Source organism: Lagenorhynchus albirostris, chromosome 1 (assembly GCF_949774975.1).
Source record: "Lagenorhynchus albirostris chromosome 1, mLagAlb1.1, whole genome shotgun sequence".
Classification (NCBI taxonomy): Eukaryota; Metazoa; Chordata; class Mammalia; order Artiodactyla; family Delphinidae; genus Lagenorhynchus; species Lagenorhynchus albirostris.
The window spans coordinates 44,238,380-44,382,558 of record NC_083095.1 but is presented as its reverse complement, the minus strand read 5'-3'; the positions used below and the strand labels follow the sequence as shown (position 1 = coordinate 44,382,558).

Below are 144,179 nucleotides of genomic sequence, written 5' to 3'. Positions count from 1 at the left end.
TGTCTGTTTCAGACATTGTCATGGAGAGAAGGTGTCTGATCACTGTTCTGTGAGCACAGCTTATGTTCAGTTGGGAGCATCGCAGCCTGGCTGCCCCAGATGCTTTTTACTCTCTCAAGCAACCACTCCCTTGCTATACATGTTGGAGAGTTTTTAAAAGTGGAATAACATAATAACGTTTCTGTTTGGGGAAGACTCCTCTCAGGTGGCTACGTGGAGGATGGTTTTGAATGTGGCAAGACTAGATACAGATGGCGCAACAGGAGCAGAGGAAAGAAAATGCCCTGGGAATGGGGATGGAAAGGAAAGCACTGCTAACAGATGCTTTAAGAGCAGAGAAGAGAAAACTTGTGCTACATAACAATTCAGAGAGAAATAACAATGTAAACTTACTGGGACAAATCACAGGATGTCTCTTTATCTCCATTGTTTCGTTGGGGAAAACTACTGCGGGGGTGGGGGGGGGAATTGTAAAGGGTTTCCTTTTCTTTGAAAACTAAAACCCGGTGCTTATTAAGTTCCTGCAGGGAAAATATAATTTCTCAGGCACCTGAAACTTGTTTCAGCTATGGTAATGGCCCTACAGTAGCGTTTTCTTATTTCGGATGCAAAAAGTTTGTAATCTATTCATCCTGGTACAATTTAGAGCAAATAGACCAAGCACAGAGACTGCTGATCCAGGTTTTCTTGGGAGATGGACTCTCTTCGTCCAAGACTGTGAGTCCTGAATCAGCTGCTAGGAGCCTGAGCGGCAGATAGAAAAGGCTGGTGATAAAAGAGAGTCAGGTCGCCCAGCTCCTCATCCCCAAGGAAAAGAGTAAATGGGCCATTCTGGAGAAACAAGAGATTAGTAGAATGCAGTAGAACCCTGGAAATTAGGAAGGAAGAAAAAGAGGGAGAAAAGAAAGAAAATTTTCTTTAATGTCAGGCAGGAGATTGGTAGTAACTGAGCATAAAGGAGAGGAGACCATCTTAGAGTGCTTCAGATGTAGAGAACAAACATATGGACACCAAGGGGGGAAGGTGGAGGGGTGTTGAATTGGGAGATTGGGATCGACATGTATACACTACTATGTATAAAATAGAGAACTAACAAGAACCTAATGTATAAAAAATTTAAATTAAATTAAATTTTAAAAAGGAGTGCTAATTATATTGTTGCCCGACTTTTTTTATCCATAAAATTGTCATTTACTGATGCATAGAGAAGACGCACATGATAGAGGGGAAAGTAAAAAGGACAATGAAATAAGTAAAATAAATCATTTAGTATTACAACCATTAATGGCCGTAAGATAGAAATTGTAGCCATGTAGAAGGAAAAAGGTTATGGAAAAATCCAGTCTTTCCTTTTAGTCTTGTTTTGTTTGGGGAGATTGCCTCAAGTCACTTAATTTTCATCTGTGACAGCACATTTACATAAAGAGCTTTGAGCAGAGTGCTCTTAACATTTACTTCTACTCCATTTAACGTAAATATTTTGAGGAGCAGACATTACTTTGAGAGCAACATTTCCTAAAACTCAGATGGCTTATTTACCCAGTTCTCCAGGCCTATCCTACAGATTAATCTTTTCTAAAACTGTTTTTTTAAAGCCAACAGAAACCCTCAGAAAGTGAGGATTCTATTAGTTCACGACCTTATGTTTTAGTGGAGAAAAAGTGGCTTTGCAACCCATAAAATGTATTAATGTAGGGCTAGAAATCTTTATCCTTCCACTGATACTAGGTCCAATCAACAGAATGGATTAGACCTTAAGTCATCTGACATTAGTATTAAAACATGTTTAAAAACACGTGTATCCATTACTGGGACACTATGTACGGGGCTTTATTTCTTGGTATTAAGACATATCCTGACCCCAAAAACACTGAGTAGAAATCATGGCTATATGTGAAGTTGGGTAGGGAATACAGATTGTGACTTACATCACTTTTTCAGTTAGTAGCAGAGCAAAGATTTTATGGCCATTTATAACTGATTAGTGAGACAGTGGATTAAAAAGACGGTACCTTGTGACATATTTTGCTTCCCTGCCTTTGAATGTGTCTGATTGCAGTGAAGGACATCTGCCATGTTCAACCAGCGAGTCAATGTTCAGCTTTCACAACCAAACAATGTTTGAACAAGCACAAAAGGCAGGTCCAAGTCTCCAAAAAGCAAAAACCAGCTCTATTATCAACAAATTGGAAGTGGCATTGCAACAGCTATTTGTATGGTTAACTTAAATCATCTTCTGAAAATACGATTTTACGTATTTCAAAATGTACCTCATTTTCCATTCAACTGCCTACATTTTTCCAGTGCCTAATTATGACTAAGTAACTCATTTCTTTAACATATTTTATTTTGAGCACCTGCCATTCATTTTCATGCTCACAAACCCCATGGGGTATATAGATGCACATCACATTGTTCCTGCTCTCATGGAGCTTAAAATCCACATGAAGAATCATTAAAGGTTAAATGGTGGCATGTTAAGAAAATAACTCTGAACACATGCTAAGCCACAATATACTGCTTAAGTGTCAAATAAGTGGAATAGATCGTATATGTGCCCTCAAGCTGTGGCAGGCAGGAGATCACTGAGTTGGAGTTGAAGTTTTACGAGGAAATGAGTATTAAGCTGGTTCATGAAAGATGGATAGGAGCAGGGGTGTGCTGGTGGGCTGGGGGAGCCTGAGCTGTAGCATCCGCTATTTCCATAAACACTCCCACCATCGCTGATTGAAAGCTACCAACCTGATCTCACTGAACGTGACGCGGGGAGAACTGTTCATAACTGGCTCTTGTGAGCCAGTGCAAACCGATTACCAACACCACTGAATACACCTACAAGTGACGAAGATTCATTCAGTTCAACAAGTGTTTTGAAAAAAGAAAAGATGGTGTTGTCTGAGGTCTTCCTAAGAAGTAACTAGCATTTGCCTTATCTCTTTTCCCTCATCAATCCCCAATCCAAGCACAGTCCTCATTAGAAGTGGAATACTGTTGAAAACTCCAGAAGGATCTTTCCTATTAAAGGTGGCAGTGCTGACCTAGCACCAGCAATGCCCTTGAGGTGCTTTTCCCAGGGGTGGTGGTGGTCTTGCCCTATGTATTTACCCCTTCTTTCTCAGCATCTCTTATGGGCAGGACCATCGGCCCAGATTAGAAGTTCAGGCTGTGTTCCTAAAACAGATCAGAGTTACACACCAGCGCAGAATTAGACTGGACATAAAACTTGGTAGAACCTGGCTGATTTGCTCTCTCTTAGCTGTACATGTGAAGTGTTCGGTGGGGACCCCAAGTCCTGATCCCATCACTAAAGAAATGTTAAAATGCCTCTAGTGGATCTGATTTTAATTCAATGTGACTGCTAAAACAGAGGCTTTGGAAACGAAAGGAGTAGCAAATCTCCTATGTGAGATCAGAACTGGTAGGAGAATATTCTGCAGCAGCTGCTTTGGCTATACGTGTGGATCCAAAAAAATTAAGTATTTCTAGCAACTTTCCAAGTGCAAATGCATGGCTGAGGGGGTAAAGAGGCAATTCATTCATTTGGTTCTAAAAGGATTAGAACAGACCTCATTTTCCTTGCTTCAAACCTTGCCTCCTTTCTTTTTCTTTTTCCCTTTTTCTCCACGTTATCCCTTTTTTGGCTACCTCCCTTGTCCATGACCTTGATTAACAGGCAACCCCCAAGCTTACACAAACAGCTCTGGAAAGAACGATTCTGACGGTTGCTGGGGTGAGATTGCTCCAGTGATCTCCAGCAAGAATCAGGAACACCCACAGCAATCTCCAACCATTTGCTGCAACGCAAATTTTGCAGCAGTTGGAGATCAAGAAAATTGCAACTTGGGCCAGACCACAGGGTCACATACTCCTCACTTCTCAATTTATAAGACACCAATACTGCTTCCTCTTGGAAAGTTTCTGGGTCTTCAGAGCCAGATTTGTATCAGCTGAAGAAAGGCTTTAACCTCTGTTTGAATCACTTGAACTATTTCTTTTTCCCTCCAACACAACAAATATTTATTGAGCATCTCCTCTGGCCAAGCACTAATCTTGGTGCTTTGGGTACACACGTGAACACTACAAGGAAAGGACCCCAGCCCGCATGGGGCCTACACTCCAGCTGTCCGCAGCACCATGGGCTAACTGATTTTGGATGAGACGACAGGTTTACATAGGGAGTCGAAAGTAAAGGCTGAAGGCAAAATGCTAGGATTTTAGACCCATTGCCTCTTCCCTGAATGTTGTTTCCGTACCTAATCCTCTCACTGATGTCCCTTTTTATTCTAAATTGGAATCATGATCTGACTTTTACCAAATACTGGACTTTCCAGAAAGGTGAGGTGAGAGATTGAAAGTAGAAAGCTTAACTTATTTGACAGAAGGAATGGGGAGGTCAAATACTTGAGACAGAAAGACACTGATTTCTCTGAGAGTAAATATAAAGCACCCAGCTCATAGTGTTTTGTAAGAATTACTAGGGCAATAAAGGACTACTACCAGGATAATCTTTTATTATCTAGAATTGCTGGTTCACAATGATAATAAAAAGTGGACTGACTTTTAGTTGGTTTTATTGTTTTTAGATTCTCTCCAGAGAACACCTTCCTTTTGCCTGCACCCGGGGGTAACCACTCTTATGACTCTGGCCCTCCGCCCCTTGGTACACCACTGCTCTTCCTTCAAACATTTTCTTAGGTTAATCCCATCTATAACATCTTTTTTCGGAGCACAGGCTTCGGACGCGCAGCCTCAGCGGCCATGGCTCACGGGCCCAGCCGCTCCGCGGCATGTGGGATCTTCCCGGACCGGGGCACGAACCCGCGTCCCCTGCATCAGCAGGCGGACTCTCAACCACTGCGCCACCAGGGAAGCCCTACAACAGCTTTATGACCAGCCCATGTCAAGCTGACTCCTAGTACTTGTTTCTTCTAAGATCTTGTATAGCCATTATACTCTGTCCATCTTCATTAGCCCTTATCCAAACATAAACTTAAATGTTAATTACCCCTTCCTGTACATCGTGTACCTCCTCAAAAAGCGCATAACAAGGATCGCACTGGGTCCGGCATCCGTCACCTGCTGAATGACCTAACAGGTGCACAGTAATTGTTCATCAGTTGGCAGTGGAAGAGGGTGCCGATGGCGATGTGCAGACCAGCACCCCCCCAAAGGCCCTCCTCCTCTCATGGAGGGGAAGCGCATCAGTGTCCCCGCCTGGCCCAAGCTGTGCTCTCTGCAGAGATTCAGCTCTGTGTGCCCAGCAATGTCTAATGACCCGGTGCAGGTGGGGCACAGAGGGAGTGAGGCCGTTAAGCACAACCTGGTAGCAACAGTTAAGGAATAAAGGGAAGAATATGCTTCTGAGTACAAGGCAGGGGCTTATGCCTGTGTCAGAGGGAGAAAAGGAAGCAAGTAAAAGCTTAGTGAGACTTTGGGACCCAAGCAGTCCTGCTCCGGGAACCTGCGTAACAAAATGTCTCACAGAAGGCTGGGACTCTGCTCATCTTTTCTACGAGCCCCTGTGCGGTCTCCAGACAATGGTAGGAGCATCGTGAGGGAGCAGTGTGATGTGGAAAAAGCAGCAGCGTCGGGAAGGGACAGCAGTGCCTGGCAAACGGAGTGGTTCCTGGCAGGGTGGCTGAGCCCGGCAGGTGTCACCTATCAATGGTAAAAACCCCTAACATTTACTGAAAACATGCCTTGTTCCAAACACTAGGCTAACGTACATCATGTACGTTATTTATTTACTATTCACAATCCTCTGAGGTAGTGTGAGGTCTCAGATATGGTGCAACAGAACAAGGAGGGTAACAGACTGGATTCGTTCAAGAACACACGTGAGCCCACTGCCCCAACCCCAAGAAACAGACACTTGTGGGGTGAGCTCTCCAGAGGCTAAATATTGGGGGTTTTCTGCCGACTATTTTAATCAAACCCCATTGGATTGCATGGGTTGGAGAATAAAATAATCATACTGGGTTAAGGAGAAGGTAGATTACCACAAATCAGAAATAAAGTAGCCCTAGCTCAAATATCCGGAGAGAAGGAGGTGTGCAGTGCTGATGTCCCCGGGGCAGAGATGTAACTAGGAAGAAACTGATTAGCACTGATGGCTGGCAGATTGCTGTTCTGGCAAGTTGGAAAAGAAGAAAGACAAGCCTTGGGGGTGTGCATGAGAGGGGGGTGGGCAGCCTCTCCCCCTCCCCTTTTCCTCCCCACCACTCCTGGGGCAGGCTAATTAGCTAGTGCCCATTACTAGGCTCCTTAGCTACAGGTAGACCAGTGGTTCTCAATCTAGGCTGAACATTTGAAGCGCCTGGGGCTTTAAAATAGCCCCCACCCACACTCACCCCCTCAGGGATTATCTTTTAATTGGGCTGTAGTGTGGTGGAGGGGGAAGGAGGGCAGAATTGTTTTTTTCTGAACTCCTCCAGGTGATTCTTTTGTGCAGCTGCCGAGGTGCCAAGTTTGAAAACCCGTGGATTAGAGCAAGTCCCGATGGAGTTAATTGCACCTGATATTTATTGAGCAACTACTATCCCCAGGCACTGCGCTGGGCACTTTACACGGATCCTTTCCAATCCTTAAAATCAACTTGCAGGTAAGTATGCTCATCCCGTTTCGAGAGGTGAATACACTAAGCCTTAAGGCTAAATCAGGGTCACAGAGAGTCTGTCCCATCTGCCTGCCCTCAAACCTAATCCTTTCCTGCTCTAACTGCTGCTCCCCTGGAAGGACAGTACCATCATTTCAAACACTGGAAAGAGAAGTAGAAAGAGACCAGAGATGCTCTTCTCAAACATTCTTCATGAGAGACTATAAAGACACGAAGAGAGGCTCTCTGACACCTTTTCTGCCAATATCACGCATTGTCCTTGAACCTAAGGGTCCTTCCTCACAGCTGTGCTGCCATCACCTCTGAAAGGGTTTGCCTCTGAAACTGTTAAGTTACTTCATCTTTCTTGTTCTGATGATGGCGCTAGGCTATGTGCTAAGCGGTATACCAAGGAGCTAGAATACGCAGTGCTTGTCTTCGGGAGATCTCTTGTTGAGTTGAATAGCAATTCTTAAATGAAACTACTTTGAAATAATACTGGGGGGGGGGATGATTATTTGAAAAACCAGTAATTGCTCTAGCCCCTAATTATTATTATTATTTTTATTTATTTATTTTTTTGCGGTAAGCGGGCCTCTCACTGTTGTGGCCTCTCCCGTTGTGGAGCACAGGCTCCGGACGCACAGGCTCAGTGGCCATGGCTCACGGGCCCAGCCGCTCCGCGGCATGTGGGACCTTCCCGGACCGGGGCCCGAACCTGTGTCCCCTGCATCGGCAGGCGGACTCTCAACCACTGCGCCACCAGGGAAGCCCCGCCCCTAATTAAAATGTGGTCCTCAGACCAGCTGCACCGACATCCTCTGGGAGCCTGTCAGAAATGCAGAGTCTCAGACCCTACCCCAGATCTGCTGGTTCACAATCTGCATCTTACACAATCCCTGGGTGATATATTTACACATTAAAGTTGGAAGGAGTGGTCAGGAGAAATACTGGCATTACTTCTGTCCCACTTTGTTGCTTTAGGAACATCTGTTTTACGCTTTTTCCTAAGAATTTCTCTCATACATGTTTTTTTTTTTTTTTTAAAGAGCATAGCTGCAATTCTCCCAATTCTCCCTGCCCTTCTTAAAGTACATGAGACCACGATGAGCAGAGAACTGGGATCTTGTTCATAACTAAGTCTTTTGTCAGGTTTCCTTTTATGGCCCCAGGTGCCCTGGCACAGCTGCTGATATTTAGTTACGTTCTGCACCAGCAATTCTAGCACTTGGGAAGTGAAATTCATTTTTCTCTCTCTGGCTTATGAAAGCCTGGGGCAAAGGAGGTGAAGAAAGGGGAGCTTGGAGGAAATCAGCATTGGAAGTACCAGGTGTAGTTCTGAGGTCAAACCATTTTCGATTTAGGTTCTAGCGTTTTATTTAGACCTTGGCGATCTATCCCTTTAAATGGAGATGGGAGGATTTCTTCTTAAGGCCACACACAAAGGTTTGTAGTTCTAAGGACTCAACATTTGACTCACAAGTTCTTATATTGAGTTACACCCTAAACAGGGGTTGTGTGCCGCTCTGTGTCTGGAATGATTACTCTCAGAAATGTTCAGTGAAGTCCTCCCAAGCATGATCTTCAGACACTTGTAATATTAATTGTTCCATTTAATAAGGGAACCGCAGTCCCCCTGAACCTTACATGAAGCTATGATTTGCATTTAGTCAAGTAATAAGGTGAATGGCTTTCTCAGATCCCAGATCTCCTCTTTCATAAACCTGTTCTGCTCCTTGTTTTAGCATTGAGAATAAAGACCTACCTTTGTTATTGAACTGATTCACAAGAAAAACCTACTCAACGCAAGGAATGAATCTGCACATATTGGGAAACTCTTTGGAGTTTAAGGATGTGGGTGACTGAAAGTACTGTATTATTCTTGCAAAGTTGCAGAATTATGCTATATGATGTTCGCATTTGGGAAAGTTAATTATGATCCTAAGTCATGGGTTAGAAATATAAACTGATTAGTATCATGGGATAAAAATAAAAAGCAAGGCCTGTGACAGCTTCCCACTTTCCCTTGACTCCCCAGAAAGCCTCTTAAAGGAACATTTAAAACATGAGCCTTTGTTCCCTCAATCTATGGTGCTCAGGTCAGGTGGACCCTGCAGCGTGGCTGCAATATTTCAAGCAGGCACTCACAAATGTGTCATTTGACCTGCTGTTCTTCCAAAGAGGTAGGAAAAATGTGTTCCTTGCTGAGATAACTTGACATCAAATAAACATAATCTCTTTAATTCCTTGTAAATAGTTCCATATTTTAAGTCTAAACACAATAGAACACAAAGCTTCTGGCTTTTAAAAAAAAGTTTTTATTTTTTTATATGTGTGTTGTTAGATTTTTTTCTTCCAGTTTGTGTTTGTTTGATTTTAAGAGTATAATTTACCTTTCAAACCTAGTGAATCTATTTACTTTGGTCAAGAGTTAACACACAAAAGATGGTAACATTGTTACTTGGTTAAGTGGATACGGGTGCTTTTCTAAGAGTGCTATCTGTAAGCAAAGACAGATGTTCTTATTTATATTAACCATCACTTGATAGACCAGAGAAAAGTCTAAACCAAGGCGTGCAAAAAATTGAATGATATTTCCTTATGTAAAATTGGTTCTGGTCCATTGTTTTTATTTATCTGCAATAATGGTACTCACTCAAGTTTGTAATAACACCGTCATGGCTGAAGGGAGTTTGTTTTAGGTATTATATCTATTATCTGCTTCCTCTCCTTTCTATAAACAGAATCTCCAAGGAGAAAGTCTGAATGTGGCTTGGATTTAAGAAGAAAAGAAAAAACAAAAGCTTTCCTAAATCCTCACTGGGTAGGGTGTTATTTTAGATTGTTTTACAATGTTGAATAATTCTTGTTTGCCTTCGGCATTGAACATTGGATAAAACAGAACTTGCCTTATTCTTAGAGGAGAATTATAAGGCTTGGAGTCATCATAAATGTTCTACTAATTCCCTTAGCTGTTTTGAGGCAAGCCTACCTAACCTTTTGCCCAAACAAGGAATATTTATCTAGCGCTCCCTTGCAGTGGATAAATTCAGCAGTTTGGAAGTATTTGCTTTGCTTCACCACCACTAGAGTGTGCTCTAGTGAAGATTCAGAATGTTTTCTTCAGGAAGTTGGCAAGGTAGACAGATGAAATGTCTAGGAAAAAAATCTTTTGCATCTAATTTCACAAGTGTCCCTTTAAGTGTCTTCGTAAGGCTGGATTATGTTCGTGGATATGATTAAAGTGGAACCGGAGACTTTACCTTCAATAGTAATGTATACTGTTTTGACTGAGTTCATTTTTTGTACTTGGAATTTGCCTCGTTTAGCTCCAATGGTAAGAAATATTTCCCTCTCCATCTACAAGCTATGTTTTCAGGCAGCAAGTCTTGATTTAGAAAATAACCATCACCATGGCCCAGTGCATGGATGTATAGTGACATGACTTGGAAAGAATTCATTCCTTGAGTGTCTCTTGCCCTTGTCTCAAGTTCCTGGCAGAAGACCCCTCCCCCAGTCTTGGACACCCTGATGGTGATGAGAGCACAATCTCAGTCTCCACACTGGGGGCCGGTCATGCTGGAGGACAGCACCGCACTCATCAGTGTGACGCTAGAACGTTTTAGCATCACCACCTCCTCCTTCAGTCCCACCACTGGAACAGAGCCTTTCATCTTTACTCTTCCCCAGGAGAAAGTGGCCCCTCATACCTCCACTGACCCACTCTTTTGCTCTTGGGCCTTTAAACAGCTTGAGACCCCGTATAACTTCCTTCTATTAGGCCTCAGTATAGTTGCTCCAGCAGAGTCTGCAACACCATCCTTGTAGCTGGGACCCCTTGTCTGCCTGGATGTCTAAGGCTCACTGCCCAGGGTTCGGTGACCACCACCTCTGGGGCTTACATTCTCCTTCTAACCAGAGGATAGCCCAGCTGGGTGGCTGGGTCCTGCCTAGACAGATGGAGACCCAGCCCAGGTCCCACTCTGGAGGCCACCCTGAAGCAGACTGGCCCTAAAGGGACCACAGCCCAGGGTGCTGAGGTGGTTCAGTGTGCCAGGCTTCCTTTGCCCCTGGAGAGACTCCCCCCCATAGGTGCCTAACCACCCCTGTGTGACTTGTGCCCCCTCTTCCTAGGAACCTTAGATTTAGAACAGACAGCATTCCAGCCCTCTTTTCAGCTGGGAGGTGGTGGTGAACACTCTTTAGTTCAAAGTTTCTCTTGCCCAATGGAGCCACAGAGAGGTAGCTTGGAAGATTTCAGGCCCCCCTCCTCCCTGCAGTAATAGTTACCGAGCAAGGGCTGGCTGCCCGAAATGCACAGAAGCCAGTAACGTGGCACTTTTTGAGAAAAGAAAGAGTATTGCAAGGCTGACTGACAAAGAGACAGGCGGCAAGACTCTCAAACCTATCTCCTAGATCCAGGCTTCCCTGCGAAATTCAAGGAGTTAGGGGAATTTTAAACTCAGAAGCTGATTGGCTAGCCTTGAATCAGTCCATATAAGCTACTCCGGCTGCTCGAAGCCAGGTTTTCCTTATTGAAGGTCTTCTCACTTCGTAAAGGGCACCAGTGGCATCATTTCTATTCTTTGATTTCCGAAGACGGAAGATTCTTGGTTCTGGGGTCATTCTGGAGGCAAGGGTCCCGGGCTGGCCCATGTGCTGTAAAATAACGCAAGGTTTGATCAATCAACTACCTATTGAAGGAGGCAAACCCAGTTTAAGCTGGTGCTGTTTCAATTTGATTAATCAACGACCTATTGAAGGAGGCAAACCCAGTTTAAGCTGGTCAGTGTCTTAGGTGCTGTTTCATAACCTACACCCAGGCCCTTTCAAAGCCACCCCAAATAAAAGCAGAATCTAAAGAAAGGCAGCACACTCGCTACGTCAGTACAGTTTTAAGCCAAGTCACGCGAGGAGCAGCTTCTCTGGCTTCCAAGCAGAGCCCCATCCATGTGGACACAGGAGCCGTCTTTCTTCCACTGCGGCTCCTGAACAGTCGGTCTTTCTGACTCCCCTTCTAGAAACCCAGGGGAACTGGCGTCTGTGGACTCCAGGTCTCCAGGAGCAAATGAGCACCATCTGTCCCACTCCTGACCCCGAGATTCTATCAGGACCAGAAACCCCTCAAATACCACGGTTCGGGCACCTCGTTGGCTTCTGAGAACACCCATAAGGATGGTTTGTGTGACAGCAAAGCTCCCACGCTGGTCCTGCCTTTTCTCTCGCTCTCAAAGTTCCTTCAGCCTTGTGCTCCTGTGACTTTGGGCAGAAAAAACTAACACAAACCCAGCAGCGTGATGCTAGGTATAGAAAGTGCAGGCCCCAAATTTCTCAGCTTGTCGGTTGTGTGATCGAGGTTTACTCAAACTTTCTAGGTCTCAGTTTCCTTCTTTGTAAAAGAGAGGTCATGTGAGGACCAGGCTTGTGTGGTTCAGTACCAAATGTGAAAATCAGCGCTGCTAACTCAGGATTCTTCAATCTACAGGATGGTTTCTGCAACCCCATTTGTCAAAAGTGCCTTAAAAAAAGAAGATAATTACTCCTTCTAGGGTTTATATTATTTACCAAACAAGCTGTAATTTCAAAAGCAAAAAAGTTTTGACAGACTTAAAAAGAGAAAAGAATTTTGAGATTTGCCCAGAAATAAATGTTTTCCTACTGATCGTATGTTGCCTTTTTAAAAGTCATTGCCGTTATTTAACATGGGAGAAATTGGCAACATAAAAATGAAAAAAGTAATATGGTTCCAGCTTCTGAGCTGCTCACATCCCACTTGAGGACAGAACCACACACCTTGAACTTGTGAAGAGAGACTTACATAGAATGTATATTGTGCATAATTATCGTTACTCCCAGTTAATGATGATGAATACTATATGATAATGGCATACCAAAACACAAATGCACTTATATTGGGGTGTTTTTCCCCCGAAAGTATTGGACCCATTCAATATAGTGACAGGAAGGTAGAATGTTGTGGAAAGAGCATTGGACTAAAGCCCAGTTCCACTTCTGCCATCAACCAGCTGTGTGGCTCAGGGGAGATGCTTAACCTCCCTGGCATCTGCTTCCTTATCTATAAAATGAAGGGTTGTAACTTTAGATCGGTGGGCCCCAGACCAAGCTAGTCAACAGGTTTACCTGGGAAGCTTTGGAAACGTGAAGACACCCAAGATCTACCTGGAACTACTAATTAAAATCTCCAGGGGTGGGCCCAGGCATTTACATTTTTTAAAAGCATTGCCCAATGTTTCTGGTGATCAGCCAGGTCTAAGAAATACCACCTTAGAAAACTGGCCACCCTTGGTCTTTCTTTAACACACCTGTTTTCTCATCCTGCTTAAAGAAATCTCTCTCAAATTCATCCCAGTCTCTTCCATCACTTTGCCACTCCTTGCTGAGGGGTTTCATGATGTGCTCCTTTGCACCTGTGGCCACAGACAGACGTCTCTGCTCCTCCCATGTCCTCAGGTCCCTCCTCCACTGAGAGCCCCGTCACTGTTCCCACTGCTTGGATTCCTGCCCCGACAGCTCACTACCCGCCGCAGCTGAAGCCACTGATAGGATGAACCCAGTCCCTCGAGCACATCCGTACCACCCACATATCCACATACTCAGGCTCTGGGGTGAAGGCTAGCCCAAGACAAAGTCACTTCAAATGCTCATTCAAGGACGTTGTGTCAAAGCAAGGGGTACAGATGAGACAGTTGCCCATCGTGGTTAACGTGTGGGCCCTGAGATGAAATACGTGACTCCACCACTAACTGGCAAGTTAACTAACCTCTCCATAGCTCCCTTCCCTCCTCTGTGAAACAGGAATAAAAATGGTTTCTAGCTCATAGGGTTGCTGTAATGTAAAATGAGATCATGTGACACAGCTAACTTTGTTTTAGGTGCTTCCTGCGCAGCAGGCAGCGTTCTAAGCATTGTACGAGTATTGACACATGTCACCGGTGGACGCGGGTCTCCAACCCAGGCAGGTAGGCTCAGACTCCACGGCCTCAGCCACTACTCCATAGCTCACATAACACACTTGCTAAAGTGTCTGGCACACAGTAGGAGTTCAATAATATTAATTTAAAGAAAATCTGTCCAGACGACTCCAGGGCTGGCCTTTGTTTGTGACATTTGGACTCATGGATGTTGGCTTGTCCTATAGAGGGGGAGGAAGGGCACAAGAGCTGAGGATTTAAGAAACAGAAGTAGCCAAACTAGACAGGTGACAGAGATTTCCAGAGAGACCAGATTCTCAAAGGTTTTCAAGCAGGTGGAGATCCAGCTTCACCTGTTAGCACCACCTGAGACTAAGGACTGATGGAGTGGAGTGAGGGGAACAAGTGTGGGGTACATACACAGAGAGACATCTCTTTGGTATCCAGGTGGGAAAATCTCTGCTGGCCCGAACTTGGCGTTGGCGTAGATGACACCTGCCTTCAAGACACCAGGTGGACTTGAACAACGAGCACATCACCAGAGGCCACCATGTAGATCAAGCCCAGAGTGTGGTGGCTGTATAAGCCCCAAGACCCTCATGTGACCTGGGTGGGATGGAAAGGAGCCCCAATAATGAATGCGTGAATTTCCTGACAACCAAGTGGGATGGAGAAATAATGCCTGCCATACTTATAACTGTTTACACAGTGCACAGAGCCTGGCACACAGATACCCAGCTGAAATTTTTTTTTTTTTTTTTTGCTGTACGCGGGCCTCTCACTGTTGTGGCCTCTCCCGCTGCGGAGCACAGGCTCCGGACGTGCAGGCCCAGCGGCCATGGCTCACGGGCCCAGCCGCTCCGCGGCATGTGGGATCCTCCCTGACCGGGGCACGAACCCATGTCCCCTGCATCGGCAGGCGGACTCTCAACCACTGCGCCACCAGGGAAGCCCCCAGCTGAAATTTTTGAAGTGAATAATAATAGAACAACAAACACTGCTGTTCTGGCTTACTCTGTGCCAGGCTGGCTGCTAAGCACTTAACCTAGATTATTTTATTTAATTCTGACAATATCACCATTTTATACACGGGAAAAATAAGGTAAGAGAAGTTAAGAAACTTGCTCAGCTCGTAAGTGATGGAGGTGGGATTTGAACTCAGGTAGCCTAATTCTACAGCCCATGGACTTAAACACTGCCCTGAAAAGAGCACAGCTCCTGGTAGGCCAGGTACCACCATCTCCCTGGGCTCTAGCGAGACTACCACTCTGCTGAGAGGCCCACCTCACGGTTCATGACCACTTCCTGCACTCCGTGCATACTCTCTGTTCACTCCACGCTCCCCACCTGCTGCTCTTGCAACCTTCCTTTATTTCTACGAACATACATGCTTTATGTGCTACCCTCATGTCCAGGACGTTGCCTTCCAAGGTGAACACTCTAGAACTTACTAACCCCATCTTCTTTCATGTGCACAGGGGAGAAAGGTCTCATTTGCCCCTCAGGTTGCATATTTGAATTTTAATAATAACACTTGATGAATGCTCCCTCAATTAACTCCACTGATTTACCAGCAGCTTATTCCCAATGTCCTGAGCCCAAACTCGTGATTGAACTAAATGATGCACTTCACATGGTGCGTTCCCACAGGGGAGCAAAGCCCTTTTATTGGGTTTGTTGGGGGAAAAATCCCACTAGGAATGGCGCTAGTTGCCTAGTCTGCCATACTCCTTCTCCTGACCCTGTGACAGAAGTCTAGTGTGTTCAGGCATTCTTCATCTCGGCTTATCTTTGGCTTCACAGGGACCTGCTGTTAACATCCTTCTAAAATGAAGACTCAACTGTCAGCATCCTCACCTTTTCCTTCTGGAAACGAGTAGGAGGGCTGAATCTGGGGCATCGTCTTACAGGATGTAATGCCAGCCCCAGAAGCCTTGGGGTGTGTAGGGCTCAGGCCCCCAGAAGGGTCCTCTCTCCCTACTCTACTCAAGCTCCCATCCTTCAGAGAAAAGCCAGTTTCCCACTGGGCTCTATTACCTGGGTAGTAAGGGGCTTCTCCCTCACTCCTAAGGCTCAGGCAGAAGAAAGATGATCCATCTTATCTCACTCAGCAGGACAAATTTAACACTCTTGGGATGTGCTGTGGGTTGTGAAACACTAAGTTGTCCTTTGACTGTCAACATTTTGAGACACTGTTTGCCTTCTTCTAAACCCCAGTTATTAGTGTGTGGCTAATTTCTAAAGGGGAAGAAAAGACTCAGTATCAGAAAATCAGTGGTTTTACTTTTCTTCTTCTCCAACTTCCAGGATTAGATCATCACAAGCAAACGGACACGTCTGGAGACAATATTCTCAACTTTGTTGTTTCGCGTGGCTGAATGACAAACCATAGAATTTCGGGTCAGGGAGAAGGTAAAGAACAGGATTACAGCCCAACTGACCACCAGGGTCTTGGGTTATTGACCCTCAAAAAGCACCATCCAGGGACTCCGTTGCCTATACCCAGAGAGACCACTGCATAGTCTATGGAAGGTAGACTTTAATTATATGTGGAATCACTACTTGTATGCATATATGTGAAAATATTTAGTTCATCTTATCAACTATGTTAAACTCATCAAGATATTACACATCTACCCTTTGGTAATTTTTCTTCTGATGTTGAAAGCATCAATGCAGGAAACCTGAGAGAGAAGAAAGTGTACCAGACTGGGAGTCAGGTCCTAGATCATTAACTATGCCTGTGATTCAGAGCTTGTAACTCCTGGCACATGGAAGGTCCTATATTTTACTAACTAAATGCCTTTGGTGACTGTGGTATGCTAGTTTGAGCAAGTACACGTGCTGTGCATAAGTGGGGGAAGAACTCAGAGTTTGCAAAGGCAATTTTGAGACGTAAGGGGATGAGGAAGAGAGTGAGCAGGAAGCGGGGGTTGTTGTTTGAACACTTCTTCCCATTTCACTAGAACTCAAGCTTGTTTGGCATGAGTGGATCTCTGTGGAAACTGGAGAAAGGGCTGAGTTTGGGCTAATGCAGCATGATTAAAGAGCTACAGACAGTGTGGGACATTTACAGCAAGATTTCCCACCCCGGACATATTGGAAAGGGCTTTGGGTTGGGCGTTTTACCCAAGTTAGACTAAATCTGTAGGGAGCAAGGAGCTTCTCAGATCACACCTACGCTGCAAATGGATGGTTCGTTTCTCTCATATATTTTCATTTCTAGTGAATTAAGTTTTAAATGAAGTAGAAAAGTATGAGTTTTACTTGTCCTATTTAAAAATCATATCCTCGAGTATTTCTTCTAAATTTAGATAATAATAATGATAGCGAATATGTATTGTGGCTCACAATGAGCAAGGCTTTGTTCTTTTCATTATTTTATCTACTCTTCAGACCAAACTTACGAGGATGGCACTACTGTCATTCTCATTTTTCAGATGAGCCATCCGAGGGCCAGAGAAGTTAAGAGACTTGTTCAAGATCACAAAGATAATTAGTAGAACCAAGACTTAACACAGGTGCTCCCTGAACCATTATGAAAATGCTTAATATAAGTTCCATAATTACTTTCTAAATTACCCTGTATAGTTATATGCCTCTTAAATTTCCTTTGTCATTTAATTTATCACAGGTCTGATTTAGGAGAGACCTTCCTTAGGGTGGGTGGTTTAGATATAATCTTTTCTGAAAACAGTTGGCAAAGTTAGATATCCCCTCTACAGCTTTTCTACTGTCAATCATCAAATACTTTTGAGTACATATTATGTTCTAAGTACTATGATAGGCACTGGGGTAAATCCACAGTCCTAGTATTCAATGTTCATTTTCAATCTGATAGATAACTTTTAAATATCATCTTCTTTACTGAATGTAAAAAAGTCATGATTTGAACTCAATTAGAACAAAAAGGTTTTGAAAATAGCTCAAACCATCAAAAACTCTAGTTGAATTAAAGTATAAGCTCACCAGATTTTGGAACAGTTGTACCATAATATTTAAGACTCTTCTGTGTTGGGGCCAGACATTTCTTTTCCTAAATACATATTGGGTTAATGGTTTGAATTTTCCAGACATCTGCCTCAAATGTGTTTTCTTTTGATCAGGCAGAAAAAAAATAATGTTTGTCCCATATATTTTCTTTATTTTTGTAAGAGGTCTTACTGGAGGATGTATTAAAGATGGCTGTAGGGATTCCCTGGTGGCACAGTGGTTGAGAGTCCGCCTGCCGATGCAGGGGACACGGGTTCGGGACACGGGTTCGTGCCCCGGTCCAGGAAGATCCCACATGCCGTGGAGCGGCTGGGCCCGTGAGCCATGGCCGCTGAGCCTGTGCATCCGGAGCCTGTGCTCCGCAACGGGAAGAGGCCCGTGTACTGCAAAAAAAAAAAAAAAAAGATGGCTGTAAATTCTTTCCTACTCCCTTTGATAGGTGGAGTCCAATTCCCCTCCCCTTGAATCTGGGCCGGTTTTAGTGACTTGTCTGACCCATGGAATACAGTAGAAGGAAAATTCTGGGCTTTCTGAGGCTAAGTCATTAAAACAACAATAACGACAAAACAAACACACACAGAGAAACGTTGCAGCTTCCACCCTTGCCTCTTATAAGTCTCTGGTAAACAAACTTGAACAGGTAATAAGTTCCAGTACCCTGAGACTGCAACATGTGACCACTCAGATCAAAAGTTTCAGCCAAGCCCAGCATTCCCACCATTCCCACCAAAGCGTCAGACATGTAATGAAGGCATCTTGGACCTTACAGACCATCTGCCAGCTGCATACCACAAAGTGACCTCAGTCAATGCCAAACAATGCAGAAGAATCTTCTAGCTGAGCCCTGTCCACATTTCTGACTCACAAAATTGTGAGATATAATGAATGGTGGTTGTTATATGCCACTAAGTTTTGGGGTAGTTTTTAACATGAAAACAGATAATTAGAATCAAGATTTTCAAAATACTTTATGAATTTGTCTAATATGGATAAAACTATTTGCAAATTGAAATAGAATGGCTAAATCAGAGAATTTTTCAAATGTAACTAATTAAGAGGGACAAACTTCCAGTTTCAAAATAAATGAGTCGAGGGTATGAAATGTACAGTGTGGGGAATATAGTCAATAACTATGTAACATCTTCATATGGTGACATATTACAACTAGACTTATGGTGGTGATCAGTTTGAAAATGTATAGAAATATCGAAGCCCTATGCCGTATAACAAGAAATAATATAATCTTGTAGGTCAATTTTACTTCAAAAACAAACAAAAAATAAACAAACAAACATAGAAAAAGAGATCAGATCTGTGGCTACCAGATATGGGGGACTGGGAGAGGAGGAACTGGATAAAGGCAGTCAAAAGGTACTACAAACTTCCAGTTACAAGGTAAATAAATACTAGTGATGTAACGTACAACATGATAAATACAATTAACACTGTTGTATTCTATATATGAAAGCTCTTAGAGAAAATCCTGAGAGTTCTCATCATGAGAAAGAAACGTTTTTCCTATTTCTTTAATTTTGTATCTATATGAGATGATGCATGTTCAGTAGACTTATTGTGATAATCACTTCATGATGTATGTAAATCATTATGCTGTACACCTTAAACTTATCCAGTGCTGTACGTCAATTATATCTCAATAAAACTGGAAGAAAAATTAATAAATAACATGTAATTCAAACAGGAAACAATTGCTTTAGGGCAAATATTTACATATCTCCTACTATGTTTCAGGCTCGTCACATATATCATAATCTCTAATTCAAAAAAAGCTATGGTTTTGGCTTTTTTTTTTTCATTCTCATTTGTTCCTTTACAAATATTTTCCTATTTTTTTAATCAAAATAATACAATGCAGATGGCAAAATATATAGTAGTGCAGAACAACTGTAACAAAAGCCATATCTCCCATCCTACTTCTCCCCTCCCCATCTCCTGTCTCAGAGGCAACCACTTTTAACCTTTTCTGATTTTGGTTCTTCCCATGATTACCTCCCTAAGTAATAGGCCTCTAGAAGATCTGTTGATTTATCACTTTAAGACATTATCTATTAGTCCCCAGACACGATGAGGATGTGGCTCATTGCTACAATCCTCACCTCCACTTCTAACTTTGATAGTTGTAGGTTTAGCTTTTTTAATTGTTTACTTTTGTGCCTTTAAACAATATTCCTTTTTTGTGTGATATCTTAGAGTTTTGTCGGGGAAAAAATTGGTTCATTAAAACTTTGAGGAATACTCACAGATACCAGACTATGAAACCAAGTATTTATTTTTGCCAAAGATTTTTGCCAAATTGAAGCACAATTCACAAAATTTATGTTTAAAAAGTAAATTGGTTTCATGAGAGAGTTTAGTACTCTATTATATTATATCACCAGAAGGGATTTTGGAAGAGAATTTACTTTCATGCTGAAAGTTATTTTCCTTGAGTATAAAACACCTCCATATAACCACTTATATTACAGGGAACTAAACAAATGCAGAAATATTCATGAGTTATTGCATGCTAACTCAGGGTAATATTCTTGCTAGCATTCATTACAAAACTATCCATTAGGTAACAGCTCTGCAATCTTCCTTCCCTCCTGTCTACTTTTTTTAATCATGAGATATATCATATAGATAGGAAAGTATATATTTATAAATAGTTTAAAGAATAATTATAGGACAGTGGAACTTCCCATGTCTGTCATCATTAGAATACCATTTTTTGGATTACTAGTTAGGCTGGTATTGTGATTTTGATTTATTAAAGACTGCAATGTATTTTAAACCAAAAAAAATCAAAAAAGAATAATTATAAAGGAAATACCCATGTAGCCACCACTCAAGTCAAGAATAGAAACACTGAAGAACAGAATAGCACATAAAGCCCAAATGTACCCCTTCCCATCAAAGCGCCCACTCATCTCTAGAGGTAACTACCACTGTCTCAACATCTGAGATGATGATTTTTTATTTTCTTTATAGTTTAAAGCCCTATGAATATATCTCTAAACTATTTATCTTTCAACTTTAAATAACTAGAATCATTCTGTGTATATTGTTTTATCACTTGTTCCTTTTGCTCACTATTTTTTGTGGGAGTCCTCTATATTATTCCATGGTAGCTAGCTGTAGTTTGTTCATTGTTATACAGTATTTCATTGTATAAATAAGCTAGGATTTATTTCTCTAGTCCAGCATTGATGAGTGTCTGAGGTCATTCCTATTTGGGGGCTCTTAGGAACAATATTGCCATAAACATTTTGTATCTGTCTCCTGGCTTCTCTAGGTACAAACATAGAGTAGAACTGCTGAGTTGTAGGCTCTGCATATCTTTGGCTTTACTAGAAAAAAATGTTTGTTTTCCAAAGTGGTTGTACCATTTTGCTCTCCTGCTAACATTTCCATTGTTCTACATGCTTGCTGACTTTATATACAGTTAGACTTTCATTTTTGCTAATCTGGTAAGTGTGTAGTATCCCATTGTGGTTTTAATTTGCATTTCTCTGCTTACTAATAAAGTTGAACACATTTTCATATATTTACTCACAATTGTAGGTCAAATTATATGAGTATCTTACAGATTGTTGATACACATAGGTATATTGCCCTATAAAATGTTATACCAAATTCCTTTATCACCAGTGCTCTAGAGATATTAAATATCTTTGGAATGGCCATCATCAAAATGTCTACAAATAGTAAATTTTGGAGAGGGTGGGGAAAAAGGGACCCTCCTACATTGTTGGTAGGAATGTAAATTGGTGTAGCCACTGTGGAGAACAGTATGGAGGTTCCTTAAAAACTAAAAATAGGGTTTCCATATGATCCAGCAATCCCACTCCTGGGCATATATCTGGAAAAGATAAAAACTCTAATTTGAAAAGATATATGCACCCCAATGTTCATGGCAGCACTATTTACAATAGTCAATATGTGGAAGCAACCTAAGTGTCCACTGACAATGAATGAAGAAGATGTTTGTGTGTGTGTATATATATGTATTTTATATATATATATATAATACATATATACAATGGACTATTACTCAGCCATAATAAAGGATGAAATAATGCCATTTGCAGCAACACGGATGGACCCAGAGATTATCAAACTAAGTGAAGTAAGTCAGACAAAGACAAATACTATATGATATCACTTATATGTGGAATCTAAAAAAAATGATACAAATGAACTTATTTACAAAACAGAAACAGACTCACAGACGCAGAAAACAATCTTATGGTTACCAAAGTGGAAGGGGGGTAAATTAGGCATTTAGGGTTAACAGAAACATACTACTATATACAAAATAGGTAAACAACAAGGACCTACTGTATAGCACAGGGAACTATAGTCAATGTCTTGTAATAACCTATAATGAAAAAGGATCTGAAAAAGAATATATATATACATGTACGTGTATATATATATATACATATATACATATATATACACACACACACATATATATAGCTGAATCACTTTGCTGTATACCTGAAACTAACACAATATTGTGTATCAGCTACACTTCAATTTTTAAAAATCTTTGATAATTAGAAAGGTGAAAATAGCTTTTCTTTCTTTTATTTTAAATTCCTTTGGTTACTAGTATATTTGAATGTTTAAGATTATTTTTCTAAGGCACTTAACAGGGATGTTTGCATCTTCTTGTATTGTCCTATTGTAGATGGCTTATTGGATAGTATTCCATGTATCTAATTTCTATTGTTTCTAATCTAAAATTTCACAGGTATTTGTAAGATTAAGATGCATTTGACTCTATTTCAAGTGGGGTTTTGGGGGATAATGACGACATTTTCAGGTGAATTTCAGTGCATTAATATCTGTGAAGCTGCTCTGAATGCTCAGAAAGAATAAAACAAAGGGGAGGGGCTTCTGCTTCCAGAGAGGTGGAGTGGCCATAGTTTCCCCTATTCCTCTTGCTAAGTACAACTAAACACCCTGGATATTATATATAAGACAAACGTAACAAGACGGAAAGGTGGAGAGAATAAGGTAGACCAGACAGGAGCCTTGAAACCTGAAGAACAACACGATGGTGAGATCCCTGGATTTCTTTTTGCTTCGTGCAGCCCAGACCATGTGCCAGAGAAGTGAGCAACCCAGAGACACCAACAGCACAGACCAAAAAAAAAAAGCCTGCTCTCCCTGGTCAGAGGACGAGGAAAAGGCAAGATAGACACATTTAGAAAATAACTCTCTACTATAGCCAGAAACCAAAGAGAAAACTGTGGCCATCCACCCCCACTCCAGGAAAAGCTGAGTGGGGAACCTTGACCTCCACCCTCTCCAGTCGCCCCAGCACACCCACCAGGCTGATGGCAAAGAAGGCTGAACAGGGAGCCAGACCTTTCATCCATGGCATCAGTGGAGTCCACGTGGGGAGCACACACTCCCACCCACCCAGCAGTAATGAGCTGCCCGTCTTCTCCCTGCTGTGGTGGTGTTAGAGGGGCCCTAGAGGAGAGTCAGGACTTGTGCCCAGAAAAAGGAGGGCACTTCCCCGCTCTGCCTTCTCCTCACCGTGGTGTCGTGTCGGCGGGGGCTATGGGGGAGCAGTCACGGGCACTCTTACCCCTTTCCCATTTGAGGGAGGTATCTATCAGTGGAGGCCTGGTGGGGAGCTGGGACACCCACCTCTGCCTGGCTGTAACGCGGAGCCCTAGACTGTCCGTAGATGCTAGACTTGGCTTTCCCTGTGGATTTCACACTGGCCTAGCCAGCCCCACAATCACATGAGACAATTCCTTGCAATAAATCTCCTAATATGTATCTCCCACTAGTTCTGTTTCTCTGGTTGGATCCTAAACGATCCACATATTTTTCTGTGGTACAGTATGTATTTTTTTTTTTTTAAATCTTTGGCTGTGTTGGGTCTTCGTTGCTGCATGCTGGCTTTCTCTAGTTGCGATGAGCGGGGGCTACTCTTCGTTGCGGTGCATGGGCTTCCCATTGCGGTGGCTTCCCTTGTTGCAGAGCCAGGGCTCTAGGTGCGCGCAGGCTCAGGAGTTGTGGCACACGGGCTCAGTAGTTGTGGCATGTGGGCTTAGTTGCTCCACGGCATGTGGGATCTTCCCGGACCAGGGCTCGAACCTGTGTCCCCTGCATTGGCAGGCAGACTCTTAACCACTGCGCCACCAGGGAAGCCACACTGTATGTATTATAGTAGCTGTCTCTAACCCACTGTGGAGTGAAACAGAGCATACATAACAGATAAATAATACTCTTTGCATATTTTGCTAGTCTGCCCAAGGATAAGGTCCAACTGTCATGTGTTTCCCTCTTTCTTATACAACTACAACTCTAACATTTTCTGTTTTCATCTCTTCTCTTCTTCCCTCCTTGGTTCCATCCCCTCCATGCTCCAGTACATCTTTATCTCCTCACTATTTCTCTCCAAATACTCCGTTGGATTACCAAAAACCCATTTGACACTTCAATCCCTGTGACTTCCCACACTACTTCTCTCTTTCCAGCACTGAGCTCTACCTCTCAAACATGGGCAAATAATTATGTGCTTCTTTTTTTAGGGGATCCCTTGGAGCCCTTCTTTTTTAAAAATTTTTTTAAATAAATTTATTTATTTTAGGCTATGTTGGGTCTTCATTGCTGCGTGCGGGCTTTCTCTAGTTGTGGCAAGCGGGGGCTGTTCTTCGTTGTTGTGCGCAGGCTTCTCATTGCGGTGGCTCCTCTTGTTGCGGAGCACGGGCTCTAGGCGCACAAGCTTCAGTAGTTGCAGCACACAAGCTCAGTAGTTGTGGCTCGAGGGCTCTAGAGCACAAGCTCAGTAGTTGTGGCTCATGGGCTTAGTTGCTCCGCGGCATGTGGGATCTTCCCGGACCAGGGCTCGAACCCCTGTCCCCTACATTGGCAAGTGGATTCTTAACCACTGCACCCCCGGGGAAGCCCCATAATTATGCTCTTTTGAAAGTAATTGCCATGATAAAAACTTATTTTTTTATAAAGCTCATGAGCAAAAGATGAAATGGATAAAAAAGGAAAGAAGCATATGCTTGGCTCAGTCAGTATTAATCACTGGCATGCTCTTTCAGAAAAGAAATTGAAGGCAGGCTGTCTTAGTAATCTATTGCTGAGCAACAAATTACCCCAAATTTAGTGGACTAAAACAACAACATTTATTATTTCAGTTTTTGCAGGACAGTAATCTGGGTGAGACTTAGCTGGGTCCTCTGCATTAGGGTCTGTAGTCAAGGCTGCAGTCAAGGTCTTGGAGGGAGTTAGTTAGTCATTATCTCATGGCTCACGTGGGGAAGGCTCGGCTCCCTAGCTCCCTCGTGAGGTATTAGTGGGATTCAGTTCCTTGCAGGTTGTTGGACTGAGGGCCTCAGCGCCTCACTGGCTGTTTGGCTGGAGGTGACGCTCAGTTCCTTGCCATGTGGACCTCTCCATAAAGCACCTCACAACATGGTAGGTGGCTTCATCAGAGTGAACAAGTGGAAGGGCAAGAGAGGTAGCACCCGCCAAGGGGAGGGCAAGCAAGATGAAAAGTCGGTCTTTTATAACCTAATCTCCAAAGTGACATCATCACTTTTTCCTTATGCTATTACAGACAGAAGTGAGTCACTAGATCCTTCCCACACACAAGGAGAGAGGATTACACAAGGGAGTGAATACCGGGAGTCAGGGATTACTGGGGGGTCCATTTAGAAGCTGCCTACCTACTCTCCAGGGCTTACAATATAGCAGAGAAAGCACTATGTAGTACCTGAGATGCTGACACAATGGCTGCCTATCTATGCAAGTGTGTTAGTCACTCTACATTTGAGACTATGTTCCTGTCAGATTGCTTGTAACACGTTTTAGATTGTCACTGATCTTCAGTGTCTTTTGAGATGCATTCCAGGGAGGTTGCCCTCCTCTCCTCCCACTCCAGAATAATTGCTATAATAATGTAAAATGTAAGCTTAAAGATCTCGCCAAGAGCCATGCTATGTGGTGACCCAAGAGTCCCCATTCTTTTTTGCATCACAGCTAGTTGGAAAATGCAGTATCTTCAGTTCATTTTCCATTGTGTGGTCAAATCTTCATCTAAATACTTCTCTTCATTAAAGTAGGAGACAACTTTATCACGGTGTAAATTATTTGTTTTACTACAGAAACTCAAGTTTCTCAACTTATCTCCCAAGTTTTCCTCATGCTATAAGAAACAAAATAGACCAACTAGCTTATTTTAATCTCTCTGAAAATAACTCAGCGATTTAACAATTAGCACACGAGCTTATAATTACTCGTAGTAAACATGCGATTAACGTATGTATTGGCTTACTCGGCACTTACTGTGCGCACACGTCCCCTCGGGCTGGCGGTCTGGGGCCCCTCGTGTAGTTCCACCCCACACCGCAGGGGGAAGTCGCGGCCCTTCCTCACGCCCGCTTGGCAACCCGGCTCCTGTCTCTGTCAGACCCGACCAAGTCTCTAGGAAGTTGGGGAGGCCATAGAGACGGAGGCCCTGGGCCCAGGCTTCCTTTCTTAAAAGAAGACTGTCGCTTGTGATGCGCTAGTGGAAAGCATATTATAATTCTGTAAACCCTGGCGCGCGGTACGGCGCCAGAAGGCTGCCTGGGCCTGGCTCCAGCGAGACCCCGCATTTTCTCCCCCAGCGCCGGCGCAGAAGGTGCGGTCCCGTACGCCCGGCTCGACCCGGAAGCCGCCGCGCGCCGCGCTCGCCCGTCGGCCTGGGGATACCCGGCTGTACCGAGTCCTGGGGCCTGCCGTGCCCTCCTTCCTCGGTCCCCTCTGGCCCATGGGTCTCCATGGCGACGGCGGGGGCCCGGCCGGGGGGCGGGCAGCCCGAGCGGGGCCGCGGCGCTCTGGGGGCCTCCGCGGTGGCGTCGCCGTGTTCGCCGCTGTGGCTGCCGTGTTCACCCTCACGCTGCCCCCCTCGGTGCCGGGGGGCGACTCGGGTAACGTACTCTCAGGGTCGTGCCTCCTGCCCCCCTTCTCTGGTCCGCACTGTCCCCACGAGGTCTGGTCAGCTCGACCCCTCCATCCACCCGCCGGGGCCCCCGCAGGGTTTTGCGTTCCAGAACCAATCTGTGTTTCCATTCGTGTAATTTTTCTGTAATTCTGGTCTCTTTAGTTCTCAGGCTTTCGAGACGGGGCTGGTTGGTTTCGCCTGATGGGACTTACCGACCTCTCTCTCCACTTCTCCGATCATTTTCCTGGACCTGAGTTTTTGCTTTCCATTCCTTTTTAGTCCACAAACATTACTTACTGAGTGCTTATCGTGTTCCAGACAAAAAGACTAACAGGAGTGGTGTACAAGTATCTTGGAGAGTGTTGTAATGCGGGCAGAGACAATACTACTGAATAGCCAGCAACATATTAGGTGGGGAGAATTTAATGGAGACAGTAAGAGGGAAATGTGATTGACAGTGGGGTAGGCAGTGGCTCCATCAGAATGGCTAGTTGGGAAAGGCCTCTGAGGAGGTGATATTTTAGTTGAAACCTGAATGTTGAAAAGGAACCAGCCTTGCAGACTATTTGCGGGAGAACGCCTGAAAGGGTGGAAGCCAGTTGCGGCTTAAAGCTGCTTCTATTGAAAAGCGTGACCCGTGGGCCATTTAAATCACATGAATAATCGTTATGTATTTGGGATGAGAGACAAGATGCAGGCTTTGTTTTGCTGCCAAATTGACCGTCTAATAATGCCTAATAATGATCCGTAATTTTGTTAGAATGGTGCTGTAAATTTGGGTCATGAATGTATAGACTGAAAAAAAACTGAGTGCCCTAGTTCCTGCATAACAAAATACCCCCAAATTGAGTGGCTTAAAACAAAAAACGTTTACTATTTCACATTTTCTGTTGATCAGGAATCTGGGTGCAGTTTAAGTGGGTGCTTTTAGGACAAGGATGCTGTCGTGGTATGGGGTAGGGCTGCAGTCCTCTCAGGGTTCAGCTTAGCGAGGATTAACTTCTAAACCCCATCCAGCTCTTTGCCAAACGGGTTTCTCTGTAAGCTGACTTTTGTCAAGAGGAAGAGATGGCACCTCTGCCTGACAGCTCTGTCATTTCGTAACCTAATCTTGGAAGTGACAGACCACTGCCCTGTTTTATTCTTGGAAGTGAGTCAATATGTCAGCCCACACTCAAGGGCGAGAGGATTACACAGTGAGAATACTGGAGTTGGGAAGCTTTGGAGGCCGTCTTCAAGGCTGCCTACCACACTGGGGATCCTTGATGTTCCTTTTACACGTCATTACCTTGACTCTTTCTTTCATGTCCTATTGAACAAATAGGAGCAATGTTTCATTAGTATAGTGGGGAACGGAGTTACCGTATTTCTAAGGGTTATACTAAATAATAGAAATAGCTTTATAGTTGTGAGAGTTTTGACATTGGAGAGCATTACTCAGAGGTTGAGGAGTTCTGTAACTTTCAAAAAAACATTGACAGTTCTTTACCATGGTTGTTTGAGCCTGAAGGGCGGGATTAGGATGAATAATAATAACACTTATTGAGTACTTACTACGTGCCAGTGCTCTTCCAAGTGCTTTACGTGAATTATTTTAATCCTCCCAGCTACTACCCTGTGAGGTAGGTACTATCAATTTCTTTATTTTATAGATGATAAAATGGTTAAGCTGTGTCCAGAATCACACAGCTAGAAAGTAGAGGCCGTCAAGGAAAGAAACCAAGTAGACTGACTTTAGAACATGCTCTCTTAACCAGCCTGTGCTCTAAATTCTTTGTTAAATCTGTCATCACGTATTTAGTGATAAAGTCTATTTAAAATGTACAGTTGTGTTACGGAGCCCAAGCGTGGTCTGCTCACCACATGACAGGCCAATAAATCGAGAGATGTGTTGTTAGAGCAAGGAATAACCACTTGAATCGGAAAGCTAGCAGACCGAGAAGATGGCTGACTAGTGTCTCAAAAAACATCTTCCCTCAATCCAAATTTGAGCTCCTTTTATACAGATGGGGAGGAGGAGGGGCCCACTGCAGTGCCAGCCAATGGCTGAGTGGGGCTGCTATAGCTCACACCTGTCCCGCCCCTATTACAGCTGTTGCCTTGTTTTTATTAATACTGTTTTTTTTCCCCAAAAGAATAAAGTAATCTATTCACTTTGAGTTATCAGACTTTTTAGGCATTGTGACTTGTTTAGTTTGACGCTGAATAGTGGTTGTTTCTAATATTTCTATGTTCATTTTTGGGAGTGATAAACTGTTTTCCAAATGTTGCCAGTAAAATTTGTATAATCATGTCTGATGATTTTGTTTATATGTTGAATGTACTGTTCTCTTTGAATTTTGTGTTTATGAAAAATTTTTTTACCAATAAACAGAATACATCTCAAAACCAACATAAAGCATGTATTCTTCTTCCTGATAAGTCTTAAATTACACTCCATGAATCCATCGCATTGTGTGGCCTTGCCAGAATTTAGTTTTTGCACTGCTTGATACACATAGTTGATGTATGGGCAGGAGCACTCCTGGTCCTGTAGAGGAAAGGGTAGGAATCTAGCCTTCACTTCTGTTTGTTATCCTTGGGAAAAATAAATTAGCTTATATATGTGTTTATATATTTTTAAGATACTGTCTTTAACACACTTGATATATGACAATATAATTTTATAATTAATATAAAAAGTATAATACGGAGGGAGCTGGGTTTTGTAAAGGTGAAGCTTCTGCTAACAACTCTGAGCTTGCCACCCATTTGTGTCCCAGATGAAAAAGCTGTGGTTCTCAAACTTGAATGTACTGGAGAATTGCCTGGGAAACTTGGGCCCCAATGCCAGAGGGTTTAGTATAGGTAGATTTGGGTTATGGTCAAGAAATCTTCATTTTTAAAAGGCATCTGGGTAATTCTGATGCAGGTTGTAGTAGGACTTAACATTTGAGGCAACCCTAGTGTAAAGGGTTGAGGGAAAGCAAGCACCCTTTTATCATATTTACTTTCTCTTTTGTATCATATTCAATTTTAAGAGTCGTGTTTAGCTTTTTATCAAGGGTGCATTCATAGACTTTGAATAGTAGCATCTTTTCTATTTATAGTTTAGTTTCACATTTGATAAGAGTTGGTGATGGAGGTTAGTCACATTCCAGGTTCATCGTTTTACCAACAACTCCAGCAAAGAATAACAGCATATTGACTTTTCAATGGTAAAAGGAAATTAGAGAAAATAGGCTATTTTTCTTAATGTTAAATTTAATTCTAAGTACATTTTAAATGGAGGAGAATGAATAGCAACCTTGGAAATCTGAACTGAACTGTGCTTCATAGCACCTACAGAAATATAAAGACCAAAAATTGATTAAAGCCATTTGGGACTGAAGACATAAAGAGCAAACCCATTCTAGAGTAAAACTATGAAATACTATAAAACACTGGTAACAGCTACAAAGGGAGGAGTTATTTTAAACATTTTAAAACCATAAACAATTTATTTATATAAGATACAAGAAGGGCCTTTGGCTTGTAAGATGCTCTTGACTATCTCCAGTAAACGTCAAAGATGTCCTTAAGTAAATGACTTAAGTGAGCAGTATCTGTCTTTGGTGCCCTCGGGATTTCTGTGAAGTGAGCAGTCGTTCAACCTGAGATGGGGGTGTCTTGAGTAGCAAGGATGACAACGTGATAGGTCTTTTTGTCAGTCTCTAGGTGCGGGGCTTTTCTGTGTGGCACGAGGAGGGAGAGGTGCTGATGTCTTGACAGAACCCTGAAATGGATAGGATATTTTCAACTTAGTGGAAAAGACAAATGAGAACAACTAACCAGAATAAAAGGCAATCTAAGTGCTAAATAGAGAGGTTCCAGCAGGTTCTATGGAGGAGGAGGAAGTGATTCATTCTGATGGGTGAAGCTGGGGAAGGGTATGTGTAAGGAAAGGTGTCACTGAGAAGGTAGCAACTGAACTAGGCCTTGATGGATTTAGGAGAGAATGCTGGATGAGAAAATGAGTGGTAAGAGGTGCAAAAGAGGACCATTCAGAGGAACAGTGGGTAGTCAGATCTGACAAAGGTGAGCATAGGTTTCATGGACATAAGCCTTGGAAGGGGACCTGGAAGCCATAGAGGGCTTGCATGTCACGCTGAGGAATCAGCTTCATTCAGTACACAGAGAGCAGCCATTGAGCAGTTTTAGTCTAAGGAAACAATCTGACCTCTGGGGAGTGGGGATGGCAGTAATTAGTGATTTCAGTAGGAAGATGAATTGGAATAAAACATTGGTCAAAGCTATCGCTGTAGCCCAGGCCAGAGAGAGGAAGGGTCTAAAATACGGTCAGGGCAGTAGAAATGAAGAGTACTGATATCCACTGAAGGATAGAAAATGGACATTAATACATTTCCCAATAGATAATAGTACTTTCATAAATCATCAATTAATATTGATTGATTTCTTACACTGTACTGTATTAAGTGTATAGGGATAATCAGAAATAGTCCCTGTGCTCTGGATACTTAAAGTATTAACAAATAAGCACTGAATTACTACATCATAATTTTAGAAGTAATTACTAATGGTGAGGAATTACGAAGAACTATGTAAATATTATGATTTATTGGTTTGAAAAAAATGTACTTTGGTAGTCAAAGCTTACCAAAATAACCTGGAGTTAGTAAGAATTTGGCAATTGTTTAAAGATATCCAACATAATTAATGTAGAGAATGTATCCAAATGTCAGTTTAGGGCAGAATGGCACATTTTATAGACTGTTCAAATCTCCAGTGTCTGCACATTTTACATATCATAAGGTTGCATCTTTACCGACAGTTTTGTACTAAATTCTTGAGGGATAATACAGCATTTTACACTAATGCTCTGTAAGAGTTTTTTTATATTTGCAAGGGAAAACAACTTTCAGGAGGGAAAGTAGGCATATTTTTTAAATTGAAGGATAGTTGATCTACAATGTTGTGTTAGTTTCTGGGGTACACCAAAGTGATTCAGTTACACATATTACATATTCTTCATTATAGGTTATTACAAGATATTGAACATGGTTCCCTATGCTATAGGACCTTGTTGCTTAAAATAAGCATTTTTAGAAACTAGAATTCACATATATTTACACTGACCAGTTATTAAAAACTAACAAAGATAGTTTGTTCAGTAATACCTAAGGGAGAACATATTCTGAGACTATTTCATGCTGTTAAATCTCCACAGATTTACAGTTTTATCCAGTCAAATTAATGCAAAACCCCAATGCAAGCATTTGGATTTTGAAAACTTTGGAGGAGTGTCATTTTCTAATAGTAATTATTGGTTTTCCATTATTTTTTCACAGGGGAACTGATCACAGCCGCACATGAGCTTGGAGTAAGTATTAGTTTTATTGTTTAATCAATGCTCTCATTAACAGTTTTAGGAATTAAGAAAGTTTAATTAAGCATGGAGTAAAGTAGATTAATTTATTTTCAAACCCCAGTTTTTAGTAACTTATAAGTACAGTACATGACAATTTACTTTAAGTTTTAAATCCAATTAAACTAAATCATAAAGCAAAGCCTTTACTATATATACAGTAGCTGGCTTATTATCACCCCAAATTTTGTATAAGCTATGGAGAATAAAATAAATCGGGTTAACAGTTTTAATAAGTTTATTATTTAATAAACTTTATTGTGGTGCATGATCCCTTTAGGCAAGACCTTAGGACTGTCAGCATGGTGGTAATCCGATAGCAGTGTGGTCTTTCAACTTACTAACCAATACGATATTTCAGAACCCGTTTTTTTTCAATAGCCTTTTAAATGACCCTAATGTACTGTGAACCCAGAGAACAAACTGCTTAAGAACTGACAATGAAATATGTCACCCTTTCTCTAGGTGACACACCATGTGATAGACCCTGCCAAATCCACTAAAGAAAATATTTATTTGTATTGGCACAAGAGGATTACAATAGAAAACCACTATTCAAACATTAAGTCATTGTCTTTTAATCTTTATACTTGCCTGAGAAAAGCGCTGCTTTTCAATTAAAGCCAGTGTGACTCTTCCTTTACTAGATGAAAACCTTCTGACTGTTGCTAATTTTCCCTTAGGTTGCCCATCCTCCTGGCTATCCTTTGTTCACTCTGGTGGCTAAACTGGCAATTATACTATTTCCTTTTGGTTCGGTTGCCTACCGAGTCAATCTTCTGTGTGGCTTATTTGGAGCAGTAGCTGCAGCATTACTTTTTTTCACCGTTTTCAGGTAAAGTAGTTGATTAGTTAATTTTGACTAATTGGAGATGGCCTATGTACATACATTACAAAAAAAAATCTTTTGTTGCTTGAATAGTTTTTCCTAATCACTCATGTGATTTCACTTTCTCAATTTACAGTAATGCATATGCGTTTGACTGCTTAAATGATTACACAGTTGGTTCTGCTTCATACAACGGAGAGAAGGTGTCACCAGTTCATTATCACAGTTCTCTGGTTAGGCAGAACTAATAAGGTTTGTCATTTCAGGAAGATGCAGATGGGCCAGTTTAATTCAACAATATAAAGTTCATCTTTTGGTAAATGGTAAATATCACTTAATTACTCATAGTATTGCTGATGGGCAGCTGCCTATCAGGTCCAGAGCTAATACCTAATTATATTGTATTTTAAATATGCACATGTATACTTTTTGAAATGAGGCTGTTAACTAAGGAAATCAATTTGGGTTGTGGTTTTAGTAAGGTTTCACTTTGTTCCATTATTGCTGTAGGGAAGATAGGCGAATTAGACACCACTTACTTCATGATGGAAGGCTTTCTTAGTTTGGAAGGCTATGCTGCTTTTAAAAAAATAGGTCATTAGTTTAGGATATTGCTAAACACATTTGCCTTTGTTGTTTCTCTCTCCTTCGGTATTAACTCAGTCTAACTTATGCCTAAAAGGATTATAGTCAAAAATACAAATTATTTTTCCTGCAAAGGGGAAACCAAGTTAGAACATTTCTTTCAAAAAGTATTGCAGATTTTATTATAAAAACAAGTAATTTTTGTATGTAAATAGAGTATAATTTGAATAGACAATTTCAAATGTCAGTTTTGGAGACTAGTGTTTTTATTTACATTTGTCATATCACTGCCCTTTGACTAAATTCTTTGTAAATTCCCTTTTGATTATTTGTAGAAAGGTAAAAGTTACAATAATTATCGCTAAAGCTTACTATTAAATCTATTTGTGGAAAGCTTTCAGATTCAAAGTTGTAATTGTTGATCATTTACTAAACTTTAATCTGTATTATTTAATTTGTTTCTATTTCGGTCTTACAGGTTTTCAGTGATAGCCATATCTTTAAGTATGAAATGTTTAAAATAACATTTCTGCTTGGATTAATTAGTGTTATGAATACTTTCTCTTTCTAAATGATTAGAATAATCATTATTAGAATTGTTCCTTCTGATCCTTTATAATTAACACTGTCATTTTCGCTGAGAGGAAAACTTTTTATCTTTAAATATCTAGGTTGAAATTTAGAACTTACCTGTCTTTTATTAAATGTATGAGTTTTCGCAAGACATTTAAGACAGACATTTTAAAGAAAACTAATACTTGTATTTGTTTTGTTAGTTCGTCTGTATTTTAGATTATTTCTACAACATATACATATATTTAAATGCTGTAGCCAGCTCTTAAGCAAGTAAAGTGATTCGTTTTCTAAAACTTTTCCATGTTTTCCACTATATTAATTGTCAATGCCCTTCCACATAAAAACCACTGTAAAAATCATATATAAAAATCTTTATCTCTCCAGAATCCGAATAGTTTGGGACAATAATTTTCCTTTGAGTTGTCCACATTTTAAAATAGCTTTGATTAGTTATTATGCTTGATTATAATGGGTTTTAGATTAGCACACAAGCCTGTGACCCTTTTCTTTTAATATACAGTCTTAATGATAAATTTGTATACTTGCTGACATATGTTTTAAATCAAAAACTCTTCATAGACTAAATTGGATATTTGCATGCTTTTAGTAATCTAGTACTTTGGAAAAGTTGCTTTCTTTCTGAAAAGGGACCTGACAACATTATCTCTTACATACTTTTAATATGAAAATACTTCATTATTTTGAATACAAATAATTGACAAGGTACACGTCCTTTGGGAACAACCTAGTTCAAGTGGCAAATCTGTTTTGTCAAACAATAGCCACCCTTCAGGAAAGAGCAAGCCATCTCTATGGTAATAGGACTAACAGTAGCCTATTGATCCAGTGGAAGAAGACATTATACAATGTCAGCTGGCTTGTTACAATTTCATTTGTCGTATGACCTGAACCTAGCCTTTAAAACCTTCCTTCTGTGAATATAAGCCCAAGAGCAGGACGCGGTTTTTGTGCAGCCATTACAGTGACGGCTTTTTTCCTGTCCCAGTGTACAGTAAATGTATTCCTTCACAGGTTGACTCCTTCACCAGAACTCATTCAGGAGACATTTCACTACTTTATTCATTTGCCGACCAAGTCATCATTCCATTTTGTTGTTGAATATTGAAGGGTTTTGATCCAGGAGACAGCTGTATTATTTCTTTCCCCCATCACTTAAGAGAACATTACTGTACATGTAGGATTAGTGCTGACTGGTGTGCAGGAAATTAATTCTTTTAACAGTTTTAGGTTTTTTTCAGGTAATTGTTCACATAGCATTCACTATATTTAGCTCTTGGGGTGGGTATAAAGACCTTCTGTACCTTTTAAACAAAGATTGTATTTCAAAAGCAAATTTCTGTTTAAATATGTTGATGTAAAAAGCTCCATTTTTTCAGTAAACATGACTTAGATTGAAAGAACAATTTATTCGTTGTTTCCAATTACTTTGTAATTTTTGCTTTTCTTACATCTTGCTTTTAAAAGCCTTTAAGATGTCATTAACACTGCATATTTTGTCAATCTTTCCTAATGGTTGGCAAGAGCTCTTTTATATTTGCTTTGCCCTGATGTAGAAAGCATATGAGTAAAACAGTACATTGAAAGCTGTGTCACTGTAGTTTATTGAATTAAAAATAGTAAGATTGTGGCAGTTGTTTCTGCATGTATTTATTTATGTATTGTCCCCTTCAGGGGTATTTTAAAGCATGCACTATGTTAAGGGAGTTTAATCTATTTCATTTATAGGAAAGAGTATTCATTTTATTAATATGTACATCTGTGCATTTGACTGTACTACAATTAGTGATTTAGAGAAACTGGGATTTTCTCTTTTAAGGCCAATGAAGTAAATGATTTTTTAGTATGATATTTAAAATGTCATATTTGAAATTCACAAATCCTATTAATATAAAATTTTAAAAGTTATAGGTATGTAAATCACTAATAGGAACATCATTTAGCTTTCCTTGGTACTTGAATTTCAAAATTGTTTTCTAAGAAACCTCAAACTAGATCCTATATACTTAGTAAGGAAGGAGTACTGAAATCACTGTAAGTAATATCAACATGCTTACATTTCATATGTTTTGGTAACACTGAAATAGAATGGAGTCTGTTGATAGTATCATATAAAAATTCTTTACTTGAGGGAAAATTTAAATTGCTTATGATCTCAGGTGAGGGCATGTCTTGTCTCATGTATTTTGATAGTTACAGGGCAGGGAATATATTTTCAGCAGGCTTGAGAGTCAGCATATCCTTTTCAAGCTAGTATGGGCCAGATGGAACTACAGAAGAATTCATTGAACAATATTTGTTACACACTCATATGAATCGAAAGTAAAATTCCTTTAGTTTTTATAATCAAAATACAGTGCTTATTTTAAAGAAAGTAAGACAAAGTTACTATTCAATAAACAGTTTTTCTAAAAGGCACTGTTTCAGGAAACTTGCATAAAAAAACTTTCTAACACCATTAACATTGTACAGTAAGAAATCAGATCTCTTAATGTCAAGGAGGTTCCCTAGAATATATGAATATTAATTATACTTAAAGGTATCTTGAAACCAAGCCTGCTTACTACAAAGAACTTACAACCAATTTCAGTGATATTTAAATATCTCCTGGAAGACTGTTTTGTGCCAGTATTTTACTTATGCATATTTTATTTTTTATAAGTTATGTATTCCTAAACATTATGCTGCTGCTAAAAATTAATTTTATTAAACTTTTGGAACAGGAACACTTGATTCTGAGCACTGTGTCTGCTGTTCTTATAGCTTCAGCTAAGATTCCATTCAATAAAAATCGAAAATTAAAATGCCATACCTTAGAGAACGTGGAATCTCCTGCTTAAGAGACATTTGGATTTTCCAGCTCAAAGAGTATTTTAGATTATTGCCATAGAGAATAATGTGAAACTCTTCCTAATTTCAGAGGTAACTATGCATAAGTAACAAATAGTCACCAAGTTTTTGTAGTTGAAGAATGGAAAGTACTGGAGTATTAATTTCTATTCAGGAGAATATCTGTCTTGATCCCTGGTTAATTGATCATATATTTCTCTCATACTTGTATTAAAATTGCATTGACTCAGACTGGCTAAGCATATTAAGAGCTTGGTTCATTTGCATTTTCTTATAAGTAGAGGGACATATTAGGCTCAAATAGCATTTCGTTTTGAAGGGAAAAAAGCAGGGCAAAAACTCTTTTTTAAGACTGTAGAGTCTCTTCTGACAGCTAGTCAGAGTTAGAATTAGTTCAAGGAAATGTTAATAATGCATTGCCTGGCCTAATCCCTTTGATATCACCAGGTATCCTCCTGTTCATGGGTTAATTGCTTTAAAAGCGAAGGCAATATTCTGAGCGGTGGGCCGCTTCACCTTTTCACAGCTGTTACCATTGAGTGACAACTAAATCCCATGTGTAAGATGAGGAAGAGCTCAATCTCCAATTGGGAGAAAATTTATGTAAACCACAATCCCTTCAGAATGTGCGGAAGTCATAGACTTTCTTGATTTACTCTGCTTTTCCCAGAAAGCTCTATTGTTCACTTTCCTAAGTCCCATCAACCCTTTGTAGCAGAATATCACAGCGGCAGCAGATAGCTTGAAATATATAAATGCTATCATAGCTCTGATTAATAGCAGTGCTTATGAGTCAAGTCTGATAACAGTGCAGCTCTCCACTCAATTTCAGATACTGCTAATGGAATCTGTCTTCTCCAATTGTAATATGAGAAGGCCTAATTTGCCATGGAGCTTGGAGCTGTCACCAGTAGGGGATTGTGGGGTCAGATGGGAGCTGCCAGGTTTTTGCCCTGCAGCTTGTATCTCTCACTTTGAATAGAGCAGCCCCCTGCCTGCCAGTTAGCTGATAGGCCGCCGTGGGGTTTATGCCACTATATACAATAGGAAAGGGCTACATAGGCTGACTTTATAATTGTGAAGCTAGCTCATATTTCCACAGCTACTGTGCTGCATAATTTCTAATAAGTGGTTTTAACAAACGTCAGATTATGAAAAGTTTCCTCAATTACAGAAACTTATAAAACATTTAAATTGCTAAATCTGTTTCCTGCCGAGATTTTGCCACTGGAACTAGTCATCAGTCATTATGGCTGTAATAATAAATGCATATATTTCTTAAAGTTACAAATAAAATTATAAACCATAGCTCATATAGATTTGCTGCTTTTCAAAGCCATAAAAAGTAGAAAACAGTCTTAATGAATTGAAATATTACAATATACTTCATAACTTCGCATAATAAGACTACTTTATATTAAATCTCTGTTGTTTAGTAAGTTAGTGTTGCTGATGAAAGTAGTTTAATACCCTCATTCTGTTGATCTTAGTTATTTGGATCTTTTACGTTTACTTCATATACATTTAGTATATAACATTTTAAAAATTATGCAGCATTTTCTAAGTTTTCAGTTAAAAAGGACTTTGAGAATAATATGCTGGACTATACTTTTAACCAATTTCCGTTTTGCTACTGAATACAAAATACACTGTCAAGATTGAGTAATAAGCTAATCTTGAGGCTTTGTGTGCGTGCTTTTTTCTTTTCTTTTTTAAATTTGTTTATTTTTGGCTGTGTTGGGTCTTTGTTGTGCACGGGCTTTGGGCTTTCTCTAGTTGCGGCGAGCGGGGCTACTCTTCGTTGTGGTGCACGGGCTTCTCGCTGCGGTGGCTTCTCTTGTTGTGGAGCACGGGCTCTAGGCGCGCAGGCTTCAGTAGTTGTGGTGCATGGGCTTAGTTGCTCCGTGGCATGTGGGAACTTCCTGGACCAGAGCTCAAACCCGTGTCCCCTGCATTGCCAGGCAGATTCTTAACCACTCTGCCACCAGGGAAGCCTAAGGCCTTGTGTGTTTTTAAAAATTTCAAACAAAATTGATGAAAATCTGTAATTTGGGAGTTATTTTAAGCTAGGCTGTACCTTAAGATATTGCCTCCCATAGTGCAAGTCCTTTGGCATACTATGGAAACTTGGTAAAATGTAAAGTAAATGATGGTGATTCCTATAAAGCTCAGTTCATTGTTTTCCTTTTAGATATTTGGGTATAAGGTTGATGAGCTGTAATAAAGTGAATTGTTCTAAGCCTTGACTAGTTTCATCATTTATTGGTTAGTGAACAAATTTTAATTCTAATGGAAATTGTGTAATTACATTTTATTTATGGAAGCTATTCATAATCTTGTTCCTTCCATTTCACTTGTGCCTTTTTCCTTTTTGAAGCCTTTTCCATTTTTTTCCCAAGTTTATTTAGTGGTTTTAAATCAGGAATAATACTTTGTATTTTTCCTTTCAGTGTACTGGTAGTTGATATCTACGTAGCTGAAAATTCAGGGTAGAACAGTTTTCTTCCTTTTGATAGAATCGCATGGAACAGAATAAACCTTGGTAGGATTTTACCTGGAGTGAAAGTAAATTTTTATAAAATATAGGAAAATGGGATTACTTGCAAATTTACTAAAGATGAAAATGTTTTACATTATTTTTAGGTGCAGTGATGGTGGCTTCAGAGGTAGAACTTTAATATACCATGTCCTCAATTATTGATTTATGTTTATTAGGTCTTAACTTGAAAATGACAAGAAAAAATTTAGATTCTACTGCTCTCCAAATGCCCACTGACTATAATTTGCCCACCTGGAACATGTTAGATACTCAATACGTATTTGTTGAAAGGGTCTTGAGTGAACTGCCACTCAATGAGAAAGGTTCAGCTGAAACTGAAAACCTTTCTTGTCAGTAGCTTAGCTTCCCAGTTTGACCATCTCCAGGTACATTGAAGAGAGAAATATATGGGTGTTGACTTTGTGAATGGGAGCCAGAGATAACATTTGTATGATCTTCATGAACAAGACCCAGAAAGATAAGAACCTGGGAGGACAGGGGCAGTAGATTTGCCACTAATTGTACCCTGCTTTACCATGTCTTCCCTGTAATCCACTGCATTTTTTTAAAGTTGTGAATATGAGTTGACACTAATAATAATTTATTTAACAGTAATGCTCAGATGCTGCATTGTGGCCTTCCTACTCGATTCTACTTACTTCAAGTAGGAGTTTTCAGTGTTGAAGGAAGGTAGTGTACCCTCCATGTTGGGTTCTTTGCACACAGGTAACACTGAAGACAAATACATTCATGAATTTTATGAGGCACGTCAAATGTGTGTTCTGAAAGAATTTCAGGTTTCTGTTATTTGCCTTTTGATTGAGGGTTAGACAAACATGTGACTACACATGAAAATCAAATACTGTGTAGCGGAAAGAAAAATATACCTTATCATCAATAGCAAACCTGTGTCAATGGTGTAAATTGTAACCTCCTGATTTATCCATTGTGTCAACAGATGAATAGTATTCCATAAGTGAGAAAACTGCTGCACAGTCAGTACCTTTCTTAGGAATCTCATGTGGGCCTTACAGAATTCTGAGCCTCACATTTGTTAGGATGCTCTTAAAAGCATCACATATTCCTTACCCTAGTGGAGAACTTCTGTCATTTGCATTTTCTGGGGGAAATTTTAAATACTTAACCACCTTTCCCATACTATCTGTCATACTCTTGGTATATCTTTTCTCAGTGACTGACCACTGTGATCTCCTGGAATGTGAACTACATGGTTTTAGTGTTAGCCCAAGTTAAAAATAATTAGGAAAATGTATTTACTGCCAATATACTGCAAAATATATTTTATATATAACATATTTGTAAGATATTTATTTATATAAAACATACTTCAATGACTTTTAGATTATTTGTTATTTTGAATCATCCATATCATTACCTTACTCTGTTAATGTGAGACCTTGAAAATTAAGCATGCCTCTCTAATAGTGTAAAAACTTGATTTTGATTGTTGGCATGTGACTATCTTTTAAAATACAATGGTTGTTTTAGTAAAATTTCACAGTAATGTTTGAAGTGTGTGTTCTTCATATAGCCTTGTAAGATGTTATCTTTCTGTAAGTCAGGTTAGATTCTGAGAATATGTATTTCACTTGAAGAAGTATCTCCCTTGATATCCTTCTATGAGGCTTCATGAGCCTCTAGATTGGGAATAGAAAACAGTTTTTTCTCATATTATATATAACTTATCATGAGGTGTTCTTTAGTTCAAGTGGAAAACAGTTTAGATTATTTTGCCATATATTACTGAGTTCTGCTGAAAACAGTTCTCATTTTATTCACAACCTCACTTGAATTTCCCCTTTTTTTCCCTCCAGCTTCCTATTAGTGTGGTTGAAGTAGGTTCATCAATTTCAGTAGAAAAATGTACGTCTTTTAATTTTAATGAGCTAATTTTAAGATGTCACTTTAGCATATTAAGGGTAAATAAATTCATTAATTCCTTAGTTGCTTTTTAAAAAAATAATAATTACTTAAGCATATTTATTTAAAAGAATGAAATGAAAATTGAAAGTAGGCCTCCTTGACTGCTAAGTGAAAACACAATGGTGTTTTTGATTATGCCAGTTTTCTTTGGGAAAAAAACCCTTCATACTTAGTCTACAGATAGATGACAATTGTTTTGTCTTATTTGGGAGGTACTTATATTTATACTCCATCTGTACATTTGACTTTATGGACGATACCAAACAGCTCGTTTTGTGGGCTTAGAACAACAATTTCATTTAAAACTCATGTTTAAATAACAATATCAGATTAGATATTCCTTTCATATACGTTTGAAAGAAATATTGCTTAGCCAGAAATTTGGACTACCAATTCATGTACCATTATTTATGCATAGTGTTTCACTCTACTTATATAATCTAACTCTGCCAAAAAATTACAAATATATGTTGTAGCCTTTTCAGGGGAAAAAAAATGCAGAATGTGTGTTCTGGTTAGAATTATTGCCCAGAAGAGTTAGATTACAACTAACTTGTTTAATCACCCATTTTGGGGAACCCTTCATCGAGAAGGCTCATAACAAAGGCCCCAGCAATCAAAACAGATGATGGATTAATTAGAGGCTTTAAGAATTCAGTAGCCAACAAACACATGAAAGAATGCTCAACATCATTAATCATTAGAGAAATGCAAATCAAAACTACAATGAGATATCATCTCACACCGGTCAGAATGGCCATCATCAAAAAATCTACAAACAGTAAATGCTGGAGAGGGTGTGGAGAAAAGGAAACCCTCTTGCACTGTTGGTGGGAATGTAAATTGATACAGCCACTGTGGAGAACACTATGGAGGTTCCTTAAAAAACTAAAAACAGAACTACCATACGACCCAGCAATCCCATTAACTGGGCATATACCCTGAGAAAACCATAATTCAAAAAGAGTCATGTACCAAAATGTTCATTGTAGCTCTATTTACAATAGCCAGGACATGGAAGCAACCTAAGTGTCCATCAACAGATGAATGGATAAAGAAGATGTGGCACATATATACAATAGAATATTACTCAGCCATAAAAAGAAACGAAATTGAGTCGTTTGTAGTGAGGTGGATGGACCTAGAGTCTGTCATACAAAGTGAAGTTAGTCAGAAAGAGAAGAACAAATACCATATGCTAACATATATATATATATATATATATATAGAATCAAAAAAAAATAGTGGTCACAAAGAACCTAGGGGCAAGACGGGAATAAACACACAGACCTACTAGAGAATGGACTTGAGGATACGGGGAGGGGAAAGGGTAAGCTGGGACAAAGTGAGAGAATGGCATGGACATATATACACTACCAAACATAAAATAGATAGCTAGTGGGAAGCAGCTGCATAGCACAGGGAGATCAGCTCTGTGGTTTGTGACCACCTAGAGGGGTGGGATAGGGAGGGTGGGAGGGAGGGAGACGCAAGAGGGAAGAGATACGGGGACATATGTATAACTGATTCACTTTGTTATAAAGTAGAAACTAACACACCATTGTAAAGCAATTATGCTCTAATAAAGATGTTTTTAAAAAAAAGGATTCAGTAGATTCATAGAATTCATGCCTAAAAAAACTGATAAACAGATTTAAAACAGTGCTTGCTAAGTCATCTTTTCTTTTTAATTAATTTATTTATTACTTATTTGGCTGCATCGGGTCTTAGTTCCGGTATGCGGGATCTTTCGTTGCAGCGCGCAGGCTCTTTGTTGTAGTGCACAGGCTTCAGAGCACGCAGCCTCAGTAGTTGTGGCACGTGGGCTCTCTAGTTGTGGCACGTGGGCTCCAGAGCGCATGGGCTCAGTAGTTGCAGAGCGTGCGCTTAGTTGCCCTGTGGCATGTGGGATCTTAGTTCCCTGACCAGGGATTGAACCTGTGTCCCCTGCATTGGAAGGTGGATTCTTAACCACTGGATCACCAGGGAAGTCCCGCTAAGTCATCTTATTTGCTTAAAAAGTTTAAGACCAGATTCACCTACAGACATATTTGTCAATGTGATTTTTGCAGCATCACTTAGATAAGTCTTCTGCACATTTAATGTCTTTTTCTATCTCAAATTCGCAGTGGCTTATTGATATGAATAGTTCATTGATATTTGGCTCAAAAAGACATAAAATGGAAACTTTGAGGTATTTCGTTTGAAATTTCACAGAAGTTTGAGAAACTGTAAGGGATCTTCTTTACACATCAGTGTGAAAGGCAATATGAGTAACTGTGAACCTTCCATATTTTATTTTTCGCTTTGAAATATTTGTGTTACAGACAAGGAATAAATCAAGTAATATGAAAAAAACTTTTAAAGTAAATTATTATTTCTATACTGTTACCAAAAGAATATTTAAACACTTGAATTAAAGTACAGAATGATACAATGATTATTCCCTAGTTTCTGAAAGATATATCCATATGGACCTCACTTTATTTTTTAAAAATCAACGTAACAAAATACAATGAATCTTTTAGTTTTTTTCCCTTAATCGCATTTGTTACTAAAACATCACTTTTATAACAGTAAAGGACAGCAGTGATAAAGGACATAGTCCTTAAAAGAAACAAAATTTACTCCACTACCAAAACATCTTTTCTTTCAATTTTTTACAATTAAAAAAGAATAATTTCTAAGTAATGGCATAAGTTATTTTATAAAGCATTACTAGAGATGGTTGGACTTAGGTTGCGGTAATTAGAAACCATTGCTATTTGGATATTTGAAGAGCATTAAAAACTGAAGATAAAGTATATCTGAAATTATATATATATATATAAACATTTAGTTTTCAAAAAATCATATAGCTTTTCTATATGGGATACACAAATACACATATATGTAAAGTGCAATATACTTTTACCTTTTAAAAAGTGCTAAAATGCTGACATGGCTATCTAGTGGTATCAGTAATCCAAAAATACTTCTCTTGGAGAGTTTTAAGTTCCTCACATCTGGTTTCCTTCCTATGTTTTGATTAGGTTACAGTTAAAATATTCTGTTCCTCAGAAATACAGAAAAATCTACCTATTCAGTACCCATTTATTATGTTTAATGAGAATCGGGAGATGGAGCAACTACCCTAGTCTTGGTGAAAGTACTTTCGGGAAAACTTCTTGGAAAGGTGATGCCCGTATTGAGTTGTACACAATGAGTGGCAGTGGCCAAGTGAAGGCAGAACCATGTTCCAGATACAGAGAACCTCCTATGCAGAGAAACCCAGAGGTGGAGGAGAAAGAGCCTGTGAGCACAAGGACTTAACAAGTCATTCAGTGTTGCTGGAGTACAGCTCGAAATGGGTTATGTCAAAAATGAAGCTACAGGTGGACTGAGACCAGATCACGAAAATCCTTGTCTGTTGTCATGGGGAGCTTGGAATATGCTTGATAGTCAGAGAGGAATCCTTAAAGGATTAGAGGCAGAAAAGTTCAAGAGGCAGAAAAGTTCAAGATATGCTTGAGGTCCCTCACTCTGGTGGCAGTGGTGGGCCTCGCACTGGAAGCAGGCAGCACGCAAAGGTGCAGTATTGGTGTGAACCTGAGGTGTGGATTCAGATGAGCTGAACTAGGGCAGTGGATGTGGGTGGAGAGAAGAGCGTGAGTTTTTAAAATGTTGATGAAGTACAGTTGGCAGGATGTGATATGTTTTGCAGGGAGAAGGGGAGAGGAGCTCTGATGATGACTCCTAGGTCTCTTAACTTAGATAACTAAACGAGGAAGATAATGAAATTTACTAAGATAGAGAACACGGGAGCAGGAATTATTTCAGGGAGGGGGATGAGAAATCAGTTTTGCATGTACGGACACTGAGGTTCTATGGAATGTCCAGAGTTGGGGTGGCTTTGTGGTGAGGGTATAACAGTAAGTTGGGGATAAGGTAAGTCCAAAACTAAGGGAGAGGCATTTCTGGAGACATTTGGTTCCTTTAGTTTGTAGCTGGCAGGTGAAATCAAGATGGTGAATAAAGTCACCCAGGCAGAGCAGAGTGAGAACAATGTCCTGAGAAAGAAATCTTGGGAAACGCTGGCTTTAAAGGAGTTAAATGCAAGAAGAGGAGCCATTTGGAGAAAACACATAAGGAAGATCCAGAGCCATAGAAGGAAACCCAGAGGATGTGAGGTCCAGATGTCAACTCAATGAGTGTGGCTGTGGGAGTGACCCAGGGCAGCAGAGGGGTCCCCAGAACCTGTTGTATTTGGCAGTTAGATGGTCATTGGGGACCCCAGTGAGAACAATTTTAGTAGAGAACCAGGGTGAGAACAGAGGGTGGAGGCTGCAGATGTGGACAGTGTGAAGCCAATCCTGAGCCTCACCGTGACCCTGAAACTTGCCTTCAGAAAAGCATCCTCGACATCAGCTTGCTCTTTAGTCATTTATCTCCATCTCAATAAGGTGAAACGAAGCATGCGCAGATAATGTGTATACCATGAACAATATAATGAGACTGCCTGCCTACAGAGTCAGTGAATGAACTGGAGACCTCCGAAGTCTTCAGAACCCCCTCATCCTCATCATTGCTGACATTATCCTTTGACGGGTTAGCCAGTCACAGACCCAGCTTGCTGTGTACTCACGTGGGGGGGCACATCTCCTCGTTAGCCTGCGTGTGATGTGGCACTGGGCCACACACCTGTCTTCCTACACTGGGCTCACCCTGCAGACTTATTAATGTAAGATGTACTGCTTGTCTTTTGAGAAAAATGCTTAATTTTAATGAATATCATATGATTTTGAGAACAGCTTTATTAAACTCTTCCATCACAGGCTCCTTTCAACAGTAGAGTCGTCTTACTTTACAGGCCTGTTCCATCCTTCAGCAATTTTCCGTCCCCTTTCCCAACCCACTTCCCACTCCCTGCCTGACTTGAGCTTTCAGCTCCCTCATTTCCTCGATGCCCATACACTTGTCTTCCATTTAATTGAGACCTAGATCCCTTTGCTCATCTTTTTGATCCCTCCATCAGCCCCCTGCTGGCTCTGCTTCCGTCCCCATCCAATGTAGACCCTGTGGTTCATACTTTAACACCTTTCCCTCTTGTCCTTCTGTCCTGCTTACCTAGTAAAGCCCCTAACCCCAGCTCCGTCCAGCCTGCCCAGGCCCAGCTCAGGCTGCTGCAGACCTTTCCACAGCCATGTGGACCGAGGCTATACTGCCCCATATCCATAGCCCCTGCGGTCTCCAGCCTCAGTTGAGCGTTTATTATTACGTGTTATTTGCTACCTACAAGTCCTTGTTATGTAGCCCTCCTCAGCTTGTGGAGTTTTCTCACAACAGATGTTTCAAATTATCTCTACTTTTCTTAATCCATTAATTTGTACATGTTACGTGGTCAGTAAATGTTGGTTGATTCTGAATCTTAGTATGAAGTAAACTTTTAAAGGCAGTGTGTTCAAACGTGTGTGTTTGAAGAGACATTCACAGTTTGACTTATAAAAGGCTGTTGGAATCAAAGAACTTCTCACAGGCTTAGCCTATATACCTTATTTTATGGAAAACATAAATAGTAAAATGACGAGGCCTCCAAAATGTTTTAGCATATTCTCTTTATGGATGCACGTGTAACTTTCTGCTCTTAAGCATGCTGCCGTCTCTTCCATGTCCCACAGAGCTCTGACGACTTAAGCATTTATTTTCAGAATTTCCTCACACAGTTTTTCTTGAAGACTTAATAGAAATAATAAACAGGGAAAGCAGGTTGTTTTAGTCAGGATTCTTGATTGCAAGCAATTGACTCTGGCTGTGTTTAGCAAAAAAGAAACATTGAAAGGAAGTTGGGAAGAATGCTACAACTCAATAATAAAAAGACAACACAATTTTAAAAATGGGCAAAAGATCTGAATAGACATTTCTCCAGGGAAGATGTACAAATGGCCAATAAGTGCTTAAAAAGTTGTGCAACATCATTAGCCATTAGGGAAATGCAAATCAAAATCTCAATGTGAGGGACTGCCCTAGTGGCGCAGCGGTTAAGACTCTGCGCTCCCAATGCAGGGGGCCCGGATTCGATCCCTACTCAAGGAACTAGATCCCACATGCATGCTGCAACTAAGAGGTCGCATGCCTCAACTAAGGAGCTGGAGAACTGCAACTAAGGAGCCCGGCTGCCATGACTAAGGAGCCTGCCTGCCACAACTAAGACCCAGCGCAACCAAATAAATGTTTTTTTAAAAAATGCTTTAAAAAAAAATCTCAGGGAGATACCACTTCACACCCACTAGGATGGCTAGAATCAAAAAATCAGATAACAGGTGTTCACTAGGTTGTGGAAAAATCAGAACCCTCATCCATTGCTAGTGGGAATGTTAAATTATGTAGTGACTTTGGAAAACAGTCTAGCAGTTCCTCAGATGATTAAATGGGTTGCCATAGGCTCCAGCAATTCCACTCCTAGTTACATACCCTAGAGAAATGAAAGCATATGTCCACACAAAAACTTGTACACAAATGTGTATAGGCGCACTATTCATAGTAGGCAAAAGGTGGAAACAATCCAAATGTCCATCAATGGAAGAATGAATAAGCAAAATTTGGTATATCTATACAGTGGAATATTAATTCAGCCATAAAATGAAATGAGATACTGATACTACAAGTTGGATGAACCTCGAACACATTGTGCTAAGTGAAAGAAGCCGGTCACAGAAGTCCACATATTCTATGATTCCATTTATAAGAAAGCCCAGAAGAGGGAAATTCAGACAGAAAGTAGATTAGTGGTTGCTTAAGCCTGGCAGTGAGATTGCGGGTGGGGATGGGGGGAGATAGTTAAAGGAGAGAGAGTTTCTTTCTGAGGTGATGAAAATGTTATAAAATTGACTGTAGTGATCGTTGCATATATCTGTAAATATACTAAAAATATTTAATTGTACACTTTACATGGGTGAATGTACAGTATATGAATTATGTCTCAATAAAGCTTTTTACAAAAGGAAACATTCAAATCTAGTACTGGAAAAAAAAGAAGGAAGTTGCAGAGCTTGCAGAATTTCTAGGAGGAATGGATTACCAGGCTCAGAGCCCAAAATATTCAGAGTCCTAGGCAGGTATATGCTAGTGAAACCACCACTGCTGCCATCTCTGGGCCCCAGACACCCCAGCTTACACCACCAACACTGACCTGGATTCTGAGCACTGCCCTTCCAAGTGCTGCCATCGTTGTCTGTGAAAATGATGCACAAATCCCACCAGCCATGTCTGATTCTGTCTCCATTCCTGCTTCTTGGCCTCACGATTTTCTAGTTCAAAGAATGGAGCAGGTGATTCTGACAGACAGAGCCCAGGTCATACACCAATGCTCTAGCTGCAAGGGGGATTGGAAAAGTATCTCGTATTTTCAGTGTGTATAATAGGAGGGGCCTTGCCTCATAAACTCATATCCCTCAAGCATAGGAGAGGATTTTAGATGTTAAGCAGCAAAACCAAAAGAAAAGAAAAGGTCCACTACCCTTTTGTCTTCAATTTATATTAGGACTGCAACCCAAATTCCTATAGACTGAGTTGATTTCTAAGCAAGCTCATTTGAGATGCTAAAAAGATCATGATTATAGGTTTGATTTCCATTACTGGTTTTATTATGTTATCTTCTCTTCTATCACCTTACTCAGCAGTCTCACAAATTATTTCTCTGATACCAAGAAAAATCTAATGAAAGAGTATACGGATTATTTGTTGTAAAACCATCCTGACCTTGGCAGGAGGGTGGTGTGGGACAGAAATCAGGTGGGGGAAATTCAGATTATAAAGACCTTGCTGTTGTAGGATAAGTCTTCAATAAAATGCTAATGTACATAACTATCTGTAATAGTCTAAGGTGACTGGATAAATTTTATCACTGAAGTTGATAATTTTACCTTTACTCTTCAGTTTCTAAAACCTTATGAAATATTTGAAAAGGCAGTTAACATAGTTCATAATTCCAATAATTAATGTCAACAATTCAAACACTAGGATGTCTTCCTGAGTATAATAATGTGTTAAAAATCATTGTAGATTAGTGAGTCATGAATTTTCTTCCTGAGGATTTGTACATATCAGTTCTCTTTAATTAACTGTTTGGTGGTTTTAAACTTTAATTGCCCTTTCAAAAAAAAAAAAGGTTAAAATCAATCTTGACAGGTGTGTACAATTCAAGTTGGTAGTATGTTGTGTTGATAAAACATAGACATAAACACGATTCTAATAATGGACAAAACTTCTGTTCTGTTTACTCAAGGAGTGCATAGTTAACCAAGAAAAAGTACAATGTATCATTAGTCTGGAATAAATTATTTGACATTAAAACTAAAATAACCATCTTTTACCCCATAATGTCATGGTCCTAAATAGCTAGACTAACAATTTCAATCCTGGTTCTGCCACTTAATTACCTACCATAGGACTTGGAAAAATTACTTGGCCTCCCTGAGCCTCAGTTTCTTCATTTGAAAAAAGGAGACAAATCACGTCTACTCATAGGGTTATTGTGCATATTAAATGAATTAATATAAAGAAGGCACTTAGAGCAATACCTGAAACACAGCTAGCAAGAAACTCAATAAATGTTAGCAAATTATCTTGGAAATTTGCTGATTTTTTTTTTTTTTTTTTTTGCGGTACGCGGGCCTCTCACTGTTGCGGCTTCTTCCGCTGCGGAGCACAGGCTCCGGACACGCAGGCGCAGCGGCCATGGCTCACGGACCCAGCCGCTTCGCGGCATGTGGGATCCTCCCGGACCGGGGCACGAACCCGTGTCCCCTGCATCGGCAGGCGGACTCAACCGCTGCGCCACCAGGGAAGCCCCTGATTTGTTTTTTTAACTTCTTATTTTGCCGTAATTTCAGATTTATAGAAAAGTGGCAAGAAGAGCCCAACTCTGTCTACCCTTTACCCAGGTTCCCCAGATGTTAGTATTTTACCACATTCGCTTTATGCTTGACTCAGTGAGTATGCATGTATTGTTTTGTTTTGTTTTTTAACCATTTAAGAATAAGCTGCAGTCATAGTATCCTTTTACCCTTAAATGCTTCAAGATATGTTCCTTAAAAACATTTTCTTGTGTATCCACAATGGAGGTCTCAAAGAAATTATCAGTGATACAACACTGTTACCTAACCTTCAGACTTGATTCAATTTTTCCAATTTTCTCAGATAGTGTTCTTATAGTAGAAGAAAATCCTAGATCATATCTTTTATTCTGTTGTGTATTCCTCTTTAATCTGAAACTGTTCCTCATGATTTTTTTTTTGTTTTTTGTCAAGACCTTGACATTTTTTGATACATACGGGCCAGTTATTTTGTAGTGTCCTTCAGTTTGAGTTTGTCTTTCCTCTTGCTTAAATTCAGGTAATGCATTTTTGGCAGGAATGCCATAGAAATGATGCTGTATTCTTATTATTGCAATAGATAAGGAAGCATATGATGTTTGTTTGTCCCATTACTGGGCTGTCAACTTTGATCATGTGGTTAAGATTGTGTCTGTCCAGTTTGCCACTGTAAAGTTACCATTTCTCCCTTTGTAATTAATCTGTTAACAGGATGATACCTTTAGACTATGTACATATTTCTGTTACTGCAAACCTCTTACCAACTATTCTGGTATCCATTGATTATTGTTATGACAGTTGCCAAATGGTGATTTTAATTCCATCATTTCTTCTGCAGTTATTAGTTATCAGTTGACTTTCCATGGACTTTCTCTTCTCACCCAATTTTTGTATCACTATAGATTCATAGATTCTTATTTATTCATTGGGTTACAGTCTATTACTATAATTATCTTGACGATCAAGTTATCCCCAGTTTGGCCATGAGAGCCCTGTAAGCTGGCTCCTATGTCCTTTTGTCATGTCTCCGTTTGAGCACTTCCTTTCTTTTAAGTAGAGGAAGGAATCTTGCATCTTATGCTGACTGTCCAGAGTCATATTGAGAGCTGAAACTTAGTTCCTTTAAAATGTTGCTAATACTTGAAGATTAATTCATTCTCTCATTTGCTAAGTTTCCTTTCTGTGCTTGGGGCTAGATGCTTCCAATCTAAGTGAAGTTTAACTCCAGTTCATATTTCAAAAACAATGTCAAAATAATTGTTACAGACAGTTAAATGCTATCAATATGCAGAGATGGGCTAGAAACCAGGGAATTGAAGAGAAAATTGAGAAAAGAGCAGAGTTTTAATAAAGGAGCAGTGAAGATATTCAGTTCAGCACTACAGCATGAGCAAAGGTGCAGAGCTAGGAATAGTCCTGTCTTATTAGGGAATTTTGAGGAGCTTGACTAGTTGGTGGGAGATCATGTTGGTAATTAGTGGCTAGGGGTGTCTGGTTTATTGGGAGCCTGGATTCCAGCCTAACTCATTTCTTATTTATCCTATAGGGATGAAGAGTATTCACAAAGAGTATGTTTCAGAAAGTTTAATCTGATGTTATATTGCAGAAGGTTGGAAAAACATAAGACAAGTTAGGAAACTATTAAAATAATTGAGTCTAAGGCAATAGGAATACAAATCAAAAGGAATCTGGGAAGGAATTTGGAAAGAAGAAATAACTTTAGGGTACTGAATCAGGATAACTGGGAGAATGGGGTTCTCTGCAAGAAATAGGAAACTGATGATTTTTATAAGGGAAAGAAAACAGAAAAATTGTAAAGAGAAACTCAAAGAAAAACAAGTTTGGTGATACTGAAATTTTTTAGCTTTTTTTTTTTTTCTATTAAGATTGATTAAAAGCCATGCAGTTACTCCATACTTTTTATGCAAAGCAATACAGCTAAAAAGTAATGCCCTGGGACCATATAATATCATAATTATTAGACACAGAGATGCTTGCTGAATAATGCTTGTAAGCAACAGATTTTCAGTAATAGCTTTAATTTTCATAGCTTTAGATTTATAGTGAAATAGGAAGTTGTTTTGGTTTGATATGCCACACTACCAGTCTCAAATCTTATCTCTGAATTGAGATCCAGTTTCCTTGACTGATTTGAAATGTGGGGCTCTTGTTGGCATTTGGGGGCGAGGAATTTGTTTCCAAGTGTAGCATTTGATTCTTCTGGGTTTCTAAAATTCACATTCCCATCCTTCTCTTTAAAAGATATATCATTTTTAACTTTGACGTTGTGTAAAGAAGAAATCATCAGAAACTAAGAATCTAGCTTACAAGATCTTAAAAGCACCAAATATTGTGACCAAGACATATTTTGCCAAATGTTGGGAGGTAAATGTAGGAAGTACCTAGATCCAAACATTCCACAATAAGGGAATGTTCCTGAACAGGTATTCTGCCGTTTCATTAATTTTTACAATTAAACGCATTTCAGTCTTAACCAGTCGTTATCATTCTTCTTCTTAGATATAGCAAGAAAAATGACACAGGTTTGTTATCTCTCTAGCTACTGTCTCTTCAGGCTTTCTGAACTGGCTTGAATCCTAAAGGTTACATCTGAGAACTAAACCTCATCCAATCCATAGGATACCAAGCAGGTTTGTTCATTTGTTTGTTAATAGGTTAATATATGGACTTCATAATTAAAATCTGTTGAAAGGAATTATTACATGAAGTAATGTATTAACCATCTAATGTGTTGGGATAGTGCTGGGCGACTGTCATAATTGCTGCTGCTACAGTTCACAAAAAGGAAAGTAAAGTCGGTCCTTTTGGTTGGGAAAGAAGATTTCATGTTATCTGTATTTGCAGGCTTTCTGGCTCATATGCTGGAGGAATCCTTGCTGCGGGGGTGTTTTCATTTTCTCGTCTAACATGGCAGTGGTCCATTGCAGCAGAGGTTTTTAGCTTAAACAATCTGTTTGTGGGGCTGCTTATGGCTCTTACTGTACATTTTGAGGAGGCAACAACTGCACAAGAAAGATCAAAGGTAACCTATTTTGATCAAAGTGAAATCACTTTTTGTTTTAATTTTTAGACATGCTCTATTTCTTTTTAACTTTGGTTTAGATATTGTTTATCTATTCTGATTACTGTCGAGGTAATCTAGGCATGTTGAGAGAGAAAATATTCTCAATTCTTTTACTATGAACGATGAGAGCCTTTATAAAACGTGCAATTTTTTTTTTCTTTCAGAGTTCAGAAGGTTTTTGAAGAATGAGGGTATTCTGAAATCCCTTTTGAGTCCTATGAGAAAGATAGACTTGGTTAATCCACCATCGCGTGTGTGTGTGTGTGTGTGTGTGTGATCTTAAGATGCCAAGTCCTCAGTTGACTACCTTAAATTATTTACCATTATGGCACATCGACTTATTCTCTAATTGCCAAAAAAATCAAATTTGCACTTTTTTTTTTAACTAAAAGGAGAGGATCAACTGTAAAATGAAGTAGTCCCAAAGAGATTACAGTGACTTCTAAGGCCAACACTATCATCAAAATAATTTGAAATGTGGAGGAACCCTGTCTTCTAAGGGCTTACCGTCTGTACATTGAAGAGTGCCAGATCATCTTAGTATATGCACAGCCTGTGTCATTAAAGATTATAGAAACAAAAGAATATAAAAGTTTATCTGTGGCTTCCATAAACAAACCTGTGGTGCTATTCGAGTTTATTTATTTATTTATTTTGTGGTACGCGGGCCTCTCACTGTTGTGGCCTGTCCCATTGCGGAGCACAGGCTCCGGACGCGCAGGCCCAGCGGCCATGGCTCACGGGCCCAGCCGCTCCGCGGCATGTGGGATCTTCCCGGACCGGGGCACGAACCCGTGTCCCCTGCATCGGCAGGCGGACTCTGAACCACTGCGCCACCAGGGAAGCCCCTAGAGTTTATTTTTTATTTAAAATAAACTTTTTTCTGATTATGAAAATAACAGATGTTCAAAAATAGCAGAAAGACCACCCATAGAGAACCAGATTTCTAAATAAAAGTGTTATATTCAATTCATTTAATTCAATAGGAGAAAAAGTAAAGCAGAATTGTTGAACTTCAGTTCTAGATTTCACTTGAATGAGAATTACACAATATCCTGTTACTGTTAGGACATGTCATCGTATAGGACTTAGTAAAACTTAGTTTGAAGACAGTAATTTAAGGTCACACTCTGCAATGATTTGATGAGAATGAAAAATAATAATAAAAAATAATGGTGATAAACATTAGTGCATGTTAGAGCATGACTGTTTGCATCTAAGATGTTGATTTTAACCAGACTTATTGTACAAATGCTTAGCTTTAATATAAAGAATAGCTTTTTACTATTGTGCTGTTTTTGGTGAATTTTTAACTTGGATTTTTTTTCTTTTTTTTTCTTTTCAGATAGCTAAAATTGGTGCTTTCTGCTGTGGCCTTAGCTTATGTAATCAGCACACAGTAGTAGTCTATGTTTTGTGCATAATACCATGGATTCTTTTTCGACTTTTAAAAGAGAAGGTAAGTTTTTCTTTTTTTTTTTTGCGGTACGCGGGCCTCTCACTGCCATGGCCTCTCCCGTTGTGGAGCACAGGCTCCGGACGCGCAGGCTCAGCAGCCATGGCTCACGGGCCCAGCCGCTCCACGGCATTTGGGATCTTCCCAGACCGGGGCACGAACCCGTGTCCCCTGCATCGGCAGGCAGACTCTCAACCACTGCCCCACCAGGGAAGCCCCAAAGGTAAGTTTTTGAGTAAAAATGAAAATTCATAATATTTTATTTATGCCCACTATGACATTTAGGGAATCAGAAAACATGGGGCTTGCTTTATTTATTTATTTATTTCATATAAAGCTTGATAGGAATATCATTGAATCTATAGATGGCGTTGGGTAGTATGAACATTTTAACAATATTAATTATTTTAATCCATGAACATGATATATGTTTTCATTTGTGTCTTCTTCAGTTTCTTTCATCAATGTCTTATAGTTTTCAGTACACAGATATTTCACCTCCTTGGTTAAATTTATTCCTAAGCATTTTATCTTTTTGATGTTATTGTAAATGAGATAGTTTATTTTTTTCCAGATAGTTCATTGTTATTATATAGAAACACAACTAATTTTTGTGTGTTGATTTTGTATCCTTCAACTTTCCTGAATTTGTTTATTAGTTCTAACAGCTTTTTGATGGAATCTTTAGGATTTTCTATATAAGATCATGTCATCTGCAAACAGAGACAATTTTATTTCTTCTTTTTTTTTTTTTTCTTTTGGCTCTGCTGAGCCGCATATGGGATCTTAATTCTCCCACCAGGGATCGAACCCCTGCCACCTGCAGTGGAAGCGTGGATTCCTAACCACTGGACTGCCAGGGAATTCCCACTTCTTCCTTTCTAATTTGGATTCCTTTTATTTCTTTTTCTTGCCTGATTACTCTGAGTAGGACTTCAGTACTATGTTGAACATGAGTGGTAAGACTGGTGAGTGGGCACCCTTGTCTTGTTCCTGATCTTAAAGGAGAAGCTTTCAGTCTGTCACCACTGAGTATGATGTTAGCTGTGGGCTTGTCATATATGGCTTTTATTACGTTAATGTATGACCCACATCCGTTAAATCAGAATTATTTTAGATTGGGATCAGCCGCTGGCTCGGCTCTGCAGACGTGCACAACTGCTGGCTAAGATCTCTGCTCTGGCACTGCTGCAAGCAGGAACGTGGTCTGCCAAGATGGGAGACTGGTTGCTGGAAACCCTGCTCCCCTTCTCCGTCTCTATCTGATCCCCAATGGTTGAGCCCTGAAGATCCCCCCAGTAGTCCCTGCGAGGTGAGAACTGAGTGAGCCTCCTGGGAAGCATCCTGCAATGCTGGGGGAGTGGGATATCCACCTTGGGCTCTCTTTTCCCTCCCACTGGAAAAACTGTAGTCCTACGGGAGTCCTCTTGGTGCAGTGCTGTGCTGGCCTAGGGGAGGGGTGACGTGGTCAGAGTGCCCCCTGACACTTCGAAAGTGGTCTTTCTCAGTCTCTGTGGTCCAGGAATATGCTTTAGCCTCAACCCCAGTTTCTGGGATTTTCACAGTGGGGCCATGTCTATGGATAGTTGCTGATGGTGTTTTGTGAGGACTGAAGCTGGGAATGATTTATGTTGCCATCTTGATGGTGTCAGTCTTAGCCAGTCTTCTGATATCACAGGAGGTGCATTTAGATATCAGAGAGGTACATTCTTTGGCATGAACTTAAAAATCTTTTGTGTTAGTTCTTTGAAGGGAGAGCTGTATTCTTATATAAAACATGCAAGACTCAATAGTTGACAAGTTAGGAGCCTGGTCTGAGAGCCTGTTTACTCTGTACTTAGATCAGCTACTGATGAATGACGAAATTTGGGAAAGTATGACTCTTCAAAGGACCTTTTATTTTCCTTATTTAAAGAGCAGAGGCTAGAAAATAAGATCTACCAGTGAAGTGACAGGGAGTTGGATCTCACTGGTCAGGTGATCTAAGGCAGAGCTGGAGGTCCTGAGTCAGTTGGTTGCAACCCTGACTGCTCACTTAAATTATCTGGGAAGCTTTAAGAAAGTAAGTAAGAGAGAGTGTGCATGTGTGTGTGGCTGTGTGGCTGTGTGTATCTGTGTGTGTGTGTGTGATCCCACCACCCTAAAATAATTCTGATTTAATTGATTTGGGGTAAGGCCCAGATATTAATATTTTTAAAAAGTTCCCCAGGTGATTCCAGTATACATGCAGCTGGGACTCAGAACCTCTCTCCTGTACTCTCTGAAATAGATCTTATGTGATTGTTTCCCTTTTTATTTCCCATACAAAAGGAAAATTCTGCAGCAACTGCATCTTGCCATTCTAAACTGAACCTTATAATATGCAGAAACTACCAAAATCTAAACATTTACTTTCTTTAAAGGTACTTTTAAGAATAGCAAAGGCATATTTTTCAGTTAGTTATTTCTTATACTTTTTTCATCCCATCATTTTTATGAATCTCATTACCACTTTAGAAATGTCAAACAAAATTAGTACTATAATAAAAACACTCCATTTTCAATTAAGAATGTTTATTTGAAAATGCTGATGTAAGTCAACTGCTTTTCTACTTCTGGTGAATGCAAACTTTGGTACTCATATTCACTGTCACCTATGAATTTTCCTTTTTTGTAAAGGAAAAATGGGCAATTTCCAATCACAATATTTGTAAGAGACCCTTTTCCCAGTTACTAAAGCAACCACTATTTGAATCTTTCTAGTATACCAGAATTCTTCTGGACTTAATCTTTATAAAAATTTGGCAGTGTTGTCCTTTGTTTTAGAAATGTGAAGATGAGAAATATATTCTCCTTGAGGCAAGACTGTTGCATACAACAACAAGTTTCCTTCCTTCCTGTGTAAATTGAGAAAAAAGAACATTTGGATGAACTGGGATGTTACTTAAAAGCTAGCTTCATTTGTGCCAAGTATTTTCATTAAATGTCCAAAACACTTGTAGAAAGAACATATTGTCAGTGTACAATCATAATAAAGTATATAGTTGAAGTCTGCTCCTGATGATGGGAATGAAGTGAATCAGTATTAGAACAATATTTTGGGCATTTTCAAAAACAGCCAGACACCGTAATCACTTCCAAGTGGGTTATCTCAGCTGTGCAATGCTGCATGTCATGACATGGTTTTAAATGTAAAAGATGCAATAGACATGATACTCATGAGTCTTTGCTAATATTATTTGCTTCACTCAGATTTCACCTGCCATGCAAAGGAATTCAGACTGATGCAATTTTCTAGTAATCCACAGTAATCAGAAAGTTTAACATCGTATTCTGTGGTGACTTAATATAAATTGAGAGATCAGCTCTGAGTAAACATATTTGATGTTTTCCTTGATGTGTTCTTGAAGTTCCAGGATGAATCTGACTAAAATAAACATTATTATACATGTGACACCGTGTGCTCTGATGCAGGAACTCTCCCTGGGCTCTTTGTTGAAGTTGGGTCTGTACCTCTCTGCTGGTTTGCTGCCCTATGTCTACCTTCCTATCTCATCCTACCGCCATCAAGCCCGTTGGACCTGGGGAGACCAGACAACATTGCCAGGATTTTTGACACATTTTCTCAGGGAAGAATATGGAACATTCAATCTGGTAAATTTATATTTCAAGCCCTTTTAAGGAAATAAGTGGCAAAACTTCAGTGTTCTGCCTGGACCTTGAGTGGAAAAAAAAAAATCAGTGTTTTTGTATCAATGACAGTACCTGGAATTTTCATTTGTTATTTGTATAGCAGACTTGCCCCTTGGAATGTAGCCTTTCACATATGTTAGAAAAAAAAATGAATCACTTAATCCGACATCATCCTGTTGTATATCCTGAATGTGTTTTTCAGGATAACAAGCAGTAAAAAGACTGCTGCCCGCAGTTGAAGCATTTCAGTCTTGTTAGCATTGGGTATCACTTGGGCTCTTGGTCTGTGATTAAAAATATTTGGAAATGATTAAAGGGAAAAAAATCTCAAAAATTTTAATATACCTTAATGAGCATATTTGTTTCTTTTTTTTAAACATATTTGATGAACAGTGTTCATGTTAGTATTCAGTGGGGTATCTAAATATGTAAATGCTTCATAAAATATGATCTCACTTAATGGAAACTGTATGTTCTAAAGAATTTCAAAAGGCCTTTCTTTTCCTAAGACATAAATTAGGGGAAAACACTAAATGTGGTTGTAGGTAATGGCTATCTGAAAAGTGAAAGGATAAATAGATGGGTTTTTATTTTAAGAAAGACAGTTGTATCTGATTTTTCTTTCATGGTTTGCACTTTCTGTGTCTTAAGAAGGCAAATCTCAGAAGACTACAATATTATATGATACCATTTATACAAAATTCTAAGCCATGCAAAAACTAAACAGTCTATTGCTGAAGGATACATAAAAAGTAGTAAAACGATATAGTAAAACTGTATATATATATATATATACAGTTACCACTGGGGGACAAGAAAGCCCCTTTGAGAGCTTTGTGAGATACCTTATGGTATTCGTGCAGTTCTGTTTCTTCAGTGAGTGGTGAGTCTATAGATTTTTTAAAACTCTTTATTCCCTAAATATATATTATATATGTTTTTCGTATGTAGGAGGTATTTCATAATAAAGTCATTTAATAAAAGGATAATTATTATTTTTTGACTTAGAAAGTTTGGTACTTTAAATTTATACTCTGGTTTACTTACATTGCTTATTCCATTGAAATATTGCTTGAGGGCCATTCCAGATTTGAAATGTGTATAATTCACACATAATTGTGAAATTACAGGCAGGCGATAATGAGCTTTAACCAAAGTGCCCAAAAAAAGAGCTTAAAGAGACTTTGTAATGAAAGTGTAAAATCTGTTAGTTCATTAATGTGTTAATCATTCCTGCTGGAAGAGTTTAACTGATTTTTAGCCAATTATTGTCTCTGAAATTATTCCTAAGGGATATCTGTGTTTAGTTTTCACTGACTTCTCCTAAAAAATCCAATAAGGCTCTGAAGTAAACACTTTGAATGAAGAGACAAGTTGCATTGTATATTTAAACATGTATCTTTTAAATCAGGGTAATTAAAACACAATAGTCTACCAAAGCTTCAGTTTAATGCTTATGCAAATAAACTTTTTTATGTTTAGGCCAAATCTGAAATAGGATCCAGTATGTCTGAAATATTGCTGTGAGTATGAAATATCTTAAACTATTTTTAAATGAATTCTTTATTAGTTCCTTTAAACGATTTTAGGGATTTCTGAGTTTATCTCTTTGTGAAGCAGTACGTCTGAGATGTAGTTTTCACCTCTGTGGTTAACAGTTTTTGTGTATAATGACAAATATTCCAGCATTTCCTTCAATAAGATAAAGCTTAAAATGAGTAATAAATAAAACAGTAAATAAGACTATTAGGAGACTAAATAGAATATATAAAATGAAAATGTTTCAACTTTCAGTTGTATACAAAATTACCCAATGTATTGTTGCTTTAGAAATAACTTTTTCTTTGTTTATATCTTCTTTCTTTTGGAGACATTTTAGAACATTGTATTTAACACAATTTGAACAATTATTTTCTTGTTATTTTGGTTTGAGCTATATTCATTTAATTCTTCAAACATTAATTTATTTAATGTTTTTTAAGAGTTCCTTTAAGCTGTCTGTAAGCTCTATTTTTGACTTGCATATGTTTAAACATCCAGCCTTATTAGAACCAGCTTAAGCAAATATATTTTCATCTATATTATCTATTAGAGTTCTTTGAAAAATGGGTTAATATTTGCTTTAAAACCTATACAAAGCTGGGATGAAGTGAGAGAGTAACACTGACATATATACACTAGCAAACGTAAAATAGATAGCTAGTGGGAAGCAGCTGCATAGCACAGGGAGATCAGCTCGGTGCTTTGTGACCACCTAGAGGGGTGGGATAGGGAGGGTGGGAGGGAGATGCAAGAGGGAGGGGACATGGGGATATATGTATATGTATAGCTGATTCACTTTGTTATAAAGCAGAAACTAGCACACCATTGTAAAGCAATTATACTCCAGTAAAGATGTTAAAAAAAAAACCTATACAGATTAAGGCAACTTGAAAAATATACATACCAGTTCTGTAATATTCTTACAATATTTTCAATATAAAATTAGGGATGAATAGGTTTCTCTAACACTAAAGTGATCTCCTAACTATTAATATGGAATTCACAGGACTACTTGAAAACTATTTTTAAAATATGGGGAAAATATTTCAAATCTATATGTGAGGTAGTTCACAGGTTCTCACAATTTCTGTCTTGTTCATTTGCTAGCTTGCTTGCTTCCTTCCATACTTCCTTCTTTTCTTTTTAAATTACTTTCTTTTTACTCCAAGAAATGATACATAATTATTACAGAAAATTTAGCAAATACAGGCAAGCAAACCAAGAAATTAAAATTACTATAATTCCAACATGCAGAGATAACCACTGTTCTTAATCCATTAACATTTTTGTCTATATCCTTCCAATATTTTTAATATTTTTGCTTGTTTTTGAAAATATAATCATAATGTATACTCTGTTTTGTTAGCCTGCTGTTTTTCATTTAATACTATATCTTGAAAATATTTCCCTGCCACCAGTTATTCTTATATAACCTTTTGAGGTTCTTACAATTGACTTTAAATATTTCTTTTTATGTCTGACAGAGACTTTTGTGGCTCCTTTTTCTTTTCTGTTGGGAAGAAGGTAGTAAGAAGCTCAGTTCCCCTTTTAAAGATAAAGACAACTTTATCAGTGTCTCTGGGGCTTCTCCTTTGTTCTGCTTTTCTCCATGCCAAGACTCCCTGCGGGCTCTTTTCTACCTGCCTTCCAAAGTTGTCACATTCAAGATCACTAGTATATTTTGTCTTAACAATCCCACATGAACTCCAGAGAAGCCTCAAGACTAATCCTAGACCATACATCTAACTCTCATTAGTAGCACATAAAAGTCATTTATTGGGGAACTTAAAGACCTCTTTTACATTGAAATAATAGCAGTTAGGTCATATACTTAGAAAAAAAGACTTGACAAGAGCGATGACCACTCACACCGACACTGTTTGCTCAAACGAAATCGTAATACGGTATGGGGGCATAATCCTAGCACTCTCTGAATGAGTGAGAGAATTTCTAGTCTTTGTTTCAGGTGGACAAGAGTATTGAGAAAGGCAACTCATAATTAACTTACTAGAAAATCCTTCAACATGATGGAACCTAATCATCTTCTCTTTTCCAGTCAAGCAAATTACATTCTTTCTCCATGCATATCTTTAAATTGAAATCCTGTTGAATTGCATTCTGGAAATTATTGAATCTAACCCTAGGCAGTGACCATGTTTTAGAGCTTACATTTAAGCAACAGATCTCCAAGAATAAATTTTGAGACTGACTTCATTCCTTTTGAAGAATGGTTTGAAATGGGCCTCATGCTGGAATCAATTTTTCAAGTGTATTTGAAAATGAGTAAGGATATCTTCTCATAGTAGATACGTTTCTATTAGTAAAATACACATTGTGTAGTTTTCATAATTATGGCATCACATTTTTTCCAGTAAAACTGCCAGTAGGGAGAAGAAAGTTCTTTGAGATAGTGTATAGAGTCATTTCTTTTTTAAAAATTGGAGACTGCTAGAGCTATTTGAGAACTCAGGTAACACTTAGAAAATGCTTATTAGTTAATGAAAGAATTTAGATTAATTGTAGGGGAAAAATACATTTCTTGGAGATTGCTTAAACATTTTTTGAACCAAATAGTATAGAAAACAAGGAAGCCTTTTACGGAAGAAGATAACCTAGAAAAGGATGGTTAGAGATCACTTCTCTTTCCTTTTTTCTTCATGATTGGATCTCCAGAAAATTATTTGAATTGTTTTATTTTCAGTTTCATATGACTTCTTATCAAACTAATCTAGGATACAAATTGGTTTATAATATCAGTATAGTATACCAATATCAAAAATACCGAATAATTATTTGTTCTTATCTCAGGTCAAATTGTGTAAGTTGTTAACCAAATGTTACAACTGGAAAATATCTTAGACTGTTTAACTCTTTCTTGTGGTACTTTTTCTCCCCAATTTAAAAGAACACAAAATTTTAAAATCTGACTCAAAGCCTTAAAATTATTCATTGCATAATCAGATATAGTCTATAAAGAATGCTTTATTTGGAACTAACAAATTTGGTTTTTGCCAACAATAAATTAGATTGTCTTTTACAGTTCTCAGGTGACAAATATGAGGACCCAACTCTCATTCAACATTCAAGCCCTTGCAGTTTGGGCAAATATATGTTTAGTAAGAAAGTGAGTAAAGTAATTCCTTTTTCCATTATTTTTCCCATGTTCATTAATTGAATTAATATATTCAATGTCATTATAGAACATTGCCAGTAGTATTTTATATTCCAAATAAATGACTCTAACCAGTTGTATTAAGGCAAATATGTATTTCTTTTTTGCTAGGTTTTTTTTCTAATTATAAATTAATGACTTTGGAAGATTGAACAGTATATTATAATCTAACTAAGTGGGCCATCTGATATCTTAAACTTCTGGTTTGATCTCTTACTATCCCATACATAGCCAATTATTGTTGCTTTGCAAAAGAGGCAAACAATTATTTGAACTCCCCTGAAGAAAAAAGTAACCTCCAATGATAAAAGGAAACCTAAAAAAATATAGCACTATTTACCTCCATTATTTTCTTGTTCATTTACTTTCTAGCCTTTTGAGTGTATTTTATGTAAATATATATTTGTATATACATTTATAGTTTTATTTCCTTAACATTATATTTTGAGCTTTTTCCCATACCATAAGAGATACTTAGAATCATTTAAATTTCTGTATAATATTCCATACTATAACCTAGGACAATTAATTTAAATGTTCTCGTATTTGAGGGTCTTAGATTGCTTCCACTTTTTCCACTATTATAAGTAATACCAAAGCATTGTTGTGGATTAATTCTTATCCACACTTCTGGTTCTTGCTTAAAAATTTATGCCCACATGTCAAATTACTGGGTCAATGAATGTGAATATTTTCTTTAAGGCTCTTGATATATATTATCAAATTAACTTTTCTTGAACATTGTACTAACATATATTCTCATACAACTGCATTCTCACCAGCACTGAGATTTGTCATTTTTAAATCTTTATTATTTTGATGCATGAAATTACTCTTTTGTTTTGCATATGTTTAATTACATCTTAAATTTAACAAGATTAGTCATTTATATTTCTTCTGCAGATTTTAACTTCGTATCTTCTGCTGCATAGTTCCAAATTATGCTGTCGACAACATGTAGTGCAGTGTATGGTTTATTACTATGCTTTGGTTATCTATTCCAACTCATATTTTTAAACCTAAGATCTTTCTTTTTTCCTACTTAAAAATGGAAAGTTTTTTAGTTCCAAATTTTTTTTCATAGTTTAAAACTGTGTAATATTATTATTGATATTCATGTCACATAAATAATTTTGGACATATTTTAATTTTTTTTATAGGGACAGACAGAACTCATCATTAGTATGGCTTTTTACTGGAATGTTTTGCATTTATTCATTGTTCTTTGCTTGGAGGGCAAATTTAGATATTTCAAAACCACTTTTCATGGGTGTGGTAAGTTTTACTTAGATATATCCTTTGACCAGAAAGTTAGTGAAGAATGTACAAATTTGTCTTTCATGAATCTTGTAGAAGAGCAAGTTATCTCAGAAATAGTTAAAATTGTATATACATTATTATAAATCAAAATTTAAATTATTGAACCAGTAAGGCTAAGCCTTCTTTTTTGGGGGGGTGGGGGGAGGGGGGCGGGAAGCATTGTTTAGTTAACACAATAGTTAAATAGAAAAATAAATGTAAGGTAGATTTCAGTGAGTCATTTTATATGTGTGCTTGCAGATATAGGTACTACTGCATTTCTCCTGGGATTTTCTTTTAAAAATAGCAAAGAAATATGGGTTGTAATTAGGGGCTCTACCAACACATTCCCTTATTTCTTACCTCACCAGTCCAAGCCTGTGCAAAAGAGCAAGTATATTTCTGTTTTTCCCTGACTACCATATCTGAGATTAGAGTATTTCTTCTCCTTACAGAAGAAACTATATAAATGTAGATAGCTCGTTTTTGAACAGCTGAAACAGAGTGTGGGTGTGTGTGTGGGTGTGTGTGTGTGTGTGTGTGTGTGTGTGTGTGTGTGTGTGTTCAAGAGGCCAGATGATAATACCTTACTTGAGAACCTGAGTTCTGAATCAGTTGAGAACACGATAAACCAGTACATTGGGTGGGAGAATCACCTTTGTTACCCATAATGCTGAGATTGGAGAATGTGGTTAATATCTGTGGGGAAGGGAGTCTCCTCATCCTGCATCCCTGAATGGACTAGTCACAGGCAGTGCTGCACAGGGCAGGCCTCTTCCCTCCCCAGCTCACCTCACCCCAGAGTCTTCCCCTGGACAAGTACTTCCTGTGGGCGGCTCACTTCCAAGAGGAAAAGAGAGGAAAGAGGAGGGCTATGCAGGCCCAGTCCCAGCTCCCAAACTCCCCAGTCAGCTCAGTCCCTACAATCCTTCAGGAAGAAATAAGTGAGGGTAGAGAGAGACCAGGAGTGTTATACTAGTGGAGCTTCTCTACATGGAAGGAAACATCAGGAGTTAAGCAAAAGCATTTCTCCACCTCTTCTGCTTTGAATGTTAGAATAAAGAGTTCAAGATGAAGTTTGTAGTATAGAAAAGAATGTGTGGATCCAAAAAGGAAGATCCACACGTCAAACAAGGAAGGAGGAATGCTTGAAAATTGAAAAATAAAGTGACATGGAGTTAGGTTGGAGAAGTCAGTTAGGAATACCTAAATGACACAGGCATAAGCAGCTAGATACATGCAATATATTTTAAAAATATATAAATACCTGATTGATTGCATGAACCAATCAACTGGACGCACTGTTTGCATGCCTCTTTCACAGGTGGAACGGTTCTGGATGCAGAGCAATGCAGTGGTGGCTGTCCTCGCTGGCATCGGTTTGGCTGCACTTGTTTCTGAGAGTAACCGAGTACTGAACACCAATGGGCTTCAGTGTCTGGAATGGCTTTCAGCAACTCTTTTTGTAATTTACCAAATATATTCTAATTATAGGTAACACATGGTTATTTTTATGAAAAGTAGCATTCAAGCCAGAGGCGTTTGGATATTTAGATTCTAGGGGTTTGTCTTATTTTTACCTTCCACTAGTTTTCAAAGTGAGACAGCTTGGTCTGAATGCAGTGGTTCTTAAACTTTTGAACAAGAATCTCAGCATGAGTGATGTGTAGTTTCAGGCCAATTGCAAACAAGGTTTTGGCTGGTGCATGTAAACACTCTGTATATTTTCCACTAAGGAATCCTAGAGATACTTTGTAGAATCTGGAGTGTACCTAAAATTCCATGATCTGAAATACCACTTAGATGGAGACTAAAGACATTTGGGGTTTTTTTGTATGCCCTAAAATAATTCACTTTATGCTTCAAAGATTTCATCTTTTGAGTAATCCTTGGCCCTTATCTCGTATTCTCTGTAGTAGTGTATATTAAGTATTTTAAATAATCAAAGTTCTAGAAGTTTCTTAGCCCTGATGCATTATTAGTATTATATGTGTTTTTCAAAATCTGCTTAATAACCATTATAATGAAAACTTCAGTCTAACATAAAAGATGTAAAAGTTTAGATGATAGTTCATTTATTTGCGGCAGTATTGAGTAAACATTACAGAAGTGGAAGAGTCCATTGGAGTTTTGTTACACTGAGATTTGATTGGTACTTTAAAAGGTTACACTCCCCCTTTCAACTTAACTTGAAAAACTGATGTTCTTTATAATACTGAGGAAGAGCCGGTGTTAGGAAGGCTGTGTCACCAGGAGGCCTTGTGGAAAGGGGATGCAGGTCCCAGATACAACTCCAAGTTCAAGAAGGGTTTGCCGAGCCCATAGTGTGTTTCCCACCCTTTTTAAAAAAAAAAAACCTTAACTATTTATTTGTTTTTTTGGCTGCACTGGGTCTTCGTTGCTGTGCACGGGCTTTCTCTAGTTATGGCGAGCGGGGGCTCCTCTTCATTGCGGTGCGAGGGCTTCTCATTGCGGTGCCTTCTCTTGTGGAGCACCGGCTCTAGGCGCGCAGGGTCAGTAGCTGTGGCTCACGGGCTCTAGAGCGCAGGGTCAGTAGCTGTGGCTCGCGGGCTCTAGGCGCGCGGGCTTCAGTAGTTGTGGTACATGGGCTTAGTTGCTCCACGGCATGTGGGATCTTCCTGGAGCAGGGCTCGAACCCGTGTCCCCTGCATTAGCAGGCGGATTCTTAACCATTGTGCCACCAGGGAAGTTCCACTCACCCTTTTTTATCCCAGTCTTCTCGTGGCTCAGGTCTTTAGGGCAATTCCAGTTCCACACCAGGGATGCCTGCACAGACTGGGTGGTTTGGTTTGGTTTTGATTCTTTTTTTACCCCAGGTGAATGGAATAGACAGCAACTTTCCTGGGTGGCAAAATGTGAGACATCACCCTGCAATGTAAGGAATCACAATAGAAAATGGTTGCATCAGTTACAAAGGCAAGGATAATATTTTGTTCCCGGAAGTATTCATTTGCTTTGTGATGCTAACCCAGTGATTCAGCTTTAGGCTGTGTTTTTCAGTACCATTACATGTAATGGACCTGATAATAACAGGAAGGACATTGCTTCTTCTGTTTTTCGATGCATTTCCTTTCTTGTATTCTTTTTCTTTTTTCACGGAAAGCTCTCAGAATTCATGCCAGTTTTTTCTTTGAAGTTAGAAAGTCCACTTCATCCCTGAAAAGAGTTGTACTGCTGTTGTTGGCAATGGCAGATTATGCCTGGAGAGAAGGAAACATCTCAACAAATTATTCCTTCCCTTCTTTCTCATTGGTCTCATTCTCTAGTGATTTCTCAGTCTAGAAGGGAGAGAGGAACACAGGGAGTCTTTGGTCCAGGGAAGTGGTGGAAAGGATCAACCTCTATGTGCAAGAGAGTCAGACAAACGTGCAAATTTATGCCAGAAACTGGCAGATTTCCTTTTGCATTTCTGAAAATTCCTTTGAGCTAAATGGAATTAACATGAAATTACCTTAAACTCCAAGTGGAATCAGAAACCTTACTTCTTTTTAGTGAAATTGGATATGCTTTTAGAAAAAAAGTACTTATTATTGACCACTAACTGATTCCCTTTTTTATGGAAATGATAATGAATTCCATAATTAAAGCAGTATGCTGATTTTTCTCAATTGCACAATTAGTTCCTTCTTTTTTTCCCCCAGTTAATAGTGTTCCCTTTTCAAATATATGCATCCTCTTAGAAGATATGTTAGAATATTTTAAAGCACTAAATGTAGATTGTGTGATGGGAAAGGAATGGAGCAGGAAATAAGCCCAGTCTTATTAAAACTAAAATAATGTGTTGCTATTTTAATATTTTGTAATCCTTTTATTTAGCATTTGTGACCAAAGGACCAACTATGTGATCGATAAGTTTGCAAAGAATCTTCTAGCCTCTATGCCTCATGATGCAATTATCTTACTCAGAGGAGATCTGCCAGGGAATTCTCTCCGTTACATGCATTATTGTGAGGGACTGAGGCCAGATATTTCATTAGTGGATCAGGAAGTAAGTATATGAAAGATACACTTAGAATATAGTAGTAGCCATCATTTTAAAACATATGTTTTTTAAAGAACTATTTTTTTTAAACATTGGGTACAGTTTCTATGATCACTCTTAGGTAAAATATATATCACATTCTTTTATTTATTTTAACTAATAGGAAAAGTCATGAGTTGCTTCTTTCCTTTTTAAACTGAATGTTCTAAGAATTAATGTGTTTCATATTAGATTCAAACAGCATCCTAGGTCTGTAGTTCACGTGACAGACCATGACAATGTTGTGTTGTAAATTTATTTTTAAATTGTTCTTTTACGTCCAGCTAACTCAGCCATTCAAATTAACACTTCCCAGTGATCCAGGGATTAAATTAAATTAGGCTGACTATAAAATAAGTCATACTGCAGGTTGGTATACATTTCATGCAAAATAGAAATTATTAACCACAATTCTGCTATAGAATTTATTTGTAAATTTTGTTGATCTTAAGACAAAAGTATTTTTGGAGAGGACTTGTGAAAATTTCAAGGTCTATTAAAACAATCTTCTTGAACTGAAAAAAATACATGTAAACTATAGGGTTTATTGTTTAAGCCATAAATAGTTAAAGGGAACAAATCTTTCTCTGGTGTTTTTAGAACGGTTGTCAGGAAAAGAGAAATTCTTAACCTTGAAAAAATACATTTAGTTTGAGCAAACTATTAGGCACAATACTTACTTAATAAATTTCATTCAGTTAATGAATAATTAAAATTTTTTGAGAACACTATAAACAGATTTGAAAATATAGGGAAATTTGAAAATTACACATATTTTTAGAAGGAGTTTGCATTTATATCATGTACACAAATGATTAATTTGATCTTCAGTCTAGTGTCTGACCAAAGCTAGATCATTTGTTGAAAATATGGTATCATAATATGATTTTAAATACTATTTGGGATGACAGCTGCTATGATTGAGAAGCTTGGATTTCAAAGTTAATTACACCCAAATTCAAGTCCTCATCCTCTCACTTCCTTGGATGTGTGACTTGGGTCTATTGATTTTTCCTCTCAGAGCTTCTGTTTCCTTATCTATAAAATGGAAATGATCATTAGATAAGTAAGTTAGGATGCTTCTGAATGTAAGGAACAAAATCCCTGACTAAAGAGCAGCTGAAACTATGGAGTTTTTAATCTCATAAGACAAGTAGTCTGGAGAGAGGAGGTTTTAGGATTGATAATACAAGCAGTTCCATGATGACAGTGTTCTGGGGCAGCTTTTCTGCAGGTCTCTTGAACTGATGGATGCCTGGTTCCAAACATCACATGCAAAGTGCATCTCCTGGGGTCTCTCTCTCTCTCTCTCTCTCTCTGTATTGGGAGTAACATGTACCCCAGATGCCCCCAGCAGACCTCTACTTGGGCCCCACTAACCAGTATTGGGTCACTTGACCACTCCTAAACTACTCACTAGCTAAGGAGAATGACTAGAACTACCTGATTAAAACCAGGATTGTGTTAGTTGGAAAGGATTGGCTGTTGAGTGGGCAATCAACAGTGTCTGATATAACTTAATTATTCTCACATAATAAGGTTATTATGAGAATTAAATTAGAAAGAGTAAGGCCATAGCACACAGTGGGTAGTTAATGTTACTATACTCAAGAACTGAAACTATTGGGTAATAAACTAATTCAATAAGTATTTTTTGAGTATTTACAATGTACACTTAGATTAAAATTAATTTGTCACTTCTAGTTAAATGGTTTGTATAGACAAGTAAAACATAAGCATAATTGCTCAAACGATGATATCCAAACTTAATGAAGCTTTGAAGGTGTAAATAGGAGTCTTTTCTTTAAAAAAAAAAGAAATCTGTACATATAAAAGTATAGAATGAAGTATATATTAAGTATAGAATTAAGAAAAAAATTTTGATACTAATGATTTATTTTAATCAAAAGACTATGTAATTAATTTGGAGCTACTAATAAATTCAGATAATTTAGCCAAAGGGTTTTTAATTTTGAGGCCTAGGTTATCATATAATTGAGCTTCTCAAGGGCAGGGATTGATATCTTCTTCATTATAGGTGAGCAATACTTGTTTTTTGAATGAATGAACGAATGAAAGAACAGAGTAATGACACGTCTCTGTATTTTGCCTAGGTTGTCTAGTCTGGCCATCAGAAAGACTTTTCAGGTCCAGCAAACATAGTTTGGGAAGTATTCTGTGCCAGGCAATGTGATAGGCGCAGAGGCAGTGAGATGAAAACAGCCCTTTTCATGTAGGAGCTTGCAGTCTAGTGAGGAATAGGCTAAGAGCTATAACTGAGGTAGGTACAAAGTGCTATAAGAGCATGGGACCTGGGGAGGGCATCTGAGAAGCAGTGGTGTTTAAGCTGGTTCCGAAAGCTCAGTACACTCTCTAGGCATGAGAGCGGGAGGTCATTCTGGGTAGTCTGGCAAATGCATGGAGGTAAGTGAAACTAGGTGCTGCTTTTATTGATGGCTGATAGTTATAATTGAAGGCGTGAAACCTAAGGTCTAAGGCATTAGAAGAAGAGTCAGTGCCACATACCTCAGTTGCATTTGTATGTACTTTTCAATTATGTTTATATTTAATGAGTACCTCCACATTTTAGAACCTTTTCATTGTCCTTGATAAACTTGATTCTTTTTAAAGAAACATATTAAAAGCATGATACCATATTTTATCTTTCTGGCAGATGATGACTTATGAGTGGTATTTACCCAAGATGGCAAAGCATTTACCAGGCGTCAAATTTCCTGGGAACCGGTGGAATCCTGTGGAAGGAATATTACCTAGTGGAATGGTCACATTTAATCTTTATCATTTTCTTGAAGTAAATAAACTGTAAGCACTCTTTTCATATAATAGCTTTTCTAAAATCTTAAGCTTTTCTAAAATTGTTTATGTAGCAGCTGTGCTTCATCCAAAAGACCAATTTTCTACACCTATTTCCCTGTCACCGGTGAGATTATCTCTGTAATTAAATTGAATATCTGTGCATAAATGAGGCCAGGCAGAAATAAATGTTATTGTTCTGGGTAAAAGAAAAATAAAGACAGATTAGCAAGAATAGCAAATAAGATCTTAGTACAATTCAGAGAAATTGGAGATGTGCCTGCCTACTTGAAATCATTGCAGGTAGATCGCAAGCAATTATAGTTTCCCCCTGATCAACACCATGGCCCCCTTTTAAGTTTAATGCAAACGTTTTCCAGGAATAATCACTATATGAAAATAGCTTAAGGATTTTTTTCTAAAGGATAAGCCATTTTTATAAATAAGAAAAACACCTACAGTTATGTTGGCTGAGATAACATATGAGAATTGTGAATTCTATACTTGAGAACATAAAATTATTCATAGTTAAGGTCAAGAATAAATAACTCCTTCAGTGGTAGAGTGTTGAACATTTTTCCTGTCCGTGAAATGCTTGGGATTGTCCAGAGCGTGAAGAAGAAAACTTATTTCATAATTTCTATTCTCTTATAAAGGGGACTTCAGAAATTCTTTGTAAAAGTTGAACTATTCCTTACCAAGAACCTAATGATGTGGTACTTCTGGTGTTCAGAGCCTGAAGTTTACTCTGGCTCATGAAGTAATATGAAGGTGATAGGTATAAATGTGCTGTGAGAGTAATATTTAATTGTTCTATTGTGGAATAAAATGTTAACAATTAACATCTCCAAATCAGCATTTTTGATGAATTTTATTTAATTCAACCTTATAAACATTAATTGAACCTACTATGTACCAGTTTGTATTAGGCAATAAAGTGAGACAGTTCCAGATTTAAGTAAGACTACAATCTAGCTGTATCTACACACAGATATGAATACAATTGGCCATAATATGATGGCATAAGCTCTATACTAACAAAGCCTTGTAAAGTGTGAGACACAGTAAATGTTCAATGTGTGTTTACTAAATAGATGATTTAACTGACAGTATAAGCCAAGTGTTCTGGGAGCATGGATGAGGAAGCAATTAATTCTTCCCAGGGGCATTCATGCAGTATTTATTTAATAAATATTGGGTATTCAAAATGTCCCAAGACCTATACTAGCTGCAGATGCATGGGTGTGAATCCCTGCTGTCGCAGTCTTTCAGAGAGGTGTCAAGTGGTACCTTAAACATGAAACTGATAAGTTATAGTATCAGCTGGCAAGCATGATAATAGTGGTATGGATAAAATGTTGGAGACTTAAAGGCTAAGTAAGAATTTGCCAAGTGGGTAGGAACAATTAGGATACAGAACACATCCATGACCCCAGAAACTCCCTTTCGCTGTCCTGTGTCATCATACTGTCCCCAAAGCCCTAACCCTCACAACCACTGATCTAGTCTCTGTTCCTATAGTTTTAACTTTTCCAGAATGTCATATAAATGGACTCATAAAGTATGTGACTTTTTGACATCAGCATATTTCACTTAGCATAATGCCTTGGAGATCCATACACATTATTGTTGTATATCAATAGTTTATTCCTTTTCGTTACTGAGTAGTATTCCATTGTATGGGTGTACTACAGTTTATCCATCCACCTGTTGAAGGACATTTGGGTTGTTTCCAGTTTGGGGCATTTGTGAATAGAGCTGCTATAAACATTCATGTACATGTTTGTGTGTAAATATGTTTTCATACCTAGGAGTGGGATTACTGGATTGTTTGTTTTTTTACTATTGAGTTGTGAGAGTTCTGTGTATATTCTAGATTCAAATCCTTTGTCAAATACGTGATTCATAAATATTTTCTCCCAGCCTTTTTGTTCTCTTCAAAGTGTCTTTTGCAGATAAAAGTTTCTTTATTTTGATGAAATCCAACTATCATTTTTTTAGTTTATAGATCATACTTTTTGATCTCATACCTAAGAACTCTTTGCCTAATACCAGGTCACAAAGATTCTCTCATGTTTTCTTCTAAGCGTTTTATAGTTTTATGTTTTACATTTCAGATCAATGGCCCCTTTTGAGTTAACTTTGCTTAGAACAAAGGCCTTTTTTTGCATATGAATATCATTTGTTGAAAACATTATTCTTTCTTCGTTGAATTGCATTTGCACTTTTTCTATATTTACAAAAAAATCCTTCTGGGTTTTTGGTTGGTTTTAATTTCATTAGTGTTTTCATGGTATTTCTCTTTTTATCCTTTTGCTTTTAACCACCTGTGTCACGTTTAAAGTGGGTTTCTTGTAGACAGTACATATTTGGCTCTTGTTTTATTATCCATTCTGACAGTGTCTATGTTTTCATTGTGTATTCAGATCATTTGCATTTAATGTAAATATTGATATGTTTTAGATGTACATCTATCATTTTACTATTTGTTTTCTGTTTGTTTCTCTGTTTTTCATTCCACTGTTTCCCTTCCTGCTTTCTTGGGATTTTTTCTAGTATTTCATGTTAAATTATTTTTACTATGTCTCTTGGTAAATTTTTTCAGTGGTTGCTCTTGGAATTACAGTATACAGACATACTTAACTTTTTACAATCTACTTACTACTTCAGGTGAACTGTAGAAACCTTAGTGGCATATAAGTTCCTTTAACCTCCCCACTTTTGATTGAGTTGTCAAATATATTAGACGTGTGATAATTTTTGTTTTCAACCCTCATACATATATTTTAAAATCTAAGAGAAAAGATAATCTAAAATATTTGTCCACATATTTACCAGATCTGTTGCTCTTCCTGCAATCCTCATATTCCAAGCTGCCCTCTTGTATCATTTCTCTTCATCTGAAATTAGTCCTTTAGCATTTCTTTTAGAGCAAGACTGTTAGCAGTGAATTCTCTTAGTTTTCCTGTATCTGAAAATGTCTTTATTTCACCTTCATTTTTGAAGGATATTTCTGGATATGGAATTCTGGCTTGATAGTTCTTTTCTTTCCCCACCACTTTAACAATGTTATTTTATATCCTTTTGACATGCATGGTTTCTGATGAGAAATCTGCAGTTATTCAAATCATTGTTTCCCTTGTGTGAAATGTGTTGTTTTTCTCTGGCTGCTTTCAAGATTTTTTATTTGTCTTTAGTTTTCAGCAGTTCGATTATGATGTATCTGGGCATGACTTTCTTTGAGTTTAACCTCCTTGGGATTTACTGAGTATCTCGAATCTGAAAGATTATGTCTTTCACAAAATTTGGAAGCTTCCTGACATTATTTCTTTAAGTAGTTTTTCTGCCCCACCTTCTTTCTCTTCTCCTTCTGGGATTCTGATGACACCAATGTTAGACCTTTTGATAATGTCCCACAGGTGCCTAAACTCTGTACATTTTTCTCAATATTTTTTCTCTTTGTTTAAATTGTATAATTTCTCTTGATCTGTCTTCAAGTTCACCCAGTCGAGGAGTAATAGGAATTTGCTCCCAACCTTTGGAAACACAGCTCCTCTGATTAGTGAGAAGTGTTCCCCTTCCTCAGAGCTATAGGGACCTGCCCAGCTGCCACTGCTGTAACTGTGCAGCTGCTGGTGCAGTATTGCCCGGTGCCCAGGGAAGGAAAGAAGGGAAAACATCCTGGGGATTTCCTCTGCTCTCCTCAGTCCGTACAAGTTCCTTTTCCTGCCCTTTGGACTAGGAAAAAGGGAGGGGGCCGGGCTTTTCTTGGAGTTCTTTCTGTCCTTACTTGGTATGTACTTTTGGGTTTCAGGCTTCCTTTGAGTCCAGGCCAGGTAATCCTGGAAGGGGAAAAGGGATAAACTCACTGTGGATTTGGTGGAACTTAGAACTCTGCTTTCTTCCTTCAATCTTCTTTCTACCATTTACTTTTCAGAGTCTTCAGATAGTTGTTCCAGGTCTTTTGTTCAGAAATTATAGTTGCGTGCAGTGAGAGAGACAGAATAGAATATTGATGACTCCATCTTCCCTAGAACCAGAACTCTATTATGTTTTACTTTATGTCAGATATCTCATTTAGTCTTAAACAGCTGTGAAAGATAGTTCATACCAATTTCACTGATGAGGAGACCAGCCACAGGTAATTAAGTGATTTCCCCAAAATCATAGAGGTAATACATGGTGGAAAAAATCCAAAATTTAAGCCAGAAGTGTCTTGTTTCAAAGTTCATGAAGTTTTTACTTTCAAGGAATTGCTCCTAATATGCTCCTTTATTTTTCTGCTTGGTAATAGCTGTTAAGGTATACACCAAAAATTGGAATAGAACCAGTCAATTATAATGTTTTTGAGCCAAGCTTATTTAAACCATTTCTATTATGAATTTTTGCAGGATTTGAAGATGCTAATAGTTAGTCAAATCTAATTAATTTTATTCAGCAAATATTCTGTATTAGCTATGCATCGTGCTATGTGGGATTTCGAATTAATTCAGAGATAGAGAGCCTATCCTCAGGATGCTTCTGGGCTTCCCAGAAAGATTTATAAATGAAGATAACAAGTTCAATAAAATAATGTTAAAAGAGATTAAAAATAAAATGCAATGGAAATTTGAGGAAGGACAGATTAGTAGTAGTAGTACTACTACTATGAAGACATATTTCCACCTATAAAATTTTAAAGGTATCAAATAATATGTATATTTACACATGAACAGAACTACAGAAGCGTTCCTTGTAACAGTGCTTATCCCCAAGTGATTTCATACAATGTCACAAACAGGTAGTTTTATCATTTATGTCTCTGTGCTTCGCCTCAACCTCCCAAATAGCATTTTTTACACTAATATCAATGTAAATTTATTTACTTTTAAAATTTATTTATTTATTTTTGGCTGCATTGGGTCTTTGTTGCTGTGCACGGGCTTTCTCTAGTTGCAGCGAGCGGGGGCTACTCTTCGTTGCGGTGCACGGGCTTCTCATTGTGGTGGCTTCTCTTGTTGCAGAGCACGTGCTCTAGGTGCGTGGGCTTCAGTAGTTGTGGCATGCGAGCTCAGTAGTTATGGCTCACGGGCTCTAGAGCGCAGGCTCAGTAGTGGTGGTGCACGGGCTTAGTTGCTCTGCGGCATGTGGGATCTTCCCGGACTAGGGATCGAACCTGTGTTCCCTACATTGGCAGGTGGATTCCCAACCACTGCACCACCAGGGAAGTCCCTCAATGTAAATTTAAAACAATCTATTTGGGAGAGATTTAAATAAACCAAAGTGTTCACAAATGGTTTATTGGTAACCAAGGTTTAAAGAGTCAGAAATGACCCTTCATGAGTTATACTTTAACATTTAGAACTTTAAGTTAAAAATGCATATTCTTCTGTTTTCAATAGAAAAGAAACATTTGTTTGCATAGGAATTCATGAAGGCGACCCAACGTGGAAAAAGAACTATTCACTTTGGCCATGGGGTTCTTGTGACAAATTAGTTTCTTCGGAGATTGTATTCGACCCTGAGGAGTGGATTAAACTTACGAGAAACATCTATAACTGGACTGAAGACTATGGAAGGTATGGAGAGCAGTTATGCTTTTCATCAGTGTGTAGCCATTTTGTGTGCCTAAGAAACTTAGAGATGCCTTTTAGTTATTTGATGTACTTTGTGTTTTTTTATTACTAGTTAATATTGTTATTTGCTGCCCACAGAGTATTGTAATAGAGAAAGAGAACATATATTTCTTGTCCTCAGGCTTGGAGATGGAGGAAGGGCGGTGGTGGTTGATTGGGCACCACAGTAGTTAAACATGTGCCACCGTCCACCTCCAGCTGTTGTAATGCTACACGGTCCGCCATCCTGTAGCTTAGACCCTAAAAGTGGAAGAGATTTATTAACTGCAACAGAGCTTTAAAAGGCACTCACCCTGTTGCCCATGATAGTTTCCACCTGCATAAACTCGTATTTTTTTTCCTTCAAGAATGGCAGATCACTTCTCTGTAGGGAAGCCTGGGATTTGAGTAACTTTTTCTTCAGTTGTTTGTCATCAGCCTTGGTCTGTCGTTTTGGGCATGATTAGTCTTCCTGGAAGCATTTCTACCTAGACTTGACTGTCTCCCATATGGAAGATGAGTCACCATCTGAAGATAGGTGTCTCCATTGCCTATTTTTTAAATTATGAATTATTCAAAGATTAGATAATTATTGCTTATAATTTAAGAACAACAGTCAAGATCATATGAACAAATGGTACCAAAGTTTTTTGAGTCAATATGAGCAAATAGACCACATTGCTGTGCACCAGCGAGAGCTGGATAAGTAGTTCTACCTCAGAGTACTCTGTGACAGGAATTCCCTGGCAGTCAAGTGGTTAGGACTCAGCGCTTTCACTGCCGTGGCCCAGGTTCAATCCCTGGTCAGAGAACTAAGATCCTACAAGCTGCACGGTGCGGCCAAAAAAAAATTACTCTGTGACCATTGTGAGGAAAAGTTAGAAAATCACCTATTCTCCAAACAGCTAACAACAGTACCGGTACATGGCATCACTCATTACCTCCATTCTGTCAAAATAGATACATAATAAAAGAAATTTTAATTAAGTGAAAAAAAATCAGCAAATGGTTCAGCCAGTGTTTTGGGAGCAGCATCCTAGCTCCAGCAATGATTTATCCAAGCCGGGAGTCCCCTCTCTTTACAGCTCAGTGGCTCTTAGCTGTGTCCATAGAGTGACCCAGGCCTCAGCCCTGCCCCATCGCCCACCTGACAGTTCTTAGGAACAGCTGGCTCCCCAAATGCCTCCAGCCTCTTCCCACTAATCTTTAGTTTGCCCCCATGAGGCACTGGGGCTCATTATGCAGATTAAGAATACATTTACCCAAACCTCACATTCCTAATGATCAAATTTTTCTAGGAGAATAAGTTTGTTATTTTGGTCTCTATCAGTACTTCAGGATGCAGCCTATTTTATTTGCCCTTACGTAAGATTATAAAACAAGAATTACATGTCCACGGCACTAAAGGTAGCTAGCAGAAACATGTTACCGTTTTCTTGTAACTGCAGGTTTGCTCCATCTTCCTGGGAATCTGTGGCCAATGAAGAGATGTGGCAAGCCAGGTGAATAACGTACACGTGTGTGTTTGCAGTCTGTTTGTAATGCAGCAGAAGAGCCTCTGGTGCTTTTCACCTGGGGAGTAGTGGTGCGTGGGGATCATAAAAATAATACTTATGAGCAATTATTTTGTTTGAGGCATTGTACTAATCATTACCCATGCATAATCTCATTTCATCCTCACGATAACCTGTGAAGAAGTTATTATTATCCCCGTTTTACAAAAGAACAAACCGGAGGTAGAGAGGTTACTTGTCCAAGGCCACATAGTTCTACCAATAGAGTCCAAAACTCACATCTGTCTGACTCTGGAACATTCCTAATTCCTATGCTCTCCTATCTCAACTAAACCAAAGTGAGTGTAATTGATTGAGGAGAAGTTGATAATTACAACCCTGTCTCCATGTGTAATGTGCTAGTTAATTATTTAAGCACTTATTGAAAACTTCCTAGAGACCAGGCACTGTGCTAGGCATGGAAGCTACACATATGAATATGACACAGTTCCTACTCTCACGGAGCTCAGTCTAATGGAACAGACAGACATGTTCAAAGAGATCTGACTATTCATGTGCTTGATACTGTACTTTCCTGTTGTTCCTGTGTGGAACAAACACTTCATGGTGACGCTCTTGACTCTCTGGGTTCCTGTCATTCTTTTAAAATATTCAAAACATATAACACTAACAGACTTTGGCCTAAATATTAATGTAAAAGTCTTAAGTGATGCAGACAGGGGTACCAAGTATGAAGTGCTTCCTCCAGTAAAAATGCATTGATGCCCACTCTGGGCCAGGGACTGTGCTTTGCACCAAGAATTGAGTTAGGGTGTAAAGGGCTTACATACATGTAAAGAAGTTTTTTTTAAAAATTGTCAAGAGGGACTTCCCTGGCGGTCCAGTGGCTGGGGCTTTGCCTTCTGGTGCGGGGGGTGCGGGTTCGATCCCTGGTTTGGGGAGCTGGGATCCCGCATGCCTCGCGGCCAAAGGGCCAAAGCATAAAGCAGGGGCGACGTTGTGACAGATGCAATAAAGACTTTGAAAGTGGTCCACATCAAAAAAATCTTTAAAAAAAAAAATTGCTAAGAAATGGTTCTTGACAAAAAAACAATTACAAAAAACGTACAGTTTTTGCAGTAGTGTTTTTGAAAAAGTCAGCAAATTGCATATTGCAAGTTATCAGCCCAGTTATAGGAACAAATAGTTGCTTTGAAGAACTAATCAAAGATACACCGAATGTCTCCACAATTCCTCACTGTGACTGAATGCGGGAAAGCTGGGGGAGAAATCACATAAAAGAAGAAAGCAGGTCATTATTCAGGCAGGTATTGATTTAATTGGTGTGCTGACTACAATTTGGATGAGTTCATGTGGTCAAAGAGTCCAGCCATCTTTGAAGAAGTGGTCACACGTGGCATGAACTGTCGCGATGGGTACCTTCAGGGATATGCTGACAAACTCAGCAAGTCTCCGCCTCCTAGCTGCTCTTGCATAATGAAATGTACATCTGGAGGGAAGATGATGTACAGTAGGGATGATGAACATAAGCTTCTTTCTAAGATTTGGCACTAGGTGTGAATGCAGTGTCTTGGGATGGCGGGGGAGGATTACCGTTGGTTCAGAGTAAACTATTAATACGAGAGAAGTGAAAAGAATACAATAAATGGTTTTGTATGTTCCTTATCAATGGAAAAGTCTGGCAGATTTAGCTTTGAATGTAAAATTGACATGAACACCCTCCCCCTCCCAGGATGAAAACAGCGTTCTTCATCTTTAACCTGGCAGAAACTGCAAGTTTGCCTTCAAACGTGAAAGCTCAGCTCTACACTCACGCGTATGACGTATGTTGTACTTTTACATATATAAATTTATTTGGTGGGAGGGTGGTGGCTGTTTGGGATGGAGAAAGGGTGTATCACAGTAGAGTTTTTACTTTTTTGTTTCCAGCTTTATTTGGCATTATAAAGCAGTATAAATGGAAAAATAGTCATGTGTATCACAAATAATATCTAAAGTAAATGGCTGTGGTCCACAGATTAATGAAAGAAGTTCATGTCCTAATCTCCAGAACCTATGAGTATATGGCCTTACATGGCAAAGGGCACTTTGCAGATGTGATTAAGGATCTTGCGGTGGGGAGATTATCCTGGATTATCCGGGTGGGCCCAACGTAATCACAAGGGTCCTTAGAAGAAGGAGGCAGGAAGGTCAGAGTCAGAGAAGGAGATGTGGCATTGCAAGCAGAGGTCAGAGAGAAAGACTTAAAAGATTGCCACACATACGGCCTGGAAGATAGAGGAAGGGGCCACAAGTTTGGGAGTGCAGGCAGCCTCTGGAAGCTGGAAAGGGCAAAGAAATAGATTCCAGAGCCTCCAGAAGGAACACAGCCCTGCTGATTTTACAAAAACCTTCATTTTTATGACTTTTGACCCCTAGAAGTATTCGATAATACATTTATATTGTTTTAAGCCACTACATTTGTGGTGATTAGTTACAACTGCAATAGGAAACTAATATGATGGCTTTATTTAAAAAAAGAAACAAGTTCTGATGGGTTGCCCTCTACGCAAAATCATGACCCTGGCTGCACTTGAAATGATCGGGCCGTGGCTGATTGGGATTTCTTTTTTTTTTAATTAATTAATTAATTTTTATTTATTTATTTTTATTTATTTATTTTTGGCTGCGTTGGGTCTTCGTTGCTGTGCACAGGCTTTCTCTAGTTGCGGCGAGCGGGGGCTACTCTTCGTTGCAGTGCACAGGCTTCTCATTGTGGTGGCTTCTCTTGTGGAGCACGGGCTCTAAGGCGCGCGGGCTTCAGTAGCTGTGGCACTCGGGCTCAGTGGTTGTGGCTCGCGGGCTCTATAGCGCAGGCTTAGTAGTTGTGATACACGGGCTTAGTTGCTCCGGGGCATGTGGGATCTTCCTGAACCAGGGCTTGAACCCGTGTCCCCTGCATTGGCAGGCGGATTCTTAACCACTGTGCCACCAGGGAAGCCCTGGTTGGGATTTTATGAGCGAGATAAAGGGTCATGGAGAGTGGCTCTGTCTTCTGATGTGGCCCCAGGAAACCAAACAGCCTTCACATCCAGCCACACTGAGGCTCTTGCTTAGCTGGTCCTCTGTGATGGCAAGGGGAGTCCAGAGCAGAGGCTTGCTTTGCTGTAGCACTATGTTAACAAGTCCCTGCTTTTCTGAGATTTATAGCACTGGGCTGTTCATCACCTTCAGAGATAGTCTTGGAACCTGCTGTGTAGGAAATAGACATCCTGGCGAAGGCCAATAAGAACAGAGCCCAGGAGCTGTATGTCTAAGCAAGTGAGGAGGTATTTCTGCTGTCTCTGGGCTGCTGTAGATCTACTCAGCCAGGGCATTTGTTTGGTGCTGAGTCAAAATTGCATGATGTCCAATTAGTATGACAGATTTTACTCCTCAATTTTGTGCTCATTGGTCCATTGTTTATTCATTTATTCATTCACTCATGGAGCATTTATGGAGCACCCAGTCTGTACCAAATACTGTGATGGAGACAATCAGGAATATTCCCTGCTGTCAAAGAGGCACAAGCTAGAGAGAGAGGTGGAAGATAAGGTCCTCAGTTAATTCAGTCGTGAGAGTTACGAGAGGTTTGCAGAGGTGCAGTGGGAGCAGAGAGCAGCACATGAGTACAGCCTTCTGGGGAGGGGCTGGTGAGGAAGGGAGGGAAGGCTTCTAGAGGAGATGTCACCGCAGTGTCATCCTGAAAGATCAGAAGGAACTGGCCAGGCAGATGTGGGGCAGGGTAGCGAGAAAGTGGGGGAGGGCGGACAGTCCGTAACGACGGAACCACAGGGACAAAGGTGGAAACCTCCTAGGTGCCCACTCAAGGACAGCCAGGGACTAGTTATAGGAAGCGGCATGCTGGAGTTCTGTCTGGCAGTCAGGAGGTCCAGGTTCAAGGCCTGCTCCACCATTCACTGTCAACTGTGAGCCAGTTAACCTTTCCAGACCTCTATTTTTTCTTTAAAAAAAAAAGTGGACTGTAAACTTTATAGATTATCTCTCATATCCTGGTCATATCCGGTTCATCTCTAATACCCTGTATAATTCTGTGAAAAACAAGTAGTATTTAGTTGGGAGAAATCTGAGACTTAACTAATATTTTATATTCTCATCAGTGATCTGTTCCATGGTCAGTTGTTAGGCCACCACTGAAGCTAATTCATGGATTTATTGTCCCTTTGGGCCTGTAAGCATTACTCTGTTCAGTGAACACAAGTCTGTAGCAGTCTATAGGTATCTCCTTCACATATGTCTCCAGATGTGTGACACCATTTGCAAGACAAATGAGGCCAAGTACTCCATGGGTCAACACAAATCAGCCCCTAGTACAGGTTTTTCAAGAACAGCCTTGTTAGCTATAAAAGATATTTTTGTTATTATTAAATTATCCTGCTCAATAGCTTATACAGGACATTAAGTTCAGGTATAGTGGGAGAGCAAGAATGATCTTTGTTATCTTTAGGAATACATCTGATACATTGAAGATTTCCCCCCAAGACAGAATACGTTCCACTAACACTAATGTCACAGTGATACACGCCTAGAGGGGGAAATGTAATTCCACATGATGAGAAATGACTCTTAGCTTCTTAAGATACAGCACATGTGGCCTAATGGGCCATCCAGAATGAGTTGATGTTCTAGAAAAGGGTAGCGTAGTTGTTCTGATGTCTGCAGACTGAAGCAGGGAGGTCATGAGCTGCCTCTTATTCTCTTGAGCCATTGGGAAATGAAGTGCTAGCATCTGTCTTGCACTCCAGAACCTTATCAGGATTTTGAAAACTTGGGGAAGAAAAGAACCTGAGCAGTTCCTGAGCACCTACTTTGTTCCGGGCAGCCTGCCACGCAGTTTACAGATGTCCCTCATCAGAGGGAGGCTTGGGAAGAGGAGCAACGGATAGGGGAAAAAAAAAGCCAAAAACTATGAGGAAAGGTAGAGAAGCTTTGAATATTTTACCAAGAAAATAAACGGGTAGGAGGCTGACTTAATAGCTTTGATGTCTATGAAAGTGCAAGGTGACTCTCCTATTTTATGGAGTGAAGAGAACTAAGGGGAAAATAGCTTTAAAAGGCAGCTTGAGGCCTGAGGGTTATTAAATATCAAAATGACATATCACATACAGATTGGGGACTTTTTCATGGGGATGTTGTTTTGAAACAGATTAGGTAGGCATTTGTCTGCTCTGGAGTAGGGGTTGGGGAAATAGATAATATAATTGGGTCCCTTTCAACTGGATGATGTAATGAGTATAGTTCTAATTCAGAAAGCCCTTGTCCCTGGAGAAAGCATCATTGCTTGTCCTGTGCTCTCATGGAGGCTACTGGTTAACTCAAGAGCCTGTGGATCTGACTCCAATTTGATAATCCCCAGGAAGGCTGTGAAATTCCCAAATATGCAAGGATAATATTCTGTTTTGTAGATTTGCATCTACTTTTTGGTTTATTTGTTAAATTTTGATGTTTTTCCTCTGGAAAAATCAATATTAAAGATTCTAACCCTATCCAATTAATACTATCTCTGATATTGAAAAACAAAACTCTGAATTCCTGTGGGCAAAGTTTTAACTATGAAAATTGTAATTTTAGGACACTGTGAAGATTTTCAATATCTCACTTTAAGGATGTCTCTTAAATTCTATTATGCCCAGTCTGTTTGATGCTGGATTTGTTTGATGTGTTTTATTGTCGCTATTGTTATTACTGTTGTTTATAATATAGAGAGAAATTTATGTAAAACTGAGGGACAAAATTTAAATTTCTTCAAGTTCTTTTTCCATGCAGTTTTCTAAAGAAAGCTATCTTTTTCTCCTATAGCTAAATTTAGAGTTTCATCCTTTCTGCCTGTTGAGTAAATAGCTTTCCATGCATTAGAACTAAATCCCTTTCTCAGAACATCTTTCTGGAGGAACAGCATTTTGTCCTGACACAGTGTGTCTTAGGTTCCCCCTGCAACATCCAAAAAACCCCAGAAGCAGTTTTAGATGAAGCACATGTGCCTCCTGCTACTGTAATAATTATAGTAACATCCTTGCATTTTCTGCATGGCCTAGCAACAATTAGATTTTTACTGTAGGCTGGTTGGATTTTTTTTTTCTTGTGCTAATTTCTCTGTGTTTTCTGTGGTTTTTTTTGAAAAAAGTCAAGGGATAACAATGGAATACCAACATTTTTGCTGTCTTCCAGCTTTATAAGGAGATTGTCTATTTACGAAAGGAACATCCAGTGAACTGGCATAAGAACTATGCCATCGCCTGTGAACGGATGCTGCGCCTTCGGGAAAGAGGTGCAGACCCTGAAGTCTTGTTATCTGAAACCATCAGACACTTCCGTCTCTACACTCAGAAGGCCCAGAATGATCCACAGCTGACCGATATTTCAGTTGCTCTAAAACACCTAAGAAAAGAACTGCAAAGTCTGAGAAATATGAAAAATGGCTGAGACAGCAAACTGTGAAAAACCTGCTTGGCGTTTGGCTTCCAAAATCTAAAAGTTTTTCATCCAAGAAAAGAAACAGCATAAAAAAATGGGGGCCTAAGTCATCTCCCAGATATAAGTACATGGTGCAGCCGTACTGTTTGTGGGGGGGGGCGGTTAGAGACCGAGATGTGCTATTTATGCAAATTCTATTTAGCCCGTGTTACTGAATTAGCATTTCAGCGAGAATATTTTGAAAAATCTTCCTACTTCCACAGTCTTTCACCAAATGAGTTGCTTGATTAGATTCTAGAAGAGAATGAACTGTTTTCATATACTTAACATATTGACCATGAATCTTAAGGGCCCTGCTTATTGGGATTGGGATTGAAATTAAATTCTTCAAACATTAATACCATACCAAAAACATTCTTTGTTTTCGAGAAGTGAAATCATTTTTTTTAAGAATGAATCTTGTTATGCTTCAAGTTAGAATACTGTTGGGTTTTTTTTGTTTTGTTTTTTTGAGTAGCTGTGGTTGTTACATAATCTCACACTTCAAACTAAATACCAACCAAATGGTATTTTGAAAAGGTTGGGGTTTTATTGTCTTAGATCATTCTCTGAAATCACTAAAAAATTAAGCTAATTGTTGTTTGCTTTTTTTTCAGTTGCTTAAACTGATTGGCAAGTAAAAAGGATTTTGTCTTTCCTTAATTAATTTTATATTCATGTTTTACTTCCATTTGGGCTCATAAATCTGGGCCCAATAATTAGTCCTGCTGCCAAAATGCCAAAAAAAAAAAAAAAAAAGGGCAGGGGCTCGGGGGGTGTGGGGAAGTGGTTCAGTAAATTCATTTCTGTTACAAGCATCTTTTATACATATTACTAAAGAGAACATAGTAAGAAATGCAAATAATAGTTCTTTATTTTATTATGACAGTTAATTAATAGCAACCTGTTTTAATGAATAAAGTCACTCAGAGTCCTTCAGCACTTCCTAAGTAGAGGCCTGAATCTGTAGGGATTCTTTTCCCCCCAATTGTATAGCTCCTAGACTCCAAGAACTATATAGGCCCCTGTATAGAAATGCTCACTAATGAAGAGGGAGGGCTAGAAGCTTGTCTGCATTCAAAGATCACTGGTGAGTCATTCAGCAAGAAAAGGCCCCTTACCAGGAATAGTCACAGTTCCGTGGCATTGTACTAGCAAAAGGGTCTGATCAAAGGTCTCCTGTGGAGCTTGCATGGTTCCCTTTCATACTACGACCATAATTAAAACCACTAATTCTCTTTTAAAATGCTGCAGGATGCCATGTAGGCATCTGTCTGGAGTGTCCTTTGTGATGTCATAAGCTGTTAAGGACCAGTGCCGAGGGCTTTTGAGTGAAATGCCAGTCATGAAGGTGCTTCAAGACAAGGGTGCCTCTAAAAGCTTGACAGGGCCTTGACTGCACAATTCGAGCTGAATTTGCCCCTTGTCAGCTGCCAGTAAATAAATCTCAAAGGGGGAAAAGCTGAAGTTTCATTACCTGATCCATGGGGCTTTGTTGGTTTTGGCATCACACAGGGGAAGCTCTTGCCCCTCCATTCTCTGGATTTGAAGATGTCCATTGGAGCCTGCAGTGCCTGGACGGGGTTCAGAGCGGAACCTTTTGAAGAGTGTCAATAGTTGTAACAGTTCAGCTGTTAGGAAGACAAATAAATGGAGGAGCTCATTAATCCGCTTTTGGCTCTCGGTGCCTTTTGCCCTTTTATCACAGCCTTATTAGGCTCCTACTCATCTTGAACCAGAAAAAAATGAATTGAAGTTGTTGAGTACTAATTGGCAAAGACTTTTAATCATGGGCCAAGAACTTTCACTGACTTGAAAGTAACTTCTCCACAGGGAAGAACCAAAAACCTGGTTTACCTTAAAACAAAAACCTGTTGGAGTGCAGTGTGGTGTAAAAATTTAAGGAAGCATTGATAAATTGTCTAAGTTGATCCATTTGAAAGAATTATATAAGATGATGATTTCCACTTTTCTTTAAAAAGAGTACAATAAAGTTCATATATGCATTCCCTGGAAATGGATTGTCTTTATTATTTCAGAAAAGAGATTGCATGCGTATGTGAGATGATCATATTGGTTTTGAACACCTACATATTGTATATGGAATAATATGTAAATATTATTACAGCATCTATATACACATCTGGTGTTGGAGTAATATTTCCTATTTATGGCCTTAAGAATGGAAAATGAGGGCCTCTTTTTGAAAATATCTGCATTTTAAATGTGTCTATAATGTGGTACTACATATATGCCTGAATATGCTTTGCATATTGACTGTTGTCTGATGGTACATAGATTATTCTGTATTTGTGCATCAGTGGCTTTGGACCACTCTCTGTTTGAGAAAGCAATGATATGATGGCCCACAGTAGACAGGATCATAATCATTTAAATTTCCAAAAACCAGCAGTGAATGAAAAAAGAGCAAACTGAGCTGAGATTTTTGGGATGTTGGGCTTCATTCCCAGATCAACTACTTTTTGAAGAATTCTTTCCTTTCTGCTGTGTGAGGTTAAACAAGTTGCTTTCTTTTCCTTTCTCTTACTTCTCCTTGGCTAGTACACAAACACCATAAAATCTGACAGAAGGGGTATCCTTTAGTCTAACCCCCGACATGGAAGAGGACGTGAAGGAGGTGACTTCTGCAGCTTTTGGCTGGCATTCTCCTAGCAGTGTCCCTGGAGTGCCGAGGGTTGGCAGGATGACAGGAACCCTGCAAGGCCAAGTTCTGCCTGGACTTTGGCCTGAGGAGCAAGTGGGAGCCAGCAAAACTGTCTGCCTCTCCACATGCTGTGGTGCCCTCCTGCCCGGCACCGAGGCTGGCCCACACCAGAGAGTGAGCGGAGAGGGAGACTGGCTTCCACGTTCCCTAACAAACCTCCCCAGCCCTGTTCCCGCTGATGGAGGTATGCTTGCTTCTTGCTGTTGACTTTCCTCTTCTCTTTGTTTTTTTCAAAGGATCCTTTTTTTTTTAATGCTTTTGTTCTATGACTCAAAATATAGCCAAAATAGAAGTGAGTCAATGACTAGTGTCCTATTTTGAAGTCTTCTAATAGAAATTGTGAAATGTTATTTCTGCCTATATTCGTAGTCCTTTCTAATGACAGAACCATGATGTTTAGCCTTTTTATTATACTTAAATAAAGCCATTTTGAGTGTTAGGATTATTGTATGATACCCTGCTGATTTCTTTAAGTCATCAGATTAGGATATGAAGAGTAGTTTTTTAATTTATATTTTGAAAGTTAAACAGTGTGAGTCCTTTTTCATAGTTCCTACCAATATCCCTCAGAATTTAGAAATGTTAATACTTTTAATATTCAGGACAAAAAGTTAACACCAAAGATTTTTTTAAAAAGTGGATCCTATTACAGCAAATCCTTTTACTCTGTTTTAATTCTGGTATATTTTATAAAAGCACCAATGTAGAGTATTACTTACAATTCTGTTCTTCTAACTGGCTCCAAGCCCTATGGTTCGGTAAAGAAAAACCTCAAACTCAGTAAGAGATTCACACTGCTTTGTTCACCCTCATATTTTGCTGTGAATGCAAACCCATTCTAAGGCTTATACTCACAAACAAATAAGTAATGTTTCCAGGGATTCTGGAAACATCTAAAGGCCAAGATCTTGGCACAGCATTACAGAGCAAACGGAGCTAAAGCTTTAGCGCGATCATATTCAATGAAGACGTCATTGTCAGTACCCTCTAAAGGTCTGTTTGACTTGGATCAGCGTGGACGGTATAAAACAAGCCTCAGGAATAGCACGATGTGCTTACCTGGATATCGGAAGGTAAACGAGTAGGAATATATCTTGAGGAAGGGATTTTTCTGAAAAAAAAATCTGATTGCTCTTCAACAATGTAACATATTTGTATATCCTGGAAAGATTAGCTTATGTCATATCGCAAAAAGAAAAAGATGGGAGAGACAGGTAGAGGTTACAAAACTGTAAACACAGAGCCTGAAATTACTGCCCTGTAAATAGAGTTATCTGGATCTTTTCCACTGATCCCAGGTGTTATTGGTGAGGGTTAATTTTCAATAGCACAGATATTGTGATGACTTTAAAAAGTTGATAAGGTTGAGAAAGTTTCAAGATACAGATCGAATACAAAGACAAATAATTGGACCATGTTCCCATCCACGTGATCCAACTTCACAGAGCACCTAAGTAGTTGCAAGTCTTTTTGTACATAATTGCCATTAGATGAGGTTAATGTTAAATATATGTCTAATAAAAGATAAATAGAAATAAGCCCAATCGAAGTTTTAACCCATTCAGAACGTTAATTGTTCAGAATCTGTTATAAATCTGTACAAGTAGTATGGGGGGGGTAACATAGGTGAATTATAATTTTTATATTGGTAAATTCATTATATATTATAAACTAATAAATGAAGATTACATCCTGTTTTTTAAAATATGCAAACAAACCATAACCATCTTCTATTTTAGAAATGTTATCTGGGGACTTCCCTGGTAGTCCACTGGTTAAGAATCCGCCTTCCAATGCAGGGGATGCAGGTTTGATCCCTGGTCAGGGAACTAAGATCCCACATGCCACAGGGCAACTAAGCCCTTAAGCCTTAACTACTGAGCACATGAGTCACAGCTAGAGAGAAGCCCATGTGACACAACTAGAGAAAAGGCCGCGCACCACAACTAGAGAGAAACCCGTGCCACAATGAAGAGCCCATGCGCCGCAACGAAGATCCCGCGTACTTAGCTGCGTTGCAGCTAAGACCCAATGCAGCCAAAAATAAAAAGTAAATAAATATTTTAAAAAAAGAAATGTTGTCTGAGGAGTTATTTTATAATATAACCTTTTAAAGAAAATCTTTGGAGATTTCTCTCATATAAATAAGATATTCCCTAATGGTTGAACCATTGGAAATACCCTTAATACCTGTGGTTGTCACTTATATGCAAAAGTATGTGTGATTAAAGCCACAAGGGAACAATGCTTGTGAAGTCAGACCCAATTTTCTCTTCCTTGGATTATAGTGTGATGGAACCTAAATGAATCACTTATTACCGCACATCCTTGAGTACCATCTGAGACACAAGAAATCCCTGTAATATCTGGCATGCCAAGACTTTTACTCAAAAACTGCCACAGAGGATTTGAGGACAGGGTAAAAGATGCAAGGACTAGAATCTTGTTACAGTATCTCCCCAAAAAATGGGTTTTGAAAGTGGAAGAAAAACATTATATAATTGTTTTATTTATTTAAAAAATTTTTTTTTGCCTGCACCATGCGGTTTGCGGGACTTTAGCTCCCTGACCAGGGATCAAACCTGGGTCCCCTGCAGTGGAAGCATGGATATCCTAACCACTGGACCACCAGGAAATTCCCTAAAATTGTTTTATTATTAACAGTGCTTTTAAAAGTTAATATTAAAAAAAATCAAGGGCTCTTTTAAAATACTCCAGCAAAAGCCACAGAAGCTTTAAAAGGGGTGGTTTATAAATAGAAGATGATTCATTTATCAAAACTCTAGGTTCCTTTGCTTGAAGACTTAAAAGCCAGTCTACCAGGTGAGAGGAAGTTTCAAAAATAGATTTGCTTATAGAAGAATGAAAAACCAAAGTTCAATTATGCAGAGTTTAAAATGGGTAAGTTCACCGATAGAGAGTACTTGTACTTAGTGGTTGTTTCTACTTAGTGTGTCATAATTTTTCACTAAAATTAGAGCATATTCCTTCAATATGTGGACTGGTATCCACACAGTTTTTATATTTTTCTTTCAGCGATCAGAGTGTTAACAACCTGTGCAGTAACCTGCATTCATCTGGAGGCAGCTCCCCAAAGTGCAGGACTGTGCCTACTTACAGTAATAGTGAGGCTGGGTCATAACGTCAATTTAGTGGAAATTGACCAGCTTTTTCATAATGAAATAGAATAAAAAATATAATGCATCAGAGGTAACAAGGGTAGCTATTGTTTCACGAAATTTTGTTTCATTTCACATATATGTGTGTGTGGTTTATGTACAGCACATGTATCATACTATGATATATAGATATAGATACAACATTTACATATAAATCTATAAATGTATGTGAACAAGGTCATAATATAAAATGTACTTCTTACTGTGGATCACAGTAAAGAATAAATTTGAAAGCCGCTGGCCTAGGAGAATTTATCCAAATTTATTGAATATTAATGCCAAAAAGGTTGGCTAAGGGATCATCTAGTATAACTAACACAACTAATCTAGTTAGGGACTAGAAACAAGGTTCTTGGCTCAATCTGGTATACTTTCCCCTCTTCCATCACAGTTAAATGAAACCAGTTACATTCTACTATCAACTCTGTGTCACATTGACCCAAATTATGCAGTCATGTTAAAATTATGATAAACTTTTCTAGCTGTAAAAGGGGTGTGAAATCAAGAACTATGTCATAGGAAATTGTTTAAAAGCCATACACTGAACTTCGTTCTTGCCCTCCTCCAAACCTCTGGAATATAATTTCTTTTTCTTTCTTCCTTTCTACACAGGGCCAGTTGTATCACTGGCTTTTGATAGAGAATTTTCCTACCCATTCTGGACTTAGGAATATATATCCAAATTAAAGGTTTTAGTGTGATAAGAAAAAGTCACTTTGAAATCCAGGAACTTATTAGCATAAATTACATTCCAGCTGAATCAGCTACTGAACGCTCCATTTGAAAAATGTCGCTCTAGTTTATATTCTCCTTCCCCCTCCTATGCAGGGTTCAGAACATAATAGTATTTCTATGTTTTGCAGAAGGAAATATGTCCCAGCTCCACTGGAATGTTCATTGAGTTGGGAATTAGACTTTTCCTCCCAGAAACCAAAACCACCTAGAGCCAGTGTTCATGATTGTTCTGTTTGGTTCAGCCACTCTATTAAAAATTTCTGACAGTGTCCAGAAGGTCAGAGGCCTCTGTGAAGAACTAAATATCTGTTTTCCTAATTGTGAGCCTTACCAATTCAGTGTTTCGATGATAATGATTTCTTCCAAATTTGGTTCTGAAGTCATAACTATGATTTGTAAAAATGTGTAACAACAATAATAACAATTATTGTTATAACAACTAATTCCATTTAATATCCATTGAATGGCTTCATTCCCGCATTTACTGTCAGAGCTGGAAGTAGTTTGGCTTTTCATCTTTGGGAGGCAAATAAACTTAGTGTCATTCGTGCAACAAAGACTCCTTCTGATGTGACCACACATGTGGTCACATCATGTGCTGCATGCGTTTATGTGACGATACTTTTCTCCTTTCACATGTCCCCTTGTGAACAATTAAATAGTTGATCTACAGAGCCTAAACCTGTTGAGTACTATGAGCTAATTTGTACAAGATAAATGTGGGAGCCTGTGCAAGAATCAAACAAAACTAGAACTTTATTTTAAATCAATGCCATTAGATTTCTTAATAATTGTGCTTATAATTGTCATGTGAAACATGTGACCTGCTTGAAATTTTGTAAGATAGAACTTTTATGTTCCTTTTTTATTATAGTGCTGCTGGATTAAAGAAATACTTTAACAAACACCTTCATCTCATCTGAAAGCTCCCCCAGCAGTGTGCAGTCTCCTGCAGGAACTCACTGTCACCTCCCATGGAGGGAAGGACAACTCGAGATCTTGTTGCCTGCATGAAGCAGTACACACACACACACACACACACACACACACACACACACCATACACACACACACACACACACAGAGGGACGTGTGCCTGGCGGGGTCATTGTGTCCCTGAAACAGCAGAATCCTAGTCCTTCCCAACTCTTCCATTCACATTTCCAGCTGCCAAGCTGTTCCAGAAAGCACAGGCCTTTTCTAGACTGCACTAGAACACTGTATAGTACAGTGGTTAGGGCTGGACAAGGGCTCTGCCACTTGGTAGCTGGATGACGTGGTGCACGTGTCTGTGTGCCTTAACCTCCTCATCTGGAGAAGGGAGTTATAGCAGACTTACCTCACGGTGTGTCTGTAAGGACGAAATGGGCTGACGCGGACAGCGTGCACGGAAGCGTACCCGGCGCGTAGCCACTGCTCAGGGTGCTGACGGTTATTAATGCGCCAGAACACCAGTGCTCCACTCTACACACCTGAGTACACTAAGTCTTCAAAGCCTCCTGCTGCTTTGCTTCTCTCTTGAGCGTTTAACAAGTTCTCACTAAATATACATCTGAAAAACAATTCAATTTAAATTACAATGATAATTATAAATAATGTGTTATTTAAATTATACTGGCAATTATAAGAGCATAACCAAGAACTGAACACGTGAAGAAATGAAGGCAGTCCCATCAGTAAGGGAAACACGACTCAACCTGCGAGTACGTGTGTGCGCGTGCGCGCGCGCACACACACACACACACACACACACACACACACACACACACACACGAGTAAAATCCATTCCACGCAACCCCATTACCATCACTGTCTTCCCTTCTTTACTGGCTTCCCCAAACCATGGTCCACGAGGCAGGAAGCTCCAACATTACTACTATTTGCCTCTTCCCAAAATGAGATTTTGCCATCTACACATTTGATCTGATTCCACTTTCCCCCAAAGAGTGTAGATTCCGTTGTAGATTCCCAGGACCTCTCAAAGAACAGCCTCCCCACAACACAGCTCCGCCAGGCACTTTGAGGACAGATATGGGTCGGAAAGCTTGGAGCCCTGAACTCACAGCCACCACTGGGCTTCCAAAACCATGCTGGGGGTGGGGCCACAGACTTGCAATAAAGAATGAGTGGAGTGCCCGTCAGTGTGTTTTGTAAATGAGTATCTCATCCACTCAATTTTTTAAAACTCATTTTTAGGGCTTCCCTGGTGGCGCAGTGGTTGAGAATCTGCCTGCTAATGCAGGGGACACAGGTTCGAGCCCTGGTCTGGGAGGATCCCACATGCCGCGGAGCAACTAGGCCCGTGAGCCACAACTACTGAGCCTGCGCGTCTGGAGCCTGTGCTCCGCAACAAGAGAGGCTGCGATAGTGAAAGGCCCGCGCACCGCGATGAAGAGTGGCCCCCGCTTGCCACAACTAGAGAAAGCCCTCACACAGAAACGAAGATCCAACACAGCAAAAATAAATAAATAAATAAATAAACTCCTACCCCAACATCAAAAAAAAAAAAAAAAAAGTTTAAAAAACACCAGGAAATTAAAAAAAAACCTCATTTTTAAAAATTCATTTAATCAATAAACACTTTTTGAGCTCTACAGTGTTCCAGGCCCCGGGTACTAGGTTTTCAGAGGGGGAGGGGAACCAGACAGACTAGGGCCTGTTCCCTAGGGAACTTCCAATCTAGAGAAGGAGAAAACCAAAATGCAAGCATTTAAAATCTACCCGAGGGTCCTTTTGTACCACCACTACATTTAACCCCACTGAGGAAATCAAACCTGCCGTCTCATTGTTACAAATGCTGATTGAGAAATGTTTACCACCACTGCCTCAACACAAATTAACACAGTTCCCACCCACGGAGATGTCCTCATCTCACTCCTAGGTCATAGAGAGCCCTGCTGAATCCACAAACGGCTTTCCTTTCCCCACACTTCCGTCGTGGTCCTCCTCTCCCCACACCTCTTCTCCCCCCAGCATCCATAATACTCTGCTTTCCTTGGCTACACCTTGTCCTTCTGCACCGGATTAAGAAAATACTAGTGCTATCTGCCTACAGAGAAGAAACCTTCTCACTTCTCCATTGCCACCACGGTAATGGAGAAGGGAAGAGACAGGTAAGAAGAGCATGCTGAGTGCTCCCAGGCTCAGTGCCTGACTCTCTGGGACCCACCACCCAGGTTCTAAGAGGTGCAGTGGCTCCCTCAGGCCCTCAGCACATGCTGTTGCTTCACTCCGTTGCTGGAAGAGAACAGGCCCCTCTTCCACAAAGCAATGAGAAGGAATCAGCACTTCTGTAACATTCTTGCCAAAAATGTATAACCTCAATGTAGTCACAAGAAAATAGCACCCAAACCCAAATGAAGGGACACTCTGCAAAATACCTGACCAGTACTCTTCAAAAGTGTCAAAGTTGTGAACGACAAGGAAAGACAAAGAGTGTGACACAGATTGAAGGGGACTGAGGAGTTGGGACAACTAAATGCAATAAGGGATCCCGGATTAGAGTCTAGAACGGAAGAAATATTAGTGGAAACGCTAGTGAAACCGAATCCAACTCTGCCGTGTAGTTAATAATGTTGCACTCATGTCAGTTTCTTGGTTTTGATCATTGTACTGTAGTCACGTAAGCTATTAAATTAGGTGGAATCGGGGGACGGGTATACAGGAACTCTCTGAGTTATTTTTGCAACTTTTCTATAATTCTAAGATGATTTCAAAATAAAGCGGTTTAAAGAATTTTTTTTAAGGCAAAGCACTTCTTTTCTCTCTTAGTCCTTGTCGTTCTTTATTGAAAGCTTTAAGCCTCAAGATGAGCAATAGCTAGCACAGTGGTCTTTACTACCTGGGCGCACCAACGATCAAAGAGACAAGATCCTTAAGGCCAAAGGCCACAGCCCTGCCATTCGGGTAGGTGGTCCTCACTGGCCCTGGGCCTGAGTCCCCTCCTAGTGGCCGTCCAGTGGGACCTGGGTGAGGACTGGGCATCTCCAGGGAGCCTGAGGCTCTGTTGCAGCATCTTGGCGGAGGCTCAGGAGAGGTCTGTGGGATTAACTTCCCCGAAAAGCCACTGGACTCACACCCAGTTTGAAGACAGCAGGATCTCGCCTTGGATTATTCCTGTGGTCTGGGTTTCTCTCTTCAGGCAGTCCTTCTCCAGGAGAAGAGGGAGTGAAGGCAAAGCACTCTTAATTCCCTAATTCTTTCCAAAGATGATTCAGGTTTTTGCAGCTTCATTAGCATTTGCAGATAGAAATACATTTTAAGTGGCATTATGCTAAGTAATTATTCTTACAGGATGTGAAATTAAACACATTTTACTCAGCATGAAATTATTCCTGCCATGTACAGAGTTTGGTGACAGCTTGAGAGTTGGGACAGTGGGTTGCACGAAGGGGAGAAGCAATCTATGTATTAAAAAAAAAGGCCAACCCAAAATATTCCACCAAAGGTAAGTCCTTGTAGCAAAATAATTTTGGCTGGATGGAATATTAAACCTGCTACTATAAATTTCACGCCTTGCATTCTTAAAGCAGATGCAGAGGGATGATGCCAAAAATGAATTGGAAATAATGCGACTTGTCTTGTGTACTCTATCCAGTAGAGGGCATAGCAGATAAGCGTTGTGTGTGTCGGTGACTTAGCGACTGATAAGGCTTGTTTGTAATTGCTTCTGTAAAGATATGTGGCAGCATGCTTGGTTGCTTATTTACATTTAGGAATGTGGTTCGGAATAGGAGGTTTAGATTTATAACTTTGTTTTTGTCTGTCAGCACACGGGAGACTTTGGGTCGTCGTGAGCATTATATTTACCAATGCGTAATGTTAAATCGCTGGATTTAATTGTTACAGTACAGTGAATTATTCTATTATTTCTTACTTTTTTATCCTAAGGAAAATTCAAACTTTCCAGGCTTTAGGGCAGGATAAAATGGCTCTGAGCATGTCAATGTCTCAAGAGCACATTATTTTCTTATTGGATTGTATTAACTTTACAGATGGAAATTTGAAGGAGAATTAGAAGGCTTAGAGATGGGAAATTTGGAGAAGAAAAGAATAATGTCTTAAGATTTCTGGAGGGGTTAACTGGTAAGTCATTTTGAAAGCTGCTGATGCTAATTCTCATAGCAAGAGACAGAGCAGACGCTAAAATTATCAGGAACGAGGCACGGAACTGCTAAGAAGGAAGAGAATCTTGTGTCACACTCAGAACTGCCAGAGGATTATTCAGGTTTTCTGTCTCTGTGTCAGTCTCTGGCTCTGGCTCTCCCTCCCTCCTCCTCTCTCAATACCTGCTATAACTGGCACCGATTTTTCTTCCGTAAACTCCTAATAGGGCAACTTTCCATGATCTGGGCAGAGGGTGTGTGGCAGTTCCACTTAGTTTAAAAAACAAACACGGCCTCCCGCCTCAGATGCATGTATTTGGACCTGAAAGGACAGCAACATGACATATATAAACAAACATTCATCCATAAGCACTCTAATTTGCAGCTGAAGGGAAAGCTGTGGGAATAAACCACAACATAATAAAACCTAGCAGACAATAACCTTAAAAGGAAAACGGCACAGGCCCGCCTCCTGCCAGGGAACCGGCTATTTCCTGAGGATCAAGCGGCTGGGAGGCGGAAAGCACAGGTGTCCTGTCCACGCTGCGGGATCGGATCTCGGCCAGGCACCAGCCGGCTGGGCTGGAGTCCTGGCCGTCACCGCCTCTGCCACCACCACGGACGCCCCTTCCTCCACCTTTACCCCCAGAGCTCTTCCCCACCATTTCGGAGGCTTCCACGCAATCCCCAGGTCAGAAGTGCCCCTTTGGGAAAACGAGCTGGGGAAGAAACTCACCACCGTTCTGGCTTCTGAGTCAGGGACGAGGAGTGTGGGCTCCAGGGTGGCAGGAGACTTGCTGTGTGCCCGTTTTTGTACCATGAGCAAGTATTGCCTAGTCTTAAAAGTGTAGAGAAACAGAACCTGAACCTAAGAGAGATGAAGAGAGACTTGCCCCTTCTCGGACCTGCTCTTGTCTACTTGGACCTGCTCTTGTTTACTGTCCCCTTGCCACATTGTCTTTCTCCCCTTGTGCTTTTCATAAAGGAACAATGAGCCTTTCTCCCCGGGACAGACTCTACTGCAGATCTTGTTATTTCTCCCTGGAAACTTTAATTTGTTGTTTATAGCACTCTGTTTCTTTACAAATGGACTCCTCCCTTGTGTGTGTGTGTGTGTGTGTGTGTGTCTGTGTGTGTCTGTGTGTGTGTGTCTGTGTGTGTGTCTGTGATGGGTGACTAGAGGTGGTGAAGGACCCCTGTAGGAGGGGAGGGAAGGAACCAGAGAGATGACAGGGAGAGAATGGGGAGGGGCTGCTCATCATTGGAAAAGTTGGGGCAGGAGAATGCGACCTGAAAGCTTATAAACTTAGGGTTGAGTTTTAGGATAAATTCAAGTTAATGTGAAAGTTAGGGCCTCCAGAGCTCTGCCTCCCATCCATCACTCAAACCCGTATTGGCACAGAAAGTTATATATACACCCAAAATGGCAAGAGCCTCGATTTGGTTCCTACATAGCTGCAGCTGCCAATAAAAAGCCTGAATCGGGCTTCCCTGGTGGCGCAGTGGTTGAGAGTCCGCCTGCTGATGCAGGGGACACGGGTTCGTGCCCCGGTCCGGGAAGATCCCACATGCCGCGGAGCGGCTGGGCCCGTGAGCCATGGCCGCTGAGCCTGCGCGTCCGGAGCCTGTGCTCCGCAACGGGAGAGGCCACAACAGTGAGAGGCCCGCGTACAGCAAAAAACAAAACAAAACAAGCCTGAATCTTGCCTCTCTTCTTAGATAGCTGCTTCTCTTGCCTTAAAATCTTTCTAAGCAGACGCTATATTTAATATTGCAAATAACTACTCCCATGGTTTATCTGTCAGGGTCCCCCTTGCAAAATCCGGAATCCATTCCAGCTAGTGTCAGCAGAAAGGGCCTTAGTACATGGCATTAAATGGCTCACAAATTAGCAGAGACAGGCTCTAGGTTGGTCCTTTCCAGGATGAGCTCAACGCTGCTCTGCAGAGCTGGGTCACCAGCAGAACTGTGGCTTCCACCACCAGGAAGCTCTCTGTCAAAGCAGGAAGCTACTCCAGAACCACAACACCCCTGCTGCCCTCGGGAAGCCACCATGGTCAGGAAGCCCCTGCATCTGCTACAGCCTGAACCACCCGAGTGGACACTAGAACCCACACCAGGAAACAGCTGATCTGCCATAGCTTTCAACACACAGAGCCAGTGATCAGACACAGCGAAACTAAATGTGCATGACCACACCTCCTGCGAAAAGAACAGAAGCAAGCGCTGTGTCTCACTCCTGCCTTCCAAACCCCATGCATCTGTATGGCTGAACGGAGCTCACTTCCAGAACCCCAGCTGCAAGGTTGGTGTCTGAGAAATAGTTTTCATTTCCCAGCCTCTGCAGTATGGAAGGCATTCTAGAAGGCGGTTGGAATAAATGTCAAGCATCAGTACACTGTATCTGCTACACTTCAAAGAGTTACAGTGCTGAAAACATGTTTTTTTGGAAAAAGCTTATTTACAAATAAGAGAAAATAGTTTCTTTTGAACCGAAAATAAATGTGCATTCTGAAATGGACAAATTCGTAAAGCGGGATTGTCCCAACCAGAATTTATAGGTATTGAGGTCAACACACAAAGAAGCTGGGGATGGGAATTCTTTCATTTCCTCTATCCTAGTAATAGAGAAATCAGCAAAGGCCAATATAATGTAACTGTTTATGTGATATCTGGAGCATGGTAAACAGTACGTTATTAGAAGATGGAGCAGAAGGGCAAGGAGCAGCTGATTTCACCTAATGGCACAGGAACTGGCGTGGACTCACCTGTTGTGAAGGCTAGAACTGAGAAAGGAAACTATTACATCACCAATAGAACGGGTTAAAGATGTAAAGTGGTCACGGTGGGAATTGGGTCTGCATACAGGAGTAGTGGAATCAACATGCCTCCAACAAGATCAGAGGGCCTGCTGATAGGAGAGAAATACGTGTTGTATTTCTTTTCCATCATCACTTGAGAAGCCATCTGAGGACAACTTGGGCATGAGTGGGAGTATCTCCCTGGGCCACTGCTGGAAGGCAGAGCAGGAAGTACCACTCAAGAGTCGGAACTAGGACAAAGTTGTTTTTGCTGCAGGAAAAAAGCAGCTTAAAAAAGAATTTCTGAGAACTCAAAATCCAATAACCCAAGAGACTACAATACACACACTGTCCCAAGACTTACAGAAGCTGGAAGACCACTTATAAAGAAAAGCATAACCTATAACCAAATAACAGAGGCCACAGATTGTGGAAGGAGGTGGATAGAGCAAAAAGACAGCAGAGATTATCCTGTGGGGAACCCTTACAAAGCCTCGCGCAATTTATGATGGAAAGTCAGGAGTCCAACTGAGAACCAGAGCGTGAAACAGGTAGCTGAGTTGCGATGGCCATGCAGAGTGAAGTTCCCTGATGTCACAGCATAAAGTTCAATCGCGTCGTGCCTTGAGGGGAAGCAGAGTCAACTGCTCTAAAGCTTTGCGTTACTGACGGCCTTCAGCATAGACATTAACTTGTCTTAGTCTTTTCATTTATTTACTTTTTTAATAGATTTTTTTTAAGTATCCACTATGTGTAAAGTAATATGAAAACCATAGGTATGGTACTTTAGGGGGGTTATTGCTTTATGAGGGCCAAATAGAAATGAAAAAGCAATTACATTGTAATGTGGTAACTGAAGGAGAGCACAGAGGGTTATGCAGGAAACCCACCCAAACTCGGAGTGAGGGAATGGCAGAGAAAGCTGCCTGGGGAGGAGACACTGAGACGGGAGAAGGAGAGTCAACCAGGCAGACAGCGGAGGGGGCTAGAGCAGGAGGAGAAAGTATTTCAGGAAGAAGGAATAGTGAGTGAAAAGCCTCAGAGTGGAGAGAGAGTGGAGCACATTCAAGAATTTATAGTAATCTTGGATGTTTGAAATGTGGAATTTGAAGTAGTAGTGGCAAGAAATGAGGCTGTGAAGCGAGCATGGACCAGCCCATAAAGGACCTGAAGACTCACATGAAAGAGCTTGGGTTGTATGTTAGGGTGATGGGAAACTACTGGAAGAGTTCTACGCTGGAGTGTGATGCCACGTGAATTTAGGATGATCAGAGCGACAGCAGCGTACAGAATAGACTGGAGTAGGGGCGAGGTTGAGAAAGAGGGACCCATCAGATGTGGCTGCGGTCACACAGAGGTGATAATGTGGCCTGAGCTGGGGCGACAGTGAAAGGCAGAAAAATGGGCATATTCTAGAGAACCACAAACCTGGAAAGGGCTCTTAACTCTCCTAGCAATCCTGGTAAGCTTGATCTCTCTCTCTCCAAGACAACTATCACAAGTTTCTTCTCTCCTCTAAACTCCAGCTCCTTTCCTCCTCTCCTCTTAGCTATCTCCCATTTAATTGAAAAAATAGAAGCCATTAGAAAGCATTTCTCTTTTCCTCGCCATCACACCTACCTGCTCCTGTGCCCATCTTCCCCTTCTCTGCTTTTGAACCTCCTCCTATCACAAGCCAACCCTGTCCCAACCGTGACATCCTACGATGGCCACCTTCTCAAGGACTCTGATCCTTCGGACTTCTTATCTTGCACATCATTCGTACCTCATTCCTCCCCTCTCCCTCTCCCTCTTTCCTCCCCGATCTGGCCTTGCCTCTCTCTGCAAGCTTCCGTGGGTCTGTTCTACCTCTTACACCTACACGTGAGCCACACTGGCTCCAAACACCCCAAGCTCCTTCCTACCTGAAGGGCCTGTGCAAAAGCCGCTCCACCTACTTGGAAAGGATCTTGCCATTTGTACTGGGTTGAATCGTGTCTCCCCCAAAATTCACGTCCACCTAGAATTTCAGGATGTGAACTTATTTGGAAATAGGACCTTCGTAGATATAATTAATTAAGATTAAGTCATACTGGGTAAAAGTGGGCCCTAAATCCAATGACTGGTATTCTTATAAGAAGAGGAGAGGACATATAAAGATATAGACACAGAGGGAAGGGGACCATGTGAAGATGGAGGCAGACGTTGGAGCGGTGTGTCTACAAGCCAAGGACTGTGGGTAACCATAGCAACCAGGAAGGGGCGACAAAAAATCCTTCCCTAGAGCCTTTGGAGGGAGCATGGCCCTGCTGATACCTTGGTTTCTGACCTCTAGCCTCGAGAACTGTGAGGGATAAAACTCTGTTGTTTGCAGCCTCCCAATTTGTGGCCCTTCACTATGGCGCCATTCTCACATGACCCATCCCTTCTTAGCCCTGTGCCTTCCCTAGGGGGCTCTTCCCTGGCCACCTTATCTAAGAGTTTCTCTCATATTTTTCTTCTTTGCTGAAACAAGTTCATTTTCTTTATAGTCCTTATCATGGGAGGATGTCATATGTGTATTGGCTTATTTTTGTCTATATTATCTATTTCCCACACTAAACTCTAAGCTCCAAGAGGGCAGGGATCACATCTGATTGTTTACGTCTCTAGTACTGGCCTAAAACCTGGTAAGTATTCAGTAGATAGTTGGTAAATGAGTGAAATAATAAATAAAGGAAGGAAGCAATGAGGTACTTAGAAGCTGGAGTGGACAGGATTCATGACTGGTTAGATGGAAAGGCAGGGGGCTGGAGTGGTCAGGGATTCCAGGTATCCCACTCAAGTCCTTGGTGGATTCAGCTGCCTTTCACTGAACTGCAGAGCATGGGAGGAAGAGCAAGTTTGGGGAAAGGTACTGAGTTCGGTTTTGGAGTTTTGAGTCTGAGGTGTCTGTGGGTCATTCAAAAGTAGAGGTCAACTAACTGGCATCCCTGTTTCTGCCTTCCCACCTCCCCCAGCCTGTCTGTAACACAGCAGGCCAGGGGAGCCTTTAAAAACACGAACAGATGACATCCCTGCTCTGCTTACCACCTTCCAGTGGCTCTCACTAATTATTTTACTGGTTTATTCATTCTCCAACTTCTCTGACTCTAGCAAGATATTTGTTCCATGAGGGCAGGGTTTTCTGTCTGTTTTGTTCACTACATATATCCAGTACCTACAACAATGTCTGGCAGGTAGGAGGTACCCAATAAAATGTTGGATAAAGCAATAGGATTCCGTTAGGACTCTGGGTTATGGGTCTGGCACTCAAGGAGTGAATTCTGGGCTGAAGATGAGGATTGAAAGCCGTTGACAGATGATAGATTAGATGGGTAGATAGATAGGTAGGTAGAGAAAGCTCCCGCAGTGGATGTGATCTCCCTTGGGCAGGACATAAAGTGGAAGAGAAAGTGGGTTAGGACCAAGCCCCAAGAAACATGAACCTTTAAGAGAAGGGCAGAGACAGTGGTATCCTCAAAGGAGACTAGGAGGCAACAGCCGGTGTGGTATCAAACAACCAAGGCTAGAGAGCATTCCATAGAGGGAGTGATCCACAGTCACGTACGACTGGGAGGAAGCAGACAAAGAATGGCAGCTCCATGAGATGGTAGAGGTGACGATCCACTTTCAGTGTGGAGGAATGAGTTGGAGGGAGGATATGCAGACAGGAAGTTTAGCAGCTGGTATGGACAAATCTCCAAGAAATCAGACTGAGGAGAGACTGGATGATTACTGGGGTCAATATGGAGGTTTTCATTTAATGACTGGAGAGAGTAGAGCCAGCTTCAATGCTGATGAGAAGGAATAAGCAAAAAGAACAGTTGGTGGACGTAGCTGAGAGCCTGAAGTGCCTGTTCTACAGCAGGTAAAGAAAAGGGACAAGTCCTGTGAAGGAGGGGTCAGAGAAAGGTGGGGCAGTCGCTTACAATGGCAAGAATTTGTTTCTCGCTCACAGTCTGTAATTAGATTGGAGATCGGCCGATCTAAGTTGGAGCTGGCCCTTGGCTCCAGGCTGTTCAAAGAATCTCTCATTTTCTGGGACCAGCAGAGCATGTTCTTATTGCAGTGGCAGAAGCCAGTGGAGAAAACCCAGCCATACAAACACATCTCTAGCCTGTGCTGACATTCCATATGCTATCATCCCAGCAGTGAAGGAAAGTCACTTGGCCAAGCTCAAAATCAAGAGTTGGGGAAAGGATATTTTGCCAGCTTGAGGCCATGGCAAGGCTGTGAATGTGTAATTCTATTATGGGGGTGGGGGCGGGTGAAGAATTGAGGATGATAGTATCATTTTTATTTATTTTTATTTTTTATATTTTGGCCACACAGCTTGCAGGATCTTAGTTCCCCGACCAGGGACTGAACCCACACCCTTAGCAGTGAAAGCACAGAGCCCTAACCACTGGACCACCAGGGAATTCCCGATATTATCATTTTAATGACTATCACCTCATCTAGGCTGTATGTGGTACAATTGCTGTAGCTCCCAACCAGCCTCCCCACTTCTGATTAATCCTTTAAGGCATCAGATTCATCCTTCTCACATGCCATTATCATGGTGTCACTCCTCTTTCCAAACCCTGCCTATAAGATAAAGTCCAAAGTCCTTGGCCAGGTATCCAAAGCCTCTCAACCCAACTTGTGCAGTGTATTCCCTTCACTCTCCAAGATGTACGCTCCGCTTGTGCCCAGTTTAATACTACTCACCCTCCCCCAAACACTTCATTTCTTAACCACTTCACCGCTTATCTAAAGTTTCCTCATCCAAGGTCTAGCTTCCATGAATTCATCCCAAACTCCTCCAGCCCCTCTTCTGAACTCCTATAAGTAAACGTCAACTGAGTTTTTACTACCCTTTTAAAACTTAATTATATAGGAACTTAAATATAGTGACTTAAATTATGAATATGTTTTGTTTACATATTTGCTAAACAAGTAGTTGCTCTTTTCAGACTCCATTTGTCAACCAACTAATATTGTGATTGGCCTCCTACCAGGAGCTGAATGCTTATTGGAAACCTGGCAGAGCCCTGCCCCTCAGGAGTCCCCAGTGGAGTACAAAAACAGGGCAACGGGTACTTGCAATGCAAGTATGCTACCCTGGGGGGGAGCATAGAGAGTCCGTAGGAGGGCACTATTCCGAGTTAGAGGAAATGGGAGGCTTTCCAGAGGAAGGTGAGATAGATCTGGATGGTCAGGGGCTAACTAAGTCTAAGAGAGGGTAAGGTGGTCCAGGCTGAGAGGACGGCGCTGGTAAAGGCATGGAGGCTTGAAGGAAGGCAGTGTGTTTAGGGAATAAGGTCTGTGTGATTCCTAAGTAGGAGCGAGGGCTAGAGTAACAGGGAGACAGCGTGGAATGGTGGGTTGAGGCCATCTGCTGAAGGATTTTGTGTGCCACCCGCAGGAATTTCAACTTTATCGGGGAGTGGGGATGAGATGAGGCCAGAGAAACATATGGGGTGGACAGGCCTCCCCTTTATGTTTCTTCTCAGGGTTACGCATGGCAGTATTTGCCCTCCAAACGGCAGCCAAGGGATGAACATACAGCGAGAGCCCCGTGCCATCCTGGAGCCTGCTTCCCCTCTTAGCATGTCTCAGCCCTAAATTGAAAGGGGGATCTTTGAGATGATTTAGCAGTTTCCCATTGCCAGACAGTCCCCAGATCCTCTGTCCTACCCACCTCCTAGGATGATGAGCAGTGGGTCCCCATTCTGGGGTAGGGCTGCATCAACACCTGCACGGCCCTCTTCACTCCTGCCCGTGGCAGCCAGGGAGTGGGCTGTCCTTTTAGGACCTGTTAACGTAGGCTTGATCTCTAATTTATCCCTAATTTAGAGGCAGGGAAAAGTATTTCATCCCCTCCATCTTTTCAAAGTGTTTTCAGGCACCGTCCATAGGCACCTCGGCTGCTTGGCGGAGAGATCCCTTTGGAAACTGGCGCCCTCCGAGGCTGGCGGCAACTGGAAGTCCCCATCACAGGGTCACCTCTCAACCTGGCTCTGTGTGTTCTGGAGTTTGATAAATACCAGCATCACAACGCTGTTTCCTTTGTTAACTCATTCGTATGCTGTCACCCTTCCTCTGATCGTTCCATGCAGGTGTGCACGGTTCATTCACAACGTTGTCCCACTGCCCCCAGGCCCTTCATGCCCTGGCCCTGTGCTTGATAAGGTGGACATTGCCTTCCTCTCATCTGCCAGAGACAGAAGCAGGACCTCCCCAGCATCCACAGTTCCATGGTCCCCACTTAGGAATGCCCCACTCAATACTGCTTTCTGGCTACAGCCCCTTTCTTTGCCTTCAGAGACTGGCAGAAAGCTTCCCACATAGCTCTCTACCTACACATTCAGAATGACATGTGTAATTTTATTGTAACCTGAGATGTTTCTAGAGGAGGTCAGTGAACCACACTGAGCCTTCGAACATTCCTCACTAAGTCTTTTGCCCAACACACCTTTACATCTTACCGCCACAACCTGTTTGCTTTCTTGAGGTGACTGCGCATCTCCCTGGTTATGAGGACGGAGCGGGGCCTGCCGGCTCCAGCCTCCAGTTTGCGTCTCTAGGCACTTCTTCCAGGAGGGCTAGCCCTGGGTGAGGACCTGGCGTGTGGCATGTGGTCAAGAGTGTGAGCTCTGAGCCCAGGGGACTTGTGATGCTACCCTCCCTTCTCATTTACCAGCTATGGGGGTCTCTGTCTGAGTTGAAGCCACCAGCAGGTGGTAGGAATTCTGTTCTTCCAAAGCCCTAAGTTTGAATACCAACTCTGCCATCTTCTGGTTGAACAATCTTACCCAAATTCCTGAACTTCCCTGAGCTTCTTTTGCTACCCTGTAGAATGGGCACACTACTTACATGGAACTTATACATTGGAAATACACACGGGAGTTAATACTACAATATCGATTTCATCCCTCTACCATTAGGTAGTGGCAATGTTACCATCTGGAGAAACAGGGAAGCTACCAGAAGCCATCCTATAACTACAAGGAGAGTTCTGACTCTGTGGAGTACAATCAGCAAGACTGAATGAACCCAAAGTCTTTAGTAAAATATTTATAATGGTTGTTTGAATTGTTGTCTCTCCAGCAGACTGTGGGCTCCTCTAAGATAGGGACTTTGACAGGTCTGCATATACCTGATACCTGCATCATATCTGCATACCGCATAGGTGGTATCAGTCCTCAAACTTCATTCTTCTTGAATATTGTGTTGACTCTTCCGGGTCTTTTGCCTTTCTATATAAAGTTTCTAATCAGCTTGCTAATATTCACTTGCTGGGATTTTTTTTTTTTTTTTTTTTTTTTGCGGTACGCGGCCCTCTCACTGTTGTGGCCTCTCCCGTTGCAGAGCACAGGCTCCGGATGCGCAGGCTCAGCAGCCATGGCTCACGGGCCCAGCCACTCCGCGGCATGTGGGATCTTCCCGGACCGGGGCACGAACCCGTGTCCCCTGCATCGGCAGGCGGACTCTCAACCACTGCGCCACCAGGGAAGCCCTCTTGCTGGGATTTTGATAGGAATTACATTAAATCTATATAGATCAAGTTGGGAAGAATTGACTTCTTAACAATATTGAGTCTTCCTAGCCATGAGCACTGAATACCTCTCTATTTACTTAGATCTTCTGTGATTTCTTTCATCAGAGTTTTTTGTTTTCCTCATATAGATCTTGCACATGTTTGTTAAACGTATACCTAAATATTTCATTTTTATGTGCTAATGCAAAGATTGTTAATGTTATGTTGTAGGCAATAGGAAGTCAAAGTGGCTAAACAGAGGAGTAACAATGTACATTAATTTTTAAGGAGATTGTTCTACTAACAGTGTGAAAGATGGATTATATTTAAGTAAAATTAGAGGTAAGAAGACCAGTCAGGAGAATTATTTTTCAGTGTGTACAAGTGGAAGCAAAGACCTAAGAGAAGTAAGTAAAGGCAGAAGGTATAGGAAATAATAAATCTGACTCAAGAAATAAGGCGAATAATAAGGATGCTCTTTCTCTGAGAAAGCCAAGCAGACAGATGTTGCAACAGCCTTGACGACTATTCACCTATACCAGTCTGCCCAGGGAAGTGGTATTTAAAGACCAAAAATGGCAGTGTTAGCTGTCTACTCCAGCATCCATTAATCCCCTGCCCTTTTTCCTGCCTAACACAATCCCAGTTTTGCTCAGGAATCCTCCTTCCCCACCTGGCCAAGAACTACAGGGTTGGCCTGCTTGGTCTATGGGTGCCCCTATCCCCCTTGCCAGGACTGAACCAGAAATGGGCAAGTGGGCCAATTCTGGCCAGTGGGACAAAAAGAGCTGTCTGCTGAATGGGGTGGGGACAGCAGCAATAAAATAATTTTCCTCCATCCTAAGTGAAAGCCGCAGGAAGAAATGGTCTCCTACCTTGCTCTGGAGGTTGTCCTGAATTTGTGACTCCTAGAGCTACTGTATCCAAATTGCTATCAGCCTGAGGATGGAGCCAACAGTGAAGGTGGTGTAGCACAGGGAAAGCACTGTTGAGCTGCTGAATCAAAGAAAGCACATTTCTTTATTGGTTGAGCCAGTATAAGTTGGGATTTCTGAGACTTGCATCTGAAAGCATCCTCTCTGTTACACCTGACCTTATTCAGCAGCTAAGCTAAAGAAAGCTCACCTGCTACCCACCCACCCCTCTGAGGATGCTAAGTTCTTTTCTAGTGCCAGGTTAGATCATACCCCTAGAGTAAGGACTTTGCCTGCTTGTTTACTGCTCTACTCTCCACATCTAGAACCTGACATTTAGTAGGCACTTAATAAACATCTAATATATCAGTGAATGAATGAGACACTGAAGAGCTAAAATTTGAATCACATTTGTTTGGCTACTCCCCACCCCACACTGTTTTCTCCCATTAAAACTTACCATTATTGGGCTTCCCTGGTGGCGCAGTGGTTGAGAGTCCGCCTGCTGATACAGGGGACACGGGTTCGTGCCCCAGTCCGGGAAGATCCCACATGCTGTGGAGCGGCTGGGTCCGTGAGCCATGGCCGCTGAGCCTGCGCGTCCAGAGCCTGTGCTCTGCAACGGGAGAGGCCACAACAGTGAGAGGCCCACATACTGCAAAAAAAACCCCAAAAACTTACCATTATTGAGTTGTGAATGTTGTATGCCTTTGACAAGTGACAAAGATTATAGCAAGAAATAGCTATATCAGAATAGCCTCTGCGTTTGCTATATGAAAAGATAGTCCAACACACATGTATGATGTTTTCAGAGTTCCTATACAAAGTCTTCTACAAGAAAATTAATGCCAGAAAAAAAGCATATCTCTCTTGGAGAATTGTTCTACTTCCTTCCAGTAGGTTGTATGGATGATCTAATTGAATGTCCTTTTTCACCCTGGCTGCCAGGAAGCTCAAAGCCTAATCTGATGCTAAATCACAGTAACTCTATTACACTTCACAGTCAATGCTTGCTTCTTCTTCCTTTCCATGGCTCTGCTTTTCTAATTTTAGTTGAATGACCTTATTGTGTTTGCCTTTATTGTAAGTTGCTTCAAATCCTTTTCAGAAAGAGGTGCGTATTTTAAAAAAAAAATTAACAACTCAATTCTAAAAAGCCATGCAGAGCCTGAGTTGGCACCACTTGCTCTTTGTAATAGCCTGGAAGGGCCCCCAAAGTAGCCTGGTGCTTTATCTTTACAAACACATGTCAGCCAGAGCAGCGGTGCTCACCGGAGATCTCCCGAGACAAGGGCAAAAATCACCCGTCATTTTCTAGTGAATGGGTGTCTGGAGGACCATTCAGTCTCCTAGTGGCTGGATTTGGTGGGGCGGATTAACGTGGAGAGCCCTTGGAAAAATCAGCATTGCCCCTGCCTAAACCAGCTATTGTTCCAGAGGTGAGGGTTCTGTCTAGTTTTGGAGATAGAATCTCTTTCCTGCCTGGCCCCCAGCCCCGCTGGCTTTGTATGCAGAGTCCCGTGCCCTTCCCCTTCCCCGCGCACCCCCTCCCCCGACTCTGGACCTCAGGTCTCTCCAGCCAGCCCTCTGTGCCAACTGGCAGAGGGTGCTCTTGTATAGCAGATCTGAATCCCTCCCCACCAATGAGCTCCCGATGCCTTCCCGCTCCAGCCAGGCTGTCTCCACCAGCTGGAGGCCCTGGAACCCTCACGTGGGGCAAATTGCTGTTTTTCTTTCCAAAGACTGGCCTAGGCCATGCCCGCAAACACTGCTGAGCTGGCCTCATTCCCCTGCAAGCTTGTGTGCCCCTCTCTGCGCTCCAATTTCCCCACAGGTGGAACAGAATGAAGCGAAATATAGGAGGACATAGTTTGATTTGTGATATCTATGTTGAGTCAGAGAGAGAGAGAGAGAGCGAGCGAGCGAGAGAGAGCCCTCTCCGAGCTCTGCAATAATACATTCTGTGATTTAATTGGAAATTTAGTAAATCTGCTAAAACATTTAGTGGTTTAAATTTTTCCTGTTCTGCAAAGAAACAAAGGCTTCTGGTTTACCCTGTGTCTTTCAACAACTTTAATTTCATTTGTAGATTACGGATGGAAGTAGCATTTCCACTCGATTGCATACTGGGCATTAAGAAGACAAAAACCTTCATTGTTTGCAGCCCTCGGAATTTTTTTTCAGACATTAAGCTGTAGGTGGCATTCTTTATACCTGACATCAGAGCACTTTTGTCAGGCGTTTAGTTGACAGGATTTACTGCAAGCCCATCCTAGGTGTGTGAAGCAGAGAAAACAAGAAAATATTCCGTTCGGGTGGGCAGACAGAGGAGTGCACAGGCCCATCAGCCTGACTGGGTAACCGCTGCTTTTCAAACTGTGTAATTAAAGATCTTTAGAGTTCTTTGAAGGGAATTAATTAGTAGAGAAAGGCTGTTTTGTTTACAGTCTTTATCATCAACATAATCAAAAGCTAGCCTTGATATTGGTGGCAAATTGGACTGAATTCTCCCCAAGCGAAACGTGCTTCCTGCAGAGCTGTTCTTGTTTTTTGGAGGTTTGTTCCATCTGTGTGTTAGCTTGCCATTGGGCGGAGGGGAGAGGCCGGTGGGGAAACAGAGCACTGTGTCTGGGGCGGGATTGCCAAAACACCCGTGGCCCATGTAGAGGCCCCATCACCAATCCCCACGTGTGGATGGTGTGTTGGGAGGTTGCGGTTAGTGTTTAGGTTCACCTGTTTGGATGCTTTGTCCCTGGGTAGCTGTGTTTTCAGGTCTGGGAAGCCCTAAAGAAATCATCTGGTAATGTGTCACAGTGGATCTCACTGTACTGGCCTGGTGGCATCAGTGCTTCGTAGTCAACGCTGACATCTGGGCCCCACTCAGACCTACTGAAGAACCTCCTGGGATAGGAATCAGGACTCTGTGTTATTAACTCACTACCCAGGTGCTTCTGATATGCAGCCAGGTCTGAAATGTCGAACTACTGACTCATGCCCATGTCCTTTTGGTGAAAGGACTGGGGGCAGCTTCGGCCCCATTGCTCCCCTTCCCCCAAGAATCCCATTTCATGGTGCCAGGAAATGTTCTGAAGGACCAGCATCTTAGGGGAGGGAGCTGAGTTGGTCATATGTTTATCCGAGTGAGAAGCAGGTCTCAGTAGAATCTAGGTTTTATAGGCCTAATTTCATCTGATTACGTTATGATCATATCCCAGAAACTATCTTGTCTTGGTCATTACAAGAGCTCAAAGACTTCCTCGGTTGCCCAAATTGTCTTTACCTGGCCACCTCTGTAATCCATACCCACCAGTCCTATCCCTTTACTTTAGTTTCATTTTCAATGAAAAGTTTCTATTGTAGAAATAATACAATTGTGTTGTTAGAAAGAATTTTCTTAAACGAGAGAGGTGTTCAAACTGGGGAGGGAAAGCTCTCCCTGCAGTCTCACACTTCAGAGAGAATCCCTGTCAAAGGTGTCAACAACCTCATTTTCCAGATGTGGACACGAGGATCCAGAGAGGTGAAGTCAGTGATTCTGTGGCAAAGCAGGAACAGGGGCCCCTGACCTCTCCGCCCAGTGCTCTTTCCACCTATTCCTCTTTGAAGGAGGCCTCTTCCAGCACCCCAAGCTGTCAGAAACTTTTCAATGCTATTGACAAGGAGATGACTTACTCATTTCTCATGAATCAGTAAAGGTGATCAACACACTTCTCTGGAAGCCTGAAGCCACACCTCAAAACCGATTCTTCGGGATTACAGGAAACATCTCCTGTGGCTGATTTCTCTTCCACCCCTCTGGCTTTTATACCCATCACTTTCTCATCACAAGACTTCACTTTTCTGAAGCAGGTTCCCAGAGGTTACAGATTCTCAACTAGGAAAGCAGAACTGAGCATGCGTCATCCCTGTTGGCCTGCTGGGGCCCAAAAGCAGAGCACCTGCAGCCACCTGCAGTGGCGAAAGGAAAGAGGATAAGGCAGGTAGAGTTAAAGTCCCCTAGCAGAGCCCACTATGCTTTTCTAAGAGTTCTCCAAAGGGATTTTTCACTTTTTCCCAACATTCGTGGGGACTCAAGCCTCCCCAGGGCTGTCATATCTTTCTACCACACACAATCTGGTGAAGGGGTCGTGAGTGGAGAATTAAACATTCTTGATTCCCAAGTCCTGAGGGGCATCCAGGCGCAGTTTGGTTACAGTGAGAGTCTTTCAACGACACTAGAAAAGCGGAGGTTTATGCTTCAGGATGTGTTTTGTTTTGTTTAACAGACCCAGTGCACAGGCACGCTCAGCCCGGTCCCCAGTACTTGCAGAGTCATAATACAACAATAATGTTTCATTGCATTAACTCACGTATTAAGAATCAAGCATGTGCCAGGCACTAGGCTAGCTGCTTCACATAAATTACCTCATTTAACCAACTCAAGCAGAGGGAGTTATTATCACTTCATTTATAGATGAAGAAATTGAGACTCAGAAAAGGTACCCAAGGTCACACAGCCAGTTGACAAAAGAGTGAAGTTTCCAGTCCAGGTTGATTTCCCTGCAAAGCCGGGTAGTTTATGAATATAAATGCAGGCCTGGTGTCAGATCTCAGCCTATACCTCTCACACCCTGAGACAAAGCACATGGGGGAAGGCAAGGTTGGCTAAAGTGAGGACTGGTTTCCCACCCTGCACCCCGAGTGGATGATGAGCCATGTCCACCTGTCGTGTTGGGAAGAACTTCGGGGGCCACCATGTTACCTGAAAACATGACAACTGCAGACTCAGCTGAGGCTGGGAATTGGTTATTCTGCCTTGTTGATTTGTTTATTTTACATTTAATCCCGTTTTTCCCTAGAAAACTAATCTCCACCTCTTTTGAAGCCCTTTACCAATAGTTCTGTTAACTGCAGTTATGTATGCTGAGCACGGCAATTGATAAAGAAATAAAGGCTTCTGTCAGATCTCAGGGCGGAGGGAAGCCAAGGGGGCACTAATCAGCAAGGGAGACCTGGCCAGCTTGGAAGTAATTTTCAGGCTAGCCAAGAGCCCAGAGTGGTGGGGTTTTTTTCCTTTCCTTTTCTTTTTTTCTTCTTTTACCATTTTAAATCCATGTCAGCAGAGTCAGGTTCTTGGTGCACCCCTCTGAGAAACTTCTTGCTTTTTCAGCTTAGTCTGAATCTCCCCTGTATCGGCCACGCCATTATTGAAAGAGACCTCAATTTTAATTCTCTTCTCTTCTGTGGGCCCCTCCTTCTTTCTCTCCTCCCCAAATGTTTTAGCATCTGTTAATCCCAGTTGGAAACCTTAGCAGATAAAAGTCGTGTTCTGTGTAGATTGCTTCCAGAACAAATACGGGGTGGTAGATAATTTAGCATTTGGTTTCAAGAGGGCTTAGCGTAGGGGCTGCAGAGGACACCCCCTCTTCCTCATAAGACATCCAGTAAAAGCAAAAGCAAAGTTAATTCCCAAGCTCAGATGGAATGCATGTAGATCAGGTTCATTTCCAGGACGGCAGCTGCCTGCGTTTAGGTGATATTAGAAGCCACCATGATAGCAAAGTAGTTCTATGCATAGCGGCTTAGTGAACACTCTGAGAACTAGTTTTTAGTGAAGCTATCAGGTTGAAAAATACCAAGTCACAAAGTTTTAATGAAACTAAATGTGGATCAACGTAACATAAAGAGCATCCAGGACGACTTAAAAGATCCACGGGTGGAAATTAGAATGGATCTTCAGGATTTATTTGGCAAAGCCCGTCTATTTTGACCTTTTTTCCGTTTCATATTAGGGCTACTCAAAGTGTGTTTTGTTTGGCTAAGGCTGGAGGAGTTCAGCAGCTACTGGGGCTGTTACACTGATGCCGCCACTGAAGTTTAGCGGCATTAATTGACTGATAAGGGCCCGGGCATCAAACAGCAGAGAGAAAGGCCATCGGAGATTTTCTTGCTTTATTTCTCTCTGCACTTCATTTACATCTTAAGCCATATTGGTGATCCAGATTTGAATAAAGCCACAGCTTAAGCAGTGATTAGATCTCAATAGCTTGGATTTTCTATGAAATTGCAGCATTTTTACTAGATGTATTTAGAAATACTGGTGAAAACTGACACCTTGGGTAACTTTATCATTTAAAATGGAGCTTCGGGTAGATAAAAAAAAACCCAGCTAAGATGTGGGTATTAGTCGCCAGGCCTTTGACTCAAGCAGTGTCAGAGGTTAGAATTAGACAAAAGCCAAGCTCAGCACGACTTGGGCAGGAAAGAATGCAGATAAGTCAACCCACCACCTTCCCCATCAGCCTACTCTCCCCCCAAATGTTAATCGAAGCAGTGATCCCATAACCTGAAGAAAAATAAGGAAGCCGAAAGGAATATATAATGCAACAAGGAGCTTTTTTTATTCTGAGATTTTTTTTTTTAATCACGAAGCAATATTTTTAACTCTGAGGTTAACCTGCTAATCCTTAAGCTGGTGATATGACAGTGTCAAATGTGATGGGATTTTTGTGATTCTCATTATTGTTATGTATTGTTCTTTCCCTGGTGTTCCATATTAATATTTATAAATGCCCTTTTTATAGAACCAAGAGGACCAAAACCCATTATTAAATTTTTTAAAATGGACAAACCTCACATCCAATATAGTTGATTACAATTTAGAACAAAAAGGATTTGGGTAGTAATCCACTTCTTGTTTCTCATTGTTGTTGATTTGTGTAGACAGCAGAGCTCCTGACGTTATAAACTACTGTTTGCACAAAGTAACATCCAAATGACAGAGAATAACAGAATATCGATTGTGCTCCACAAGGAGGAGGTGAAAGGCACCGTGAGTAGGTAAGAGGGCATAATGGAGAAAAGGTGTGCATTTAAAATGCTAAGTCACCCACCAAGAGCAAGGGCAAAATGAAAGAATCGATTAAAATTTTTAAAAGAGGGGTTGTTCATTCAGTTGTTTTCAAGTGCCTCGTTTTACTTGACAAGTGGCCTCTGGAGGGTTCGGTAGGCATCCACGTATGTGAAAGAGGAACTCTTGTAATAAAGAGAGGCAAATCAATCATGCCATGGCCTAACCATAGACTACAGTCAAAACTCACAACTAATCTACCCAGTACCTTCTCCTTTCAGCACCACGGGATGATGCAATCAAACATCCTTTGGAGTCAGAAGGAAGAAAAAGTCTCCACCCAGCTCAGGGTAGACTGTGTTCCCAGCACTAGGCAGCCAAGAATAGTCTTCAGCCCCAGAGAGGAATATTCATGGAAGGAAGATATTTCATGGCCGACTGGCCCCACCACTCCCTCTGCATTTAAAAGGACCTAAATAACTCAGCATAATTAGCCGGAGTGTGTAGGGCTAATTGGTTGTGGTTTGGGGGAGGGGTGGGGGGTGGTGGCTAGGTGGCCTGGTTTTGTAGAACAATCAAGAAAGAGAAAAGGTAGCATCTCTGCTCGTGAGGCTGAGAATCCGAAGCAATTATGACAAATTACTAGAAACGTCTCAACTCTTCTTAGCCTTTTGGAGAGAAGGTGTTTTCATGGGGGATATTTTTATTCTTGTTTATAAAAATCATTTTTTCCCAATTCAATGTCCAAAGCCTGGACTTCAGAATCAGACCTAAGTGTGAGTCCTGGATCTTCCCCTTCAAGCCGTGTGATCTTGGGCAAGTCACTTTGTCAAGCTCTCTTGATTATAAAATTGGGAAATGGGGAAGGATAAATTAGGAGTCTGGGATTAGCAGATACAAACTACTATACATAAAATAGATAAACAACAAGGACCTACTGTATAGCACAGGGAACTATATTCAATATCCAGTAATAAACTATGTATAATGGAAAAGACTATGAAAAAGAATATATATAACTGAATCACTTTGCTGTATACCAGAAACTAACACAACATTGTAAATTAACTATACTTCAATTAAAAAAAAATGGGGAAATGGACACCTACTTCATGCTGTTGTGGTGAGGATTAAACAAGGAGATGCATGTTATGTGGGGCCTGGCACACAGTGCAAGCATGCAAGAAACGGCAGCTCTAATTAATAAATCTATGACTGGAGATTTGAAACTCCTTCTTGTGGATGATTTTCTCTCTTTTATCCTCTTCTGGTTTAGGAATTACAGCCCATGCATATGGATCTCTGTAGGTTTGCACATGCGAAAAATAAACCACGTGGGATACTGTGGAGGCCCAGGCTGCTTGAAGAATTCCAGGCTATATTTGGCCTTCTGGGATGAAACACCTGGGCATTTATTTTTACTTGCAGTTTTTTATTTTTTAATTTTTTTATTGGAATATAGTTGATTTACAATGTTGTGTTAGTTTCTGCTGTACAGCAAAGTGAATCAGTTATACATATACATATATCCACTTTTGTTAGATTCTATTCCCATATAGGTCATTACAGAGTATTGAGAAGAGTTCCCTGTGCTATATAATTTATTTATTTTTGACTCTGTTGGGTCTTCATTGCTGCGCGTGGGCTTTCTGTAGTTGCGGCAAGCGGGGACTGCTCTTCGTTGTGGTGCACGGGCTTCTCACTGCGGTGGCTTCTCTTGTTGCGGAGCACGGGGTCTAGGCACGTGGGCTTCAGTAGTTGTGGCACGCGGGCTCAGTAGTTGTGGCGCACGGGCTTAGTTGCTCCGTGGCATGTGGGGTCTTCCCAGACCAGGGCTCGAACCCGTGTCCCCTGCATTGGCAGGTGGATTCTTAACCACTGCGCCACCAGGGAAGCCTGGGCATTTATTCTTAAACACAACTATGGTATTTTCCAACGACAATAAGGAAAGAAGAGTCAGAACCGATGCCTAGTGGTTCTGACAGTTATTGTATTATAGCGCAGGGTTCCAGCCACAGAGCTGGCTTGTTAGCTCCCAGCTGAGGAATATTGTATGTTCAAAGCAGCAACAGTGTAACTCAATTCCAATGAAACCCAAGTTTGATGAAGCAATGAGAAAGCTATTCATTACGACCAATCTTTGTAGAAACTGCCCTCGCTTTCTGGGGAAACATGTCTTATGTTTCAAGTATGCGCAATGGCCTGGGTTTGCAATGTGGCATTAGTTCAAAAAATACGCTGAGGATGCAAGCTTCTCAGACCTCTCGAAGACTTGTCAGCCTACCTCTTCTTGAAGTCCCTGAGTCCTGAGTAAAGTGGCAGAGATTTGCTTTGGGTGCTTTTCTCTTCCTTTTCACAAGAGACCCCAGGCTTCTCTCCATGCTCTCCTCAGGTGACCTGAGTTGGCCTCCTGGGTCTTCCCTCTCCATCATCAAACTGTTCTCCTCCCACTGACTTATCAAAATCTACTGCCCTCTACTCTGTTTCCTCAGGACCCTGAATGAGCAACCCGGCGCTCTTGATAAATGCTTGATCATAGCTGAATACATGTATTCAGCGACTGGCACTAACCTAAAGTAATAATGACTTATTTCCCCTCAGATAACATTTCCTTTTTGCCAGACAGCTTTTGTGCCCTTTCTCATATAGACTAAGGGCACCTTTTCGCTCCAGTGGTTACTGTGGCACACCTGCACCCAGCTGCTGCCCGACAGTCCCTTTCCTCAGCTGTGCCTCCTTTCTCCCACTTTCTGCCCAGGTCTCCTCTCCCTCCCTGCCTGTGGGGACCAGCTTGGCCTCTCTAATACAACCACGCACAGATCTGGAGTGTGAGGGCGCTGGCACTCCCCAGAGCAAATTTTGACCAATGGAGATAAGAGCCAGTGGGTAAAACTCCCCTCTCCCCTGTCCTCCACGTGGTTCTTCCGAAACTCCCCCGGGGGGCTGATCTCACTTACCCACAGTGGTAACCAGCCCCCTAATGCAACCCTGGATTGGCTTTCCTCCACTCCAAATTCCTAAGTTCACATCTCAAAATAAACAACCTGCACATAAGCCCTTATCTCAGACTCTCCTTTTTCGGAGAACACAAGGTAAGACATCCCTTCTAATACAGAACTTCTCAAGAAGCCTCGCTCCCTTAACCTAAGACAATACATCTCCATAGTGGAATTTCTGTTCTGTGGGATATATGTTCGGGAAGTGCTCTTCCCTGGAGCCCCCAGAGCTACCAAGGCATAATCTCCTATAGCTTTTGTCATGTTAGATTATCACGACCTGTTTGTTTCCCTCCCCAGTATACCGAATTTAGGGACAGTGTCTCTTCTTTCTGTACCCATGTGCCTAGCCGAGTAACTGGCATGCGGTAGATACTTAATAAACATATGTTTGATAGATGGATGGATGAATGAATGAATGAGTGAATGCAAGAGAACCACGGCTGTCCCATATCACACCTGGTAGTTAACTATTTACATAAACCCTATCTACATCCTCCTACAAATATAGTACAATATAAAAATAATAGAACAGAATTAAATTTTAGGGGAAGAAAAAAGAAATATAAACTCTCATGTAATCCCTCCCACACAAAAGAACACTTCTGTCATTGCACACACCCCTTCAATGGCGTCCCTCTGTTGTCACTTCTTGCTCTTGCTACTGACAAGCCAGTCCCACTTCGGTCCCTTTCTTCTGCCTTCCTGGGTGATCCTTTAGGTATAATTTGGATCTGCATAGATTTACCTTCAGAGATTCCTTGAGGGGATCTGTAAGAGAGTCTTCTCTCAAGAATATCAGGTCTTTCCCCTGTGCTCCTGCAGGAACTCTCTGTCTACAGGCCCTTGTGGAACATTCTGGAAGAGTTTTCCAGCTCCAGTCCGATGAATTCCAGATTGTCAGTAGTTCACATGATGACACAATCCTCATCGGGGACTTCCTAAATGATCCAGCTGCCCAAGCCGAACACCCGCTGCCCTCCTTCTCGAACATACACCTGTATCTCGAGATAAGTAATCATACACTGACCTCCGACTTGCCCAGCACCCGTTAAAGTTGTGGTATTTAGTGTATCTGCCAATACCAGGATTAGGAACAACAGTAACAATCAAACTACCACTCACTTTCCCCGGACCAGCCTTGGAGCGGGGTTTTAAGGCTCCCGTTGGGACACAGTTGGTCTCCAGTCGAACCTGGATGGTCTACTCAGCACAGCTGACTGCTTCCATGCTGCTATCAGATGTCTTTTATCTTTTGTGAATGATTGGAAGTTTTAAACCTCACTTCCCTCACCTCCCCTCCTTCTTTCCCCTCTGCACCCGTTTTTTCCTCATTTGGTCCCAGACAAAGATGACTTATAAATATATTTAGTGTTTTGCCAGGAAAAAAAAAAAGAAAAGACTATCAGGTCCTTTCTATGAGGCTTTAAGAACACTCACAACTGGAGTGACAACACACATATTTTACCTGGACTTCCCACAATAAAAGACAAAGCCGTCTTGGGAAGTTGGTACGAGAAGAGAAATTCATCTTACAAGGCATTCCAGAGCGCAAACAAGCTCTGCTGAGATTCCCTTACCTTCCATCTGAAACATCCTGTGCAACTGTGAGATTTTTCTCTGAAACCCATATGTTCCATTTGGGGAGATGCTGAACTAGCAGGTCGGGAAGCAGGATCTCTATGGGAGAATATATCTCCAGGGTTGAGCACCCCTCTGTGGCCAGTAAGACTCAGCATCTCTGTGCCATCCCCACAGCTGGTAGATAGACATATTCTCTCACTGGCTTAAGCGGAGTTTAAGACTTAATTACAATAACGCATTTGGAACAACTGCAGGTCTGGACATCATCTTACTTTAAATTTAGTTTCCCACTAAATGAGAAATTGAGCTTTTAGCAGTGTTTTTCCTATAAGAGTAGTAGTTGCAGTGAACTGAAGTAAGTTTAATCTTGCCTTGCTAATAGCCATGATTTATCAGTTACGATGTTTTTGGTTGCAAGTAACAGAAAGTCCAAATCAAACCAATCTGAACAATAAGGAGATTTATTATCTCATATAACGGGGAAGAAAAGTGATATGGTGAGTTCCAAGACTGGTTGATTCTGGGAATTCCCTGGTGGTCCAGTGGTTAGGACTGCTGGGGGTCCAGGTTCCATCCCTGGTAGGGGAACTAAGATCCCATACGCTGCGTGGTGCATTCAAAAAAAAGACTGCAGCTTAAAGATGTTATCTAGCACCCAAGTTCTCTCTACTCTGCCATCTTAAGTGTCAGCCCCACCTTTGTGCTGTGAGTGAGATAGCTGTAGCAGTCCGCCCCAGGCTTCACACCCAGACCCAAAATCCAGAGGAAAGAGAGAAATTACCTCTTCGTGTGCGAGTGTGTGTGTGTGTGTGTGTGTGTGTGTGTGTGTGTGTATTTAGAAGAGAGGAAACATTTCCTTAAAGTACCCCATCAGACTTTATCTCACATCTCATATCTAGAATAGGATCACAGCGTAAGCTAAATTATGCTCTAGTAAGAAATAATCCCCAAACCTCAGTGGTCTCACACAGCAGTTTATTTCTTTCTTCATGAAAAGTCTGCTGTGAGTCCAGAGACTTTCCAGGGTGGAGATCTCTATGAGTTGGCTCAGAAATCTTGTAGCATCTGCATCCCCAAATATTCTTCCACACTCATTGTGGCAGAGGAATAGAGTGGTAGAAGGTCTTGTGCAATAATCCAATGCTGAATCCTGGAGCGATACTTGCCACTTTCATTCATGGCCCACTAGTCATATGGCCCCATCCAGACACAAGTGGATGAGAAGTGTGATCTTCTTACGTCCTAGGGAAGGAAAGTAGAAACAGATATGGAGGGCGCCGGAAAGCCTCCACCACTGTACCCAGTCCTGACCAACTGCTTGCAAAACTGGTGGGAGTAGAGCAGTGGAATAAGATTAGGCTAATCTAAGGTGGGATGGATGTTGGGAGTAAATTACAAATCTACTCCAGGTAATTTGAAGATTAAGAAGACAACAAACATAAGCCTTTTAGATTCTTGGACGATGACACAGAGATCAGAGAGCAGTTCTTTCCGGATTGCTCATGTATTGATTACCCAGTCATTGATTTGATCATCAGAGAAAAGGAGAAGAATGACAATTCCAGTTTCATGTGTTAGAATCTTACCTAAACACACCACTACCTAAACAACTTGAATTTGGAGATACAGATGTTTTTTACATCAGGATTCATTTGCACACCACAATAGAATATTTGACGGCCCATACCATGCTTTTTGATCCTACAGAGCTATCTCTATTAAATTAAAACTCAATTAAATCTCTAGCAATCACACTCAATCCTGGATATCAGTAGGAAGCTGGTGGGCAACTTTTGGAAGCTCTTTTTTCCTATAATACCAAACAGAGGACACTATGAAACGGTTCTTCATGTCGTCTCAGTTTCTCAAAATGGGCCTTGGACTCCTCTCTAACAGCATCTGCCACTTCTTTAGAAACTTCTTTTAGTCCTCTCGCCCATCCAACGACCAGCTGCATAAAAATTCCCCAGAGAATTGTAAAACCATGCACAAACAGGTAAAAGTAGATAAATAAGTATAAATAGAAGCAGCTCAAGTCTGGAGGTTCAGCTAGAGGAGCTGCAGTGTGTGGCCTGGGAATCTGCATTTTTTAAAGGCTCTCAAGTAATCGGGATGTGCTGCCAGGTCTCACATCACAGCTGCCTGTCAACAGGTAAAGAGCTCCCTATTGACAGTTTTTTTCTTCACTTGGTTAGTTTATTTAACAAATCATGGTTCTCTTTACTGTATTAGGGCAACAAAGTAATGTTTACTGAGCTAAATAGAATGATAAATCCAGTTGGCAGTCACTTTATTGGGTCCAAGTTTAGGTCTTCTGTTTCTTAACGCTTTTCTGATGAGCTGGATGAGGATGTCTCCAAAGGAAGCACAGACGTTTCTTTCTGATTTGACTCTTTATAGAATAAATTGTAATGTAATGGAGCCCACCTTTAATATAGCTTTCTCTCATTATAAGCAGAAGTGTTCGAAAGTGTTCATTGCTTGCCCCTTACAGTAGAAAAGTGGATGACAGAAACCTTGCTTCCAACTTTGTACCTTAGTTTCTTCATCTGTAAAGTAGAGATAGCAATAGCATCTATTGCAAAGGGTTGTTAAACATTAAGCAAAACAGAACAGAGAACCTAGAAACAGACTCACACAAATATACCCAACTGAATTTTGACAAAGGTTAAAAAGAAATTCAATACAGGAAAATAGTCTTTTCAAGGTTGCTGGTGCTAGAGGAATTGGATGTCCATAGGGAATGAGGGAGAAGAAAGACTTCAGTGTCACATCTTATATAAAAATGAACTCAAAATGGATCATCGTCTTAAACGTAAAATGGAAACTATAAAACTTTTAGAAACAAACATAGGAGAAGATCTAGGGCTAGGCAAGGAATTCTTATACTTGACACCAAAAGCATGATCCATAAAAGGAAAAATTAATCAATTGGACTTCATCAAAATTTAAAAGTCTGTTCTGCAAAAGACCCTGCTAAGATGATGAAAAAAAAACACAAGCTACAGGGCTTCCCTGGTGGCACAGTGGTTGAGAGTCCGCTTGCCGATGCAGGGGACACGGGTTCGTGCCCCGATCCGGGAAGATCCCACATGCTGAGGAGCGGCTGGGCCCGTGAGCCATGGCCGCTGAGCCTGCGGGTCCGGAGCCTGTGCTCTGCAACGGGAGAGGCCACAACAGCGAGAGGCCCGCGTACCGCAAAAAAAATAAAAATAAAAACAAGCTACAGAGTGGAAGAAAATATTGCAAATCATATATCCAATAAAGGACCAGTATCTGGAACATCTAAAACTCAAAACACAAACCTGAACAGTAAAAAAGAATAAAATAAAACGAACAACAATCCAATAGAAAATGGGCAAAAGACATGAAGAGATACTTTAGCAAAGATGATATACAAATAAATGAGCACATGAAAAGACGTTCAATAGCACTGGGGAAATGCAAAAAAAAACATACAATGAAATATCAGTACACACCTATCAGAAAGACTAAAATAAAAAGAGTGAGGGACTTCCCTGGTGGTCCAGTGGTAAAGAATACACCTTCCAATGCAGTGGACACAGGTTCGATCCCTGGTCAGGGAACTAAGATCCCACATGCCACAGGAAAACTAAGCCCGGGCGCCACAACTACTGAGCCTGCGTGCCTCAACTAGAGAGCCCACACGCCCTGGAGCCCGTGTGCCACAAGTAGAGAAAGAAAAACCTGCACACCACAACTAGAGAGAAGCCCGCATGCTGCAGCGAAGAGACCGCGCCACAACGAAAGATCCCGCATGGCGCAACGAAGATACCATGTGCCACAACTAAGACCTGACACAGTCAAAAATAAAAACAAATAAGTAAATAAATAATATGAAAAATAAATTAAAATAATGACAACACCAAATGCTGGTAAAGACGTGGAAAAACTGGATTGCTCATGTATTGCTGGTAGGAATGTAAAACAGCTTGGCAATTGCCTAAGAAACTAAACACGTAACTATCATACAACCCAATAATTGCAATCCTGGGTATTTTCCCCAGAGAAATGAAGACACACAAACTTATACACAAATGTTCATAATAACTTTCTTCATATTAGCCCCAAACTGGAAACAACCCAGATTGTCCTTCAAGAGGTGAATGGTTAAACAAACTTGGAGCATCGTACCATGGAATACAACTCAGCAATAAAGAGGAATGAACTTCTGATGCATGAGACAACCCAGATGAATCTCTAGACAGCTATGCTGAGTGGGGGAATAAAAACCACAGAAGAGTACATGCTGTATAATTCCATTATGTAATAATCTTGAAATAACAAATTTGTAGAAATGGAAATCAGATTAGTGGCTGTCAAGCGTTAAGGAGGGATGGGGGTGAGAGTGAAGTAGGTGTGAATAAAAGGAATGAGGAATGCTGGGGTGATGGAAATATTGTATATCTCGACTGTGTCCATGTCAATATCCTGGTTCTGACATTGTTCTGTAGTTCTGCAAGACATCACCACTGGAAAAGACCCTCTTCTTTTTTTTTTTTTTTTTTTTTTGCGGTACGCGGGCCTCTCACTGCTGTGGCCTCTCCCACTGCGGAGCACAGCCTCCGGACACGCAGGCTCAGCAGCCATGGCCCACAGGACCAGCCGCTCCGTGGCATGTGGGATCCTCCCGGACCGGGGCATGAATCCGCGTCCCCTGCGTCGGCAGGCGGACTCTCAACCACTGCACCACCAGGGAAGCCCAGAGCCTCTTCTTATTTCCCACAATTGCGTGTGCATCTACAGCTACCCCAAACTAAAAAGTTTAAAATTATTAAATGACTTAATATCCACGACAGACACCTGGTAAGCCTAGTAATACATTTTAGCTATTATTGATTGAACTTTCCTGCAATCACTTAATACAACTTCTGTTTTGTCCCCCCTGTCCCTTCTGAAATACCATGAGGCAACGTGGCACAGCAGTAAGGCAGTGCTAGCTCGGAGTCAAACTCAAGTTCTTATCATAACTCTGACACTTATGACTCAGCTGTGTGACATTGGGCAAGATAAAATCTTTCTTGAGCCTTATTTTCTTCATCAGTAAAATGAGGATAATAATTCCCCTCTGTCCTCATCACAGTGCTTTTGGGTTTGTTTGTTTGCTTGTTTAAGAATCAAATAGATGATGTACAGGGGGTAAAAAAAAAAAGTTTTGAAAACTGTTAAGTGCTATAGAAATGCTACACATTCAACATACATTTATTAAATACCTCTTACTCATCTACTACTGCTATTACTAATAAATATGACCATTTACTCGCTTGAAACCCTTGCTGGAATTTGGCATGCAAATTTCCAGTGTTGCTCATTTGCATTGGAAAAAGGGAAAGAGGTGGGAGGCCTTTTGAAGCCATTTGAAAATTGAGCTCACGGGGGATGAATTCTTATCACTGGGCTCAAGGTATAATTGATTTTCTACACAATGGCTCACAGGTGCTACGTTTAACACCCTGAGTAGTAGGAGGATGGAAATGTATCCCAAGGTGCAGCTTTCACTTAATATATCTACATAGTCAGCCTCTTCACTCTGGGGAAAGTTGAGAAGCCTGAGGGACTGGGGTACCCCACCTTTCCACCACTTATCTAAATGTGCTGACAGAGGCACCTGCTCCATACTTCTCATCCCACCGGGAGAACTGGGCTCTGGGTTTCTTGTTTTCAGTGGCCAGCTGCCAAAAGCACTTCTTTTCAGACCTGGATCACAAGGTTAGAGAAGAACACAGGGCAAGGCCATCATGAAATACATATTAATATTATAACAGCTCTTTCAGAATTCACTGTTGCTATGTCAACAAAGCAGCTGGGGAAATTGGGTCTTTGGGAAATTGGGAAATGAGGTTGGCTTTGGCAACATGGCAAACGTTTCCTTCTCTCAGAACGATTGCTCTGTGACACCAGCCAACCTTTTTCTACCTGTCCTTTCTCCTTCTTATTTATAGGAAAATTGAGCAGCAAAACAATGGCCCTTAAGATTTGGGATTAGGGCATGTCTGCGTCACCGGTTTGTATCAGTTTCTCACTCCCGGTCTGGACTCCAATGGACTGAAAATGGATTCTGTAACCAGCTCTGCAACTTTAAATGAATCACTGACTTCATCTCAGTCTCAGTTACTACCTCTTGTGAAATTAAGGTATGTTTGCAGGATCAGCTACATAATTTAGGGGGCCCCATACAAGGTGAAAATGCAGGGCCCCTTATTCAAAAATCAAGAATTTCAAGATGAAATTCTAAAGAGCCTAAAACCAAGAAAGAACCTAAAACCAAGATCAGTGCCTTCCTAAGCATGGGGACCTGTGCAAATGCCCAGGTCTCACATTCATGAAGCCAGCCCTCTATACTAGTTATGAGTCTAGATTTACAAATGAGAGAAGCCAAGTCATACTCATTCTAAAGGTAAAGATAATTTAGTGGATGTTTACTGTGGTATCGTGGGACCAAGGGAGAGCTGAACAACTAAGGGGCCCAAGGGATACCTCTGGGGCTCTGTTCTCTCATCTCTGCTCTCCTCAGAGTAACGGCTCCATCCTACCCTGATGATAAAGCGGAGCCCAGACAGCTCATGAGTTTTCCTTCTCACTGTTTCAGCCACCAGGATGTGCTCTTGGTCTAAATGCGGAATCTTGGTTAGGGCCACTCTGGCTCACCTTAGGTCAGGCGCCCACACTAGATCAATCAACCCTGGGTGGAGGGGCCAGGTGAATTTCAGAATACTGGTGGAAGCCTAACAGATAATCCCACAGCTTCCCTACAAATTGTCAGAACAGAGAGAACAGATTTTATCTCAACACTACTGGGGATCTGTTGGTAGCAGCTGCCTACGGGGAGGTGTAGATGCCTGGGGCTACACGGGACTGTCACGAGGGCAGGCCATCCTGCACGTCTGCCAAGAAAAGTGATGGCCCAGGTGACTGTATTTGCCATCCCTGGACTAGATTCTGTGAGCTCCAAGTTTTCTTACAGCCCTAACACTCTATGAGTATTTCCTCTTGTGCTCATGTTCAGCCCCAATTCAACTTTTAGGAAGGCTTCACATGTAGGGACCATTTATTTCATTCAACAGATGTTGGTGAAATGTGATTAAATCTTTTAAAAATAAATGGATGTATTTGAAATACACAAGAGAAATGCTCAGGCTTAAGCAATTCTGAAGCGAATCCTTTGGTAAAGCAGACTCTTATTTAAATTGAAATGAATATCTTAGCTCCTTAGCTAAGACAGAGAGACTGAGGGTCCGACTTGGAAAGACAACCACTGAGGAATAAGGTGATTGCAGCTTGTAGAAAAATGCACCAATAGGTTTCAATCTATCCCACTCCCACCTAAGCAACAAGGGGGGATTCTCCTTCATCTGTACATCCTTGGGTGGCTTGCCTCCTTCAAGGATACCTAAGTGTTTATTCTAGCATAAGTCCACTTTAAGAGCATTTTTTCTTTTGGGGGACGGGGTGGGGCAAATACCAGTGACAGGGCTTTAGACCTGCACTGTCCAATACAGTAGCTGCTAGCCACTAGCACTTGAGAGCTGGATTGAATTGAAACAGGCTGTATGTGTAAAATACACACTAGGTTTTGAAGATTCCATATAAAAAAAGAATGTCAAAATATCTCAATAATTTTATTGATTGATTACAGGCATACCTTGGAGTTTGGTTCCAGACCACACAATAAAGCAAATATGGCTATAAAGCAAATCACATGAATTTTTGGGGTTTCCCAGGGTATATGAAAATTATGTTTATACTGTAGTGTAGTCTATGAAGTGTGCAATTGCATTATATCTTTAAAAACAATGTACATAACTTAATTAAAAATAGTTTACTGCTAAAAAATGCTATCATCTCAGCCTTCAGTGAGTCTTAGTAGTAACATCAAAGATCACTGATCACAGATTACCATAATAAATATAACTAAAAAGTTTGAAATACTGTGAGAATTACCAAATGGGACACAGAGACACGAAGTGAGCCAGTGGTGTTGGAAAAATGGCACCAATAGACTTTCTCAACGCCGGGTTGCCACAAACCTTCAATTTGTAAAAAATACAATAGCTGCAAAGCACAAGAAAGTTAGACGTGCCTGTATATGTTGAAATATTTTCTTCATATATTGCGTCAAGTAAAATAATTTCACTTGTTTCTTTTTTACTTTTTAATGTAGCTACTAGAAAACTTAAAGTAACTCATGTGGCTTGCATTATATTTCTATTAGACAGAGCTGCTCTAGACTCCATTGTCCAGTGGTGTCCTGGGTCTGGCCATGATGTCTCATTGATTCAAGCTTTGCCAAAGGAGAAGATAAGAGTAGGTCAATTAAGGGAGACTAGATAAAGGGCAGAGGTAAAATAAGGGGAGAAGTGAAGATTTTTTTTCCACTTCAGGGCTATACTGACAACAGGGTCTGAAAGAAACGTGTTGAATTGTAAAGGTGGAAGCTGCAGCTTGGCGTCTGTGCTATAATATCACCCATACGGTTCAGTCTCTGCTGCCTTCCTCTCGTGCCCTGAGCCATTATGGAAAAAGTTCCATTCCCTCTCCGGGGAGTGGAGACCACATAGAGGAGAGGAAACCAGTTGAGCCTAGCCTGCCCACTGTCTACACTGAGATGACAGGACATGCAAAGGGAAGCCATCTTCGATCCTCCTGACCAGACCAGCTCCCAGCTGATACCACCAAACACCCCCGTTGACACCACATGGAACAAAAGAATTGCCCAGCAGAACCCTGCCCAAATTCCTGACCCAAGGGTTTATAATAAAAATAAAATTGGTTGAAGATACTAAGATTTGAGTAGTTTATGATGCAGCATTAGTCAATTGAAAAGGAAACAGTAGAGAGTAAGGAATGTGAAGGCCAGTTTATACAGTCTTGAATGCAAGGCTAAGGAGTTAGATTTTATTACAGAGGCCGTACAGAGCTACTCAGTGTTTTGAACAGGGAGTAATTTAATCAGAGGTGTGCTTTAGAGACATTACTTAACAGCTTTGTGAAAAATGGATTGGAGAAAGGAGAGATTAGGAGTGAGAAGGCCAATTAGAGCATATGCAAAATCCAACATCCCCATGAAAGTAAATTGCTAGAATCCAGGGCAGTGACACTTCCTGTGTGTCTCAACTGGGATGACATTGAGCCTGGGGGATATTTGGGAAAGTCGAGATCTGTTTCTGATTGTCACAGTGGCTGGAGGGCATTACTGGCATTTGGTGTGCAGGGATCAAGAATGCTAAATGATCTGCAATGCATAGGACAGTCCCACAAAATGAAGAAGTATTCTACCCACCACGCCCTGTTGAATAATACTGGTAGATAGAAGACTCTGCATGGGGTAGAGTCAATAGAAATCAGCAAGTGATTGAATGAAGGTGGAGCAAAGAGGGAGACAGGAGTCAATGACCATGCTGAGGTTCTAGATTTGATGACTGGTATCATAAAGAGTTGGAAATTCAGGAAGAAGAACAGGCTTCGGTGGAAGCTATAGAGTTTGAGGTGCTCATAAGGCCTCCAGATGGAGGTATCTCACCAGCAGTAGGATGGAAGTCAGGACACACTCAGAAAAGAGGCCATGGGGTGGAGGTGTTGTAAAGCCAGAAGCCCACTCTCCCGTTTATGCTTTCCACCACTCTTCAGGGTCTGTGTACCCCTGCTTTAGGTCTTATATAAGGCTCATGGCTCCCGGCTCTAGCAGACCCCCCCTCTGGCCTGGGGACAGTCATCAGCATTTAGAGACCATCTAGCCTGAGAAAGGTGATTGGGGGCAGGGAGGATTCTGGGCCAAAGAGCAGCAACCTTGGTCTGCAACAAACTCTGCTCTTCACCCACCATGCAGACGCAGCCAAGCAGCTGACCTTCTGTAAAACAGCAGTGTTGAACCACTGGATGTGCCATGAAGATTGTGCAAAGCTAAACTGGACTGGGGACCACGGCTCCAGGGAGAGACCCTCATTATGAGGGTCCTCCTGCATGAGGGGCAAGCGTTCTCACAGAACCGTGGGGGGTTCTCTAAGATGACAAGCCACTGCTCCCCCAAAGGAAGAAAAGGGGGTTTCCATGGACACTCAGGTTCAGACGATGGACAACATAAGCTTCCCTCTCTCTCTCCTCCTTGATTCTGTTCTAACCTAAGCCTGTCTTCTGCTCATCTTGCACCTGCTCTTTTCTTCAGGACTGGCGAGACGCAGCTCTCCCTGTTCCACTAGATGCCCACATCAGACCTGAGCCTGCCCATTGCTTCAGCACCTTCCCTTCCCTCTCCCTCCAGGCAGGTGCCATAAGACTTGTTCCCTGTGTGAGAAATAAAAGCAGAATGTGGCAATGGACCATCTGTTGTCAATTCTGAGGTGCATTATATAGCAAGGAGATTTGGGGACCCAGAGCAGCTAAGTGACACCTTTGCTCCCCGGGGCGGTATTTGAAAGTGACGTCACCCCCAATACCCAATTAAAATTCACACCCTTTAACCTCCACAATCATCTGAGATACATATCATTCAGTTTGATTTTGGTAAGATGCCTTGATATTCTAAATTATTTATCAGCCTGGCACAGCAAATAAACATTTGTGAAATTCATTTCAAAAGATGTTAACACTGGTGAAACCCACGTGCCCCCAGAGGGATTATACAAATTTCCATGTCAAATATTTGAGGCAAAGTACTCGTAGAGAAACAGTGTTTTTTTGTGTTTTGATGCCTTTCATTTCCATAAACTAGATTACTTTCTGAAATTACTTTCACACAGAGAACAGCTTCTATTGAATTCCAGTCAGTGAACTCCTCCGAGTGTGAGGTGAATAAAATATCTCGGGGCTGTGGGGCTTCCTTGATGCATATGCACCCGTGTTGTGTAAGGAGGGCGAACCGAGTTGAGATGTTATCTTTAGAAAGCTCGTGTACTCAGATCTGCTGTCTAACAGTAATTGCTAAACAACCAGTTCATTTAGAGCCTAACAAGGAAGCTCTGGGGCTTTCTCTTCCCCACCATCTCTCCCACCTGGCTAACAATGACTCCAGCTCTGTTGTTAACTGGAGATTTGCTAGCAGGCAGCTGCTTGCTACGGCAAGGTTCTTCAACAGTCAAGTTTTATCTGCTTCTTGCAAACACTGATTCTGCCAAAAAAATTCGCACAAAAAAATTTGATCCGAGCAAACATTGTCCTATTGTCCTAGTTCTGTCAAGCCCATAAAATTAAAACAGACTTAGTTTTCTTAAAGGGAAGAAAAAAGAGGAAAAAGTAGTTGAAGTACAAGAAAGCTGCTGGGTTAAATGTTGCTTGAAACAAACAGGTGTTTCCTATAGGTGTGGGTTCTGAGCTGTCGCATGATGACAATGTGCTGATTCCTATCTGGGTGGGGACAAAGGGGACAATCTCTCCTTAGATAAAGCCACTAGAAGGTCTTATCTTCCAGGGCTGGGAGGGGGAGTTCCCGGATCTGGGGTAGACATTTCTTAGCAAATCTAACCTTGACCAACTTTAAAATAACCAGCTGATTAGCATGTGAGGATAACTGGAAGCAGGGTGTGGCCCTGAAAACATCAGCAGCCCTGACGCTCTCACAAGAGAGCGAGGGAGAACAAAACGGTGTTGCCTAGAACAGGCAAGCCTTGTTTTTTTTTTTTGCTTTTTTTCCAGAAAGCAGCGGTGAAGAGAGCAGCTTCCAGCTTGACTCCTCAGGGTGAGGAAGAAGCCAGTGGAGGGTGTAATCCAAGGAACCAGCTGATCTGAGTTGCTTTTTTAACAAGATCACTCGGGCTGCTGAGTTAAGAGTAGACCAAGGGAAGAAAGAGTAGAAGGCTGTTGGAATAGCCAAAGCAAGACATAATGATGGCTTAGACCAGAGTCGTAGCAGAGGAAATGGTAGGAAAAGATTCTGGATTTATTTGGAGGAGAACCAATGCTTTCAGGGTGTTAGAATAAAGGAAGAGTAAAAGATGACCCCAAATTTGTTGTCCTGAGCAGCTGGGCAAATGAAGTTGCCATTTACTTAGATGGAGAAGGCTGCAGATGGAAACCAGGATCTGGGCATACAGTTGTCATCTTAAGATGTTTATTAGACTTCCCAGTGGAAAAGTCAGATAGGCAGAGAGGGTGATCTACATGGAATATAAATTTGAGTTACTTACTTATCTATTTATAGATGCATTTAAAAGCCTTGAAACCGGATGAGATCACCAAAGAGGTGAATGTAAAGGCAAGAAAAAGTCCTGGGACACGTCAACCTCAGGCAAATTTGTAGCCTATCAAAGTGTAATACAAATGCATAACCAGCTAACTTTGTATAGAAAAAATTAACCATCTGGTCACGTAATGGACCCTGGAGGATTGAACCACAGGATGTGTATTATAAAGGAGACAAGGCAAGGTCACAAGGAAATGGTGATATCTAAGGGGCTGGAAGGGACGGTGGTGATATCTACCATCTTCAGAGCAGAATTGCCCAGGAAGAAGAGGATGTAGCAAGGGTCACAGTGCAGGTGAGGAAGATTGGGTGTGCTGGGAGTGTTGAAAGAGAACATAAACAGACAAATAGGCTGATGCCCAAGGAACAAGCCTTCTTTGGAACTTTTGCTTGGTCTCCTTGTTCCTCCTCTCTCTCTGTTTCACTGCCCTCACTCCCAGCATTCCACGCAGTGCAGGTGCCTATTCGTGTGCCCACACGCACCCCCGCATGTTCTCTTCTCGTCCAGGAAAGAGACTGGCAACACAATGCACTCTGCTGGAGACACGCCTGACGCTGAACGGACAGGCATTCAAGAGCCACCCCCTGCTTTCATTCTCCATCCCCTCCCCCCGCTTCATGTTTCTTCAACTCCTTGCCACTGCCCAACATCACATCACGTGTCTGTTTACTGCCTTCTCAACCATCAGGTTAGAGACTTCATGAGGAAGAGACTTTGTTTTGTCACCACTGTATCCTTAGTGCCAGGAACTGTGCCTAGCACATAGTAGGTGCTCAAGGAAGTTCTGTATTGATTAAATGGATGATGTGCTGAAAGGCAGTGAGGGTCAGCAATGCCAGTACCTCCTAGTTACTTGACTTCATACAAGTTTCATCATCCCTCCTAGCCTCAGTTTTTTGAACTATAATATGGAAATCTTGGGACTTCCCTGGTGGCACAGTGGTTAAGAATCCGCCTGCCAATGCAGGCGACACGGGTTCGATCCCTGGTCTGGGAAGATCCCACATGCCATGGAGCAACTAAGCCCATATGCCACAACTACTAAGCCTGCGCCCTAGGGCCCAGGCGCCGCAACTACTGAGCCCGTGTGCTGCAACTACTGAAGCCCGTGTGCCTAGAGCCCGCGCTCCACAACAAGAGAAGCCACTGCAATGAGAAGCCCATGTACCACAACGAAGAGTAGCCCCTGCTCGCTGCAACTAAAGAAAGCCCGCACGCAGCAATGAAGACCCAACGCAGCCGAAAATAAATAAAAGATTAAAAATAAATGGAAATCTTACCTATCTGTGTGTTGTGAGAATTAAAATTGAATGGGATTATTTTTGTAAAGCATCTGGTCTATAGTAGGTACACAAGAAAAGTTTTCTCCCTACACGCCCTCCACTTTGGTCCTAAGAGAGTCAAGGCAGAGAGTTCCAACACTGACCTTAGTGATGGCAACTAGCTTCTGCACGTGGGTTCTCTCTAGCATCATAGCTTCCTATGAAGGAAAAAGTTTTAAGTGTCAGAGAATGAACTTTCACAGTAAGAACTGCATTCTAAAAAAGTTTAATAATGTAAAACAACATGATTAACAAGGTTTCTCAGAAAAGAACCATATAACATTTTCTAAATGAGAACTTGGCACAAATTAGACATTTGGTAATATTTGATGAATAAATAAACAGTGAGATCAATTTAAATTTAACTTAAAAGTAAAGACTTTATTAAGTCTCACTCTAGATTATCAATAAATTTCATTTTAATGAAAGTAACCCACACTGCATTTTTGTTGTGGCCTCTCCCGTTGCAGAGCGCAGGCTCAGTGGCCATGGCTCACGGGCCCAGCCGCTCCGCGGCATGTGGGATCTTCCCGGACCGGGGCACGAACCCGTGTCCCCTGCACCAGCAGGCGGACTCTCAACCACTGCGCCACCAGGGAAGCCCCCACACTGCATTTTTAAGAGCTCTCATTTTGTCAGTGGGCTTTCCTTTGATCAAATGGTAAAGTGCAAAATTTACACTTCTGCATTGAAAAAAATTATATTTGAGTCTAATTTCTTTAATTTTCCCAGCAAAAATGCTAACTTCTTAGTAATTATGTGTGGGATTTAAGCACTTCAAACACCCCTCATCCTCCCTTGTCCTTTTTTTGTACATCCTATACTGTTCAGAAGGTGTTTCTCTCTACTTGCAAGATTCTCACTAGTGCCCAGGGAAATTCTGGGCACAGAAAAAAATAAAAGGAATTGATGCCAGAAGGAAGGCTGTGATGTTTGCCCCCAGACTGTTTCACTCTAGTGGAGTCAGCTAAGGACCTGAGAGGGACACAATTTCAGACATTAAGGTCACTTGGCCCTTGCCATTCTTAAGGGAAAACAAGGCTGTCTGAGCTTTTTCCCATGACCTTGTGAGTGGCCATTTGGCTAATCTTGGTGGCCAGGGATGTTGACCTTATCTGGGTTATCAGTTTTTAACAGGATTGGTTTTCTCATTTCTGGGGTAACATGGATGTTTCCAGTTGCTCTGTATCAATCTATGACCACCTATTACAAAAGAGACCGCCTGTATAGAACAAATGAATGGTCTTTTTCCAGTTATGCTAATGTGGGCAGCTGGGGAAACCTCAGACCCCTCTGATTTCTGATTTTTGTGGTCACATAGAAGGCCTTTGGGACTCAGCAGTAAAGGTAGCCTCCATATCCTGGGTGATAAATGCAAATAAAATCAGATCAGAACAAGTTAACAGTTAGTACTTTACTGACTCAAAATATGTCACAAGACATCTAGGGATCTAGTTGACAGGAAGTGCACAAGCCTCTTCTCAAAAATAGATCTCCAGTCATCGCTCAGTTTCCAAATACTTGTAGTTCATTAAAGATGGATAGAGATGGCAAATGTGAGGCCCAGCTCAGAGACCAAGGATAAGGAGACAGACCTGGCCACTGGACCTGGATTGGAGCAGGCCTCCACTGACCACTTTCTCCCTGGGTGGGTTAGGCCTTGCAGTACCAGCCCAATATGCTCAATCACACTCCCTGCAGCCAGGTCAGCTCTGGAAGGACCCTCTCCCCTCAGTTCCTGCCTCTGTCCCCTGTCCCCAGGGCCTCACCATATCCACATCCATCTTCACCTCTGCCCTCCCTCTGTGCTTCCTTACCTTCCTCCCTCACCTTCTTCACCACGCGCCATCCTTAGTCTCAGGGTTGGAACCAGGGGTACTCCCGAGGCTTTTTTCTTGGAAGTGGAAGTATCAGAGATGTCTTAGAAAAATATTTGAGAGTCGGTGTCTTAATCAGGCTCCTTGAAAAAATCGTTAGGCAGGGCTTCCCTGGTGGCACAGTGGTTGAGAGTCCGCCTGCTGATGCAGGGGACATGGGTTCGTGCCCCGGTCCGGGAAGATCCCACATGCCACGGAGCAGCTGGGCCCGTGAGCCGTGGCCGCTGAGCCTGCGGGTCCCGAGCCTGTGCAATCGTTAGGCAAATGTGAAGAGGGGCAAGAGGGCCCCCAATCCCATCCTGAAGGCCTTAGCTCTCACCTGTGTCCCCACTACCCACAGACAGAAACCCGGCCGGCAGTGGGGCTCTTGGCTCCCAAGAACCCCTGGTTAGTGAAACTGCCATCAAGGGGCTGCCTGCTACTTCCGGTATTCAAGGTAAGCCCTCTCTCTTCTCCAGGGCCTCCCAGGCAGGCGTGACATGGAGAGAACCATAGGATGACATCTGTCCCCACTTGCCTTGGGGAGCAATTCCCCCCCACCCCCGCCTATGGGGGTTAAATGCACGCCCCTCAGGAACATAACGGCTGTCCCTTCCCAGGTAGCACATGGCTGTCCTTTCCACACAGTGTCACATTTGGAAGATTTGTTTATGTTTTACAGGTAATTAATTCTTTGTGAAAACAAACACCTACAGAAAGCAAACTTTTCTCAGGGATGCAAATAACCGTGGATGTTCTATGCACTAGAAAGACGACGGAACACTGCTGGTTTCATGAATGGCTTTATGCAGAAATTTAGCCTCACTCCCAATCAACATCAGTGATTTGTAATCACAAACTTTGTGACAGAAAGACACATGAGGAAATCTCAGGACCAAATTAGGCATAATTAGTATCCATACAGGAAACTCTCCAGTAACCTGGCAATTTGCAGCCAGGGGAGGACACATGCGGCATTGTCTTAACAACAAGTTCATCAAACATGTAATTAGCCACCGGCCACCAGCCACCTTTGCAAACTGAATCTGAGCTGCTGCCAGTCACAGACTGGCCCGCGGATGCCTCTTAACAGAAGCCTAGGTGGATGTGCAAATGCGGTATGTGCCGGTAGGGGCAAACAGACTGTCTGGCCTTTTATTTGATGGACTCACAGTATTTTTCCTCATTTTAATGAACTTGGATTTCAGGGGTCAGTTTCACTCAAGTTACTTTCTGAAGCAAGAAGCTCAGGGCATCGCTTTTTGTCAGAGTTTAGCGTCAGCAATGAAAAGAGTTGGCCTGTAGAGGATGGCCTTGATTCAGACAATCAGATTTTCCATCAGAAGGAGTTGATTTCAAACATTTCTAATAAGGAGAAATAATCGGAACCCCAGTACCCCTACCCCCCTACATCCAGTACACTGAGAAAGGCCTCAGGATCCCACCTTCCCATTCCAGCATTGCAGAAAGAATTAACTGAAAAATATTGTCTCTGCAAATAAAAAATAATAGTACCTCCAATTAAGCATGACCAATAAAGATTAAAGTCTGTGGTTTTTCTTTCTGGACATATCTGTCAATTCACTCTAGGACCAATATAGACTATTTCTCTCAGGCGGTAAGATTACAAAGGAAGAAAAATGTTCTCAGAGCTCAGCTGGTAATTAATCTTTGCATATGACTTCCTCATAGTTCCTATTAATTATCAATATTCAATCATGCATTAAAAATGGATTTTTCTTTGACAGAATTTAGCTGTTTATAAGACTTACTATATCAAACTTACTTCTAACATAATCACAGAGCTTGGCCTTGTAAACCTTCATTACATTTTTACAAATCCTTTAGTGGAAGGTTACATACAAACACATTAATAATAGCCAATTCAGCAGGATCAATGTTCAAAAATGTATCAAAAGCGAACATGAGCATGTCAATCAACTGTAACGTGTGGACTTTATGTGTATTCTGATTCAAACAAACTGAATTTTTAAAAAAATTATGACATTTTGAGATTGGAAATTGAACACTGGATATTTTTAAGACATGTTTGTTTTTAGGGGTGATAACCATATTATGGTTATGTTTAAATATTTATGGATAAGATAATATGATATCTGAGGGTTGCTTGAAAATAATATGGGACGAAGTGAGTACAGTTAAAACAATATTGACCATTAGTTGATAAATGCACATGGGAGATTTTAATGTCTCCTCAGCCAGATATTATATTAAAAAAAAAAAAAGTAAAGCGCATGAAGTCAACACAAGTGTTGTCTCTCTAAAGATCATTTGTCAGGTAGCAATCACTTAATAGAAAAGAAAGCCAGTTCTTTTTAATAATAAAAACTCTAAGTCAGAGGCATCAACCCAAAGACCTGCTGACTGAATCTGGCTTGCTGTTATGTTTTGCTTGGCTTGCATAGTGTTTTATCAAAATTTTGTATTTTTTACTAACATAATAAAATCAGGATCTTTTGCCAGATTCCTGGCTTCTCTTGAAAAGTCACAAGCCTTGGCAACCCCAGGTCCACGTTCCTACTTAGCAGTATTCAGCTGGAGCTAAGTAGAGGCTGCCCCCTTTGGATGGGGCAGGATTACTAGATTGCCAGTCCCTACCAGGCCCACTTAACTCACTGACATTATGGATGTATCTGGGCTTTGGACGCTCACTCTTAGAACAACCCTCCAGGGTTATTCAGGAACCCATTGCCTGAGGGCAAAGGACTTTAAATCAGCTTTTTAGCAATTACAACCAGCCACCCACATTTTCAAACAGAGTCCCTTTTCTCAAAAAGGGCACAATTCTCTCAGAGGCTGGAGGAGACCTTGAAGACCACCTAGCTCAGGGGTTCTCAACCTTGTCTGCAAAACTAGAATCACCCAAGGGGATTTTAAAAATTCCAAAGGGCAATATTCAATAGAGCCCTTTAAATCAGACTCTCTAGGGAATTCCCTGGTGGTCCAGTGGTTAGGACTCAGTGCTTTCACTGCCCTGGGCCTGGGGTTCAATCCCTGGTGGGGGAATTAATATCCCACAAGCCTCGCAGCGCGGCCAAAAAAAAAAAAAAAATCAGACTCTCTAGGGGTAATATGTAAATTCATTGGGCCCTCGCTCTAGCCTAGCAGTCCGCCTTCCACAGCAGGCTTACCAGGCCCACACTGTCCAGGCATTCTTGGCTGTTCCTGATGGCCTAACTATGCCCCAGATTTCTCATGCCCTTACGCAGCTTTCATGCCCTTATGCAGCACCCTTACGCAACCTTCAAAAACGTCCTCTGCCTGATGAAATCCTTTCAAGTCTTCAAATGCCACCTCCTACCAATGCCTTCCCTGATTTCATTCCCCAAGGGAGATATTTTTCCCTCTTCTGACCCCCCCCACAGCAAGAAACTGATAGCTTTCATATAATGTTTACTCTATTCTACCTGTGTTACAGTTATTTTACATACTTGCTTTGCTATACATACTAGATTTTTTTCTTTTTTTTTTGGCGGTACGCGGGCCTCTCGCTGCTGTGGCCTCTCCCGTTGCAGAGCACAGGCTCCGGACGCGCAGGCTCAGCGGCCATGGCTCACGGGCCCAGCCGCTCCGCAGCATGTGGGATCTTCCCGGACCGGGGCACGAACCCATGTCCCCTGCATCGGCAGGCGGACTCTCAACCACTGCGCCACCAGGGAAGCCCTATACATACTAGATTTTAATCCCCTGGAGGCCAGGGGTTGTGCCTTCATTATTTTATCCCCACAGCATGTCTGGAAACAAGTATTCCAAGATGTCAGTGAAATGAATTGAGTTGCATTAGATGACTGGGAGCTCATTAGTTTCACAATCTTAAGTAATAGCCACGTATTTTTAAAGTTTGTTTTGTGTTTTGTTTTGTTGGTTTACTAAGAGGGGGAGTGGGAGCTAGGTATTTTTATTTTAGAGATAGGCCTATTAGAGTAACAAGAGGATTCTGCCTAAAGCCATTTGGAGTTGATGGCAGAAAAGGAGCCAGACGTCCAGCTTGCTCTCACATCAACCTTTCTTTTTCTCCCTGCCCTGCTTGGATGGGATTATTCCAGTCAAGGGGCCAGAAACATTCCTAGACACATTCTATGCTCAGCAGGTATGGGGCTCTCTGTTCTTATTACTACCAGGTAAGACTGAGGGCTCTAAAAGGAATGCTGGGACTTCCCTGGCAGTCCAGTGGTTAAGACTTCAAGTTTCCACCGCAGAGGGCACAGGTTTGATCCCTGCTTTCCTGATCGTGGAACTAAGATCCCGCAGCTCGGTGCTTAGTGACCGCCTGGAGGGGTGGGATAGGGAGGGTGGGAGGGAGGGAGATGCAAGAGGGAAGAGATATGGGAACATATGTATATGTATAACTGATTCACTTTGTTATAAAGCAGAAACTAACACACCATTGTAAAGCAATTATACTCTAATAAAGATGTAAAAAAAAAAAGTGCATTACATGAAAAGAAAAAGATCCCACACGCGGAGTGGTGTGGCCTAAATAAATAAATTAATTAATAGATGTTAAAAAGGAATGCCAGTACCCTTCTCCCACCCCTGCCCCAGCCAATCAATGAGAGCACTCAGCAGAGCCGGCACCTAGTAGGTCCTCAACAAATCGTAGTTGTTGATGTATGATTGTTACTAAAGTATCTGGCCAAATCCAAGTGCAGAATGAGAAGCAATGTGTGTTGAGTGCCCCAAAGCCCTCAGTCACTGGTCCTCATGCAAAGCTCAGGGCAGTAGTGCTTATTAGTTTTTAAATCATGGAGCCTTTTCAGAACTGAAGAAAGCTATGGACCCCCTCCTCAAAAAGATGTACATACATACAAGTTCTGTATACCAGTTCAGAGACTCAGTGGCCTGGCTGGAGCTCACCATTCTTAACGCCTTAAGAAACTCTGCCCCACACTGGCGAGACCCTGTGTGCTTAGGCCTGAGAGATCGTGCAAAATGCCAGCACTACGGGGGTACGTGGTCGTACGCACACTTACTGGCTATGTGGCCTTGAACAAGTTACATATCCTCTCTGCTTCTCATGGTTTTTAGAAGTAAAATGGGGATTTTTACCCCATTTACCCATGGGATTTTTGAGGCACTTAAAAATGAGACACTGTTAGGTGGGTTTTTGTTTTTTTTTTTAATGCCTGGCACATTGTAGATGCTCAGAAAAGGTTATTTCCATCTCCCCAAGCAGAAGGAACTAGAACTCTAGCTCACTGATTACTAGTCCAAGAGAATGTGAACAGTCAACATGTTTGACCTGTCAGAAGTCTAATCAAATAAAAGGACTTGTACCACAACCTGAAGGTCAAACCCTCAGGGTTTGTCAGCCTGGGGTGGAATGATCTGCTTTCAGAGGCCGACTTCTCTTTTTACTGCACACAGAGAGATGATTTGGCACATTTGAATTGCAATTGAATGTAAACAGAGCTCTTGTGACTCACTGGAGAATATAGCTGGGTGCCTGGTGGACGAGCGAATCCCTTTTTTACATTACTCTGTGGTCTTGTTCTCCAATATCACACTCCAAACAAGGAAATTAAATTAAGCATTGCTTAAAATGCCTCAGACAATAATATAAATTTGTATTAAATGAATTTAGTGTCAATTTCTTGTTTGGAGTGGAAGGTGGGAAAACACTGGAGTAGTGGGAAGAGTAAATAGCTAACTCGATTAATCCTATTGAAGGAGAGGATGGAGCCACACGAGCGACTTTTGTGTGTGTTTGGTTAATATTTTACCGAAAATTGCTATTAGCTCTAACTGATCCGAATCAAAATCCACTGTGTAATATTAGCCAACAACTTAATAGCTGAAGTATGGGATGCAAGGCTTGGCATGATACCATGCTATTCGGGGAAGTAGAAAGAACAACAGAAAAATGAAGGGAGGTTGGGGTGGAGGTGCTGGAGTTTGAGATTTAAAATCCAGTGAAGGGGGCTTCCCTGGTGGCGCAGTGGTTGAGAGTCCGCCTGCCGATGCAGGGGACACGGGTTCGTGCCCCGGTCCGGGAAGATCCCACATGCCGCGGAGTGGCTGGGCCCGTGAGCCATGGCCGCTGAGCCTGCGCGTCCGGAGCCTGTGCTCTGCAACGGGAGAGGCCAGAGCAGTGAGAGGCCCGTGTACCGCAAAAAAATAAAATAAAATAAAATAATCCAGTGAAGGGAAAATTCAAACCAAGTCGGGAGAGGGGATGATTGGCAGAGAGGAAGTTCAGGGCAGGAGGAGGCTGGAGGCCAGTACCAAGGCCTGTTCTACTGGAGATCTGCTGTTTGTAATTCACAAAGGACTAGGACAGCATGTGGAGTTGGGGGATAGAGATCTCAAAGTGAAACCCCAACCCTACCCTCAAGAGCCACAATTATAGTAGCTCTCATCTTCCCTAGGATCCAGCAAAGCTGGAGAGACAAGGGGGAGAATCCCCATGCCGGCCCCTGAGCCTGCGGGGTAATTGTCTTTGGGGCATCCCTAACCTGGAGAGGGAGGGTTGTTTTCCATTTCCTTTTGTAGGGACATGGTGGGGGAAGGCCGAGAGTAGGGGTCCAGTGGAGGACGTCCCGTCAAGCCCTTGCCTTATAGCTTGTGTCATCTTGTCTACTCTTGGGTATCGGGCAGTGAGGCAGAGTTGCTGGGGGACAGGGGAAGATGCTCTGAAGGGCCCAGTGAGGCCCAGAGCCTGGGAATCTCCCCTTCTTGAGTCAGTACAGCCAGGAAAACATGGATGGTGCTTCTTTCTTCTCCGTTGTCCCATCCTAAGATGCACAGGCTTCAGAATCTGGCAGTTTGCAGTTAGAATCCTGAATTTGCCACTTACTTGCTGAGAGCAGAAATTTATGTGAAGAACATTTTGGAGAACTGAACGTTTAACACTTTACTTTCCGGAGCCTGGAAGTGAAAAGTCCATCTTTACTGTTATTATTACTTCCAGAGATTCTCAAATTCCCACCCAAGAAATGACAGCCTAGACCAAAGGAACTGACCACAATTCAGATTATATCTCACATCTTCCAAAAAAGGATTTCAGCTGACTTACAAGATGAAAAATCATATCAAACAGGACAATTAAAGATAGAAACAGAGCAGAGACCATCTGGGGAAGCAGGGAAGCAGGTCTTCCAGGAACTCTCTAAGAGGACTTAATTAGTGTTGCTGCAGATTGATTTTGGCTTTTAGTCTCTAGGTAACTAAGGCAAAGAGGAAAGTATGTTGGGTTACATGGTGCCCTTCCTCACCAAGCACACTCGTGCACCCGCATACACACGTACACGCACACACGCACATGCATGCACACACTCACATGCACACTTGACTAAAGAAAAATTCTTTTCTGGGAAATAATTTCCAGGAGAAATTTATGATGTGGTTTCTTGAGTACAGTATGTTGGATAACAGAATAATGCTTTCTGTTTAATGGCTTTAAATATTCAAAGAGGACTCTTCCACTCACCTCTATACACTGTGTGGTCAGAAAGCTCATAGCTAAATTATGGCTCTGTGGGAAGGGAGCAGCAGCTGAGATAATGTAGTACTAAGTATTTTGCTTTCTCCTGATTTTACTTAATAAAGGGAGAGATCTTGGAGGATCTAGAAAAATGGTTAATGAACATGTCCTTTTGCTATCCTGTTAAAATTCTCTGGCTGGTATTGAATCACTGTCAATTCATGACAGAAATCTCCAATAAGTGCAAATCATGATGATATTTGAGGGTAGTAGTTGATCTGAGAGCCACGTGCTTTAGCCATCAGATATGAAGGCATTAAAGAAAGATATCACTGACGCAGCTATGCCTTACTTACTTAGCTGAATATATCAAAGATGTCAGCACATCAATATGAGTAAAGAAAAAAATAGGAAGCAAAGAGAAAACACAAGCATAATATTTCAGCTCAACAAATACCACCTATCATGAAACAGTAACCATCCCTTATAAAACTACAGGGCGAAGCATCAAAATAGAACTAATCAGCTAATTTAATAGTGGCCACTAAGATAACATATAAATCAGTAAAAGTTGTTCATGGAGTTATTCTAGTTAATCATTACCATGATTTTGACATGTAAGCATGAATTCTAGTCTTCTAGACAAATTTGGGAGTCTCTAAACAGTCTTGCTGAAAAATCATTTTTATTCATCCATCTAACAAATAGTTATTAGTGTCCACCATGTGCCAGGCACTGTTTTAGGTCCTTGGGATACATCAGTGAAGAAAACAAAGATTCCCACCCTGGAGTCGCTTACACCCTCAAAGGAGCGACAGATAGTGACAATATACTTGACAAATAAGTAAAATATGTAATACATTAGAAGTGATAAATGTTGTGGGGAAGAAAAAGCAAGGACAAGAGGAGTCGGGGGCACAAGGGATAGCAGACAGGGCAGAATAGTTATAAACAGAATGGTCAAGGTAAACCTCCTTGAGAAGGTAACATCTTCTTGCACAGACTTGCCTAAGGAGATGAGAAAGGTTGAGCATGACTATCAGATGAATTTGGTTTTCATAATGTATCTGAACTCAAATTCAACATGTCTAGGGACTTCCCTGGTGGTGCAGTGGTTAAACTGTGAGCTCCCAATGCAGGGGGCCTGGGTTCCATCCCTGGTCAGGGAACTAGATCCCACATGCATGCCGCAACTAAGAGTTTGCATGCCACAACTAAGGAGCCCGCCTGCCACAAATAAGACCCAATGCAACCAAGTTAAATAAATAAATAAAATAGTTAAAAAAAAAATTCAACATGTCTGAATCTGACCCCCCAGTTTTCTGGCCCATCTCTTGCAGCAAGCGCTCTGCTGCTGTTTCCATCTCACTGAATGGCCTCACCATTCATCTGTGGAGCCAGCAAGAGGGCACTCCAGGATAGTGATCAAGAGTAAGGGCTTGGACCCCAAATGCCTGGCCCAACTCCCAGCCCTGCCATTTACTGGCTTACACCTCTGTTTTCTTATTTATAAATTGGGGACAATACATTTACCACATAGGATTGTTGTGTGCATTAAATGAATTATGACCTGTAAAGCACTTAGAATAGTGCCGGGAACATAAAAGTGTTCAATAAAAAATGGTTCTCCCCAACTCCCTATAAAATCACCAAATCCTTTTCCATTTTACCTCTAAATAGCCACCAAATACACCCAATTCTTTCCTTTCAACAACGCTGTCTTGGTCCAAGCTACCATCATCTCCCCCTGGCTTAAAATCCTTCAATAGTTTCTGCTGCTCTTTGGGTGAACACAAACTCTGACATGGTCAACAAGGCCCTGCCTGGTCCTGCTGACTGCTGCCACCTCATTTCATGTGGCTCCCCTGGTACCCTCTGACCGTCCGCTCCTCACAGCCAGCTTCTCCCTCCTACCACAGAGCCTTTGCTGCCAATGCTCCCCATTGCTCCTTTACCTGGGTAAGGGCTACTCATCCTTCAGGTCTCAGCTAAAGCATCCCTTTCTCCAGGAAGCCTTCCCTGACCTCCTCGACTGAGTCAAACCCCATTCTATATAGACCATTCTCAAACTGTGCCCTTCTCTTAGCCCTTGCCCAGAGCTGTTTACATGTTTCTCTCCCCACCGCCCCACGCCATGTCACAGGCATCCTGAGCACCATGCTTGCCTCTTTCCACTGCTATATGCATAGTGCTGGGGACACTACGCT

General features: G+C 41.1%; 1 protein-coding gene across 4 annotated transcripts; it reads left to right on the top strand.

Annotated features, from left to right (window-relative positions):
* The first annotated feature begins 26,237 nt into the window (after positions 1-26,237).
* On the top strand, positions 26,238-86,781 carry TMEM260 (transmembrane protein 260). 4 transcript variants are annotated; one of them, XM_060142123.1, is made up of 16 exons: positions 26,238-26,471; positions 31,813-31,844; positions 32,573-32,724; positions 52,948-53,125; positions 54,513-54,626; positions 58,077-58,256; positions 59,778-59,818; positions 62,878-62,961; positions 64,170-64,284; positions 65,633-65,802; positions 68,146-68,317; positions 71,025-71,173; positions 76,546-76,722; positions 78,207-78,260; positions 80,005-80,095; positions 84,480-86,781. In XM_060142123.1, the coding sequence occupies exons 1-16, from the start codon at positions 26,312-26,314 to the stop codon at positions 84,732-84,734; spliced, it is 2,124 nt and encodes a 707-aa protein (XP_059998106.1). In that variant the 5' UTR covers positions 26,238-26,311; the 3' UTR covers positions 84,735-86,781. The 4 variants fall into 4 exon arrangements, with proteins under 4 accessions (XP_059998106.1, XP_059998114.1, XP_059998120.1 ...); XM_060142131.1 differs by lacking the exons at positions 64,170-64,284; positions 65,633-65,802; XM_060142137.1 differs by lacking the exons at positions 65,633-65,802; positions 68,146-68,317.
* The last annotated feature ends 57,398 nt before the right edge of the window (positions 86,782-144,179 follow it).

Bases quoted from the DNA above. Each gene is read 5' to 3' on its own strand.
- TMEM260 (XM_060142123.1), top strand. From the start codon at position 26,312: ATGGGTCTCCATGGCGACGGCGGGGGCCCGGCCGGGGGGCGGGCAGCC. The intron at 26,472-31,812 runs GTAACGTACTCT...ATTTTTTCACAG, and splicing joins GGTGCCGGGGGGCGACTCGG to GGGAACTGATCACAGCCGCA. The intron at 31,845-32,572 runs GTAAGTATTAGT...ATTTTCCCTTAG, and splicing joins CAGCCGCACATGAGCTTGGA to GTTGCCCATCCTCCTGGCTA.